Source organism: Strongylocentrotus purpuratus, unplaced genomic scaffold, assembly GCF_000002235.5.
Source record: "Strongylocentrotus purpuratus isolate Spur 01 unplaced genomic scaffold, Spur_5.0 spur5_contig_843, whole genome shotgun sequence".
Classification (NCBI taxonomy): Eukaryota; Metazoa; Echinodermata; class Echinoidea; order Camarodonta; family Strongylocentrotidae; genus Strongylocentrotus; species Strongylocentrotus purpuratus.
This window is the reverse complement of record NW_022145550.1, coordinates 1,357,740-1,496,376: the sequence shown is the minus strand read 5'-3', so window position 1 is coordinate 1,496,376 and position 138,637 is coordinate 1,357,740. Positions and strand designations below refer to the sequence as shown.

At 37.6% G+C, this 138,637-nt stretch overlaps 1 protein-coding gene and 1 long non-coding RNA gene across 2 annotated transcripts; both read left to right on the top strand.

Annotated features, from left to right (window-relative positions):
* The first annotated feature begins 4,548 nt into the window (after positions 1-4,548).
* LOC115925668 lies at positions 4,549-5,560 on the top strand. Its single transcript, XR_004064836.1, has 2 exons — positions 4,549-4,768; positions 5,510-5,560. It is a non-coding gene; the product is annotated as an uncharacterized LOC115925668 (long non-coding RNA).
* A 55,811-nt stretch (positions 5,561-61,371) lies between these two features.
* Positions 61,372-118,997, top strand: LOC587101 (receptor-type tyrosine-protein phosphatase U). The gene is made up of 32 exons (XM_030990124.1): positions 61,372-61,625; positions 68,983-69,288; positions 76,871-77,146; positions 77,669-77,803; positions 78,570-78,731; positions 79,182-79,316; positions 79,909-80,067; positions 82,380-82,508; positions 84,713-85,006; positions 86,392-86,697; positions 87,659-87,729; positions 88,342-88,573; positions 88,812-89,053; positions 90,220-90,289; positions 90,996-91,095; positions 92,927-92,976; positions 96,679-97,199; positions 97,696-97,783; positions 100,006-100,082; positions 100,723-100,759; positions 101,253-101,350; positions 101,839-101,967; positions 102,884-103,074; positions 104,719-104,854; positions 105,155-105,304; positions 108,802-108,901; positions 109,550-109,626; positions 110,146-110,271; positions 112,447-112,578; positions 113,092-113,240; positions 115,631-115,766; positions 117,927-118,997. The coding sequence occupies exons 1-32, from the start codon at positions 61,553-61,555 to the stop codon at positions 118,005-118,007; spliced, it is 4,968 nt and encodes a 1,655-aa protein (XP_030845984.1). The 5' UTR covers positions 61,372-61,552; the 3' UTR covers positions 118,008-118,997.
* The last annotated feature ends 19,640 nt before the right edge of the window (positions 118,998-138,637 follow it).

Below are 138,637 nucleotides of genomic sequence, written 5' to 3'. Positions count from 1 at the left end.
TGCGCTAATCTGCAACTGTTGACCAGGTGGTGAGATAAAAGAGCGCATGAAATATCAGGTTTAGAATTCCTCCATCAGTAAATGGTATCCCAGCAAATGTTTGCTGTCCCTATCAATGATATCTCATCCATTTTTTTAATGTTTAATGAGTAAAGCAAGCGCACACAAACTTGTGTAATTTCATCCTTTTTTCCCAACTGCAAAAATACAAAAACACGCGAAAACACGCATTAGCAAACTTAAAGTTATCGAAGATTATAAATCATGGATTGAATAACGGAACATTAAAACATGCACAAATTAGCGCGTTATCCTAAAATATTAAGTTTTTTGTCAGGATCTATATTTTCTTTTACCAACTCTGGAACACAAATTATAAAAAGGGCGTAGTCCTAAATTTGATGAAGTGTTTGATGCACGTGAAGGTGAGAGAGAGAGAGAGAGAGAGAAGAGAGAAAGACAGAGATGAGGGATAGGTGATAGGGGATAAAGTACAGGGAGGAAGGGAGAGAGATACAGAGATTTTTGTTTTATTTATCCTCTTTCGAGGTACTTTATTTGTTTATATCGAATAATAACAGCTATTTACAACAGTTTGTATGCACAGAATTCATGCAATTGAAACATATCATTAATTTTAAAGTACAAATCATGAAACTAATGTGACATAATCTGTAACTAAAATAATGAAATATTTGAGTTATTTCGTTTGTATCGAATTGCTCTTGATTACATTTCATTTTGAGAGAGGTACCAATTTCTACCTTTAATCCTTTTATCAAATATAGCACGTATCCTGTGCTATTCACATCCAACAAATTCTCTAATAAAGTTTCTATAGATAATAGACTGAGCAAAGTTTAAAACAAGATTTACAAGATTAATCTCTCTTCTCTCTATTTCATGACCTATTAAAATAATTATTTTCGTTCAAACGATTCTTTAATTAAACAAAGTATCGATTGATTTGGATACAATCTTCCAGAACAAAGCGAAACCTTCTTAGAAATCAGGAGAAGGTGGTGAGTTGTACCTTGCATATTACAGATATCACATAGATTATTATTCCAAATCTTCCATTAATATAATTTGTCTTTAATGGGTAATATTCTATGAATGAATTTAAAAATGAACTGCTTAATTCTGTTGTCATTTATGAAGTAAAATTTACAATAAAGCAACGTCTTCCAGGTAACTCTTTAGGTAAATCACAATAAGCGTACCAAAAAAAAATGCACAGCAGATCCTGTTTATTTTCTTCTAACATCGAATCATAACGCTGCATCAATGGAGTCACCTGTTACCATATCTATTGTACTGGATTCCAATGAGGACGGTGAACTATTTACATATTTTTGCTTATTACGTAACTTCTGCAACCAACAAATCGGAAATTCACTTTTTAACTTTGCCAATTAAAAGGCGGAAAGAATTTCATTTTCTTGAAAATTAATATAAATGGAATCAACTTCTTTCCAATTACTGTTTACTAAGACTTGTTTCACTTTAAGAATATTATTTCTTATCCAGTTTGGAAAATGCAATAACTCATTCCCAATTTTGAAATTGTATCATTATTGCTATTATACAAAATCATTTCATTTTCAATATCTGTTACTTTAAACATATCAATATATTTAAATTCAGCCCAGGAACAAAACATGTCGACAAAAAAGTACGGCAACTGTTTTTTTTACAAATACGATACATATCGCTCTTGTTTGCAATTAAAATGCAAACAAAGATGGAAATTCCCAATTTTCGGGATCCAATATTTAAACGAAATTTTCCAAGCTCTTTGTTCACTTAAAATACTTATACATCCATCATAGACGGAGTGACCGCATGAGATACTGTATATATAAAATGTTATTACGCTTCATGAATAAAAAAAGGGATACATCTTAATAGTAATTCTGTCCATGATAACATTTAATATTCTTTTGTGGTAACCTGATATTTGTTTAGTTGACATTTATGGTTAGGGTTAACATTGTGATTGGGTTATCGTTAGAAAGAGATTTAGGTTAAGGTACAGAGTTGGGACTAGTGCCTGAATGTAGAAGGAACTCGTGCAGGAGATAGGAGATAGACCATGGAGCACATGTCATCTGATCTATGTGCCCTACAATCACTTACGCAGTTACTCTCTCTCCTTTTCTTCTTAATGAGAGAGAGAGAGAGAGAGAGAGAGGGGGGAGGGAGGGAGAGAGAGAGAGAGAGAGAGGGGGAGGGAGGGAGAGAGAGAGAGACAGAGAGACAGAGAGAGAGACAGGGAAAGAAGGGGAGGGGAGATAAACACACACACACGCACACTTCTGATGTAAATCAAGAACTTGTATGTACACATCAATATTTTTGAAGACACATATGTGTGTTGGAATATACCATGCTGATAACGATGTGGAAGTGTACTGCATAACCAAGAACACCCCTCACAAATCTTACATTTTTGCTCGCTCGCAAATGAATGTTTTTTTTTGTATTTGTATTGATTGTATACCGTGCGTCCCCGAAAATCTATTCACTTTTGAAATGGTGCCGTATAAAAAACATATGATTCTTGGGGGGGGGGAGTTTTATATGTATAGAAAGCTCATAAACTCAACTTTCATATGATTCCAAAAAGTCCGAAAATAATTCATGCTTGGGAGAGCACTGCTCATTTTTGTAAAGGGTATGAAAATTAGGTTGCGCAGGAATTAGCCTTTCAATTTGTGAGAGGTAAATCCTTTCGAATTGAGAGGTCATAAATACTGCATAATCAAACTGCTGGTTAACAAAAACTAACATTTCCTGGAGTTCCCTGGAGTTACAGATACTTTTTACTTATCTTGTTCGGTCCTTTGCGTCTGCTATTGGATCATCATGCTGTTTAATAAAACGTTTTAGTTTTGTTATGGTATGAAGAATTAAAAGTGTGATAGTTGTTCTATAATGGCAGAAAGGATTATTTTAGTGAGAGCAAGGAGTTAGAGATGTATGCCCTATTAGTCTAAAGGCTTAGATAGCTTGTTTGAAAGTGCCAAGCACTTCGTATTCTACTGTATTCTACTGACTGGTCCAGATTGTTACGAACCCCACCAGGGGAATAGCAATATTGATATATTATTGGATGGCTTTCAGTGTGATACAAGAATATATTAGATGCTGCTTGTAAGTATCGGCTTGCATGGTGATGTAGATATACAATAGGCTTGCGGGTGCACCATGTGAGAGAGAGAGAGAGGGAGGATTGAGGAGTCCTGAAAAGGAATCTCGGTAATCTTTCTTGAGGGTGTGTAGTCCTGAAAAGGATTGTTGGTGTAGTCTTGAAAAAGACTTTTGGTTATCTTTCTTACCTTATATATAGTTCTAAGGAGCACTAGCGCTTGGAGCGGGTGGGTGGCGGGAGGCGGGAGGCGGGAGGCGGGAGGCGGGAGGCGGGAGGCGGGAGGCGATTATTTATTCCGTACCACCAACGCGTCACATCGGCTAATTTTATTCATATAACTGCCTTATGTTCCCTCTCACTGTGCTCTGTGTGTGCGTGTGTGCGTGTGTATGTGTGCGAGTGTGTGTGTGAGTGTGGATGTGTGCTATGTAGGCCTATACCCACACGAACCAATTTAATATCTTCCCGAGAAGAGCATGAAGAATGCTAAACTTATAATAAATAATAACGTGACATGTAAGAAAGAAATACACATTTTGTTTTGCAACAATTTATTATCATGATCATATACATATTAATCACCTTTACTAGCAATTATAACCCACCCTCTTCCCGAAATTGAAAGATGTGATATATCCTTACAACAACAAAAATGTGTCATGAATATGTAATGATGATTTTCGAATCATCCAAGGTTTTACCTGGAATACTGAATTTGCAAATGAGATTTCATTGCAGTGTAAAGCAAATAAACTACAGTACACAATTGATAGTGAATATTGACCAATTATCGACCGGGGATTGAGAAATTCGAAGGTCAATGATTTACATATGATCCTGTAAGTACACAGATCTTTATTTATGAAGCAAAGTTAAACATGTAGTCGGCCAATCTATCGACAGATGCAAGAATTATGAACTAAAAACCGATCTCAATGTAAATGTACACTTCAGTTTCATTTATCCCGTTTCGTTTTACCCAAAACTTTCATCTCTTTTTATTTGATAATCGTGTAGAAGAAAAAGAATTACAGACCATCATAAGGAAATTAATTGTTAAGATTGGTTGCCATAAATGGTAAAAGTCTAAAGTCGTCGTCATTTGATGAGCAGAAGGGTATCTATTCCAGCGTATAATCTCATTCTTCTACATTTGGTTTGGGTTCAGGGCCAGGGTAACTGGGCGTGCTAAAAAGAGAAAAGGTAGGATATAGTTAAATAAAATAAAATTATTTTGCTTAGTTACTAGTCTCTTTAGACGACTCATCTAGCTTCAGATAGAATTATGGAAACATTTCACATGTTGCTATTTCGCCTATTTGACTGTCAATATGATATAGCATCTTAATAATCTATGCATGTAAGCTATGTAATACTGTATTTGACATTGTTTCAGCGAAACATGAAAGTTATTTGTTTTTTCCAAGATTTTTGCAAGATACCGTATTGACCCTGACCTACTTCTAGGGTCAAGTAAGTGTATACGTTGCAGAGCACATTTTTCCATGGATGTGGTCTGACATATCATTTCAGATGCTTATTTAGAGGCCAGAATTCCAGGTTTAGGAAAATGGCAACGGTATTTCAGAGTCGCTAGCAATTTCCGCAAAACAAGTGAGTAAAGCTTGGATAAGATATTATAAAGTGTATGATAATGAATTGGTGGAAATTAATGATTATTTGGTGTCACATTCGAGTACGAAGATGTGTTTAGTAATGTGCATGTTAATGTGTATAGAAGTGTGCAGCGTAATATGTACGTTTACATTGAAAGTATGTGCGGTATTTAGTTAGTGTTTAATTCACACATTTATAAAGAGGGATTTGTACTTTTTAAATCACCGACTTATAATGACATTAGTCAGAGGTTGATTTAAGGTTGTTTTAGTTGACAAATTATAATTATTGGTATTGACATATGAAATAAGTGTCGGATAAATCAGAGTTATGAAAGAAAAAGACTGAATTACAGTCAGGTTTTTTGGAATTTATAATGAAAGTTCAATGAGTCTAAATAAGAAAGACAAGTTTGACATACTTTGAGTAAGATGGGATTTATTTATTAAGCATATATTTAAAGGTAGTCTTGACTAGGAATTTATATAGGCAGGGACCTTGGTTACTCGGGTTTTTATGAAAGCAGTATTTCTGTCAAGATATGTTATTTTGACATAGAGTTTAATGGGGGTTTAGGCCTTTTAGAGAGTTTTTGGATATAGAGTCAAGACTTTTAATGAATGCTATTTAAGGCTTTTGATTATACATTACCGGATAAATGCATACTGATTTAGTTCAGTACATTTTATGTGTTATAGACATGTATACTGAGGATGCTTATTTTTATTCTACTTTCAGGTTGAATAAAATAGCTCAACTGGCATATCGTTGAGTTCATATACAACCAAGCGGAAACCAAGTCCTGTCTTCATTTTTGAGCGTACCAGACATGAAAGCCGAGATTTTGAATTTTTGAAGTATATATATATATATGAAAATTGATTGTCGCGATTTACGTCTTTTGAAAATGTGACATAATTATTGAAGCTTACATCAAAAAATATTGAACAAACGTCCTAATTCAACCAGTGTACCTTTCATTCTTAAAATTTAAAAGTGGTATGGATAATTTAGTTATTAACTTTAACTATACATGTAGGTCAATTAAATTTTAAATTTGTATTTAATAAAAGTACTTGTGTTGTGTTTTTTGTTATTTGATCAGCCTTGTAAACTACGATTCTACCTAATCTCACATTAAGGCTTTGAACATTCCGATTTTTACTCAGACTTTGCTCTCTTCCGAAGCAATTTCATGCTCTGGAGAGACTATCTTGTTTGTCTATAAAGAACACATAATTTTTTTTCATAACATTATCTGTTCTAAATATAAGTTAGTTCACTTGTCAGGACTTTGACGATTAAACCTCATGCCAACAATGTACCACCTAGAATGTATTCTTGAAAACCAATAATTTCAGTCTTACCTGACACACGTCCTGGTAATCCCGGCAGCAATCATCAAAACGTATGCAAGTAGCATCACAGAAGCAGGCTCCGGTGGGGCTGATGCCTCCGCATGCCCTCGCACATGAATCGCGTACTCTTGCAGAAAGAGCAACAACAACATTATTTTAATAATGATAATATTCATGGTTCATTTAGCGTTTAATACATCTACAATGTTAAATCGTAACAACTATGGAAAAGTTGTTTAATTGGATATAAGATTAAAAAACACGAATTTTGAATTGATACATGTTTTAATAGATTTTGCACAGTTTACCGCGTACAATTGTTATTTAAGGAACAGATTAAATAAATTGCAGCATAATAACAAAAGGCTCATCGTTGAATTCATTTCATCATTTAAGTCGTATCTGAAACATTCAGGAATTTAACAATTCAATGTCAAAGAAGTGAAGAAAATAATATATTGTAATTTCCAGTAAATATTCCATTGTTCACCTTTGATAATTGTATTATTTTATATTTGTGTATATGTTTGTAAATATGTTAAACATGTAAACATAATGAACATGAGAAAAACAGAGAAAAACAATTTCTGTCATTTTGGGCTTCAATAGGTTACAACACAAGCCTATACGGCTATTGGAATTGCTTTAGGTTGATTGTTTTATAATCATATTCGTTTAGTTGCTTGATAACATTAACAATGAATTGCTTACCATTCTCTCCGACTTTCAACTCATCAGAATTGCCGATCTCATCTTCCTCGCCTGAAACACTTGCAGCCACGGCCAAGGCAATCAGAAACTAGAGAGCAATCATTGTTTTTGACGCCATTTTCAAAGTCTAAGGAAAATAGAATCAACATGGAATACTTTTTAATCATTTGGTCAAAGCTACGGTGATATTGCAACCGTCAGTTTGCATCTGTCTTTTCCAACGATAGCAATACTGTAATTCCTGACCTCGGAACGAGCCCTCACCCTACAATAAGCGACATCAAGATCAGTAACACTGGGATTGCCAAACTCCTCTGGAACCTCAACCCACATAAGGCTTCTGGTCCAGATGGTGTCCCTGCCAAACTGCTGAAGGGAATTGCTAACTAGATTGCGCCAGCCATCAGCATCCTGTTCCAGGCCACCCTTGATCAAGGTACCATCCCTGCTACATGGAAGAAGGCCGTGGTGGTTCCACTCTTCATGAAGGGGAGCCGATCTTCACCTGCCAAATACAGGCCGATATCTCTCAAAGCCATCCTGTGCAAGGTGTGCAAACATGTGATTCACAGTACCATCATCAACCACCTGTCTGACCACAAGATACTATCTGACGCACAACATGGGTTCAGAAAGAGGCGTTCATGTGACTCGCAGCTAATACTGACTATTAACGATCTGGCCAAGGGAATCGAAGAGAAAGGGCAGACTGACTTGATACTACTGGACTTCAGCAAAGCCTTTGACAAGGTCTCCCACAGATTGCTCCTACACAAGCTGGAGCACTATGGTGTTCGAGGTGCAACTCTTCTTTGAGTCAAGGACTTCCTTAGTAAACGAACTCAACAAGTTCTGGTAGACGGCAAAGTCAGCACACAGGCAGATGTTACGTCTGGAGTCCCGCAAGGCAGCGTCCTCGGACCACTTTCTTCCTGGCGTACATTAACGATCTCCCAGACTGCGTTAAGAGCTCCACAGCAAGATTGTTTGCTGATGACTGTGCGGTCTACAAGAGAATCACATCACCTAGGGATGCTGCACTACTTCAAGAAGACTTAGATACCTTGCAAAAGTGGGAAAGAAAGTGGCTAATGGAGTTCCATCCTTCCAAGTGCCAAGTTGTTTGTATAACAAACAAGCGCAAGCCTACTTCTTCAACTTACTCCATCCATGGATTGATCCTTGAAGAAGTTCACTCTGCCAAGTATCTCAGACTTAATGTTGACAAAAAGCTGTCCTTCAACACACATGTTGACATCACCACCAAGAAGGCTAACTCCATCCGAGCTCTTCCCCAACGCAACTTCAACAGCTGTAGTCGCAAGATTAAAGAGGCAATATACAAGACCTATGTGAGGCCAATAGTAGAGTTTGCAACAACTGCATGGGACCCACACACTCAACGAAACACCAGGAAGCTAGAGCAAGTCCAAAGAAGCAGCGATATGTCACCAGCATTTATGACAGCAGATCAAGCGTAATAGCCTTACTGAAGGATCTACAATGGCCAACTCTCCAGAGTAGGCTCTGCCAGAGTCGACTTGCTATGCTTTACAGAATTCGCTGGGACCTGGTAGATATCAAGTGGAAACAACATCTCACTGAATCTACGTCCATCACAAGAGGTCATGGCTCACGTTTCTGGACTCCCTACTGCAGCTCCCAAGTATACTCTTCCTCCTTCTTTCATTCATTTCATTTCATTTTTATTTTTTCATTTCTAACAAAATACAATACATAATAACGAATACAATGTAAAATGTATACAAAACATAGTTACATTGGTAATAAACAAATCTTAATAGTAATTTACACATTTTAGGAAGACAAAAAAATGAATTTTAAAATTTAATTGCATTTATATTTTGAGAAAAAGGAGAGGTCCACTGAAAAGCTAAGCTTGTAAATTGTGGACCCATCAGATAATAATGAGTGTGAACAAAATATTGAATACATAATCAATGAAAAAAGAATAGTGGCCAACAGAGAACATTTATTAAAACACGTAATGACTGTAAACAAGAAGACGTAACAAATTACATGACGAAGAAAGAACAGAAAAAGAGAAGAAAAAAAAAAAAGGGGGGAAATGCGGGCTGCGTTTGAGGGAAGGAGAGTGAGAGAAAAGGAAATTTGTAGAGATCGAGCACGAAATAGGGAGCGCACAAAATCCTTGAGATAGCTGAAACAAAAGAGCAAGAACATGATGGCAAGTAGTTTTTTGTTTTGAGATGGGCTGAAGAAAAGAGGGAAAGAAAACAAAATTTGGAAGGAGATGTTCTATCACAATAATTTTCTAAATATTATAAGATTGTAATAAGGAAATTTTTAACTTTTTTTTAAAAGCAATTAGTGAAGGGGAAGTTTTCAAATCGTTATGCAAAGTATTCCAAAATTTAGGGCCTTCAAAAACGTGTTCTGTGCAGAACATGTTCTCAAAAGAGGTAAGTGAAACTCATCGGATTGTCGAGTGGGATATCTATGAACAGCATGATTTTTAAGAAATATATCATTAAACACAGAGGGCAGTATACCGTTATTGTAATTAAACATAAATTGACCGAGCTGAAATAAGTCCAAATCCTTAATTTTTAAGATGTTATTTTCAAAAAACAGAGGATCCGTATGGGAGCGTATGGGGGCATTACAGATAATACGAATAACTCTCTTTTGCAGCAATAGAACTCTTTCCAACAATGTATGATGTGTATTGCCCCAAACTAGAAGACCGTAATTCAAATATGGCAAGATCAATGAAGAATACAGCATAAATAATGATGATTGTGGTAAGTACAATTTTAGTCTATTAATAATAATAATAATAATAATAATAATAATAATAATAATAATAATAATATAATAATAATAATAATGATAATAATAATATATAATAATAATAATAATAATAATAATAATAATAATAATAATAATAGCCTAATAGTCCACTCCAAATTTTATTAAACCGAAACGGAAATTCTTTTTGCCCAATTGATCGTGAGCCCGGCAGCCACTGAGCAGCGCCAGATCGACGTTGCTCTATCCCTTATTGTTGAACGCCAAACAAGGTAGCAACAACTCCCATCTTTTTACGTCTTTTGGTATGACGCGGCCGGGGTTCGAACCCACGACCTCCCGGTTGTGAGGCAGACGCTCTACTGACTGAGCCAACACTCCGGTACTGAGCCAACACTCCGGTACAATAACACCAATATTGCGCGAAATGATTTTACAAATATTATCAATGTGTGGTTTCCAAGAAAGTTTATCATCGACTGGTATACCCAAGAATTTGGTAAGAGGGACATGTTTCAAAGGGGTATTGTCAAAAATAATGTCAGAGGGTAATGAATCCAAAGAGTTACTAAATAGCATGTAGTTTGTTTTCTGGAGATTAAGTGACAATTTATTTGCTTGTATCCATTGCAATATATTTAATAACTCGGCATTGATTATATCAACCAGGACGTTTGGATTTTTGTGTGAAAAAAATAAATTAGTATCATCTGCAAATAAAAAAAACGACAGGGAGTTAGACGATTTACAAAAGTCATTTATAAAAAGAATAAAGAGTAGCGGGTCTAGCAGACTACCTTGTGGGACACCACAACTAATATTGCATAATTCAGATGCATGATCGTTTAAGTGTACATATTGCTTTCTGTTAGAAAGGTAACTCCTGAACCACTCCAAAGCCTTTCCACGTACACCATAGTGAGATAGTTTGTAAAGTAAAATTTCGTGATTGATCGTGTCGAAGGCCTTGGAGAAGTCCAGGAATATACCTACAGTGTGTGACGATGTATCAATTGCGTGGGCAACCTTCTCAACAAAAGACATTAAAGCATGAACGGTGCTGTGCTTTTCTCTGAAACCTAATTGGAAGTTTGAAATACATCATATTTTTTTCAAAAAGGACATCATCCGGATATAGATTATTCTTTCCAAAACTTTAGAAAATGAAGATAATAAAGAAATCGGGCGGTAGTTACCCACATCCAATTTATCACCCTTTTTAAATAACGGAATTATTTTGGCTATTTTCATAGCATTAGGAAATTTACCATGTAAAAGTGATATATTAAAGACGTGAACCAATGGATCTGCAATAAAGGGAATAATGGATTTTAGTATGACATTATTGATTCCATCATACCCTAAACTTTTCTTATCTTTCAGACTAGAAACAATTTTCATAATTTCTTGCCTATTAGTTGGAACAAAGAAAATAGAATTTGGATTGTGAGGGCCTAAAAACTCCACAAAATTTGTGTTTGAAGGCGGAATGTTTTTAGCGAGATTATCACCTATTAAAGAAAAATAAGTATTAAAAATATTAACTATATCTTTTGGGTCTTCAACAATCTCATTATCAAATTTGATCTTATTTACCTCAGATTTATTATTAAATTGGTTCATTGCTTGTTTGATTACCTTTCAAGTGTTTTGCATATCATTTTAAAAAAGTTTCAAACGATTTACAAAGTAATTTCTCTTTTCTAATCGAATAATCCGAGTCAAAATGTTTTTATATGATGTATATTTTCTCCTTGATTGCTCAGTGCCTTTTATTTTATATTTATAATAAAAGTTATTCTTCCGATTTATTCTTCCGCAATATAGACTTAGAAATCCAAGGGAGTTTTGGGCGTTTTCTTATAACCATGTTTGACTTTTTGCTTCGGCATGTTATTATCTAATTGGTTGTTTAATATACTAGAGAACATTTCATAAGAACAATTAATTTCATTTTCGGAATAAACACTATACCAATCAGTATTTTCGAGATTAGCGCCAAGGCAAGCTAAATTCTCTACAGTTATTTTACGTCTATACTTGGGTAAGGACCATTGTTGTTAAATGGCTTTGAAACCGTGTAGTGAGTCACAATGGGGTAATGGTCAGATATGTCCGAAAGAATAATGTAAGAATCAAAATGTGGAGTAACATTAGAAAAGATATTATCAATTAAAGTAGCAGATGTATTTGCAACACGAGTTGGCTTGGAAATAAGTGGTAAGAAAGAAGCAGACAAAATTGTTTCGAGAAATTCTTGAGAAACATTGCTATGTATTAAGTGCTTTAACAGGTCTATATTAAAGTCGCCCATCAAAAAACAATCTTTATTGTTGAAACTGACGTTTTGTAATGTGTCAGATAAAAACAATAAAAATTCGTGTAAATTCGAACTCGGGGGTCGATATATCACGCCGACTATTATGTTCTTATTACCGGGAATCACGATTTCAATAAAAAGGGATTCTATAATATTGTTGCATGTTGAGAGATTATCTAGAACGGTATAATTCAGTTTTTTAAGGATATATAAAGCAACGCCGCCACCCAGTCTTTCTTGCCTATTTTTATGAATAAAATCGTAGTTATCAATAGAGTATGGGTGATTGGAATCACAAGTTAACCAGGTTTCAGTTAGACCAATTAGGGATAGTGGGTTTTGAGAGGGCTTATCAAGAAGCGAAAGTAGATCATCGAAGTGCCTATTTAAACTTCTAATATTCAAATGAAGCAAGGAGAACGTATCATTACGAAATTCTTTCACTACATTACGAAACTGATTAACAGTTACATATTTAGAAACGTTACTTTGAGCAGGATCATCAAAATCAAAGTCGAATTCTAGTTCTTCAAGTGAAGAGTTGATATTGTCCATAACAGAATTATCAAATGAATTAGCAGGGGTGTTAGCTTCATCCTCAAGTCCAATAGGTCTGTGTAAATAAATGAAATCATCATCATTCACCGTATGAAAAGGGAATTGCTGCTTATCAGGTGAACCAGCCATCATGAATTCAGAATCAGTATCCGAACATAAATAATTGACGATATGAGGAAATAAAATACATGATAAATGTTGGCGCTGTCAAGGAGAGATGGGGAAACGAAGAGAAAAATAGAGCATCCAAAGGCAGCAAGGAGAAAGAAGAAATGAACAAGACATATGCATAAACTGTACAGAACAAAGAAGATTGCTGTCGCTGAAAGAATAAACACGATTAGAAGAGATGGAATAACCACTTGAAACAAGGAGAGGAGAACAGATACATGAAGTTCATATATAAGAACAAAAACATGAAATGAAACGGCATTACGAACATTAAAAGGCAATCGATACATGCAGGGGCATATCATGATATAGGAAAAGCAAACGATCAGCCATAAGGCCCTATGACAATAATAATTGCGAATGAGAAAAAAATCAAATAAAGATGAATAATCCTTAAAATATAAAATAAGCAAATGATGTGTTGGAGAAAAAAAGGTCTCCAAATGAAGTTATATGACAAGAAAAGATTGATAAACAGCTTGCGTTACATGTGATAAGAATTATCAAGAATTAGAAGCATGGTTCTTCTCAGATATTGTAATTAAACAAGGAAAACAATGGACTAAGTATTGTATTACAATTAAAAATGTTGTGAGAGTCATGCACGGGTTGGAATTTAATACAGAAAAAATAATGTAATGCTATGGTTGATGAGGCCAATCAATCGTGGTGACAAAACCCAATTGCATTGGCAGTATTTCAATAAACGAATAATTCAAAAATCGAGAAAAGGATGTACAAGAAAATTAACAAGTGAATTGAAACATCAGGCATATAGGTGCCGGAGCACCCCGCGCGGACCACGTGCATAGGGGCATAAGTATTGTTCAATGACATACCCCTCCCCCCAACCATCGTCCGCCCGGAGCCCCCGGCGCACTTGGTACCACATAATATGCATGGTCCTTTTGAAGAATTTTATAACAGAGAAGAAAAAATAAACGATTGAATGATTGTATTACCCGATTGCATGGCCCATCAATTGTTTACAACGAAGTTAAAGAAACAAAACAGCTGTTATGTTGTGTCTGGATACGACAAGTCAATCAGTGTGACACAAACTCATTTACAATGCTATTTATTGAATAAAATAACACATTCGAGTAACATAACAAGAAACAAAAGGATAGCGGGAAATATATATGTGATCTGTATAATCGAAATGCATTACCTGATTACCCGAGCCGATTTGTTAGTTAAAAATACAACATATACAATGGAAATAAAGTTTTGTTGGAGATGCCATACAGGTGGGTAATCGTGATAAAAACACAATTTAAACCGCAAATTATTGAATAAGGAATGTCATTATCATCAAAAGGATACACGTGTTGCAATTTGAGTAAGAACATGCTGTGAAATACCCGCAAGAAAATCATGGCTCTTTAGACAGTGTTACTAAAATAAAGACAGCATGATTGACTTGAAGAACAATTGTATAAACCATCGGCGTGTTACTTCAGAGTTAAAATACTAAGAAAAAATGCAATGGCATGGTTACAGGAGCCAAGCCTGTCGTAAACATAATTTTCTTTTGACATTGTAAATTCAGAAGTATAGGAAGAATTTGGATATCATGGTCAAATGAGTAAGTACAACATACATCAACATGTGCTTTAGAAATACCAGTGGTAGAAGGAATGTTCTTCCAATATTTGAATTAAACAAAGAGGGCATGATTGACGAATTACATTACTCAATAATAGTATGAATCATCAGCTGGTTACATAAAATAAACACACGCGATATAATGCTATGATTAGAGAAGCCAGGCCGATTATGGTTACAAATCACGGTTAATGTGGCTATTATGTGTACATAAAATATTTAGGGGTGGTCGAAAGGATACAAACAGGAATTTAAAATGGGATTTGAAATAACAGGAGTAAAGGTATAGCTGCTCTTACAATAACTTAGCTGGAAAGCATGATTGATCGATCACGCTATACTCAATTGAATAAACACTGAGCTGGTTACAATAAAATTTAAACCAACAAAAATACCAAATCAAATGAAATGTTATTGTTAGATAAAACTGATAGTAATATACAATAAAGTACACATTGCTTTTAAGTACTGAAAGGAAAAGAAGGACGAACCAGAAGAAGATGCAAATAAGGACACACTCAATTAAGAGCTCATTTGCCAATAACCTACTAATTTAGATAAGTGGGTATGTTGAAAACAATGGGGTTGAGGAACAATATAGCTTTCAGTAATATAAAAGTTCCTTAAAAATCCCCTTAAAATTTCCATTTCAAAACTTTATCGAAGATCCCAACAAGAGAAATTATGGTATAAATGTCATTAATGAGACACAATAACATAACATACTAAGGTGGTGTACTATGATTACATTCTTTTTCCTCCTTCCTTCTTTCCTTTCTCTTTTTCTTAAGAGTATAATAACAATAATGCAAAAAATAGATGTAACATCCGAGAGTCGAAAGGATCCTCCTATACCAGAGAGATCGCTATATAGCGGTGACAAACAAATTTGCTTCAAAATTATGTACAAGAACCATAACCTTAAATATTTTTCAAACGGATAATTCAAGGATTCAATCAATAAAGCAAGCCAATGATTTGGGGCAATTTTTTTTTAACTCAAGTGAACATTCAGAACAATGTTTCATTCTGAGCTTGATTGATCATTGACCAATCGGAACGAAAAAGAAATGAAAACATATAGCCTACTAGCCCGTAAACCTGTAAAAGGTCAATCAGGAACATGAACTTAAGAATACAGGTAGGCCTATTTTTCCAATTCCAAACACTTAGCTTACAATCAGTCGACTAAAACTGTCAACTCAGGGACCGAAAAATGCATTTAACTCCCATTATTTACTCATAACAGAACTTTGTTCATTATTATTCGAACACTGTCCGATCAAGAACAAAAAAACAAAAAACAAAACAACCTCCACATAAAATTAAAAATCACGATAAATTGGCTAAACCGAACAAATTGATATTTTTGACCATTATCATGAGCTTGCAATCTTTTTCGAGCCTGCATGTTATTAGATTTTGATCTAAATTTAGGGGTACGCCTATATTTGAGGCTCACTTGTTCAATTCCAAAGACTTATCCTAAAAACAGCCCCCATTATTTTGTGGAGTTAAAATTGAAACATGAAATTAGACACAATTTAACATGATAGAATAAAGCGACGTATTACATAATATATATTACATAATATCTTTCCATTATTTAAATGTCCTTCTATTTAAATGTCCTTCGACTTGCTATGCTTTACAGAATCCGCTGGGACCTGGTAGATATCAAGTGGAAACAACATTTCACTGAATCTACGTTCATCACAAGAGGTCATGGCTCACGTTTCTGGACTCCCTACTGCAGCTCCCAAGTATACTCTTCCTCCTTCTTTCACCGCACCAGCAAAGAATTGAACTCTCTGAAGAAAGACCCAAGAGTTTGTCCACTCGATGCCTTCAAAGTGGCATTAAGGGATGGCACGGTCTAGCATGCAGACGAGCTACTTTTTGTTTATTATTTTTTTTTTTTTTATTTGTTTATTATTATTTTAACCGCACATTCACTAAACAGTGTGTATATCTGCGTACTATTGACTGTGCGCATCAAACCACAGTGCGTTAATCTTCATTTCATGAAGCCTGCACTTTTTAGGAAGAAGAAGACATTAGCCCACTTTACGTCATATTGTCAGCTTTATTTCGTCATAAAAATGAATAACCACAAACTTTGGTTTCTTACCGTACAAATGATACTGGATTGAAAGAAAATCACTGCGGAATAGCGGATTCTGTACAAGAGTTGATTCGGCAGGATAAGAGACAGCTGATCACGGCGAAGGTGAAAATAGTACTAGAATTATGTCCCGGCATGCTTTGCGATGAAACAACCGTGAAGGCACGTATTAAGAATATCAGCATAGAACAGTGACGTCAGTGGCGGATACAGGGGGCTAGGGGGTCCACCCCTCCCCCCCCCTGGAAAAAAAAAGAAGGAACAAAAAAGAAGGAAAAAAAGAAGGAAAAAATAGGAGGAAAAAATAGGAGGAAAAAGAGAAGAAGAAAAAAGGACAAAAATGAAGGAAAATAAGAAGGAAAAAAAAGAAGGTAAAAAAAGAAGGGAAAAAAAAAAGAAAAAAAAGGAAAAAAATCAAGGAAAAAAAGAAGGAAAAAAAGGAGGAAAAAAAGGAGGTAAAAAAGAAGGGAAAAAAGAAGGAAAAAAAAGAAAATAAAAGGGTAAAGATATCAAAGGTATCAACTTGAAATATGCTCATCTAACCGAAATTAAATGCCTAAAACCCCTTGACTTCCGGTAGCTCTCCCCCCTGGACCCCACTTAGGGCCCTAAGGCGGACGGCTCGATCCTAATCTGACGGTAATGTAATGCTTGAAACCCCTGAGCTTCTGGGGTCTCGGCCCCCTGGACCTCATACTAATTAGTGTCCTGCCAGTGTCACAAATAAGGTATCAAAATATGTTCATTTGACCGTAATTAAATGCCGAAAAACCCTAAGTTTCCGGGGCTCCACCCCCTCGACCCAACCAGGGGCCCTCAGGCGGGCCCCTGCATGCTTGTCTAACCGTTATACAATTCCTAAAACCCCTGAGCTTCTGGGGGTTACGCCCCCTGGACCCCACGCCAATTAGTTACCTGCAAGCGTCACAAATAAGGTATAATTATGCTCATGTGATGTAATTAAATGCCTAAAGCCCTGAGCTTCCGAGGCTCTGCCCCCCCCCCCCCGAACCCAACCAATGGCCCTGGATGCTCATCTGACCGTAATCTATTGCCTCATCCGGGGGCTCCGCCTCCTGGACCCCACGCCAATTCGTGACCTGCCAGTGTCACAAATAAGGTATAAAATTAAGCTCATCTGACGATAAATTGATGTATAAACCTCTAAGCTTCTGAGGGCTCCGCCTCATGCCCGAACACCAATTTGTTCAGACCGTAATTTAGTGCCTAAAACCTTTGAGCTTCCGGGGGCTCTACCCCCTTGACCCCGCCTAGGGCCCTAATGCGAACCCCTGATGCTAATCTGACGGTAATTTAATGCGTAATACCCCTGAGCTTCTGCGGGCTCTGCCCGCTGGACGTCACGCCAATCAGTGTCCTGCCAGTGTCACGAATAAGGTATAAAAATATGCTCATCTGACCGTAATCAAATGCCTAAAAGCTTCCGGAGGCTCCCCACCCTCGACCCCACCAGGGGCCCTCAGGCGGGCCCCTGATTGCTTATCTGACCGTAATTTATTGCCTTAAACCCCTGAGTCTCAGGGGGCGGACAAGGTATCCAAATATGTTCATCTGACCGCAGGCGGGGGCGATGGCCCCCCCCCCCCCCCAAAAAAAAAAAAAAAAAAAAAAAAAAAAAAAACGCCGGCCAATGAATGAGAGGAGAGAAAAGAAAAAGGACGTAGGAAGATAAAGGAGCAGACAAAAAAACATTTTTGAAATTCAGACAAGGATTAAGAGTCGAGAACGGTACAACGAATCGTCTTTTTTCTCTAATAATTTAATGAAACGTCAAAACTTCCGCGCTTCGCGCAGGAGACGAGGGAAGAAACTGAATTCAGAAGAGGATTCTTTTTGAATCGGTACAACGAATCGTCTTGTTCCTCTAATAATTAAATGAGATTACAAAGCATCCATGCTTCGCGCAGGAGGTGGGAAAACTGAATTTAGACCACGAATAAAAGTCGAGAACGGTACAACGAATCGTCTTCTTTCTCGATGAGTTAATGAAACGTATTCAGACGAGGATTATTTTCGAGAACTGTACAACGAATCGTCTTCTTACTCTAACAATTTAAGGAAACGTTAAAGCTTCGGCGCTTTGCGGAGGAGAGAGGGGGAAAATCGCCTTTCCCTGCACCCCCCCCCCCCCCCATTACGTCAATGATGGTCACCATTACGTACCAATATTTGGCTCGCATAATTTCAAATTTGGGCCCCCCTAAAATCCTGGATTCGCGCCTTCATGTTTCAGAGAATATGGGCTTGCTACCTGGGTTATTACCCTCTCTGTCTCTCATTTTTTGTCTCTCTTTCCCACTCTCTACTTCTTTTTTGCACTTCTGCGCTTCGCACTTGAAAGTTAGCTCGTTTCTTTTTAACGCTGCGGCTTTGCATTTGGCGCATTGCATTTCTATGATGCTGTTGATTGAATAAATTGAATAAATTCATCAATTCCTGATGAAGCCGTATGAGCGAGAATTCAATTTATTCTTGTATACGGTTGTCTCATTTCCTTCGTTTTCTATTTATATATGTATGTATTATTATTAAAAATGAAATAGCAAAATGTGTTTATTGATGGTCATCTTGCGAGTAATAACCATTAACTACTCTCATTGCGCTCTCATCATTAATTTTTCTCTTCATTTTTTAATGGTGAATTATTGGGGGGGGGGTGATTTTACAGGCCACCCCCCCCCCCCCTCATCTGAAATATTGAGAGGGGGATATATCCCCCCCCCCATCCCCCGGGATCGACACATGTACGAGTGGGGTGATGCGGATTTTTTTTTTTGTCAGCCCCCCCCCCCCCCCCAAAAAAAAAAAAAATGTTCATTACGCCACTGAATGGAAGGTACAGTTTATATGGACACTTTGACCTTGTCTAGCCTGACTTTGTAGACTACTTACAAGCAGTTGTTTACTTCACATGTTTTTGTTCTGCCCTTTTGGAGGAATAAAACATGAACCAAACAAAAAATGTCAGGCACGATGTGAGGAAAGCGGTGTGTGTTTACCCCTTTCGAAATTGTTTTCATTGTTGTTTACATGTTGTATGTAGATTATCATTGTGCTTTTTCATTCTTTTTCTCTCTCTCTCTCTCTCTCTCTCTCTCTCTCTCTATTTGATCTATTTATTTGACCTATCTCCTCCTTTCAATCTTACATTGCTCCCCCAACTCTCAATCAGACACTCACCTACACACTTGCTCTTTCTCTATTTCCCCTCAGTCTCTCTCAACCTCTCTCTTCTTTAAAAAGCATTCCATCCCGTTCTCTTTCTCCCTCTCTATTTATATTTCTGCTTCCACCTTTCCTCTCTTAACCGATCTCTGTATTTTTCCCTCGCTCTCTCTCATATTTTTTTCCTCTCCACCTTTTCCACATTCTATTTCTATCTAAAGTTTCTCTCTCTCTCTCTCTCTCTCTCTCTCTCCCTCCTCTCTTTCTCTCTCCAACTACTTCGACCTCCTGGATGGATGAAGAAATGGAACTAAAAAAAATGTAGATAATCGATATACATGTATAATAGTTTGTAGAATATAGGCGAACGTGAGAGAAAGAGAAAGCGAGGAAGCCTTAGGGAAGGAGAGAGAAAAAGAGAATTAATGTTAGAAAGAAAGCTATGAAGTTTAATCTAAAGAGATAGAAAGATAGAGAGGAATCAGACGGAACAATGTCGATGTATACAGAAACGGGACATTTCAGCTGATAGATATCATATTACTTGATTTTATTCAGGGAGAATTAGGCAATGCATGACACTGGATAATATTGCTCATATAAATGCCTTTTAACGAATGAAATTCGTTGATAAGCTTTTATCCCACAAATATAGACAGATGTGATAAAGTTAGACGCCCCCCCCCCCCCCCACCCATCATGGCATGACGCAGTTAACAGACCAACATTGAACGTATGATGTATTGACTCTTTATAACCCTTTCTTTGTGGGTCGAAAACTACAAAATAATATCATGTCTCCTCGGTAAATACCTCCAATAAGATGCATATACAAACAAATATTTGGTTTCAGTATAGTCGCATATGACAGTTTATCTCTCTGTTTTCATTGGAAATTATTATTTCTTTTTTTAACTGCATAATGGTGACACCGTTTACATTGGTTGAAATTTGAATAGTCATACTCTTAGGCAATATCAATGACAGATAAGAAATTGTGAACAATACCATATACCTAAATATAATCAAACAAGTTGTCATCTATTCATGACAAGAATAAGAATAATGAAATTAAATTGCAATGTCAGATGATTAAGTTAAGTCCATTTAGTCCCAGGTGCGTGTGCAAGTGTTTGCTTTTGAATCTCCAATACAAGATGCCAGCGCTCCTGTAAGATAAAGAAGATGTTTATCGGTTATCGTGTCACGGCAACCATGTCTCCACTCCATATTCATTTCTATTCGAGACATTATTCACATCGTAGTGATTCATTAATAACATTATTTAAAATAACTATTTGTCTGTTTTTGTTTGAAGAAGCATTCATCATGAGGTCTCGAAGTAGGCCTACTTAACATTTGTGATCGTTTTTTTTTTAGCGAAACATTTCAAGTGTAGATTACTCTTTTAATCGAGCGAGCGTAGTGAGCGAATTAGGAAAGAAAATTCATGCTTTAACGATCGAAAAAACAAAAGGCATTACTTTCCTAATCATAGTAACAGAAATAGGGATAGAAATAAATGGTCATTAATACATATGTTTTGGCAGGGGGGGGGCAATAGCTTGCCCGGGCACTAAAATCCCTTGATATTATTTTATGCCACAGGGGCACTTGCTTCCATACCCCACCCTATGGCTATATTAGTGGTTCCGACCATGCTTTTCAATTATGTTTAATGTATAATTTATCGTTTGAAAGAACGTATAATTTAAGGATACAAGTCATCATTGTATTCCTGACAGAGTCCAACACACATTACGTACGAATATCAAAGGGTTCACAGCAACCATTATGGTTTACACGACCGTGCATGGTTGTCGCACGAGACAATTTCCAGGGCCTAGAATGTAAACTATTTTACATCTCTCACTTGTTAAATATAAACAAAGAGAACAAAATCATAAAGACTTACTTTATATCTCTTTATCAACTAATCATGAATGAAATCTAGCAAATTTGTGGGGCCTTATAACAAAACCGTACATGACTTCAAAATTATAACTCCATCAATAAAATTCACATCATTAAAAGCTCACATCGCCATAATACAAACGCAACTTTTTTTCTCGTTGCAAATGCCATGTAGGCCTATGTGTTGTATATTGCTCCCTATCGCTCGTGAGGACTTAGAGTCATTACCAGAACATCTTTAATGTTAATACTAACATTCTTCAGGAACACTTTATGAAGCCGTAGCCCCCTGAGGCTCGAAGCCGGAGCTCAAGCATGGAACTGTTGAATAATAATATTGAGGACAAAGTCAAAATTTGGTACAGATGTGTCATTCCACAGTTTTAACTTTAAAAAGAAGCATAACTTGGTTTGATTATTGATTTTTATGTCATGATATCTTTTTACCAGTTGTGAAATCACGGGACAAAAGGAGTTGTTGCATTAAAGATGGCCTGTAGTTAAGATGTGGGCCCCGTGACACAAAATGTGTGCAATCAATTGCAAAATGGTAATAGCCAATCAAGATCAACGTTGCATGCACATATTGTTGACCAACAAGGCTGACTATCGTCCAATCAGAATCGTTATTTCAAGTTTGCAATTGGTCTCAAACCTTTGTGCCACGTAGTGGCGGATCCGGGGGGGGGGTGTGGGGGAGGAGCCCGGCCAAATAAGTTTGGTAGTTTGGTAGTGAGCACTAATTTTTTGTTTTGGCCCTCGAAAATTTGAAAAATTGCACCCCCCCCCCCCCTTGAGCGCCAGAGGGGGGGGGGGGGGGGCATCTCCCAAAAAAGGTAAACTTAACGTTTAAAAATGTAAAAATACACATCCCCCCCCCCCCCCTGGTTCCGCCACTGTGCCTCCCTTCCCGCCGGCTGGATCCGCCCAAATAAGGGTTATAAAAAGATTGCTAAATCCAATTGTAGAAAATAAGTGAATCACATTATTATATGCTCTCAATTCAGAGCGGGCGTGGGGAAGCGCCATTCATCACCCGCATATAATTATATACTTGAAATTATATAAAATGAAATTAATTCCGTAAGCAAGAAATGAAAAAGAAATTGTTGTAGTCGAGTATGGCTAAACGGGAATGTAGTATCAGAAGTGTGAGTATTAAAACTGTAAAGCTAATAAAATGTTCACAAATGTCTCTCCTTGATTATTATCGCCAAATAAAATAGGAACAATAAATAAAAGCATTACGTTGCACATTTAATAAGCTCATTCTTTCACCCAGTCTTATGAATTTATAATGAATTGTGAATTCCAAATTCATTGCTTACGAGGTTCGTCAGATGGAGGTTCGAAGCCGGAGCTCAAGCATGGAACTGTTGAAAAATAATATTGAGGACAAAGTCAAAATTTGGTACAGATGTGTCATTCCACAGTTTTAACTTAAAAAAGAAGAAGCATAACTTGGTTTGATTATTGATTTTTATGTCATGATATCTTTTTACCAGTTGTGAAATCACGGGACAAAAGGAGTTGTTGTATTAAAGATGGCCTGTAGTTAAGATGTGGGCCCCGTGACACAAATGTGTGCAATCAATTGCAAAATGGTAATAGCCAATCAAGATCAACGTTGCATGCACATATTGTTGACCAACAAGGCTTACTACCGACCAATCAGAATCGTTATTTCAAGTTTGCAATTGGTCTCAAACCTTTGTGCCACGTAGTGGCGGATCGGGGGGGGGGGTGTGGGGGAGGAGCCCGGCCAAATAAGTTTGGTACTTTGGTAGTGACGTCGAACAAGCTACGGTTGTGCTGGCAGTGGTCCAGCGAGCGAAAATGAGACAACTGGAACCATATGCCTCCCTCCCCGCCGGCTGGATCGGCCCAAATTAGGGTTATAAAAAGATTGCTAAATCCAATTGTAGAAAATAAGTGAATCACATTATTATATGCTCTCAATTCATGGCGGGCGTGGGGAAGCGCCAATCACCACCCGCATATAATTATATACTTAAAGTTAAATCAAATAAAATTAATTCCGTAAGCATGAATGAAAAAGATATTGTTGTAGTCGATTATGGCTGAACGGGAATGTAGTATCAGAAGTGTGAGTATTAAAACTGTAAAGCTAATAAAATGTTCACAACTATCTCTTCGATTATTATCTCCAAATAAAATAGGAACAATAAATAAAAGCATTACGTTGCGCATTAAATAAACTCATTCTTTCACCCAGTCACATGAATTTATAAATAATTGTGAATTCCAAATTCATTGCTTACGAGTCTGAGGAGTCCCATCATTTTCATTCACCATGTCATCATCACTTGTGAGAGCCTCCATGGCCATGCCTAACGCGTTGTCACCTTCATTCCCAGAGTTTATAGCCGTGGCACTCGCCGCGGCAATGAGAGCGACGAGAAGGAGCAGGGCGGTAATGGTCTTCGATGCCATGATGAGCTTAGCTTAAACGAAAGGGAAAATGATTGTAATGAGCTCTAACTGTAAGCCTCACGAATAATTCTTCGAAGTTGTCATTTTAGGCTTTGATCATTCTATATGTTTAGAACGTGTAATTTGTTCATTGTGAAAAATCACGGAAACCTGACGAAAATTACATTGTACTACAAAGTGAGTCAGACAAAATGTCCCACTTTTTAAAAGTTGTATTGTATGAAGTATGAATAGTTAATCATGGGTTTCATGATATGTCTTGATAGAGTTATCCTCCCGGTACACACACACACACACACGCACACTCACGCACGCACACACACGTACACACAGGCACACAAACACACACACATCCACACACCAACAAAATACATAGCCAACGATTGATAATGTATATACCTACGTATTGAGAAAGCACATTGGATTCATGTGCACTTCATGTTGATGATGATGATGATAATGATGATGATGATGATTATGATGATGGTAGTGGGAAAGATTGTCAGGGAAATGCCACTTAAAAGTTCAACGATCATGATAAAAATGAATGCTTAATCAGAAAAGGGGAAATTATGAAACAATTGTTACCGTGTGTGCTTTGTGTGTGTGCGTGTGCGCGTGTGCGTGTGTGTGTTGGTGCGTTTGTTTGGGCGTCTGTTTGTCTGTCGGGCTGTCTTTGTTGAAAACACCATTTCATTCCTTACCCAGCAACTTGGCGCAAGTGAGATCTGGCAGTCTTGTAAAGATTGTCTGATGTTCAGTCATGCATGCAGAGATTCAAATGAAAATGGTACCTATATGTACCGGGAGTATAACCCTATCAAGACATATCATGAAACCCATTGTTAAATATTCATACTTCAAAAATACAACTTTTAAATAGTGGGAAATTTTTTCTGACTCACTCTGTATTTTATAGCTTTCCTCCATTCCTAGGCAAGTAATTACATTGTATTTTTTGGATATAACGCCATTGATGTTATATTGTTATTATGTTTTATAATCTGTATATTTTTATACATTTTTTTGTAACTGGGAAAAGATTGGCAAAGTATGAGCATGATATGGTGAATTAGAAATTATTTGTTTGGCTTTTTTCTGCAAAACAAATAGTTTAGTAATAAAATAATCATGATTGTTTGACCAAGCAATATTACAATAATTGACATGGGAAAAAAATCAATGCATAATATAACATAACTAAAATATGTCTTGGAAAATGTCTCAAACGGTAAATAATACCAACGCCTTTGGCAACGCGATTGCATACGACACCAACGTGTTCATGCCATGTTAAAGATTCATCGATATGGACACCTAAAAATTTCACACAAGAAGAACGATTAATTTGATGACCATAAAAAGTGATTGCAAAATTATCTTCAATACGTCGTTTAGTGAATACAATATATTGGGTTTTAGCAACATTCAAAACTAGTTTATTGTTGATCAACCATTCACTTTATTTATTTATTTCAGAATTGAATGAATCAACTAGCGTACGGAGATTATTATGAGACATGAACACGCTGGTATCGTCTGCAAATAATATAAAATGTAACGAATCAGATGAACTCACAATATCATTAATATAAATTTAAAAAAGTAAAGGACCAAGTATTGAATACTGGGACACTCCACAACGAAAGGGCAAATATGAAGATTGTTGATTTTGAATAGAAACAAATTGTTGACGATTTGATAAATAATCTTTAGATAATTGCAAAATAATTCCACGAATACCATAAGCCTCTAATTTACGTAACAAAATTGCATGATCTAAAGTATCAAAGGCTTTACTTAAATCAAGAAATAAACCAATTGTGAACTGTCTAGAATCAATTGCATAAGAAACTTTATCAATGAAATTAAGAAGAGCAGTCGTTGTGGAGTGTCCCATTCGGAAATCATGTTGATTTTCAGACAAAATATTGCACAATGTTAAGAAAGTACTTAAACGCTTATATAAACACTTTTCAAAAAATTTAGAGAAAATAGGGAGGACAGAAATAGGCCAGTAATTATGTTCATTAGTGCGATCACTACTTTTAAAAACTGGAATAACTTTGGCTATTTTCATTTGATTAGGAAAAAAACCAGTTGACAAACAAGAATTGAAAATAGAACAAAGGAGTACACAAATCAAATGTATAATTTTCTTGACAACAGTAATATTAATATCATCATAACCAGCACTGGTACCATTCTTCAAACAACGAGCGATATCGATAATTTCTTTACATGATAGAGTAGTAAAATATGCTGATTTGTCATTAACAAATACATTATCATTGTAGAAACTTTTGGAATATTGCACAATGTTTGTCAGATTGAAACCAATATTAACAAAATATTCATTAAAATTTTTAAAGATATCTTCTTTGTTTGTAATTGTGGAACCATTTACATCAATTTTTTCAACACACTGTTTGACAGATTTCGTGCCAAGTTCTCCATTAATAGTCTTCCAAATTAGTCTAATATCATCCTTATCATGATTAAATTTATCCTTAAAATATTGATATTTAGCTTTCTTAATTTCATTTGTAACTTTATTTCTGTATTGTAAACTCTTTTCCTATATTCAGTTGAATTTTTCAAAGACTTTTCATACAATTTTCATTTCTTTTTAATTTTTTTCATCAATGCTTTATTTATCCATGTTTATGCTTAAGTCTATTAACATTTATTTCTTGCAAAGGAAAGCATTATTCATAAATGCGAATAGATTTAGACAAAAAGCAACTATAGCTCACATTACAATCACTTGATTTCAAATTCCATCTGACATTTTGCAATCGTTTACTGAATTCAAAAATATTATTATCATTAAACTGTCTTTTGCTCATTACATAATTCTTTTCCTTGACTTTATGATGACAAACACTAAATACAGAAAAATGATCTGAGATATCAACTAAAATAGCACCATTTAATTTATTAGTAACATCATTAGTAATAATATTATCTAATAAAGAAACACAACGATCGGTCACCCGAGTAGGGTGATGAATGAGTGGATACATAGAAAAAGTTACAAGCATATTTAAAAAGTCATTAGCTTTATGACAAGATGTGGTATTTAATAGATAAATATTGAAATCTCCCATCAGATATACAATTTTATTCTCTGTATTTATTTTATGAAGAGCTGAACCAGTTAAATCTAAAAATTCTTGCACAGACTGATTAGGTGGCCTATAAATTACTCCTATAATTATGTTCTTATTACATACATTCTCTATTTCAATAAATATACTTTCTATTACTCCATTGTTAATATCTTAATCACCTCTATGTTTATGAATCAGATTTTCCCGAATGAACACACCAACACCCCCTCCTCTCCTCTCAGCTCTACTATTATATAAAAAGCTAAGACCTTGAATATTGCACAATAATGAGTTGTCTTTCAGCCAAGTTTCAGTTACGCCCATAACAGAAAAATGAAAATTCAGACTATTTAACAAAGCAGAAATACCATAAAAGTTACTTAGAATACTGCGACAATTTATATGTAATATGGAAAAATGTATCGAGTTCAAAGAACATTTCAAATGGGTAGAATTAAGGTCATCAGGCAAATAAAAAGATTGATCTATTCCAAAGGTCTCATTATCTCCAATCATATGTGATAAAATATGGGAAACTGTACTCAAATCAAAATTACTAATTGCACGTTCAGATAATGCGAAGGGTCATCATTCAACGTATAAACATAAATAGACAAGAAATGTTCACAAAACCAAAATTATTACTAGAAATCCATAAAATCATCCAGAAAGTATCAAAATATGTCAAAATTTGAAAGAGTGAATAGCCAGACTTTGTAAGAAAGTGGAAAGCATGTTATCTAGGTACTCTAAAAGACTCTCCGGAGTCATACATTTTCCACAATAGAAGTTTTAATAATTTTGTGGAAAATTGTTGGACACCAGTGGTGGATCCAGGGGGGGGGGGGCTGACTGAATTATCGGCCGGCGCGATTTTCAAATTTTCGGGAGCAAAAAAATAAATAAATCACTACCCCCCCCCCCCCCCCCCCCCCCCCACTTTGCAAATTATCGGCCGGCTGTTTCGCCGCTAAATATTTTCTCACGAATCGGGCCCCCTCCCCTGCCGCCGGCTGGATCCGCCCCTGAGTGACGTACTGAAACTTTTCCTTTACCACTCATCAAGAATGAAGAGAAAGCCGAATCGGACAATATAAACTAAAGTTGTAACGGAAACTGAAGGAACAAATTGCGCGATAAATGACGGCCTTCGATCTGATTGGCTGCCAGAAAATACTGGAATGTCTACATTCAATCACATTCTTCGCTTTCTGAAACCAAACAACTGGGAATGTTTTAAATGATCTGACAACAGTACTTGACATACCATCTTGTAACATTACTCACACTAACTTAAACTTAACTTCCCCTATAAAAGTGTTGGGTACAATGTTACACATAGGACGTTAAAAAAGGACCATATAATTATGTTTGTTGGGTAAGACTTAAAATCCATGTTTAACCAATTTTAAGTATATTTTACCCCACAAACATGCACTAATAATAATGGCTCATACCCAAGCTTGAGTTTGAAAACAATTAGTTTTTGAAAGCAATTAAACATTTAGGAAGGTAGTTGTAAGTCAGTGTGATTAATGAGGATTAATGCCTTACCAAAGGACACTAGCACCCTTTAGTGTTACGAGCCTCGGACCGATTACGAGATCACTGGGCCATCGCACCCTCAGAATTGCCAAAGCATAGCTCCTGATTAATGTGAACTAAAAGCCCGTTGCACAATAGGCGAAGAAATGTCAGAAGAAATGAGGGACTACGCTCACCAACTGAATATACATTAATTATTCCCAAATCCAGACTCTCAACTACCGAAAAATGTTTTACAATGGATGCTTCGAAAACGCAGAACAATATTCCCCTTTTCATTAGAGTAATAACATGTCTGGCCACTTTTAAATATATATTTAAACATATTTCTACCCTCAGTAATAAAGTATGATTTACTTATTTATGAGTTTTAAGTTTCTCTTCACATACTGTTACTGTGTAAGCGATAAGGTACTTTTTGTTTTAGCGCTAGTAAAAAATCGATATCATTATCAATACAATTACAAACTGACGCAGTCAGAAATACGACTCATGTGCAACAGGCATAACGTAAGGGATGTTGAGCCTACCTGATTTCGATGCAGTGCCCGAGTAGAATTCAGTGAAATGATGATATGCTTTCTCGTAGCTTAATGCGACGAATTGTCTCTATCCAGCTTTCTGTTGAAGTATTTTCTAGATAGCTTCTAGTTTTATAGAATATCGAAGCCTGCCATAACCATCTGCTCGTAACCGACAAGTCACCGCATTCATTAAAAAGTGAAACACGCTGGTGGATAAAACTTTCTAAAATTGCAATAAATATGACCTCAGAACAAATTGTTTCATTATGTTTTATTCAAACTTGAATTCATTGTCATCGTCATCATTCTGGCATCTTCCTGCTTTATTTACTTTCTTGTCTGTATATTAACTACAGCTAGATTAGGTATTGGTCGATAGATTGAGTAGATACCGAAGACTGCCGTTCGTAACCGACAAGTCACCGCATTCATTTAAAATTGAACGAATCAATCAACGTCAAAGAATTGATTTATCATCGCTCTATAATGAATTATTTCACATTTTAACATACCTGCATTCGTATCCATCACGAATGAACATGAAGTAGGTATGTTAATGTTCATTTTGATTAATTTCCTCTCCATTTCTTTCTCCCTGTTTAATACTGATAAAATGTTTAATTTGTCTTAATCAAGGCAAAAATTATGTTCATATTTCGTGTATGCAAGAAAGAGAGGGAATGACAAAATATTTTAACAGAGCAATATCGTGTACAACTATGAATTGCATCCTTTTCAAATGATTCAATTCGTTGCCAAAATTCAGAATCTGAATAATATGAATCAACTCAATACACCAACGCTGTCAACCACATCCATCGCTCCAACCATAACTTACACTGTCGCTCATAAAGGTGGAATTTTTTTTTATCCCAATTTATGGAATTATTTAAAAAATAATTTAAAAATAATAGATCTAGATAATAGTATACATTCTCAGATTTTATTGAATAATAATTTGCCAATGTGCGTTTTACGTGACTGCTAAAGCATGTGTATGCTACTATGCTTATCAACTAGGGGACCTATGCTCTTAAGTCATAAATGACAGTAATGAGGATTAATGCCCCACAAAAGGGCAGTTATATAGCACATCGACACGGTTTTGATCATGGGGCCTCACAGTTACGAGGCCATTGCTTTGTCACTGAACCATGACTGTACGCAGCGGGGGCTAGGGTAGGGGGCAGTTTCCATAAATTAAAAAAACACAGAAAATGCAATAAATTGTCAATAATTTATTGCATTGTACCCCGGTTCCCAACGTAAAAAAATCTTCTGTGTGCCCATGCCTTGAGCCATAATGCATGGCCGTCCAGAGGATTTTTTTATGTTGGGGACCGGGGTAAAATGCAATAAATTATTAAAAATTTATTGCATTTTCTGTTTTTTTTTTAATTTATGGAAACTGCCCCCTACCCTAGCCCCCGCTGCTTACAGTCATGGTTCAGTGACACAACAATGGCCTCGTAACTGTGAGGCCCCATGATCTAAACCGTGTCGATGTGCTATATAAGTGCCCTTTTGTGGGGCAATAATCTTCATTACTGTCATTTATGACTTGAGGGCGTAGGTCCCCTAGTTAATAAGCATAGTAGCATGCACATGCTTTAGCAGTCCCGCAAAACACACATTGGCAAATTATTATTCAATAAAATCTGAGAATGTATACTATTATCTAGATCTATTATTTTTAAATAATTTTTAAAGTAATTCGATAAATTTGGATAAACTAAAATATTCCACTTTTATGAGCGACAGTGTATATGCCAATGTACTGTTCATCAAATATAGAAAGTAACCAAATAAAATTTGAATAAAAATCAAATTTACCATGCACTGAGAGGCTTCAGTTATAATCAAACAATTCTCTGTGACTGGCTGAGCACTACTTTCAGAAGGACTAGTCGCCGAAGATCTTTAAATGTCCAGGTGCCCCGAAAAGAGTGCATTGTACATATGAAATATATCCTTCATCAAGAAGTGAAAAACTAAGAATGTAAGCTAGAAAAAAATACATCAGATATCAAGTATAAAAAAAACACATACACACTCACTGTGCTTGTGAAGAGAGCTGTCCATTCCACAGTGGCTGTTTGTTTATTTATTTTTTTGATTTTTTGATTTTTTGATTTTTTTTAATTTTTTTTTTTTTTGGGGGGGGGGGTTGATTCTGTTAAAGTTGATGATTTGGAATTTCTCTCAACAAACAAAATCGAATAAATTAATTGCACAATTAAGATACAAAATAGTCCAACGTTATATTAAAAAAGACTTAATACAATTACACTTAAAACCTCATCAATACAATATCTGAAAATACTAGTTTATATTTGATACATATATAAAAGCACGGTAGGTCCTACTTCCACAATGAATTATTATTACATTTTCTTAAGAATAGACAAAGCTTACCTCTGTTATTGTGAGTTAAATTAGATCATACAATCATGAAGTCTTTATAAAAAAATAAAACCGTAACAGAAATGAAATTTAAAATAGGAATAAAATGAGACGAGAGATGTAGGGTTCCCACCCCTTCTAGTTTGTCTCACACACTCCCTTACCCCCCCCCCCCCCCAAAAAAAAAAACTTTTTACAGATCCACACACACTTTTCAATTGAACATAGTGTTCAACTACACGCTGGTGGATAAAACTTTCTAAATTCCAAGAAATATGAGCTCAGAACACATTGTTTGATTTTGTTTTTGATTCAAACTTTGAATCGTCGTCAATGTCATCGTTCTTGCATCTCCCTTTTTGTTTGCTTTCTTGTCTGTGTATTAATTGCAGCTAGATTTCGTATTGGTCGATAGAGTGAGTAGATACAGAAGCCTGCCGTTCGTAACCGACAAGTCACCGCATTCAAGTAAAATTGAACGAATCAATCAACGTCAAATAATTGATTTATCATCGCTCTATAATGAATTATTTCAAATGTTGACATACCTGCATTCGTTTCCATCATGAATGAACCTTTAGTAGGTATCTTAAATGTTTACTTTGATTCATTTCCTCCTCATTTCTTTCTCCCTGTTTAATACTGATAAAATGTTTAATTTGTCTTAATCAAGGCAAAAATTATGTTCATATTTCGTGTATGCAAGAGAAAGAGAGAGAGGGAATGAGAGAATATTTTAACAAAGAAATATCGTGTACAACTATGAATTGCATCCTTTTCAAATGATTCAATTCGTTGCCAATATTCAGAATCTGAATATGTATGATGAATCCACTCAATACACCAACGCTGTTAACCGCATCCATTGCTTCAACCATAAACCATATGCCCATACAGTATGTTGATCAAATATGGAAAGTTACCAAATGAAATTTGAAAATCAAATATACCATGCACTGAGAGGCTTCAGTTAAAATTTTAAAAAATCTCTATGACTGGCTGAGCACTACTTTCCGAAGGACCAATCACCGAAGGTCTTTAAATGTACAGGTGCCTCGTAAAGAGTGCATGGTACACTTGATATATATATATATATATATATCCTTCATCAAGAAGTGAAAAACTAAGAATGTAAGCTAGAAAGAAATACATCAGAAATCAAGTATAAATTCAGACTTTTGTCCAAAATACACATACACACTCACTGTGCTTGTGAAGAGAGCTGTCCATTCTACAGTGGCTGTTTTTTTTTTGGGGGGGGGGGGAGGGATTGATTGTGTTGTATTTGTTAATTTGTAATTTCAATCAACAAACAAAATCGAATAGATTAATTGCACAATTAAGATACAAAATATTCCAAAGTTATATTACATATAAGACTTAATACTCTGATACTTATAACCTCATCAATACAATATCTGAAAGTAACAGTATATAATTGATACAAGTATAAAAGCACAGTAGGTCCTACTTCCACAATGAATTCTTATTACATTTCCTTAAGAATAGACAAAGCTTTCTTCTGTTATTGTGAGAAGAAATAGATCAAAGTTACAATCATGTAGTCGTTCAAAAAAGAAAATAACCTAAATCGTAACTGAAAAGAAAATATCAAAAGGGATTAAAATGAGGAGTGAGACGTATGGTTCCCCGCCCCCTTCTAGATTGCCTCACACCCCCCCCCCCTCAATAAAGCTTCCATAAATCCACAAACACATTTTTAATTTAACACAGCGTTTATGTAGAAAAGCGCAGTAGGTCCTACTTCCACATTGTTTCCTTATTACATTTGCCCTTAGAATAGATACAGTATGCCTCTGTTATTGTGAAAAGAAATAGATCATACTATCATGTAGTCGTTCAAAAAAGAAAATAACATGAATAGTAACTGATTTTTTTTTAAAGGAGTCAAGTGAGACGTGAGACGTATGGTTCCCCGCCCATTTCTAGCTTGTCTATACACTCCCGTATCCCCCTAAAAAACCTTCCATAGATACACACATACATTTTCAATTGAACATAGTGTTCAACAACACGATGAGCACTAATTTGTTATTTTTTGGGGGGCTGGGGGGGGGGGCACGTGCCCCCTGTGCCCCCATGGATCCGTCCCTGTTAGTATTGATAAAATGTTTAATTTGTCTTAATCAAGGCAAATAATTATATTCATATTTTTGTATGCAAGAGAGAGAGAGAAAGAGAGGGAATGAGAAAATATTTTAACAAAGAAATATCGTGTACAACTATGAATTGCATCCTCTTCAAATGATTCAATTCGTTGCCAATATTCAGAATCTGAATATGTATGATGAATCCACTCAATACACCAACGCTGTTAACCGCATCCATTGCTCCAACCATAGACCATACGCCCATACAGTATGTTGATCAAATATGGAAAGTTACCAAATGAAATTCGAAAATCAAATATACCATGCACTGAGAGGCTTCAGTTAAAATCAAAAATTCTCTGTGACTGGCTGATCACTACTTTCCGAAGGACCAGTCGCCGAAGATCTTTAAATGTACAGGTGCCTCGTAAAGAGTTTCCCCCTTGACGTTTCATTAAATTATAAGAGAAAGAAGACGATTCGTTGTACCGTTCTCGACTCTCAATCCTCTTTCTTCCTACGTCCTCTTTCTTTCTTCATTTTTTTTTTTTTTTTTTTTTTTTTTTGGGGGGGGGGGGGCGGCGACTTATGTTGGGCGACCGCCCCCACCGCCCCCCTGGCTACACGCCTAAGTGCAGTATGATCCTACTTCCACATTGTTTTCCTTACTACATTTGCCCTTAGAATAGATACAGTATGCCTCTGTTATTGTGAAAAGAAATAGATCATACTATCATGTAGACGTTCAAAAAAGAAAATAACATAAATAGTAACTGATTTTTTTGTTTAAAGGAGTCAAATGAGACGTGAGACGTATGGTTCCCCGCCCATTTCTAGCTTGTTTAACACACTCCCGTATCCCCCTAAAAAAACTTCCATAGATACACACATACATTTTCAATTGAACATAGTGTTCAACAACACAATGAGCACTAATTTGTTTATTTTTTTTTTGGTCGGGGGGGGGGGGGAACGTGCCCCCTGTGCCCCCCTGGATCCGTCCCTGATAATATTAATAAAAAATTTAATTTGTCTTAATCAAGGCAAACAATTATATACATATATTTGTATGCAAGAGAGAGAGAGAGAAAGAGAGGGAATGAGAGAATATTTTAACAAAGAAATATCGTGTACAACTATAAATTGCATCCTTTTCAAATGATTCAATTCGTTGCCACTATTCAGAATCTGAATATGTATGATGAATCCGCTCAATACACCAACTCTGTTAACCGCATCCATTGCTCCAACCATAGACCATACGCCCATACAGTATGTTGATCAAATATGGAAAGTTACCAAATGAAATTCGAAAATCAAATATACCATGCACTGAGAGGCTTCAGTTAAAATCAAAAAATTTCTGTGACTAGCTGAGCACTACTTTCCGAAGGACCAGTCGCTGAAGATCTTTAAATGTACAGGTGCCTCGTAAAGAGTTTCCCCCTTGACGTTTCATTAAATTATAAGAGAAAAGACGATTCGTTGTACCGTTCTCGACTCTCAATCCTCTTTCTTCCTACGTCCTCTTTCTTTCTTTTTTTTTTTTTTTTTTTTGGGGGGGGGCCGCCGACTTTTGTTGGGCGACCGCCCCCACCGCCCCACTGGCTACCCGCCTAAGTGCAGTATGATCCTACTTCCACATTGTTTTCCTTACTACATTTGCCCTTAGAATAGAAACAGTATGCCTCTGGTATTGTGAAAAGAAATAGATCATACTATCATGTAGACGTTCAAAAAAGAAAACATAAATAGTAATTGATTTTTATTTTAAAGGAGTCAAATGAGACGTGAGACGTATGGTTCCCCGCCCATCTCTAGCTTGTCTTACACACTCCCGTATCTTCCTAAATAAACCTTCCATAGACACACAAACATTTTCAATTGAACATAGTGTTCAACAACAGGCTGGTGAATAAAACTTTCTAAAATTCAAAGAAATATGACTTCAAAACACGTTGTTTGATTATTTTGTGTCCAAACTTTTAAACATCGTCAATGCCATCAATCTGGCTTCTCCTTTTTTATTTGCTTTCCTGTCTGTGTATTAACTGCAAACCGAGGAAGCGAACTACAAGGAGGATTCAACAACAACGATATAAGAGACTAGGCTCTTCAATGGACACTTACAGATTTAGTTATTTCCCCAGGACACTTAAGGACTGGGACGAGCTACCTCAGATCATCGTCGAACTGCCTTCTTTGGAGCAATTCAAGGTGGCTCTTGAAACAATTTAGTTCCATTTTCAGGAACTGTACCGCATAGAGCTGTATATAACAACTCTATGCTTTACCCTCATCAAGATGCTGAGCATAGAAGTAGAAGTGCAAATAGATTTCGTATTGTTCGAAAGATTGAGTAGAAATCGAAGCTTGCCGTTCGTAACCGACAAGTCATCGCATTCACGTAAAATTAAACGAATCAATCAACATCAAAGAATTGATTTTTCATCGCTCTATAATGAGTTATTTCACATTTGAACATACCAACATTCGTTTCCATCACGAATGAACATTTAGTAGGTAGCTTAAATGTTCGTTTTGATTAATTTCCTCATTTCTTTCTCCCTGTTTAATACTGATAAAATGTTTAATTTGTCTTAATCAAGGCACAAAGTTATATTCATGGTCAGGTGACCTCTTACGGCATCTGGTGAACCTTGACCCACTTGAGTAATTTGGCACTGTCAACAATCATGTAGAGGTTACCCAAACTGAGCAGGTCTTTAAAAATCCCTTTAATTCATTTTCTCAGTGAATATGTGTATAATTATATACTATTATGATCGACACATTTTATAGGGATAACATATAAGTGTGTACTAAGATAAGAAAGTTATATTTGGTACATTTCATTAGAATTTTAAATCTACAGTCATTAGATTCCAGAAAAAACTCGATGTCACATTTAAATCATTACTCTTGTAAAATGTAATAATTATCCGATTTGTTTATACATGTGTATCAATATCAATAAATTAGATCGAAGCACAATTTATGTATGAACTTTTACATATTGACCTTAATTTAACACCTAGTATAATTATATAGTAAAACTCACTTCTCTGCTACTATGTAATCTGGGACATTATTTTAAGAAAACAAAACCAAACCAAATGCTTTATCATGATAATCATGCTTTTTGTGGTCCATCAAGATCTTTGACCACTGACCTTTGACCTTACGAGCCGAAAATGAATTTCATCTCCTTGCGATAATGCATACAAAATAAAAGTTCAAGTTTACAGTTCAAATGAATCATTACAAATTGTGATCACATTAATACTGTAACAAAGGGTTAAAACAAATTAAAGAACACATTGAACATAAATAAAAATTGAGAAAGCATTTTGGACATTATTTTTCCCAAAAGAATGATCCAGATTTTGTTTGTAATTTTTTTCATTCATTGTGAACAAGGAAAATGTGACTGCGTCTCCTATATGCCTCCTTCCTAAATTCAGTCTAGGAAGTGAATGAAAATATTCATGATATATAACAAAAAGTCTATAACCCAATTTCAACAGACTATGATCTTGACCTACTAGCCCCAACATTTAATCGGATCATCTTTTTATAGTAAAACTGTCACCGTGTTCAAACCTAAAATTTCAGAAATTAACCTCTGTGACTTTTGACCTACTTACCTTAAATCTAATGAGACTGTCACAGTAGATATTGTTCCGGTTGTCTCATTTTCGCTCGCTGGACCATTGTCAGCACAAACGTTGCTAGTTCGACGTCACTACCAAACTAGAATGTTTCACTATGTTGCAGGGCCATTGGGCAGTGGCGGATCCACTCATGTAAAAACACGTGATTTTTACCTTTTTTTTTTTTTTTTTTTTTTTTTTTTTGGGGGGGGGGGGGGGGTTCCAATTTTTAAATTTTCGTGGACCAAAAAAAAAATTAAAAAGTGCTCACTACCCCCCCCCCCCCTCCCAACTGAGCGACTTTTCGGCTGGCGCGATTTTCAAATTTTCGGGACGGAAAAACAAAAAGTTGGGCCCCCTCCCCTAAGAAATCCTGGATCCGCGCCTGCCATTGGGTATGATGTGTGAACCGAGTGTGCGGAAATGATCATAAATCTACAATGACGAATAAACTGTCTACATCAGATCCACAGATAAATGTGCCTTGAACGTATATAGCAGACGGCAATCGGCGGATCAGACGACACTTGATAGTGATTTTGAAAGTGAGATTGCTGTGCTAAATATAAAATAAATATACCAAACTACATAATACAATGAAATACTTGACTGAAAATAGGGGAGTTTGATGTGGTGCACAATTGCACCCCTCTGTAAATAATCGAATAGTCCATGGCGTGTCATGAATATTCATGTTTAGCTTTAACTCGGCAAAATGTTTGCCTATACTAAATTGAAAAATTACGGTGGGGGGGGGGGGGTTGGCTGAAATGGACATAATGAACCATTCAGAACTGATCTATGATAATTCATGCTTGTTATGCTTCGTGTGCTTGACCTATAACCTTACAATCGCGTGGTAAATTGCGTCCACAGTTCGACTTGTTTCACATGTGTAATATAGGCAATGGCGAGCTGGCGACCTTTTTTGATCAAATTACGGTGGGTGAACTTTCAAAAGTCAATGGGACATGAGGATTCCAATGAAAGAGCTAGTGTCAACGTACGTCGGGGTGGATGTACTTTTCGTTTAAGATTTTTGTTGGGTAAAAGTCCATAGGCTAACATGTTAGGCTGCTGGAATCTGACGATAGGGGGCGTTATCCAATGAGACTATTCGGAGCCATATGATTCTTATGTTGATACATACACTTTAAAAAAATCAAGTGCTAATTTTAGCACCTCAAGATTAGGAGGCAGCACCTGTAAGGGCATGCATAGGGACTGCCCACATTGTGGTAAAGTATCACTTGTACACGTGCTATAATTCAACATCAGTCCAAGTGCTACTTTAAACACTTTAAGTGTAAGCCTTTTTACACTTCTGGTGCTATTAGACGCATGCAGCTCGCAAAAACCACACTACTAGTGCATTAAATAACCCCTTTTAGAGCCCCCAAAACGGCAGTACTAGTGCTAACACTTTTGCACCCAATATGGTGCTAAAGAACACACACAAACAGCATGCACAAAATCGCACCTGTAGTGCTGAAAACTCACCCTTCTGTTAAACAGCCCTAACATTATTTTCAGCCTACTTTAAGCACCTAAAACATACCCCTCAAGCCCGCCCCCCCCCCCCACTCAGTGTTATTTAGGGTACGCATATGCGTGTTCCAACCGACCCCCCCCCCCCCCCCTTTTTCAGAAAATTCCGGTGTGTAAAGTCAATACGGCTCGACCTTTTTCTTTTGTATACGAGCCTTTTTCAGCACCCTTCCCCCCCCCCCCCCCCCCTTTTCAGCAAAAGTCCGGTGTGTAAAGTCAATACGGGTCGACCTTTTTCTTTTGTTACGAAAAGGACATTTTGGCAACACGCATGGGGTCCGTCCGTTCTCGGAGTGGGGGGGGGGGGGCCGGGCCCTCAAGACACCACAGTTTTTTACTGTTACGCTGAGATTGCACATTTCTATGTCAATTACACGCATTGGTAGTATTGCTGCCATGTAGAATGTTGGAAATGGTATTATCAAGCACAAGCAGAATTATTAGGCAATGACAAAAAATACCTTCTCAGCTCCCTGCTCTTGTATAGCCGAGTGGCGACCTACCTCATTTGAATGTCAAATTACTTTGAATTTCTTTTGTGTGAAGCACTGCCTTAGCACCTGGAGTACACAATCTCCTTCCACCTTACATTCTACAAAAAGATGAATGCCTTCTCAGATCCCTGCTCTTTTATAATCGAGTGGCGACCTATCTCATTTGAATTTTAAATTACTTTGAATTTCTTTTGTGTGAAGCACTGCCTTATTTGCATCTGGAACGCTAGTGCGCCTGCGTACGGAGCTCCATCACTACCGGTGTTTCTGCAAGTGCTAAAACAGGCAGGGTCACACTTCGGGTGCAATTTCTCGAATAGCACGTGTTTCCAGCACTCATTTTTCTGCTCGTCATCGCTTCCCAAACGCTGCATGCACCCAAAGGGCTACACTTGGCACGTGTGGTGCAAATTTGTACCCAGCACCCGTGATTTAGCACTTCATTTTTTAGAGTGTACTATCACCAAGTTCGAGGCTAATACCTCTAGTGGTTCTTTAGATATCGCAATATCAAGGCTAAAACGTGTAATTTCAAAAATTGACCTCTGTGACCTTTGAACCAAGTATCCAAAATCTTATAATAATCTTTTCACACTGGTTTTGCTTAACCCTGCACTTTGCCCCGTACTATCCTTAACCCCGGAATAACTTTTTGGCTTTTCACACACGCTGTTTTTAGTCCCGTACTAGCGCCTATTCTGGAATAAGAAAATTCACGTTGTTCTCACTGAAATTTGTTAGCCCCGGACTAGTGAATATTATGATTGGACAGTGGGCTCCTTACTTCGCATCTGGCCAGCTGCGATACGCTCCATTGCGTAGTACCGGACTATTTTTTCGTTTCTGTTCTCATTCATTTGCTTGGCACCGCAATTGCGGTGTTAGCAGGAGTTAGCACCACAATAGCGGGGTTAGCCCTGCTATTTTGAGGGACCAGCTAACCCCGTACTATAGGTGGGGCTAGCCCACTTTGGTAAATACGAGTCTGAACAGAAAGTGGAATAAGCTTAACCCCGGACTATAGGTGGGACTAAGACCCCCCCCCCCCCTTAACCCCACCTATAGTAAGCAAAATTTAGCCAGTGTGAAAACAGTATCAGGTAATCTTCCTATGTTGATACATGCCATCAACAAGGTTGAGCCTCATATCTCTAGGGGTTCTTGAGATATCGCAATAACAGGCTAATAGTTCGAACTTCATAAGTTGACCTCAGTGACCTTTGACCTAGTTACTCCATAATGAAATTTTTATATGGTCTGCATCATTGCCTATGAAAATCTTTTTTCGCAGAATATTTTCAAATTTTGTTCACAATCGCCCACAAAGTTCATTCACCCATGTTATGGACCAGTCTATGATTTTAATGTACAGTGACCTTTGGCCTCTAACCTTTGAACTACCTTTTCATATTCATATGGTTGTTCTAAAAATTATAAGATTACAGAAGCACTCGTTCTCTTACCTGGTTGTAAACGTCGACCAGTGTGAGATGATCACCGCCCGGAGTGAAGAAGTTTAACCTAGCATTATCGGCATGGACTTATCTTATCTTTTGGTAGGTAGAAGACGGAATTGTTGCCGACAGCATAGCGGTGATGCCGAGAATCTCTTCTGAACACTTGTACCTGAATAAACTGGGGGTAATAATGGGGGGGGGGGGGGGGGGGGGGGGAGGGCTGAGATAGAACTTCAGGAGGGAGAGCGAGAGAGCTTGACAGAAATAGAAAAGATAGAAATGTATTTTTGTATCTTTTTTTTTTTCTTCTTTTTCTGAGTCTTAAATCAGAAAATTAACAGCTAGGCAGCCAAGGGAATAAATGCCTCAAAATCCTAATTATATTATTAAGTCTTCTTTTACCTTGACCTCTTAAGTAACAGGCGTAATTAGTGTTGACACCATCAACATGCATGCTTCACCTCCACTTAGACACGCCCTCGATCATGCCCAGTGGTGGATTGGGAAGGGGGGCACAAATAATCCATGCACGGTATGCACCCTTTCTTTAATCCCCTTTTGGCATACCTCAAGTATGTGAATGACATCAAAATTGCCCTTTTAATTGGGCAATTTTTTTAAACTGCCCCCTCTTTTTTTTTACAAATGCCTGGATCCATCGCTGTTTATAGCCCCCGCACACATACACACACACACACACACACACGCACACACACACACACACACACACACACATACAAAACAGAGCACAGTGAGAGCATGGACTAAGTAAGTCCATGGTCAGAGGGAACATAAGGCAGTTCGCACGCGCGGATCCAGGATTTCTTAGGGGGGGGGCCAAATTTGAAATTATGCGAGCCAAATATTGGTACGTAATGGTGACCAGCAGTGACGTAATACAGGGGATGTAGGGAGGGGCGAGTTTCCCCCTTCCTCCTCTGCAAAGCGCGGAAGCTATATATAACGTTTTCATTAAGTATTAGAGAAAGAAGACAATTCGTTGTACCGTTCTCGACTCTTAATCCTTGTCTAAATTCAGCCCCCCCCCCCCTCCGCGCAGCGCGGAAGCTTTGACGTTTCATTAAACTGTTAGTGAAAGAAGACGATTCATTATAGCGTTCTCGAAAATCATCCTCCTTTGAATGCAATTTTTTCCCTCCCGCGCGAAGCGCGGAAACTTTTAAGTTTCATTAAATCATTGACGAAAGAAAACGATTCGTTGTACCGTTCTCGACTCTTAATCCTTGTCTTAATTCAGCCCCCCCCCCTCCGCGAAGCGCGAAAGCTTTGACGATTCATTAAATTATTAGAGATAGAAGACGATTCGTTGTACCGTTCTCTATACTCTTAATCCTTGTCTTAATTCAGTCCCCCCCCCCTCCGCGAAGTGCGGAAGCTTTGACGTTTCATTAAATTATTAGAGATAGAAGACGATTCGTTGTACCGTTCTCTATACTCTTTATTCTTGTCTGAATTTCAAAGATGTTTTTTTGTCTGCTCCTTTTTCTCCCTACGTCCTCGTCCTTTCCCTCTCCTCTCTATTTTTTTCTATCCCCCCTCCCCCCCCCCCCCCCCCCCATGGCTACGCGCCTGCGGTCAGATAAACAAATGTTGATACCTTGTCCGACCCGGGAAGCTCAGGGGTTTTAGGCATTGGATTACGGTCAGACGAACATATTTTTATACCTTATTTGTGACACTGGCAGGACACTAATTGGCGTGAGGTCCAGCGGGCGAAGCCCCCAGAAAACAGGGGTTTTAGGCATTACATTTCCGTCAGATTTGCATGCAGGGGAGTCTAGGGCCCTAGGCGGAGTGCAAGGGACGGAACCCCGGAAGCTCAGGGTTTTTAGGCGTTTAATTTCGGTCAGATGAGCAGCTACATGTAGTTAACTATATTTTCTTTCTTGTTTTCACAAAAAGTGGAGGGGGTGGGAGCTCGAGGCTTGCGATTCCAGCCGCTCCCCGGGCCCTAACTTTTCTCAAGAATCATATTTCTTGCCTGGCTGTAAATTTAGGAATTTGTCATTTTCCAACAAACGCATACAAAAGTATAATTTACTACAACTGAGGAAAAACCTCGGAAAGAATTCAGCATTATTTGTAAGCCACCGTTATGGAATTAGAAATAAACCACGTTTGAATTTGAATTCCCCCAAGCCCCTCCCCCTATCAGTACGCCAGTGCACCCCTTTTCTTCTTTCTCTTTTTTCTTCTTTCCCTTTCTCTCCTCCTTAAGGTTTGCCGAGGAGGGGGGGGGGGGGTCAAGGGCCTTCGGCCCCCACCTCGATCCACACGTTGTTGGCGGGATTAACCGGAACTGATCTCCCGTTCTTTTCTTTTACCCTGTTCTTTCTTTTTCCTCTTTTTTGTTCCCTTTTAGCTCTCCTCTTTCCCTTTTCCTTCTTTCTCTCTTTGTTAAAGCGGGGCGGGGGGAGTAAGGGCCTTTTGCCCCTCCTCGATCCAACGGCGGGAAAATTACAATGATATCCCCTTTCTTTTCTTTTATTTTCTTCTTCCTCTTTTTCCTTCCCTTTCCCTTTCCTTCGTTCTCACTTATTTTTTGATTGGGGGGGGGGGTGCAACAGCCTGGAAGGCAAGGCCCTTTCGCACCCCCCCCCCCCGATCTCCTTCTTTACCTGTTTCGTTCCTTCTTCCTCTTCTTTCTTCTGGCGCTTCACCTCTTACAAAAACAAAATGCAAAAATATCCAAAAAGAGAGGACTGCAATGGGGAACTTTGATTTAAGCTACGCGACCATTATTCTCTCATTTCCTTTCACATTGTATCTCATAACCATGAGAATTGCCAAGCTATTGTATACGTTATTTCGTTACACGCACACACACAAACACACGCACACACACACGCATACGCACACACGCACACACACACACACACACACACACACACACACACACACAGGGGCGTCGCTAGACCTTTTTCAGTGGAGGGGGGGGGGGGGTGTAGAGGCCAACGATAACCGACAAAACTATCGACCAATTACCGACAAAATTAAATGTCCAATATCTACAAATTTAACCCTATAAACCCGGGGCCGAAGGCTAAATTGTTTTTCCTATGCACTATCTATAGAACATGCATATGCGTAAATTGTCATTTTTCTCGATGACATAAATATACGAATTATTTCGTCAACTTAGTCAGCATCATAGCTGATATATTTAATACAGGCACGGAGATAGGATCTTATTTTAGAAGGGCGGTAGTGAGCAAGCGAATCGCTTAAAAAGCGCTCATTAGGGGGTGTGGTGATAGGCCTCTAAATTATTAGGAAAAGACGATTTATTGTACCTTTCTCGACTGTTTAACCCTTGTCTAAATGAAGTTCCCCCCCCCCCCCCCCTATCCCGCGCGAAGCGTCAAAGCTCTGACGTTTCATTAAATTATTTTGAAAAGATGACGATTTGCTGTACCGTTCTCTACTGTTAATAGGGCGCTTTAGCAACGAGACGGAAAGCACAGGAGACGGAGTGTTTAACCAACTGTGACGGGTTTTGCACTCTTGTTACCGTCGTGATATTTAAGCGCTTTGGTGTCTGCTAAAGGCGACGGGGACGCAAAGCCGTATCCAATTCCCGCGCTGAACTGCACGCAAGCTGCCTTTTGGTGCTAGTGCTATATGGCCTTGAGGCGGCTTGGCCGGAGCGCCGGGGCAATGGACCCGGCGGTGGGCTGTAGAGCACAGCGTGCAGGCACGTCATACATAACGATTAAAAAAGGCCCCCAAAGTAGGCCAAACCATCAATATTTATTGAAGATTGAGGTATAGAATAAGCTACTTATCGAACAGACATTGAAAACACTTAGTAGATTCCCTGTTTTTTATCTTCAGTAATCATGGTAGTGCCCGGCATTGTTAGATCTAGATACAAAATATTTGTCAGCTCTCTCTCTTATGTCGTGTTTAGGGGGCTTTCTTCGAAAGGGTGCGGTGCGGTGCGGCGCGGTGTGGTGTGCTCAACGCACCCATTCGATAAAAGAGGGGGGGGGGGCTTTCTCGAAAGGGTGCGTCGACTAGTCTTTCGCATCAGTCGTTTAAAATGAGGATCTGGGACAGAAGGTAATAGTTGCCAATTTAAGTATATCGAAAATGTATTAAATAAAATGGAATGGTTGTTGTTGTTGTTGTTTTAGTTTTAAGGGCGTGTGTCATTCAATTATGAATATTTACGCCGTCTTGATTACAGAGTGGTCTCTTTCGTTATTACTATGTTGATGGGGGAGACAGATCGAGAGAAGGAAAAAAGGGAAAGGGAAAGGGAAGATAAAAGGAAAGAAAGAAGAATAAGAAGAAAAGAGGGAAACGGGGGGGGGCGAAGGGCTCTTGCCTCCTCCTCACTCCCCCCCCCCCCCCCCCCCCGCCAAAAAAATAAATAAGAGAGAGTGAGAAGGGAAAGGGAAAGGGAAAGGAAATATAATAAAGGAAAGAAGAAGAGGAAGAAGGAAAGAGGGAAACGGGGGAAGGGCGAAAGGCTCTTACCCCCCCCCCCCCCCCCGCCAAAAAAATAAATAAGAGAGAGAGAAGGGAAAGGGAAAGAAAGAAAGAGGAATAAGAAGAAAGAGGGAAACGTGGGAAGGGCGAAGGGCTCTTGCCTCCTCCCTCCCCACCCCCCGCCAAAAAATAAATAAGAGATAGAGAGAGAAGGGAAAGGGAAAGGGAAAGAGAAGATAAAAGGAAAGAAAGAAGAGGAAGAAGAAGAAGAAAAGAGGGAAACGGGGGCGAAGGGCTCTTGCCTCCCACCTCCCGCCAAAAAAATAAATAAAGAGAGAGAGGAGAGAGAGAGAGAGAAGGGAGGGGGAAAGAAAATGAAAGAAAGAAGTGGAAGAAGAAGAAAAGAGGGAAACGGGGGAAGGGCGAAGGGCTCTTGCCTCCTCCCTCCCCACCCCTCCCGCCAAAATATAAATAAGAGAGGGAGAGAGAGAGAGAGGGAAAGAAAATACAAAAGGAAAGAAAGAAGAGGAAAAAGAAAAGATGGAAACGGGGGCGAAGGGCTCTTGCCCTCCCCCCTCCCCCCCCCCCCCCCCAAAAATAAATAAGAGAGAGAGAGAGAGAGAGAAGGGAGAGGGAAAGAAAATATAAAAGGAAAGAAAGAAGAGGAATAAGAAGGAAAGAGGGAAACGTGGGAAGGGCGAAGGGCTCTTGCCTCCTCCCTCCCCACCCCCTCCCGCCAAAAAAATAAATAAGAGAGAGAGAGAGAGAAGGGAGAGGGAAAGAAAATCTAAACGGAAAGAAAGAAGATGAAAAAGAATAAGAAAAGAAGGAAACGGGGGCGAAGGGCTCTTGCCTCCTCCCTTCCCCCCCCCCCCCCCCGCCAAAAAATAAATAAGAGAGAGAGAGAAGGAAAGGGAAAGAGAAGATAAAAGGAAAGAAAGAAGAGGAAGAAGAATATGTGTCCTGCCAGTGTCACAAATAGATATAAAAATATGCTCATCTGACGATAATTTGATGTATAAAACCCCTCACCTTCTTGGGGCTCCGCCCCTTGGATCCAACACCAATTTGTGTCCTGCCAGTGTCACAAATATGCTTACCTGACCGTTATTTATTGCCCAAAACCCCTGAGATTCCGGGGGCTCCACCCCCTTGACCCCACGCCAATTCGTGACCCCTGTGTCACAATAAGGTATAAAATAATAATAATTTAATGTACAAAACTCCTGAGCTTCTGGGGGCTCCGACGTTAATTTTGATGTTTAATACCCCTGAGCTTCTGAGGGCTCCGCCCTGTGAAAAAATCGTGTAAAAAAACACGTTAATTTTACCGTTTTTGGGAGATAGGCCCCCCCCCCCCCCTCCCTGGCGTTTAAGGGGGGGGGTACGATTTTTCAAATTTTCGAGGGCCCTCCAAAAAAAGATTAGTGCTCTCTAGTAATTTCGCGACTACTCCGGAACCGCGGCAGATATAAAGTTTTTCTTTCATGACTTTTTTCTTTCGAGTCTTACGCATCTTTTGAAACATTTTTTTGTTGAAAATTGGACGTATAGTTGCGGAGTCACGTGACCTTTTGTTTTTGCATGTCAGCTCTAAAATCGCTCATTCTTGTGATTTATGTACCAAACATATGGAAATACCATATTCTTTTAAAAAAAGAGAAAACATTGGTTATTTGTTCTTGTTTTCAAGTTAATGTGTTTGTTTTGCGGTCAAAATAGTTGAATTGTGGTTAGAAATGAAATAAAAACAACAAAAACAATATAATACATAAATACAAATTATCTAACGAATATATGTAGTGAAAAAGAACGCTTGAATATAAATTATATATGATTTATGGGTAAAAATGTGAATTCTTTGACCTTGTTTGCATAAATTACCATAAAAATGCAAATGAGGGAATTTTTCGAAAAATTGAAATCACCAAAGTTTTTTATACACTTCACTTGACATGCATGCACATTTTCGCGGCGATCGGCTGTGAAACGGCCGAGATCTTAGGGAAGACCCCCCCCCCCCCCACCCAAGTATGACTATCATCTCTCTCATCATTATACCGCTATAGTATTCATGTTTTTAATATTATTTATTATCCTTCCATTAAACAAGTTCATAGAGAAAATACTTATCTCTCTGCAACATTAAAAAAGAATCTTCATTAATATGTCTTAATTTTTATTGATAGCCTTGTGGTCGCCAACAGTGGCGTAGGTAGGGGCGTCTCCAAAGGGGGGTGTGGGGTACGACCCCCCCCCCCACCTGTCAGGATATTGTCGGTAAAATTGCACTGCCGTCGGGAAAAAAGAGAAAAGGGGAGGGGAAAAAAGAGAGGGAAAGGAAAAAGAAAAAGAAAGAAAGGAAAAGAAAGAAAAAAAAGGAGGCGAGAGCCCTTTGCCCCCGTTTCCCTCTTTTCTTCTTCTTCCTCTTCTTTCTTCCTTTTATATTCTCTTTCCCTTTCCTTCTCTCTCTCTCTCTCTCTCTCTTGTTTATTTTTTGGCGGGGGGGGGAGGAGGCAACAGCCCTTCGCCCCCCTTTCCCTCTTTTCTTCTTATTCTTCTTCCTCTTCTTTCTTTCCTTTTATATTCTCTTTCCCTTTCCCTTTCCCTTCTCTCTCTCTCTCTCTCTCTTATTTATATTTTTGGCGGGGGGGGGGGCAAGAGCCCTTCGCCCCCGTTTTCCTCTTTTCTTCTTCTTCCTCTTCTTTCTTTCCTTTTATATTTTCTTTCCCTTTCCCTTTCCCTTCTCTCTCTCTCTATTATTTATTTTTGGCGGGGGGGGGGATGAGGAGGAGGCAAGAGCCCTTCGCCCCCTCCCCCGTTTCCCTCTTTTCTTCTTATTCTTCTTTCTTTTCTTTTCTTTTATCTTCCCTTTCCCTTTCCCTTTTTTTCCTTATCTCTGTCTCTCCCATCAACAACGAAAGAGACCACTCTGTAATCAAGACCATTCCATTTTATTTTATACATTTTCGATATACTTAAATTGGCAACTATTACCTTCTGTCCCAGATCCTTATTTTAAACGACTGATGCGAAAGACTAGTCGACGCACCCTTTCGAGAAAAGCCCCCCCCCCCCCCCCGCTTTTATCGAAAGGGTGTGTTAAAACGGTACTCCGCTCTCAACGCACCCTTTCGAGAAAAAGCCCCCCCCCCCCCCCCCCCTCTTTTATCGAATAGGTGCGTTGAGCACACCACACCGCGCCGAACCGCACCGCACCCTTTCGATGAAAGCCTGTTTAGGGAACGAACGCTATGTTGGCTGAGTACCGTTCCGAAAATCGACGGGACGGAGAGATTTCAGGTTCGCGCATGCGCAGTTTGTTTTTTTCCGCTCGCGTTACCGTCTCCTGTGCGTACCGTCTCGTTGCTAAAGCGCCCTAATTCTTGTCTGAATTCAGTTTCTCCCGCGCGGAAGTTTTGGCGTTTCATTAAATTATTAGAGAAAGTAGACGATTTGTTGAACTTTGCTCGATTCTAAATCCTTGTCTGAATGAAACTTCACCTTGCGCGCGAGGCGCGAAAAATTTTGACGTTTCATTAAATTATTGGAGAAAGAAGACGATTCGTTGTACCGTTCTCGACTCGTCTACATAAAGTTTTCTCCCTTCGCGCGAAGCGCGGAATTTTTGGCGTTTCATCACAATATAGATAAAGGAAGATGATTCGTCGTTCCGTTTTCGACTCTTATTACTCCCTATTGGTGTATTGTTTTCGACTCTTAATTCTTATCTGAATTCAATTGTCCCCCTTCCGCCCGAAGCGTGGAGGTTTTGACGTTACCTTAAATTATTAGAGAAAGTAGACGATTCGTCGAACCGCGCTCGACTCTTCATCCCTGTCTGAATAAAGCTTCCCCCTCCGAGCAAAGCGCAGGAGTTATGACGTTTCCTTAAATTATTAGAGAAAGTAGACGATTCGTTGTACCGTTGTCGACTTTTATAAGCCCTAATTGTCTGAATTCAGTTTCCCCCTTTAGCGCGAAGCGCGGAAGCTTTGACGTTTCCGTAAAATATTAGAGAAAGAAGACGATTCGTTATACCGTTCTCGACTCGTCTAAATGAAGTTTTCCCCTTCTGATTTTTTGGGCGTTTCATCACAATATAGAGAAAGGAAGACGATTCGTCGTACCGTTTTACGACTCTTATTACTCCCTATTCATCTGAATTCAGTTTCGCGCAAAGCGCGGAAGCTTTTTTGACGTTTCATTAAATTATTAGAGAAAGAAAACGATTCGTTTGTACCGTTTTCGTCTCTTAATAAGCCCTATTTGGTGTACTGTTTTCGACTCTTAATTCTTATGTGAATTCAGTTGTCCCCCTTCCGCGCGAAGCGCGGAGGTTTTGACGTTTCCTTAAATTATAAGAGAAAGTAGACGATTCATTGAACCGTGCTCGACTCTTAGTCCTTGTCTGAAAAAATCTTCCCAATCATTAAATTATTAGAGAAAGAAGACGATTCGTTGTACCGTTGTTGACTTTTAATAAGCCCTAATTGTCTGAATTCACTTTCCCCCTTTAGCGCGAAGCGCGGAAGCTTTGACGTTTCCTTAAAATATTAGAGAAAGAAGACGATTCGTTATACCGTTCTCGACTCGTCTAAATGAAGTATTCCCCTTCCCCGCGAAGCGCAGATTTTTCTCTTGGGGCGTTTCATCACAATATAGAGAAAGGAAGACGATTCGTCGTACCATTGTTGACTTTTAAACCTTGTTTGAATTTAGTTTCCCGAACATTTGAAACCTCTGATTTTTTTATAGGAAAGTGAAACTTAGAGAATATACAAGTATTGTAGTTGTAGTCACTCTCGAAGTCGTCACAACGGATAAAAAGTCACAGTTCGTAGGAAAAAAAACTTGTCGGCCGACCGACAATATACATCACACCGACTTCAAACTTCTGCATTGATATAGTACACGAGGATCGAGCAAGAATACCGACACAGCTGACCCGACAAAGCAACATATTTACTCGTGTCTTTCTTGCTCCCTCGACGAGACGACTCCACCAACAACCCCCTTCTCTCGTTTACCCCACTCCTCCTCTCTCAGGCTCTTACCTCTCCTCTCTCCCCCTCTCTTTCACCCCCGTTTCTTTTGTTTCCTTTTACTCTTTTGTCTTTTTTTCCCCTTTTCTTTCTTTTCCTTTCTTTCCTCTCCTCGCTCTTTTTCTTTTTTCTCTTTCTGTCTTCTCTTTTCTTTCCTTTCTTTTCCTTTCTTTCCTTTCTTTCCTTTCTTTTCCTTTTATTCTTCTCTTTTCCATTTCTTTTTTCTTTCCTTTCCCTTTCCATCTCTTTTTTTTCCCCTCACCCTTTTTCTCTTTTCTCCCGACGGCAGCGCAATTTTACCGACAATATCCTGACAGGTGGGGGGGGGGTGTCGCATCCCCCACACCCCCCCCCCCTTTGGCAACGCCCCTTCACACACACACACACACACACACACACACAAGATCATTACCCGCACGAGTCTACAAGGTGTGAGAAAACTCTGATTCACGAAAAGAATGCAAGGGTAAAAGTAAAAGCGAAAAAATGGACACTCTCACATGGATGCCGTCTTTGTTCTCTTTTTGCCTTCTTCTTACTCCTTGACCGTTCGCGCATATTTTTTTTTACAAAACTGTTTAGCCATATATAGTTCATGTGCAAGCACGTATACCCAGGGAAAGGAAGGTAATAGAAAAGGGAAAACAAAAAAATACATAAGGAGAGTGCAGAGGATATGGAGAAAGAAAGACAAAGAAATACATAAGAAATACATAACGGAAGGGCTTTTAGGCACTAAATTACGCATCTAGGGACCCGCCTTAGGCCCCTTGGTTGAGTCTAGAGGACAGAGCCCCCGAAAGCTCAAGTACTTTAGGCATTTAATTACGGCCAGATGAGCAAACAGGGGCCCGCCTTAGGGCCCTTGGTGGGTTCCAGGTGTAAAGCCATCAGGAGCTCATGGAAAAAATACTGCCATTTTAGTAATACTTGTAAATCAATGGTATAAAATTAAAAATAACCCATGTTTAAATTGTATTGGGGGATGGGGTTACTGCCCCCCCCCCCAATCAGTACGCCAGTGAAAGAGGCGGAGGTGACGGAAGGGACTACCCCCATAAAGCTGTATGATAAGTCTTATATGTAAACCCCTCACAGGTTTTTGAAGTTTTGTTGTGTTACAAAATTACATTCTTTAGCAAAACTACAGCTTAAAAACAAGCAATATACTTTTTTCACGCTTCACTTTTACTTTGCCGATATCTAGTGTGCAGTCCGAAGGGTTGTAAATATTTACTAGGTAAATTTTAGTAAGTACTGAGCAGGAAGGGACTTCTTAAAAGAGCAACCTGAATATTCATTTTTGGAACACTGATCTATTTCTATAACTTTTAATCTTTTACAGTGTAAACTGTACATACGTGATACCAACAGAATACATATTTTCTACAATATTTACTTGTATATTTTTAGGATATTATGCGAAGGAGCGTAGCGACCGAGCGAGAAGATTTTAGCATTTCTATTAGTCTAAACGCTGTACTCTTGGGCCCACCAGAGCCTTAAAGCGTGTTGCAGTCTTTAGTCAGTATTTGCTATACATTTTGTTGGTGTGCACTTTTTCAAATTATCCACGGGGGACGATCCCCCTCAGAAAATTGAAGGAAGACGTGTACCCCGTCCTTCCCCGGGATCGCCGCCCCTGACTCGCACATTTCGCTTTCAATTGCAGAACGCTCTAGCTGTGTCCAAGAGAATAAATTCTCGGAATGTGGGGCATCTCGCAAAAGACATGGGGGGAAAATGTGTCGTGTGAAAAGCCAGGGAAGGACACAGACACAAAGGCCCGAATTCACAAAGGAGGTTTGTAGACAAACCTATGTTTATGTGCGTCATAAATATATGACGCGTTTCAGACAAAGGTTTGTCTAAACCTTGGTCTGAAACGCATCGAAACGCGTCATATAAAGCACATAAACCTAGATTTGTCGACAAACCTCCTTTGTAAATTCGGGCCAAAACCTCCATGGGTGCGATGTGACCTGTGTGGACGTTGGCTCCACCTATTTTGTGTTTTGCTCCAAAAACTATCCACAAAAAAGGACTCATGATGTATGCCCCTTTTGTGAAGCGACCTATCAATATTAATGTTCACATATCAGTTCCTTTTTGGATTGCCCTCCTCCCGTCCCCTCCCCCAAGAAAAAATATTATCACATTGTTACATGTGTGCACAATTATTGATGTGTCAACCTTACGAAAGTGGTGTTTTGATTATTGACCTCCTTTAAATTTATATTTATATGGAAGACTTAAGAAGACAACTGTTTACAGACCAACTAAGGGTGTAGAGCATGCCGTGTAGACTGAAATGTGCAATGTTGATCAAATTCTGAATTCTTTGTTTCAAAAACTTGCTTGCTGTCAATAGTGTATACATTTTTTTTTTTATACATTTCAAATGTCTAGTCCGGTTAAAAATAGCACGTAATGATTTCATTATTTGACACGCACTTCACATTGATTTATCTTATCGATAAGCGAAACGATTTGCTTTAGTATCATGTAACAAATATAACAGTAATGACAAGTATGGTTTTCCTGAAAATTGCATTATACAATGTATATTCATCGTTATGGAAAATGTTGTATAATATACAACAATGGGCATTAACATTTTCCAGACCAATGATTTAATTACGTTAAATATTGAAGCTGTTGCCCTTTGTATATACATGAACTTGAAATAATAAGTAGCCTTGAAAGTGTCGCAATAAATCATGTGTGAGTGAGCTTGAAGTTTAATGGTGTAGGTTTGTTTGATACTGTATAGCCTTTACTCTGTTTTAAATGAGATATATCTCCAATCAAATCAAATCAAACTGAGTGATGTTATCGTACAATACAACTAAACAATATCAATCTTCTGTTCTCCTAAATAAGCCTGGGAAACTTGAAAATTGCATTACAATGTGAATTCATTGTCAGTGAAAATGTAATACAATACACAACAATGGGCAAATAATTGTTTCCAGACCAATGATTTAAGTAAGAAGAACTTACATTTTATATTGAAACTGTTGCCGTTGTATATACATCAGGCGCGGATCCAGGATTTCTTAGGGGGGGGGGGGGCAAAATTTGAAATTATGCGAGCCAAATATTGGTTCGTAATGGTGACCAGCAGTGACGTAATTGGGGGTGGGTAGGTGCAGGGAGGGGCGAGTTTCCCCCTCCCTCCTCCGAGAGACGCGGAAGCTTTGACATTTCAATAAATTAGAAATAAATAAAAGAAGACGATTTGTTGTACCGTTCCCAAAAAATAATCCTCGTCTGAATTTAGTTTTCCCCCTCCCGCACTTAGCGGAAGCTTACGTTTCATTAAATCATTAGAGAAAGAAGACGATTTGTTGTGTCGTTATCCCCTTTTTTTCTTTTCTTCTTCCTCTCTTTTTCTTCCTTGTATCTCCTCTTTTCCTGTTTGTTTCCCTTTCCTTCCTTCTCTCTTATTTTTTGATGGGGGGGGGGAGGAGGGGCAACAGCCTGGGAGGCAAGTTCTTTTGCCCCCCCCCCCCGATCTACGTCTTCCCTCTTTTCTTTTCTTCTTCATCTTCTTTTTTCCCTTTCTCTCCTCTTTCCTTTCCCTTCTTTTCTTCTCTCTCTCTCTTTTTTTTTTTTTTTTTTTTTTTTTTTTGCGGAGGGGGGGGGGGGGGAGGGGCCAAGGCCCGCTTGCCCCCCCCCCCCCCCCCCCCCCTGGATCCGCGCCTGGCAGTTCGTACGGTTTCGAGAGTGGTCCCTGACCAAGTCGCTCTGTTGAATAAAATAAGCCGATGTGACGCGTTAGTGGTACGGAAAAAATAATGTAGCTTGGCAAATACTGGTAACGCCATCTCGCCGTACAGTTGTCCAAAAGAAGACGTAGATGGCATCTACGTCTCCTTTTGGACAACTGTAAACGAATGGATTAAGTCTGCTGTAGACACGTTATCTCCCAATCAATCGAATTATGAGAGTCAAGTATATAATTCTTTTATTATCTCAATGTCATTACGGTGATAGATTTCAACGTATACCAACATAGGAAAGAAGAGAGGTAAAACCCCAAAACTCGGACCGGATTTCCTCAATAATTCAGGCAGGATATGCTTTACCTCGCAAATTGAAAGCAAAAATCCTACAAGAAATTATGTGGGTGTACATTACAGCAGGGGCGGATCCAGCGAGAGGGGGGGGGGGGGGGGGGGGAGCAATTTGTGACACAACAATAGGAAAGGAAATAAGTAGAGAATACAATCATGACAATATAGACAATATGTCATAAGTAATTAATGTCTTCAAGTGTACCTTTGTTTGCATCTGGCTCGAGTTTGGCTCGAGTATGTGCCGAGTGCATGGTACTGGATGATTAACATGGGCAAAATGTATCTATTACATGATCGCATTATCTCTTATTCATTCTAGTTATAATGTTTTCTGACTGTTTTCAAGACAATTTCATGTTTGTCGATCATAGTTCTATGTAGCTTGATGTCTCGTGGTAATCTTTAGGGAAAAGCAAACTAAGCAACGATTGTTGAATTTTAGCGACAATCATCCGCCATTGCTGCTATTTAAGGTAAAAACCTTTAATTTAAAAAGTAACAGAAACAATGCACATGATCTGGTAGTTAAAATCAACACACTCGATATAAAACGAGTCATTTCTACCAAATTTTTAGGTATTGTAATTGATGAAGACTTATCTTGGAATAGCCAAATTCTTGCGTTAATTAATAAGACTTCAAAAGGTGTTGGTATCATTAGCAAACTACGTTATCTCTTACCTTAAGAAATTCTTATTCTACTATATAATACATTAGTTTTGCCTCATCTTAGTTATGGAAATATTGTTTGGGGAATTACATATCCATCAAAGTTAGATAAATTTTTAAAATTACAAAAGAGAGTAGTTAGATGCTGTACTTTATCTGATTTCCATGCACATTCTAAACCTTTATTTCTCAAACTGAAAGTACTTGATATATTTTGTATTTTGTATTTGTTAACATTTATTTCCTCCTCAACAGCACAATATAAAACACAATGTATATATATTCATGATATATGTAACAATTATTTCAACATAGAGTATACAGTAATTAATTCAGATACGGAAGGAGGCGAAAACCCGGAAAGCGTAGCTTGAGTTGGGAACGCCCATAATAAATTAACACAGTTACCGAAAGAACATTATAGATATTATTATGAAAATTGCATTGTATATAACAGAACGTTGATAGGAAAGAAAAAATAGTGAAAGGAAGAGAGGAGAGAATTAAGTATAGGAAGGCATGTTCACTTATAAAGAGAAAGTTACATCAATTGGGCTGTACATGTGTCTGCGATTACATCATAAAGATAACGAAGTACAATTGTAAAATAGACAGAGGGTACATATCATTACAAACAAGCAAAATATATATCAGCTTAATAAGTATTTAATAGGCTGAATGCTCTTTAAACATGTTTACACATCACTGCCTGAAAATCTGCAAGTGCTATTAACTTTTAACAATGAAATCCATAGCTATAACACTCGTCATAGGGAGAAATTTCATATATTCAAATGTACAACAAACTTTGTGTCCTTTTCTTTTAAACATACTGCACCTCTTGTCTGGAAAGCACTCCCTCAGGAAATATGTCAAACTAGAAATTTTAATGGATTAAAAGGAAACTCGAATCTTATTTATTAGCGAGTACATAACCCCTGTATACTATTTTATGTGATACAAAGAATTTTTTTTTTTTTTTTTTTGTATTTGTTCCTTCTTCACTAATATATATATATATATATATTTGTTTCGTTTTGTATTGTTTTGTTATTGTCCAGTAAATTATTTATGTACATAGTTATCTATTGCAAAAATATTCGTATTCAAACCTTTCGCACAGCCTCGACAAGTTCAAATTTATTTGAAATTTTGCAGTGACCCAAATTCCATTTGATTTCTTTACCTTTAAATGTACTGATCAGTGACCTTCTGATGTTTGTATAACTTGTATTTTTTTCTTTTTTTTCTTACACTTGTGTTATCTTTTATATACATATATGTGTTTTATTGAATGGAATGAATAAATCTTGAAATCTTGTAAATCTTTTGACTTTAACGAATTCTTAAAATGACGTTAATATGAGTATACATTCAAACTGTTTGTTTTTTATTTTTTAAATCATACTTCAACTTCTGGTGCACTTGGCAGAGACTCGCATTCTCTTTTTCCTGTTTTGAATGAAAACATACCTCAAGACTGTACCATTCTCCTTTCTTTCTACTTTTTTTTTTACTCTGTCCTTCTCTACCCCTCTCCTCCGTCTGTCGTATATTCTCTGATTAACTTTTCTTTCTTTCTTCTTCTTCCTCCTTTTCCTCTTCAAGTTCCGTCTCTCTCTCTCTCTCTCTCTCTCTCTCTCTCTCTCTCTCTCTCTCTTTATCCCTTTTTGTAACCTTTGATGACACAGATGTGTGTTAATGTTTTTTTAATATTTGTAATATATTTAGATTTTGATGTAATATTTGAGTTTCAGTTTGTTTCATTAAAATGCATGTTTATGGTCGTACGTTTTAGTCATTCATATTTTGATCGTTGATTGTGTTGTACATTGACTTTGTAAATTGAATTAAAGCTTCCCAGCTGCATGGTCTTTTATTGCAATACACCGAATCGAATCAAATCAAATTAAATTTAATACCTCTATGACATGCAGTTATAACAAGTTTCAGGACTCATGACAAATTCGTTTGACAATAATGATTGCGCTTGGTTGAGTCCACTGCTCGCAGGCATTAGCTGAGAGCGATAGAATTGAACATTCTCACCATTAACGACGAATTATCATTATTCTTATTCTTATTTCTTTCACCGCCTTTACAATGCTATTTGAATGGGGAGAAAATCAAATGTAAGGCTTTCTGGGAACAGTTTCAATTGTTGTTAAACAATTTCAGTGGATTCCGCTGAGAAAGTTGACATTTTCTTGACTAACGACCTTGTATTATTATTATTATTTGTTCATCGTCTCTACAATGCTATTAATTTTGAACAATATTTGATGACAATAAACGGCAGTCCAATATTGAATTTGAACCCGGGCTATGCTCCCCCCTCCCCCCCCCCCCCCCTCTCTCTCTCTCTCTCTCTCTCTCTCTCTCTCTCTCTCTCTCTCTCTTGTCATTACCTATCTTTTCCCTCGTCGTTTACTTCCTTCTTACCACGAAGTATGTAATGTGTATGTATATGCCTCAACAGTGGCGTAGTGAGCAAAAACTTTTTTTTGGGGGGGGGGAGGGGGGGGGGGGGGGACTGACAAAAAAAATCCGCATCACCCCACTCTTATATGCAGGCCCCGCTGAACGTGTTTCAAAGTGGGGTCTAGGGGCAAAGCACCGGCGGGGGTCAAGGGGCGGAGCCCCCGAAGCTCAAGGGGTATGGGCATCAGTGGCGGATCCAGAAATTTCTTACGGGGGGGGGGGGCACAAAATGGCATGGGGTGAAATATAAACGATAAAGCGACAGAGCGAGGCTTTAGCGGCGAGGTAGCGGAGCGACCAAGCGGGGGTGAGTAGGAAGCATTTGTAATTTTAGAACCACATTAGACGCATTTTCAGGCACTTCCTGGAGTAAAATGACGTAAAATTGCTTTCTCCTACCCCCTCCAAGAGTAGTGATCTTTTGCAATTTGAGAACCACATTATTTTGGCACATCAATGTCCACCGGCATTTCCTGGAAAAAACGGGGCTTTCTGATTGGTTAGAAGTTAGAAAAAAGTGATCTGTCACGTCGTGAGACGTTGTATATGCTTCGTTGCTGCACAATGCACAAAGACGGTGGACCGGTACTTCACCAGTAGTAATTTCAAAAATTATCTCGAGTGTATAAACTGTGTTGTTATCAGGGGCGTCGATAGACCTTTTTTTGTTGGGCGAGGGGTCGGGGGGGGGGCGTGTAGAGGCCACCGATTACCGACAAAACGAGCCACCAATTACCGACAAATATATTACTGCCAATGTCCCAATGTCTACGAAATGTTTACGGAAGCTTTGACGTTTCATTTAATTATTAGAGAAAGAAGACGATTCATTGTACCGTTCTCAACTCTTAATGCATGTCTGAATTCAGTCCCCCCCCCCCTCCCGCGCGAAGCGCGAGAGCTTTGACGTTTTAATAAATCATTACTCTTAATCCTTGTCTGAACTATTTTTCGCCCATCCCGCGCGAAGCGCGGAAGCTTTCACGTTTCATTAAATTATTAGGGAAAGAAGATGATTCGTTGTATCACGTCCTTGTCCGAATTCAGTTGTAGCTCCGGGGAAGTATTTTTTTTTAATTTTATTTTTTTTTAATTTTTACTAATGTCACTGTTATAGTTGCCACTATAAGGCCCATTAGTGACTATAACAAACATATGCTCTTCCTGGCTATTTTGGAATGATTGTGTCAGTTTGCAACAGAAATGGAGAAACGCGCATTTTGTTGAAAATCATGTGATATCACGAACATACATCACTTGTATGGAATTGAAAATAAGTCATGGTTTAATTTTAGCGTTAGTCAAGCCCCACCCCCGGCCCCACCCCCATCAGTACGCCAGTGTGCCTCAATAACAGAGAACATAATCATTAATATCGCGGAAATTATTCTTCTCCTTCCCCTTCCCCCAGTAGTATCATAATAATCATTATTATTATCATTATTATATTTTGTTGTTGCTATGATAGTTATATCGTAATTATTATCATTATTGATATTATTATTTATATTGTTATTCTTATAATTATGTGTTATTCTTATTCATATTCTTATTAACTTAATTATCTTTTGCAATACGTCATCATTATGCTCAGGAGTTATTGCTATAAATACAACCAAGATATCTACCAAAACTCTCAATTCGTTGCTGAAATATTATCAAGAGGAAAGAAGAAACATTAGAGTAGATATTTTAAATTACAAAAAATAGATAAAGAAGAAATAAGTAGAGAATACAATCATGACAATATGTCATAATTTAATGTCTTTAAGTTTACCTTTATTTACATCTAGCTCGAGCTTGGCTTGGGTATCTCGGAGTATTGCACGGCCGACCGCGGGCCTTGACCTATATACGGATAAGTGAGTGCCCTGGGTCCACTTCTAATTCGTATTTTTAGCCCTCCTTTCTTCCCTTTTCCTTCTCCATTCCCTTTCCCCTTTTTTAAGAGGGGGGGGGGGGGCTGCCGGGCCCGTCCACCCCCCCCCCCGTCCATCCGCGCCTGCATTACAGAGAGAGGAAAAGATAAAGGGAGCGAAGGCGAAGAGAGAGAGAGAGAGAGAGAGAGGGGGGAGAGTCCTATAACGAGAAAATCGTTTCAATCTATGTGATTTCAGGAAGTCTTTGTTTCTTTGTTTAACCTGACTGCCGAAGAAAGCGTATTTTGGTTGATTGGTAGTAAGCAACCAAAGGATCGGCTGTTGCATAGGTCCTCTCCGAGTGACTAATTGGTATAGGAGCATTAATGCCTTACTGAAGGGCACTATAGTGCTTCGACCCGGGACCTCCCGGTCACGAAACTACTACCCTATACCACTAAGCCATCGCGCTTTCTCTATCAAGACAAAGAACACCAAACAGTATCTTAGAAATTAAGTACATTATATTGTTTCTCATGATTTATTATTAATATAACCATACGTGATTTTCACAGGTGATGATGATGGAACAGCATTGCGATTTCATGGGGAAAGATTTATGATTACTAGAATATATTTTGACAAAGATGAAGAAGACAGGAATTACAGCGAGACAACATGAATAACTTCAGAAAAATATCAACGTCAACATCGGAAATGATGTCAGATTAGGCCCGACTGAGAAATTATGTACCACTGACTTTATATCATGCATTTTTTCAGAAAGATATTATAAACAGCCAGGTGGAAGAACAACGGGTATAAAGGCATACATAAATAACACACACACTGCGGGCTGTAGTTTTTTTTATGATGATAACAAATCACAAGATTCGCATATCACAGGAACTAGATACTTGGTAAAACAAACACAGGAAAGGGTACTTTCTATATGATAACAGCAATAGAAACTGTATACCCGTTTTATGTTTCTCCTGGCCGTTAGGTATATCTTTCTGAAAAATGTCATTTTCGAGTCTATGTTCTCTCTTGCCCACTCTCTGCATATCTTCTTCTCATCTCGCTCTCTCTCTTTCGTTCTTGCACTTCCTTGTCCTTCTCTCATCCCCTTTCTCTATTTACTTTTTCATGTGTAAGCTGTATTTTTGCCAAACACCTAATATTGGGGTTGTATTGTATTTTCCCCGGCCCTCGATTTTTAGAGGGTAAATTAGTAACTTATAATATTCTTGTTTAATTGTAGGGATTGTTAACTTTTCATTATTTTTTTCCCAACTCATTTAAAAACGAAGTTATTACTTGTATTTATTGCCAATTTAGAGGTTTATAATTTTATATTATTGTATTTTTTTTTTTTTTTTTACTTGTATTTGTATTTTATGTGGTTTTAGTGAGTAAATAAATTGAATTTAAAAGTTGAATTAAGGTAATAAACATTGCCTTCTTGTATGTTGGAATCATAAATTTCGTTTGGTATGAAGATAGCTTAATAAGTTATAATAATTACATATGTATTGAAAAAACCAAAAGGTTGTTATCAAATTGATTGGAACAAACCCATCAGCTGAAGGGCTGAACCACGACTCCACGATTAAAGGTCAATGCTCATCGATAAACATACATTCTCGTAGCGCGAACCTACTGAAAAGAGATTTAATCAATGAATTACCCAGTGAGTTATTCATTGCCGATTCTCCTTCATTTAAAGTTAAGGCCGAACAATCAGAAAGATACTGTGTATACGTATTTCTGAAAATGGGAATCAACGAATATTAGGGCCTATATTACGGATTCAAAAACACATTTATGCTACGTAGTGCACGATCATCATTGTACACTATATAAAATACATCACCTTCTCATGCACTGTGTACACCAAAATCTACTCACACTAGTAACCCGGACAGTCCCTATTTGAACCCCCCCCCCCCCCCCCCTTGGCTCCTGTGTATATAGGTTATGGTTTGTGCAAATAAATGCGGTCTTGACGTGAGGTTTCTCAACAAGGAAGTAAATGTACCTAATTTATTCATAATGCGTTTTCTTAAGAAAGAAGAAGGATATGAGTTGCCTATCGGTGTTATGAGCTACAGTCTAATAGGACATATCGGTGACCCAGGTGAATGAACAGGATGGACAAGTTTTATGCCGTGCTGTTTCTGCAGTTTCTGCTCTGTTTCCCACGCTTCATGAACGGTAAGTGGAAGAAAAGCTTGGCATCGAATCGCAGTGAGAGTGACTGCCAGTAGTAGTGGCGGTGTAAAATGTAAGCAAAGGCTATTCCGGAATTCCGTTCAGTCACGCTCTGTGTTTTTCTTTCTAGACAGTGTTGTAAAGTTTGCTGATAACCTCCGTAATATACTCGCAGTGATAATTGATAGTGTCAGATATTAATGTGGTGCTTAACTTTACAATACCCCACCAAAGTAGTGGTCTACATTGTATATTTAGAAGTGGACTGACCGAGTTCTTGTTGAGTCTTTTTACTTGCGCTAGTAGCACACTGTACGATAGAACGCCAACGGTGGTCTGAAAGAAGATGAAGAAGAAGAAGAAGAAGAAGAAGAAGAAGAAGAAGAAGAAGAAGAAGAAGAAGAAGAAGAAGAAGAAGAAGAAGAAGAAGAAGAAGAAGAAGAAGAAGAAGGAGGAGGAGGAGAAAAAAGAGGAGGAAAAAGAAGAAGAAGAAGAAGAAGAAGGAGGAGGAGGAGGAGGAGGAGGAGGAGAAAAAAGAGGAGGAAAAAGAGGAGGAGGAGGAGGAAAGTAAATGTAAAGACTACAAATTTCATTTACCTTTTGACAGACAATAAACATGAACATCATAACCTTATGCTATGTTAGCCATCCAGAAAGTAGTGCTCAGTCTAAATTTTCTAGGGGTATTACAGGTGTGTTATTATCATTTTGTATATCAACCATACCTATTTAAAATTGACCATTGTTTAAAAATTACACTGCTTGTGGGTGGTCAATATCAGTGAGGGTTCTGCTACAACTCACTCATTCAGAATATGTTCAACATTCTGAATTTGACCACTTGGACACAGGTCAGAGTCTAACAGACTCCAGAGATCCATGCTTGCTGGAAAGTGACCTACAGTACCCCTGACCATAGGCAGTTTCTAAACCCAGGGGCTCCGAACTCTGTTTCGTTGACGATCAGACATAGACGAAAGACTTCATGCATGGCTGATTGTCAATGAAACAGAGTTCAGTCTTTTGTCAATTCTACTTGTTGCTACAGCAGCGGCCAGTGAAAACAAACATTGTAAATCAAATTATGGAAATGCAAGCATCATTTTAGACAAACAGAACTTTGTCATTCCTTGCTCATTTTTCCTGATTGAAGTGTCGTAGGTAAGGGCAGAAACTGATCTTTTCTGGAAATGTGAATTTTTCTTTGAAATTCAGATACCGCCCGCCAAATGACTTTTTGGTTTCCTTCCTTCAAATAATTTTTTATCACTCATGCGTGAAATATGCATCATATGAGTTGTATCAAATGAAAGAGGAGGACCTAAGCTTTACAAATATGTGTCATTTATTGATTATAATTGTGATTAAGTTATGATAAAACATCAATAATTTTTGGTTTCGTTTTTTCTGGGTCGCACTGAATAGTGATTTTTCAAGCTCCTTTACTGCAATTGGAATCTGATTTAATATTCTGGCCCAGGTTTTCACACGCTGATATGTGTTTGTTCTTTGGTATCATTACAATTGCTTCATTGCTTCCCTACTGCTATTAAATTCAAGAGGTTATTATTAAAGTCTGAATGAGATTTTTCCCCTTCTTTGTTGAATGCAAATTACTCAAGCTTGCCATTGAAAACCAGCTTTGTCAATGAAATAAAATCTGCCTTCAATTCTCTCTTTGTTATCATCACAATCATGCCATTTAGACCTTTGTAAAAGGAATAAATTGTTCAGGTTCAAATGGTGTTCCTTCAGCGCATTTGATAAGACAGAGAATCATGATATCGCAACTACTTTAAAAAAAATCAACCTTCATTGTGTATGGCAATGTCTTTACCCTTGTGCCTCATTTATTTAGCTTTGGAAAAGCTCATTTATTGATCTGATAAACTAGTAAAGAGAGAGAGAGAGAGAGAGAGAGAGAGAGAGGGAAGAGACTCAAGAGAGAGAGAGAGAGAGAGAGAGGGAAGATAGAGAGAGAGAGAGAGGGAAGAGAGAGAGAGAGAAACGAAGAAATAGAGAAAAAAAGGGGGGGTGGGGAGGAAGAGATTAATATGCAAAGATACAAAGAAAGGTGTAGAGAGATAGAAGAGAGAAAGAAAGAGAGAGAGGGTGATACTGCTTTCTAACTGGCTTCTATCGGAGTCACACCGAAGAAAATACCGATTGAATTTTCCTTAAATGTAAACAAAGGTGAAACCGCAGTTTTCCCCCTGTCGCTTTCTAACTGCCGGTGAAATTCACTCGCTGTGGCGAGCCCTTGCCGGAAGTGAAGAATTATTGCGCAATTATTAAGCCCGCGCCCCATGTAGCTAGCATGCAGCATGTTCAACCATAAGTCAACAAACACAGCTGGTTACGATAAAGCGCGCGTATACTGCGACCATTGACCATTTTAATCGCTGTTTTAATCGCCTTTTTCTCCCGAACGTTTTCTAACTGCACGTTTCATCGGTGTCACACCGATAGAATGAGAATATAATCGCCTATTTCTCTTCTTTTCATCGGCTATTTAATCGCCTTTTTCTCCTCTGTTGCTTTCTAACTGCCACTTTCATCGGATGCGTCCGGATGCATCCGATGAAAATCGGTGCAGTTAGAAAAGGGTATAAGAGAGAGAGAGAGGGAGGGAGGGAGAGAAGGGGGAGAAAGAGAGAGAGAGAAAGGGGAAAAAGGGAAATTGAGAGAGAGAGGGGGGGGGGGGGGGGGGAGAGAGAAAAAAGGAGAAATTGGGAGAGAAATATAGAGAGAGAGAGAGAGGGGGATCGAGGAAAGAGTGTGTGTGCGAGAGAGAGAGAGAGAGAGAGAGAGAGAGAGAAACTAAGGTATTCTGCTATTCTTACATTTCCAGGAATCTTGGAAATCCAGATTTGAGCTTTTGTGAAAAAATGATTTTCACAATTATTGTGATCCCAAATTCCCAAAGTGTTGATTTATTGTAAAATCAGTGTTTATTCTCATTTGATAGAGTTATTTAGTCATCAGTTTTCACCTACATCTAATTATAGACTCCCCCCTCCCCCTCCAAGGAAAAAAAAAGGGGGTCAGGACTCAGACAAATTGAAATTGATTCCTGGTCTCTGATACAGATTATTTTACATGATGCCGGGGGAGGATCTGTAGTATTGGATATTTGAGATTTTTCTAAGATGGCTGTGAAAAAGATACTATAAAACATAAACAGGGAAGTGCAACCCAATATTACATATAAGTTATGATGATATTTAAGAAAATACAGTGTGTTAAAGTGTAAGAAAATCTGATGAGATAAGAAGGTCAATAAAGGTTAAGGAAGTTAGGATTTTTAAACATGATCTATAAAACAAGTTTGATTCGGCATGGGGTGCATGTTTTTACATGTCTTAATTCAATCTTAAAGGGATCCGGTAACTTTGTCTTAGATCCTTTAGAAATAATCCTTGATTTAGCTCATGCTGCAATGATAATTATGAACCTTTAGGTCAGTCTGAAACTCCATGACTTTTACAAGCCGATCGCCTGTCTGATTATCAAGATATTAATGATTGGAATTACAAATTTTGAAAACCGTTCGCTGAACGGTTTTCATAACACTACAGTCTATGGGGAAAAACGAGTATGGTAAAACCGGTCACTCAAAGATTTTTACTGTTTTGAGGCACTTCTTGATTAATATTGAAGCGCGATCTTTTTAGGGCCTCAATATTACACCATAATTATCACAGACACTGGTAACATGTAGGACCGCGTGTATCTCAGATTTAACATTGTAAAACGATCCCTTTAAAGGGGAAATGCAGTTGTCAATTTGTGTTAAATTGATTGCACCTTAAACAATTCATAATTTTCCTATTTTTAATCGGCTATTGCTCAAACTTTCACTTATTTGTTTCTCTCATTTCCCCCGCTTATTAAAATCAACGTACACTGTACATGTAATATCAGGGTGGCCCTTCCCTTTAGTAGCAGGCTGCTCTAGAGGTGTCGTGGTCAATGGATATGTCACTGGACTTTGGATCACAAGGTCCGAGTTCAAGTCCCGCCGCGGCACTTTATGTCCTTTGGCAAGACATTGTTCTACATTTGCCACTCTCCACCCAGGTGTTAAATGGGTACCCACTAGAATGCGAAAGTAACTGTGGTTGGATTAGCAAGTGGCGCTTGTGAAATGGCGACTGGCTGGAAAGCTCCCAAGGGAGTGGGAAAAGTGCATAAATCGTGTTGCGGGTAAGCCTGATCCGATGACCGGGGAAATAATATGTGCTGCGCCTAGAAACAAAGTATTAGGCGCATTATAAATGTGATTAATTATTATTATTATTAAATACCAAAAGAGCATATTGGTAAAATTTTGAAGAAAATTGGACAAATTGGAAATGTATTAATTTTTTTAAATTGTATTCATCACCCACGTACTGTATGGGAATTTAGGAATTGCCAAATTGTTTATGATATTTGTGTGGTCTAGTGCTTGAAAACAGAAAACTCTACCATTTGTTTAAAAAAACATGATGATTGAAATAGACTAAATATTCCATAAAAAGTTCAAATTAAAATATCCCATATTAATTAATAGCTAATCAGTGATAAAAACAGCACAGAATTAAAAAAAAAATTGTTGTGTACCAACTACCATAGACATTGTGTTGCTCAAAGCAATCTTTCCGTCAATTGATGCCTATTGTTTTGTGCAAAATAGCACGTGTGGAAAACTATTGACCACGCAGAGAGGTGAAGAACGCAACCAAAGAGTTAAAGATTAGAGAGGCATTTATTGAGGCATGTATTCACAGAAATAAAGGGGGTGGGGGAGAATGAGAATATGCTGTAACAATTGTAAAAAGGACTGAAATTCATTGAAACTGATTTGCTCATTCATCTTGCTGTCATATGTCAGAGGTGGTAGCAATCATATTTTATTACAGTGATTAATTCTCATAGGTTTGGGTAAAGTCTTACATTTCTGATCTTTGTTCTTTTCCTGTTTGGTAAAAGCGCTACGGTGTGTTGTACATTGTAAAGCCTACTCACTGTACATGCAAACAATTTTGTGTATTTGATCTGAGACTGAACTGTATTTGTGGAAGAAAATAATATGAAGTTTGAAATTAAAGGGAAACACCAATCTCATGCAAAAATGTACATGTCATGCAAGGGATACTGATTTCTACCTGTCAAAACTTTTGCCATATACTTATACAAGCGCGTAGCTAGGATTTTATTTTAGGGAGGCGGTAGTGAGCACGTGAAGCCTGGGAATCACTTACAGATTTCGTGCTCCCTAGGGGGGGTGGGTGAAGTGCGGAAGCTTTGACGTTTCATTAAATTATTAGAGAAAGAAGACGATTGTTGTACCGTTTTTGACTCTTAATCTTTGTCTTAATTCAGTCCCCCCCCCCCCCTCTCCGCGCGAAGCTTTGATGTTTCATTAAATTATTAGAGAAAGAAGACTATTCGTTGTACCGTTCTCAACTCTTAATTCTTAATTCTTGTCTGAATTTTCAAAAATGTTTATTTGTCTGCTCCTTTTTCTTCCTACGTCTTTTTACTTTTTTCTCTTCTCTCTCTCTCTTTTTTGGGCGGCGTTTTTGTTGTTGTTGTTGTTTTTTTTTTTGTTTTTGTTAGGTGGGGGGGGGGGCGACTGCACCCACCCCCCCCCCCCCCCGCCCCCCCTGACTATGCCCATAATATTATATCAAGTCTTTTACTAATTTTGTAGGTGAAGGCTGCTATGTTTTAGTTGGACGTTGTCTAGTTAATGGTATAATTTTGGAGTACTGTAGAATGATATGTTTAGTTATATGTCAGTGTGTTTTAGTAGAAAGCCTTCTTTTCATTGGACTATTTCTATACTTTATTTTTTGTCTTATTCACTAAAGTGTTTATAAACTACATGCATAGGGGTAATTAGTTCTGATATGGATATTTGTTAAAGGTAATACAAAGTTTTGGGAAATTTTGAAAATTGGCTGGATAGTAATTCTTTACAATTTTGATATATTTAGATGCCCCTGTGGATATATTATAAGCACTAGAAAATTTAGCCCCTAAAACACTTCTGCTTTCGAGAAAAATTTCAAATAGCGCCTACGGCCGTACAATGGTAGCTACGACCCTGAAAATCTCAGAATATGTAGTTGTGATATACCTAATGGGAATAGCTAATTGGTAGATTTTTGTCAAGACTCATTGTTTTATAACTTAATTAATATCTTGACCTTGAGAGGGAGCTATACAACATAAATAGTTTATAATTTACAATTTTATAATTTTAGACTCGAATTCAACCGTGACAACGATCACTGAATATTGTAGGATCAAATATGCTTCCAATATGTTCATTAGAACCAAATTCATGACCCCATACCAAAACTTTGTATTACCTTTAAGTTGCATAAAGTTCCTGATCAACAAAGGGTTAGGAATAGTGTACAAATGTACCTACATGTACATACATTCCTAAGACTAAACTAGTCTGTAAGCACAAACCCTGGTCAGTCGTAAAAGAGAGTCTGCACTATAAGATTACCATAGGCCATGTACTATAGCTGCTCTATATTGACGCTTCTTCTTCTTCTTCTTGATTTGTTTTTGTTTGGCAATCAGTCACAGTTGACTATTTTTGCCACACACTATTTTATGAATTATTTATATATATACATATATGTACAATTTCATGTCATAAATGACTATTTTTAGGATTCTTTCTCTTTCCATCCTCTTTCCTTCCTCTTTTTTTCTTTTTAGACTCTATAACTTTTTTTTAGAGAGAAAATTCAATAAATTAATAATTTTGGAAAGAGACGACGGCCTAGCAAGTTGTGAATGAAAAACGCCTATAAACTAAAACTAAACGTACGTACTTGTGTTTACGCGCACGTGCGCGTTCAAATATCACCTCACGTATGCACATGTGTACTTCGCACTTACCCCCACCCTTTTTAAAATGCCATCTTACCAGTCTTTGAGGTATATTTCGCAGACTTTCGGTTTTAACCTAGGTAGCTAGGCTTCTCTTAAGGCACAATGATTTTTTGATAAAGTGTCAAATTAGGGTCTCTGCTTGCAGACTAAGACTAAACTTGTTGTATTAACAAGTGTAATATCTCAATGGCAGTTATGTAATTTTCCAGCTCTCTAAGTACTAATGATGTGGTTCTACCGTTCTACAACTCTGCACACAAATTATGATTTTCACTAATTATGTCTATTTGCATTCTGGATGCATCATAAATGCAGCAGTAAGCTTCTAATTTTAATCATAAATTGAGTCGATCAAATCCATGTGTCTTAATGTGTGAAGGGGGAGATGAACATGTACTGTACTCTAAAGTTGATGTATCCAGCAACAATGAATTTCTGTGTATTTTTTATGTTGTAGGTGAGGTTGTTCATATCACTGTGCTGACCATAGGATACACAAATGTAGGTTCATCTAGTGGTCAGTATCAATGTTACCCCAGTGTACCAGATGCAGACGCTACACTATCATTTGGTCGATCGGCACCCATAACAACAGACAGATCACCACCAGCAGATGTAGGACACTCATTGCCAAACGTCAGACGGGTCATATTCCCTACAGGAGATGGATGGAATAATGATGGTTTCGGTCCTTTCTACTGTGAGGCTTCTAAACCTGATCGAGATGTTACAAGTGTTACTACATTTTTCCAACGAAATGATGGTAAGATTATTATTGTTAGATAAGTATAAGATTTCCTTAATTTTATTCTGCAATGTATACAAGGTACTAAGAATTAGCTTTCTGTTGTGAAGTAGTCAAAACAAAGTTCTGACTTTATGAGCATTCCATGTGAGGTCATGATGATGTCAATTTAAGTATTGATAGTATTAAAGGTTAAGCCCACTCCAAAAATAATTTGCTTTTAATAAATGCAGAAAAAACAAGAGAAACTGAGAAAAACAAATTTGTGTAAAATCAGATAACTAATAAGGAAGTTATGATTTTTTTAAAAAGTATGAAAAATCATGGAACTTAGAAAATCAATTTGTGACGTCATTGCCACACTATTTTTCAATTGCTTTATATATTTTGAAATTTGAAAAATTATTCAATTTTTTTTTACTACCATTTACACTACTGGAAAAACCTTTAAAAACCCGTTGAAGTTTAACCATACCGATGCTGTTTGTGAGTAGTGCGCATGTGTGACTTGTCGGTGCTCTACATGCGTTACCATGGACGTTTCAATGGAGTCGGGCTAACTCGGCCCACGGGACTACTCGGCCCAGCTAGAAAAACTGGGCCGAGATGTCCCGACCTGATTAATCGATCGAGAGATACCAATGTGTATATGTTTGTGCTCTTTGTGACTTAATAATGCCCTTTCCAACCAAAATCTTTAATGGAATTGTGTTAAATGATACCAATGCAGACAATTTATAACTTATCTTTAGGTAAAATGACAAAAAAAATGACATTTCGGACAATTTACTCACAGCTCGCAATCCGCATTGCCGCACGTACATTAAATGTGCGTTGTATCTACTCGGACCACTGAAATTCGAGCAGTGTTTTTGTCGGTAAATCACTGCAAAAATATCATTTTTATCTCGTATGAAGGTCTATTTTTTATTCCTGACACAGATTTCATTATTGAGTAGTCGAATATAGTACATTTTAGACGAGATGGTTGATGTTTGTTCACATTCTTTCGTCCTGGCCGTAAATTAGCAGACTACTGCCTAGTGCTACCGCAGCAGCTCAGCTCAGTGTGCAGCTAGCCGTACAGCGCCGCCGGCCGGGTCGGCGGGGGAATTCACTGACTCGGTGCCCGTACCGGGCCGCTGCACTGCATTGCATGATTGTACTGCATTCGATCGAGTGATGTGAGTATAACTAATCAAACTAGATCTATATCTACTGTATTATCATCATTCATTCCGAGTAGAATATCCAATTTGATTTAGTGAGTAAACTAGACCTAGATCTATATCTACTGTAGCTACATGTACATCATTATCATAGATTAGTCATTCAGAGTAGAATATTCGATTAATGAAGGAATGGAATTTTTCTTTTTCATAATCAGATAATCATATTTTACTCCTAAAAGTTAAAGACTTGATAAAATAGCTAGATCTAACGTAAGGGCCTAGCCTAGTACTGTAAGAGAAGTGAGCTGAAGAATCGCCTTCTTTTATGTTGGAGGGGCAGGCGCGTAGCCAGGGGGGGGGGGGCAGTGGGGGCGGTCGCCCCCCCCCCCAAAAAAAAAAAAAAGAAAAAAGAAAAAAGGAAGAGGACGTAGGAAGAAAAAGGATTAAGAGTCGAGAACGGTACAACGAAACGTCTTCTTTCTCTAATTATTTAATGAAACATCAAAGCTTCCGCGCTTCGCGCGTGAAGGGGGGACAGAACTGAATTCAGGTAAGGATAAAGAGTCGAGAACGGTACAACGAATTGTCTTCTTTCTCTAATAATTTATAAAGCGTCAATGCTTCCACGCTTCGCGCGGGAGCGGGACACTCAATTCAGACAAGGATCTAGAGTCGAGAACGGTAAAACGAATCGTCTTCTTTCTCTGATTATTTAATGAAACATCAAAGCTTCCGAGCTTTGCGCGGGAAGGGGGGATGGAACCGAATTCAGGTAAGGATAAAGAGTCGAGTACGGTACAACGAATTGTCTTCTTTCTCTAATAATTTATAAAACGTCAATGCTTCCACGCTTCGCGCGGGAGTGGGACACTCAATTCAGACAAGGATTAAGAGTCGATAATGGTACAACGAATCGTCTTCTTTCTTTGATGAGAGGGATGGAGACGAGAGGGATTGGTGAGGGATGGAGATGATGAGAGGGAAGGAGACAATGTTGATGATGTAAGGGATGAAGACGCTGTTGATGAGAGGGATTGGTGAGGAATGGAGATGATGAGAGGGATGGAGATGATGAGAGGGATGGAGACAATGTGAGAGATGGAGGTGATGAGAGGGATTGGTGAGGGATGGAGATGATGAGAGGGATGGAGACAATGAGAGGGATGAAGATGATGAGAGGGATTGGTGAGGGATGGAGATGATGAGAGGGATAGAGACAACGGGAGGGATGGAGACTATGAGAGGGATGGAGATGATGAGAGGGATGGAGACAATGGGAGGGATGGAGATGATGAGAGGGATGGAGACGATGAGAGGGATTGGTGAGGGATGGAGATGATGAGAGGGATGGAGATGATGGAGACAATGAGAGGGATTGGTGAGGGATGGAGATGATGAGAGGGATGGAGGCAACGGGAGGGATGGAGACAATGAGAGGGATGGAGACGATGAGAGGGATTGGTGAGGGATGGAGATGATGAGAGGGATGTAGACAACGGGAGGGATGGAGACAATGAGAGGGATGGAGATGATGAGAGGGATGGAGACGATGAGAGGGATTGGTGAGGGATGGAGATGGTGAAAGGGATGGAGACGATGAGAGGGATGGAGACAATGGGAGGGATGGAGATGATGAGAGGGATGGAGACGGTGAGAGGGATGGAGATGATGAGAGGGATGAAGATGATGAGAGGGATGGAGATGATGAGAGGGATGGAGATGGTGAGAGGGATGGAGATGAGAGGGATGGAGATGATGAGAGGGATGGAGATGATGGGAGGGATGGAGATGATGAGAGGGATGGAGATGATGAGAGGGATGGAGATGATGAGAGGGATGGAGAGGATGAGAGGGATGGAGACAATGGGAGGGATGGAGATGATGAGAGGGATGGAGATGAGAGGGATGGAGATGATGAGAGGGATGGAGATGATGGGAGGGATGGAGATGATGAGAGGGATGGAGATGATGAGAGGGATTGGTGAGGGATGGAGGTGATGGGAGGGAAGGAGACAATGTTGATGATGTAAGGGATGAAGACGCTGTTGATGAGAGGTATTGGTGAGGGATGGAGACGGTGTGAGGAATGAAGATGATGAGAGGGATGGAGATGATGAGAGGGATGGAGACGGTGTGAGGAATGACGACGGTGTAAGGGATGGAGACAGTGTGAGGGATGAAGATGATGGGAGGGATGGAGATGATGGGAGGGATGGAGATGGTGACAAGATGGTGAGAGGGATGGAGACGATGAGAGGGATGGAGACGGGAGGGATGGAGACGTCTCCATCCCTCTAATCATCAATATCGTCTTCATCCCTTACATCATCAAAATTGTCTCCATCCCTCTTCTCCAATTCTCCATCCCTCTCATCATCTCCATCCCTCACATTTACTCCATCCCTTTCATTATCAATATCGTCTCCATTCCTCTCATCATCTCCATCCCTCACCAATCCCTCTCATCATCTCCATCCCTTACATCATCAACATTGTCTCCATTATGTATTATGCCACGTTGTGGAAATGCAATTTTATTTTTTAAATTCATTATTTATTTATAGTATGTACATATTTACAGGTACACAAGATCAGATATAAATCTGTTAACCCCCAGCCCCCCCCCCAAAAAAAATTGTAACATGCAGATGACATGCCACACCATTCCTTGTGTTGTGGTATTGGTACGTATTATTTCATATGCAATTTACAAGGCAAAAAAAAATCTAAATAAATAAAGTTAAAACAATTAAATAGAAATGAGGACATGTTTGAAAAACACACATAATAGCAATAAACATTATTTGTTTACGACTCCAAGATACAAATTCCAACAATATGACGTCAAGCTGACTCAAAATAACAAATGATAAGCAGGTGTAATCGTGTATTAATTTTATGCCACGTTGTGGTAATGCAATTTTTTTTTTTTTTTTATTATTTATTTATATTATACATATTTATACAGGTACACAAGATCAGATATAAATCCGTTAACCCCCAGCCCCCCCCCAAAAAAAAAAAAAAAAAAAAATCAAAAAAATTGTAACATGCAGAGACCAGTACAGATGACACGCCACACCATTCCTTGTGTTGTGGTATTGGTACGTATTATTTCATATATGCAAGTTACAAGGCAAAAAAAAACCTAAATAAATAAACAAAGTTAAAACAATTAAATAAAATGGAGGACATGTTTGAAAAACACACATAATAACAATAAACATTATTTGTTTACGATTCCAAGATACAAATTCCAACAATATGACGTCAAGCAGACTCATAATAACAAATGATAAGCAGGTGTAATCGTGTATTAATTTTATGCCACGTTGTGGTAATGCAAATTTGTTTTTTTTATTTATTATTTATTTATAGTATACATATTTATACAGGTACACAATATATCAGATATAAATCTGTTAACCCCCAGCCCCCCCCCCCCAAAAAAAAAATAATATAAAAATTGATTTTGCTCATAGATCTTTGCCTCTGTTGCTGATTACATACCCAACCGAGATGGATGGGAGGTGGGGGGGGGGGGGGGGGGCAGCTGCCTTTTAGAAATTTGAGGAACGGTTAAATTAATGACCAGTTGACCAAAGGTCCAGGAGAAGGCTTACAAGAATTAAGATCCCCTGCCCAGGGGCGGCCGAGCGACTTCCAAAGTGGGGGGCACCAACAAAAAAGGGCACTTTCTGGAGAAAAAAAAGGGCACCTACAGTGGGAAATCTCAAAGCGAAAATATACAAGTTTTTAGACATTGGTATAAACCCCTACATTGTGATTACATTATCAGGGATGATTTCAAATTTGTTTCTCTTCATACATCATACAAGATATCGCTTAAGCATCATACTTTACAGTTGGGTGTGATGTCTGAATATGCATTTACGAGCGAGCGAAGCGAGCGTGAAAAATTTCAAAGATCTATGAGGTCGCAGTGCGAAAAATTACATCTTATAAAGAGGAAAAAAGCCAATCGTGATGGGGTTATAAGCACATTCTCATAACGGAAGACTGAAAAGACCTTTGATAAGTAACATAATTATATCATCTTTAAATGCGAGCGGGCGCAGCGAGCGAACTTTGGGGGAAATTGCTCTTAGTCGCCTTAAATAAGGGGCACGTTTAATGAATACATGAAAAGGGGACAATTATCGAAAGGGATAAGACACTTATAAGAAAAGAAAAGGAGCACGTGTCAAAGTACAAAGGATTATTATAAGAGGTGAAAATGAGGCATTTTTTCACCTGAAAAGAGGCACTCACCAGTGATGACAGAGGCGTTTACGAAAATGGGAAATAGGCATTTGTTGACGGAAAAGGGGCACCCATCAGATTTTGATAGGGGCATTTATAAGAGGTGAAAAGGGGATAGTTCCCTTATTAGAAAGGAAAAGGGGCGCGTATCATTATTAAAAGGGGAATTTTCAGAATTGAAAAGGGGCATTGACCAGATATGAAAAGGGGCACTTATAATAAAGGAAAATGTGCATTTGTTGAATGAAAAGGGGGCACCGTTCGGATTTTTAAAAGGGGCAGTTATGAGAAGGGGAAGGAACTTTTTCTTTTTAATGGGGGAACTTATAAGGAAAAGGGGCACATGTTAAAATGAAAGGTGTGCTCATCCGAGTTTAAAAAAGGGGGATAGTTATTAAAAGGAGAAGGGGCACTTCTTACAAAGGAAAAAAGAGGAAGTTGTCACAGTAAAAGGAGCACCTCTCAGTTTTGAATAGGGCAATTATCAGAGGTAAAGGGGGCACTTATTAAAAGTGAAAAGGGGCACTTCTGAAACCTGAAAAGAGGCACTTACTAGAGATTAAAAAGGGCACTTATTCAAGATTATTTCAAGATTCATGAGAATGGAAAATGGACACTTATTGCAAAGGAAAATGGGAACATGTCGAAGGAAAAGGGGCACGTGTCAAAAATAAAAAAGGGCACTCGTCAGAGGTGAAAAGGGGGAAGGGGCACTTTTACTAAGTAATAGGGGCACTTGTCAAATGAAAAGGGGCACCTTTCCTTTTTAAAAGGGGGCACTTTTGGGGTATCTGAAAAAGTGGGGGCACTGTGCCCCTCCCCCCCGGGAGGGCCGCCTCTGCCCCTGCCCCTCCATGCACCGGCACATCATTGCAATATCATGTCTTAATTGCTTTGCTTTGTATATATCTCTTTGATTCCCAGAAAAAGGGAACAAAAAGGAGATTTTTTGTTTGTTTAGGGGGGTGGTGGGGGCTGCAATATTTATACAAAAAACTTGAAGCCAATACCTTCTTTTCGTAGAATTTTTTTGAAGCAGCCCCCTCCAAAAAAATAAGAAGGCGATTCTTCAGCTCACTTCTCTTACAGTACTAGGCTAGGCCCTTACGTTAGATCTAGCTATTTTATCAAGTCTTTAACTTTTAGGAGTAAAATATGATTATCCGATTATGAAAAAAGAAAAATTCCATTCCTTCATTAATCGAATATTCTACTCTGAATGACTAATCTAGTATATGATAATGATGTAGCTACAGTAGATATAGATCTAGGTCTAGTTTACTCACTAAATCAAATTGGATATTCTACTCGGAATGAATAATGATAATACAGTAGATATAGATCTAGTTTGATTAGTTATACTCGCATCACTCGATCGAATGCAGTACAATCATGCAATGCAGTGCAGCGGCCCGGTACGGGCGCCGAGTCAGTGAATTCCCCCGCCGACCCGGCCGGCGGCGCTGTACGGCTAGCTGCACACTGAGCTGAGCTGCTGCGGTAGCACTAGGCAGTAGTCTGCTAATTTATGGCCAGGACGAAAGAATGTGAACAAACATCAACCATCTCGTCTAAAATGTACTATATTCGACTTCTCAATAATGAAATCTGTGTCAGGAATAAAAAATAGACCTTCATACGAGATAAAAATGATATTTTTGCAGTAATTTACCAACAAAAACACTGCATGAATTTCAGTGGTCCGAGTAGATACAACGCACATTTAATGTACGTGCGGCAATGCGGATTGCGAGCTGTGAGTAAATTGTCCGAAATGTCATTTTTTTTGTCATTTGACCGAAAGATAAGTCATAGATTGTCTTCATTAGTATCATTTAACACAATTCCATTAAAGATTTAGGTTGGAAAGGGCATTATTAAGTCACAAAGAGCACAAACATATACACATTGGTATCTCTCGATCGATTAATCAGGTCGGGACATCTCGGCCCAGTTTTTCCAGCTGGGCCGAGTAGTCCCGTGGGCCAAGTTAGCCCGGATTCGTTTCAATATGTACATGTATGCAAGCCTTATATAAATGTATTGTTTCCTTTAGTGAGTAAATGGCTACAGTGCACATGCCATGTTTGTAGGTGCTACATGTAATGTCTTCAAGGTATTTTTTTTTATTATGGTTAATTTTTCATTATCGTCCCTTTTAACAGCTAAATTCATATCAAGTGATGGATCGTTTACAAAGACAGTCAATGTGAATGAGACCGGAGTGATGATCAGCATGACTAGTCGTTATGGTCCTGATGTGAGTGACAACGTGATTACTTGGAGGAAAGATGGAAGTGAGGTTCTACCATCATTTGGTGGGCAGACTCAGATCGGCTTCCCAAACCCAATCCAGACATCAGACCAAGGAATCTACGAGATTTACTATGATAACGAGAGGAATCAAAATAATGGAGGACTATACAGACTCATCGTCAGAGGTACATGTATAAGTGTTTTTCAGCTGAGTTCAGACTGGGCTTCTTGAAAGGGGTCATTTGTTCTCCAAGATAATGTTGTTTGTTATGATGCATGTACCAGTAAACAGTTTTGCCTCATATTTACCTTTGTTTATTTGAATCTCTGGAGTAAGTAAGTTACATGTGGAATTGTGGCTGATTATTAATTTATATACATTTTTAATGAATATGTGGAATGTGAACATTTTTGGAAAATGGTAGTGTAGAGTACTCTGATAGACAATGTCCAAGTATTTCGAAATGGCACCTTATATCGTAGGATAGACAACTTTTTCCCCTTTGCAAATTTTATATCAAAAGATTTATGAAACTTCAAATGACATAAAATTATATTATGACAGAGCCAATGACATACACTTTAGTTCTATGTTCGAGAACATTGCTGTGTAACAAAGTTTTCAATCATCTTTTCCACTTTATTTTACCCTGCTTTTCTTCTATTTTTTCATCTTTGTTATTTTCTCTCTCCCTATCTCATATTAGAATGCCCTGCTGGTAAGTGGGGTCCCCCTGAGTGCTATGGTATCTGTGATAAATGCTACAATGGTGGAGTCTGTGATGACAAGTCTGGACTATGTATCTGTCCTAACAACTTCAGGGGAACGAATTGTTTAGGAAGTAAGTACATGTAGGCCTGTAGAACTTCATTAGGAATGATGTTTTTTTTATCTGTTAATAGATGAATCAAGGAAGATATTCTTGTCTTATTCTATTGAAAATGAACAGAGTAATGTTCATGTATGGATTCTACATGTTCATTTCAAATATGTCTTTCTTCTACCTGACAAGGAGATAGGGAGATCAGAATCGTATTCATCATGTATTTTGAAATTTTATGTATTTGTAAATCTTCATTTTACTAGGAATTATTTGCGAGAAAAATGTTGATTTATCTTTTATCATTCTGTTTATAACAAGCAGATTTCTGATCTTTTGTATATTTATCTCTCATGTGTTATAAACAGTCTGTTAACGTAAAATTACTTTGTAAATACTTTGTAAATACTTTGTAAAGTGACCCTCTCTACCAGAGCTGCGGGTCATTCTAAAACAAACATTTTGAAAACAAAAAACAGCAGGGGAAAAGATTTGCTCTTGTTTCTACTTTCTTAATACCATATGCAATGTCTATTTTTAATGACCAAATAAATATCTCTATAACATTAGATTTTATGATCTACAAACTATGCTATCCATGGTTATGGAAGGGCTGTATTCAGTGTAGTGGAAACTATCATTTTTAAAGAGCATTAGACACCATCAGTAGTTTGCAAAAGGAGATTACAGGAAAGCAACCATATTTGATATTGATCTCATGAAATCTAATTTCTTATGCAAGTCTACAAGGTTTTGATACAACATTGCAACTATTTTTGTTTTCCAGTTTGTAGAACTGATGGTGGAAATCGATTTGGATTGAACTGTGAGTTTCAATGTACAACTAGAGGTGATCCTGCCACAAAATGTCATGAAAAACTTTTTTGCCTACCTGATCCTTACGGTTGTTCATGTGACGTCGGTGCCCATGGTCGTACATGTAACACACGTAAGTCTTCAATATTCTATTAATTGTGCTAAAATTATAATAGTGAAAATATCATGTATCTAGGAAGCCTAAAAGTTATCATACGTGTACGCGCAACTCAGTGGAGAAGAGGAGGAAGAGGAGGAGAAATTTATAAGAAGAAATTATTGTAACATGCCCAATTTTTTTCTTTCTAATGTATGTATTGTATCTGTCAATCAATTTTTATATCACATGTATCACCTTTAATAGAAGCTACTTTTGATTTTTCTAATGTATAACGTATGCCTACTTGTAAGTTTTGATTATAATTATATGTAATTATTTCTATATACTGTATGTCTTTATTTCTATTGTCTTCTACATTTGTAAAGCGCATTGGTATTAACTTCGGTAATTAAATGCGCTATATAAGAGCTAACTATTATTATTATTATTATTTTTGTAATGTTTTTAAAATTTCTATTACAGTATGTACTGCTGGTACATATGGTCCAGGATGTTCACAGACATGTCACTGTGCAGGCGGTGGTTCATCATGTAACATCTATAGTGGAGTATGTGCAGGTGAATGTCAGACTGGCTGGTCTGGGGACAACTGTCAAAGTAAGTCTTGGTCAGCAATGATAATAAATGATATGACATGAATGCTCTCCCCAAATAAGATAAATCAGAATTTTACATATAATGTACACTACAGCTTTGTAATTTTTGTAATTTTGTTAATTGTTTAACCTCATAGCCTACAGGACCCGGGGCTCCTGTGTTATACCTGTGTGGAATAAGATAATTAAGTAGTCAATGGGCTAACTTGAAGTTATCATATTTGTTATTGTTGTAGAAAACCCCTTCTTAAGGTGTGTTTCGGGGACGATTCCTCCCATACATGTATATTCCATTTTTATTAGGAGTAGTAGTATATGACTGGAAGACTTTATTGGATAAGTTTTTTTAGCACCAGGCTAATCTGCGACAAGGTCCATACGTAAATAAAGAAGAGGATTTCTTTTTAAGTATACACAGATTTATCTAGTGAAGGCATTGTTAAGTTCAAGAATATGTGTAATAATTGAAATTAAAAATGTAAAATATTGAATGTCTTGTTACAATGATACAATCTAATTTTAATGAGCTAATAATATTTGCTAGTAGTACCTGTATAATTGTGATTTGTAAAATATTTTCTTGTCATCCCCAGTTCCAGATGAATGTGAAGACGGCTACTATGAATCTCAATGCACTGATAAATGTCATTGCTTGAATGATGGACCATGTGATAAACAGACTGGAGAGTGCCCTGAGCAGAGGTGCGCTCTAGGATACACAGTAGGCGTTACTGGCGGGGTCATATGTCAAGGTAAAATACTATTTTTCAATAAAGGGTGTTGAATGAATTCCTATTTATGTATCTCCAGACAACATGTACATCAAGTATGGTGCAGTATACACATGGATAAATACTCAGACATCCATGTACATGTATGTATATTGGTCATATCAACCACATAATTATATGTACATAGTGCTAAGATAGTAAATACATTTATATGCATGTATAATCTGGAGGAGGATTCTAGTATACAAGTATTGACTGCTTTGTTGGGCATGGTTGAAACTGTTGCCGAACATGATCTTGAAACTGCAGGGCTTACAGACTTGAGGCAGGCTTAGTTTGGATCATCGCGTTGGGTCAGGTGGTCATGTTATGCGACCTTTTGAAAACATTCCCCTTCATTCACAAAATGTTTGGGGTAATGTTTATAAAATAATTCCCTCTCATTTACAAATAGTCCTGTCCAATTTACCTGACACTTTGTGAAGACCTTACAGCAATTTCTTGAAATGTTGGGTCCATAACGTGCGCATACATGGTCTTCAGTTTTTGTTTCTCAAAAGGTAGCACGATCACTGACTGGACATGATGAATTAATGAGTTAGCTCCTGGACACAGTTAAGTTGATTAAATAATGACCTCCAACAAAACAGCAGTCATTATTTGTTATACGATACATAATACACCTGCCAAAATTGTTCCATGTCATCCTACACCCCGCCCCCCCCCCTACTCCGTTAACGGAGGGATACCATATATGTTCCCAAACTCTCCGGCTTGTAACAAAAGAAAAAGGTCTACCCGTATTGAATACACACCAGACTTTTGCTGAAAAGGGGGGTGCCGAAAAAGGCACGTATAACAAAAGAAAAATGTCGGTCGCTGGAAACACGCATATGGGTACCTTAAATAACACTGAGTGGGGGGGGGGGGGGGGGGGGGGTCCTACACTAACCCAATTCTAACCTTTCATCCTTGACCCAACAGTGACCCATACCTTTGATTAAATACAGCCCAAAATAATCGTCCCAGGAGCAAACGTCTGAATAGAATACCTAGTTAAGGCATCATATAACAATCCTCAGTGGTGTTCTTTAGCAGAGAGAGCTTTATCCTAGTTGTGACTAAAGTTATTGTCTTAACCCTAAAAAGACTGGGCTATTTAAGGTCTTAGTACGGCCGGGGGGGGGGGGGGGGGTGACATTATGGCCCCCCTAAGGTCTCGGCCATGATAAGGCAGATTTTCGTGTAAATTTGCACACATGTCAAGTGAAGTGTATAGATGTATGACAATTTCATTACTTTTTGAATTTTTTTGTTTACCCATAAATCATATGTTATTCATATTTAAGCATTCTTTTTCACTACATATATTCATTAGACCATTTGGAATAATAATACAACAACAAATTTGGAAGAGCCAGCTTATTTCTTATGTTATCTCGTTTTGATAATTTCTTATGTATTTCACTATTTTTTTAACTTATGTAATTTATTGTTTTTTGTTGTTTTATTTCATTTCTAACTAGAATTCAACTATTTTGACTCCCCCCCCCCCCCCCAAATCACCTAAACTTTAAACTAGACCCAATAACCAATGTTTCATCTATTTTTAGAAAAAAATGACATTTCCATATGTTTTGTACACAAATCAGGAAAATGAGCAATTTTCGGGCTGACATGCAAAGACAAAAGGTCACGTGACCTTGAAACTGTAGGTCCAATTTTCAAAAAAATTCTTTTAAAAGATGTGCAAGACTCGAAAGAAAAAAAGTCAGCGAGCAGCGTGGCGCCATCCATATGTGTTTCCGAACAATCAGAAAAATCGTGGAGGAGGGGCCATAATGGCCCCCCTCCCCGGCCTTATTTATAGAGTTAATGTAGGACTGCACTACACTTTTAGCTACTGGAGCCCTCTGGTTCCTGTTAATCCCCCATGTTGAGAGCTGATTTGACTAGATAACCACCTGCCAGTGACCACGCTGGGAGATCTAATCCCTCCTGGACAAACTAGTGCAGATTGACTTTAAAAGGAAAGAGTTGGAGCCAGTGCATGATAACAAAGAGAAGAGCAGATCTAGATGTGATCACTGAATCACTGGCTGCAACAATTTCTAGTAATCCTGGACCTTTACGTCTAAGTTATACATACTCACAAAGATATGAGCCAGAAGAAAAGCTAATCATTTCACCTGATTACAATGATTAGATTTTTATGTCTATACAACCCTATTTCCAGTAGATCCCAGCCAAAGTTATATTTGCCTTTAGTATTCTATAATAATCTTTGACCAGATGTTTCCAATAAACATGAATTTGGTTTGATTATATTTCAGAGTGTGAAGGGGGTACCTTTGGTATGGATTGTCTTCAGCAATGTCATTGTGCTCCAGAGGCTTGTGAGAAGCAGAGAGGTCTTTGTAATGGACAATGCCTGGATAGCTGGTTTGGACCGTACTGTCAAAGTAATTATACCCAACATATATGTATTCTGCTTTGTTTCCTAGTTCAGCCACTATTACTATGATTATTATTCTTGGTTGTTTGACACTTGAGCATAGTTCAAACATATTTTGTATTGTTTGCTCTGTATAAAGTCCAATTTATATTTTAATGAATTTTTCTCCAACACTATACACACAGTAAGCGGAAGTTTACTGTAAAAAGAAACACCTTTTTTTCTCCTCCAAATGATTATCAGTTACTGTAATCTTGGGTAATCTTTGTACAGTCAAACTTGTGTATAGCGACCGCCCAAGGGAAACAAAAAAAGTTGTAGACAGGTGGTCCTTGTAGACAGGTTAAGCCGATAGATAAATCTAACAATTCAATTTTCTTTGTTGGTGTTTAAAAATTGAATAAACTAATACTGTTTTCACACTGGCAAAATTTTGCTTAACCCCGTACTACAGCTTGGCTAACCCCACCTATAGTACGGGGTTAACTAACCCTGCAAAATAGCAGGGCTAACCCTGCAATTGTGGTGCTAACTCCTGCTAACCCTGCAATTGCGGTGCCAAGCAAATGAATGAGAACAGAAACGAAAAAAAGTCCGGAACTACGCAATTGAGCGTATCGCAGCTGGCCAGATGCGAAGTATGTCCAATCATAACATTCACGATATCCGGGGTTAACGAACTGCAGTGAGAACAGCGTGAATTTTCTTATTCCGGAATAGGCGCTAGTACGGGACTAAAAACAGCGTGTGTGAAAAGCCCCAAAAATAGTCCAGGGTTAAGGATAGTACGGGGCTAAGAAAAGTAAGGGGTTAAGCAATACCAGTGTGAAAAGAGTATTTGAGTGGTACTTTGTTTAGTCTATATCAAAATACAAAATGATTTTTTTTAATTTTTTTTTTAAAATTGGCCGCAATTTTTTAATTCTTAGGCATATCAAAACTTATTTAAAAGAAATAAGAAAGAATCAAATAATCCCTGCAATCTGATTGGTCAATTACCATGTAATTATTTTTACTGGATGCACGCAATATCGGCGGTCGATACCACCGTTATCCTTTTTTTTTTTAATTCTCATTTTTTTTTTTTTTTTAAATAATTTTTTTGATCATTTTTTTTTGGTTATAATTATTTGTTATTCATGTTTTTTGATAATTATAATCTGTTTAATTTTTTTTTTAAAAATCAATGATTTTAATCTTTTAATTTTTATTGTTAATTTCATGATTTTGGCATTCATCCGGTAAATGTGTGACATAACAAAATTTTGTATTTTTGACAATTTTTGGGGCCCCATCTTATAAAACAGATGATGCACAGGTTTAATTCGTGGGTCTGTGGAATTGTGTGCACGCAGTACCTTTGAATTTGGTCTAAAACCATTCAAAGGTACCGCGTGCACACAATCCCTACCTACGCACTCAAACCTGTGCATCATTTACAGATTGATATCTTCTCTTGTTTAGGTTAACCTGCATGTTTATTTGTGGTAGTTTTATGATCTTGCCTATATAGTTCTGAATCTAAATACTGATACTGAAGTGCCTGAGTTGTAATCTTCTATTGGTGCAGACATGTATATTTGTATTTGATGTTTTGTTCTTTTGCTTGGTTTCTGACAGGAATATTGAGATTATATAGGTCATTCTCTTTTACCGTAATACAAACAAATCCATTCTTTTATTTTTCGATTATTACGATTGGTCAATGTTCTGTAAAGTTCATGTAGGAGTTGTTTACCATATGTATTTTATCTTAATTGTAAGTTAAATACATAAAGCAAGCAGATTTTATGAATAAAATTGTGTTTATGATTTAAAGGTAAAGACCAGTATTGGAAACGCCCCAATTTCAAAAAATGAAAAGGAAGCTCTCATTACCAATCATGTGAAAGAATATGTTTTGACTAATACATGATGATACAAAATTTGCAGGGAAAACGCCTACTAATTCATATATTTGGTAAATTTGTTTCTCTCATGGACTGTGAGAGATATAGGGTAGTCCCATATACATCTGTCTGTGTATAGTGCCAAAGAATGGGCCAAATTTCTTATCATTTTGACGATTCCAGAACCTTGCAGATGCTAGATGCTAGATGATCAATCTTTTCTGATCGATTCCACAACGTTTCTTTCACAATGCAATCACATGACCATAACTGGTCTTTACCTTTAATGTTCATTCATTTTTTTCGTCTTGGTTCTTGGCAGGAATATCCAGATTGGTTCCAGTGAGAGTGAACCCATACCAACCATCTAGCTTCACATGTTATATTGAGGGTATCCCACTTCCCGATGCCTCCTCAGTTAATCTTTACAGACGTACTGGAAGCACCTATAACAGGACAGGAATCACCAGGGGATCAAGCACTGTCTCAGGGTCAGAACGGGCTGTTGTCTTTGATGTTGATAGTGTGTATCCACAGGAAGATGGGGGATACCAATGTACTCTCATTGTTGAAACTACAGGTTACCCCAGTGTGCTTATTACCAACGCAACCTATGGTGAGCAAACTGCATGACTTCAGTTTACTCTAATGATCTGTGAGATATACCTGTTTAATAGAAAGCATGATATTACTTTAACCCTTATTGTACTGGGCTACCGTATTTTGAGCATCTCACTGACTGGGGGGGGGGGGGGGGGGGGGGGGATGCGAGAGTACTTCTGGGAGGCTCCCCCCTATGATCTCGGCCGTCGAATGTCCGATGAACATGAAAATTTGCATGTTTGTAGATATTTACGTAAGGAACAAGATGGTATAATTAGTTTGTTCCTAATATGCAAATTGTTGTCGTTATAGCCTAATTAATTATGCAAATTTTATGCATTTTACTGAAAACTCTTCATATTTGTCTGTAGACTTGTGAAGAATCTTGAAAATGTATTGGATAAATGTTTCCTTCATCTCAAATTCATGAAGTTTCATTATTTTTATGATATTTGAAAATGCATAGGTTAATTTGCATAAATTATGAATACGCAAATTATGCATTCATGAATATCAAATCTGGAAATATGCAGGGAACTAGAATCATTACAAAAATTGTCAGACTCCACTTTTTGAATGTTAAAACTCATTATTCATATGAAACTTCTTTTCTAACACAAAGTAGTTATTTTTATGTAATTAATATGATCATTTATGCAAATTTGATGTGATTTTCAAATATATATTTTTCTTATTTATTTTATTGTTTTATTTCTTATTATATCTATTGTTTTATTTCTAATGTATTCTTTTGTTCTGGAATACATCAAGTTACTTTGAGAAACATGTAAAAGCAATTTGATATCAATTCATATCTCCCACTTAAAAAGAAATACATCTAAACCTGTGTATATATATAGCACTTTTTGATGACATACATGTATGCATACTAATTATAGTATACAAATAATGAATGGTTATGAGTTCAATAGTGCGAATATGTTCATGAGTTGAAAGATTAACATTCTATTCAACGAGGCGTCAGCCGAGTTGAATAGAATTAACGTTAATCTTTCAACGAATGAAAATATTTGCACTATTAAACGAATGAAAAACATTCATTATTTGTTTTATACAACATCGAAGAAGACCTAATAGAACGTTAATCAACAAATTATGCTTTACTCCTTATAAAGATAAATTAAAGTTCGAGTCAAGCCTGCTCGATTACATGCAGATTGCCTTCGCGTCAGATACACGCAGGGATACGCGCACATGCAGCAGAGAGGTACGCAGTCTGCATATAACCAAAAATGCACGGCGCATATAACCAAAAATGCACGACCGTGCAATATACCATCTATTGAATATCATGTGACCAACAATCGTCCAATCAAATGACAAGGATCCACGTAGGTGTTGTATAATAAGTATTATCTTTTTTTGTTTTTTGTTCAGTGCTGCCAGTCATTGAGAAAGCACCAGTGATAGTGAGTACTTCCTCAACTACAGTTGGTCTCCGATGGAATGCATGGTCTGAAGAAGATGATGTAGGTGATCCTCCTCTGGTAGGATATGATGTCTTTGTAAAGAAGGATGGTGACTGGGTAGCGGATCAGAGAGTAGATAAACTAACAACATCAGCCATCGTTAGTAACCTGACACCCGACACAGATTACAGGTTTCGTGTAGCAGCAGTGAGGAATGGAACAGGTGGAACAGGACCTTTGTCTCCTAAGAACGACACAGTAACTCTCTGTAGAAGTAAGTTATGCTCGGGAGAAAAATACTTGGTGTTGGAGTTATACATTTTTTCAAACATTTTTTTACAGGTACATTGTTTGGCGCTTGTTCAGAAACCTATCAAAAATTTGACCCGTAACTCCGGTGTGGAACATACCCAAAATGAAGTAAATATTCATGAAATGTACAAATGAAGATCGATGATTTAAAATTTGTTTTGTTTATTACCTGTTTCGTGTCAATTTTCTTGTTATTTTTGGAGTATTTCTTGGGAAAACGATGATATTAGTATACACTTTTTCACAGGTTTCACATCAAACCACTACACAATACAAGTGCATACTACCAATAGTGGGTTGCGGGCGGGCGTGCCCTTGTGTGAAGTTATCTACCATAATGAGGATTTGAGACATTACGGTATGTAGGTAACTTCACACAGGCGTGCGCCCGTCCGCAAACCACCATCGGTATGCATTTTTGGTACATGTTTTAGTAGGGTATCTCCACACCGGATTTACATGTCAAATTTTGGATAGGTTTCTGAACAAGCGCCCATTGTTTTTGCATTAGTAATTGATTTGTACATTTCGATGTACATTTTGGACATTTATGCACTATTCATTGATTGAATGCACTTTCCATTGAAATCTTTAACCTATCTAGTTTTTTAGTAGAATCTGTATGTTATTTTGTTTTCCATTCATACATTCCATTTTTTAATTGTTTTATCTTTCTAAATTTTGATACAGAAAATTTTCTCTACAAAACACGCATTCTCCCCCAAAAAAGTTTATAGTGCCCTTGACTGTGTTTTTCCCAAAGGTAGTTTCATTTTTTAACTCATTGAAATTTGATTTAAAACCACATGAAGAGTGTTTGTTGAAGCAATGCATGATTTTACCATGACATGCATGTACATGTAATGAATTCATCTTCTATAGGACCAAGCCAATTAGTATCTTCTATATAATTTTAACTTCAGAACCCAGTGCTTCTCCAGCTATACTTCAAGTTTCAGCCATCAACCCTAAAGAGCTAGAGGTGACATGGGAGGTATGAACTGTTTGAAGAATAGCTGTTTGGTCACTTAGTGAAATGTAGTTGGATGAAAAGACTTGTCCAGAGCAAAAAATGCATAAATTTTAATAGTCACAATTTCATTACATTGAGGTAGAACTACACCGTTATGATTTGGAGTTGGTAAATATCTGTTTTACCTTGATTACACTTGATTTTATCTAAAAATTTAACTGAGATATGTCAAATATGAACATTAATTATTAAACTCACTTCACTATCTTGCCTTTTGCATTCTGGATGCTTCTTTACTTACTTCTCAACATTTGACTACCGGGTAAACAAAATAATTTGGATTTAAAAACAGGTGTACAAATTTCTCTGTTTGCCAGGTAACAGTGTGTGCTTGGGGATTTATAAAAAAGAGTTTTGATTTAATTTCACAGAAGGAAGCAAATAAATAGGTTTTGGATTGAGAGATTCTTCTTCTGCAGGATGCTCCATCATATTGATTGCAGCATCCTTATTAATGTGAAAAATTGTAGACAAAATATGATAACATCTTGTAGTTTTGTGTATAAGTGTGAAAGTATCATCTTTTACATGGTTGTGCTATATGTAACATATATTTGTACCTTTATGTTTCAGCACCTCCCCTCAGAATCAGCAGAATGCAGGAGTGGAGTGACTCATTATATGATCTACTATGCTCCCTCTGGTTCAACTTCTTCAAACTCTAACTTGGTTTCTCGTGACGTTAGCTCCTATGTGATAAGAGGGTTAGACACCTATCTGGACTATACCATTCAATTGACTGCATCAAATAAAGACGAGGAAAGTGATAGGAGCAGTGAGACTATCGGCAAAACACTTGAAGAAGGTAAGACTTCATCAGCTAGTTATCTTGGATTCTTGAAAGGAAATAGTCTTATTCGTATAGATATAGTAAAATATATGCGAGGGGGAGGGGGAGGGGGAGGGGGAGTGGGAGGGGGCGGAGGAGGAGGAGGAGGAGGAGAAGATGAAGAAAGAACTTGCAATCTATGCACATTTACACCCTCTCATACAAGAGTATACAAGTTTGTTAATTAATAAACCTTCCTGCTTTCCCTTCACAGTTGCACCTAGTCCCATCAATGTGGCTATACCGCGCAGTACTACAAGTTCCTTCACTGTATACTGGTCTACCCCTCTACCATCTAACAACAATGGTAACATCCAGAAGTATATCATCCGCTACCAGCAAACTGATCCCGTTGACCCCGATGGGAACTATAAGTCAGAGGAAGTATTGAACAGTGCGTTTGAAGGAGAGCATACTGTGGTAGACCTGACAGCAACAACAAACTACTCAGTCCAGGTAATACTTCAATATTTATTGATAGGTATTTATATACCACTAGGCCTGTGATTGGTCAAAACCGCAGGCATAAAATTTGCTATGGACTGCTTGGTAGTATAGCAAAAGAATATAATTGGGTATACCTCTATATGAAATTTAGCATACAATGCAAGGATGCAATACATGCGCAGCAATGGATGCACGCAGAGGACATGAGCACCTTTGTCTGAGATTTGACACCACCTGCATGGCCTCTAAAAGGATCACTGGAGATGAGGTTTTAAGAACCAACACTGGAGGAACTTTGTTCATAGAAGATAAAAGAGCCAATTTTCTGTTTGGCAACACTCTCTGTATGGATTGTGTCCTTGTAAATGCAACATGAAAGGGCAAAAAGGTATGGTCTTTTAGAAGAGTTACTAGATGGAATCTAGATGGATCTTCGACTACGTGCATTGAAAATGATGCCTCCGCCATATTTTGCAAACCAAAACAGAAGAAATTTTTAAAATTCAAATTTGATTGTAATTCTTTAACAGGTTTTCATAATATCGTGATTACAAGCTATTTTTCATATACATGTATGACCCTTTGATCTTTGACCTCATGATCCTAAAATATAATATGATCATTGGCTCTGCAAGATACATACATGTCCTGAGTTTGATAATAATAATCCATCCGTCCATTCTATTGACACTACGTTCACAAACTATTTTTGCATACATAATGAGCCTTATGACCTTTGACCTCGTGACCCCAAAATCATATCATTTCATTGGCTCTGCAAGATACAAACATGACTTAAGTTTGGCAGTTATTGGGATAATGCAATCATGAACTATTTTGCATACATAATGAGCCCTGTAACCTTTGAAATTTGACCTTGTGACCCCAAAATCTAATCAGTTCCATTGGCTCTCCAAGATACATACAAGACTTAATTTGGCAAGAATCCATCAATCGGTTCTTGAGATAACACGATCACGAGAACAGAACGTATAGACGTATACGGACGTATGTACAGATGGACGGACAGAGAACTCGATATGAAAACATTAATAGAGCAAGTTCCTTTTGGATAAGTAACCTGAGATTTGCCCTGACTTGGATGATAGAATTTCAAGAAAGAGGTCAAATGTATAGAATTATTTTTGTTATGATATCAACATTTCTTTATATAGGTACAGACTGTTAATGGAGCTGGTTCTAGTAATTGGTCAGAACCTGTGAATGCTAAGACGATACAATCAGGTAAGAGCAGTATAATGCTAAAAATTTTCCATCAGAAATAGACCCTTTGGCTCAAATTGCTTCTTCAACATGGGCTCTAAATGGCTAATACAGATTGACGCCAAATGAAATGAGTGACATGAAGCAGAATTGAATTTTGCTTCCATATACTTAACAGGGATCATTTAACAATGTTAAATCTGAGATGCACGGCCTACATGTTATCAGTGTCTGTGATATGGTGTAATATTGAAGCCCTAACAAAAAATGAAAAAACCTTTGAGTGACCGGTTTTACCATACTTGTTTTCCCCAATATGTGTTATGAAAACCGTTTGGCAAACGCAAAATTTGATTTCGATTTTCAATCATAAATATCTTGATAATCAGACAGGCGATCAGCTTGTAAAAGTCATGGGGTTCTTGACCGACCTAAAGGTTTATAATTATCATTGCAGCATGAGCTAAATCAAGGATTTGTTTAAAGGATCTAAGACAAAGTTACCGGATCCCTTTTATTATATTCAATCCTTTTAAGTGAATATTGTTCGTAATTGCACAATACATGACTTTTTAAAACAAAAAAAAAAAAAAAAAAAAAATAAGTATGAACATCTTGCAACTACAAATTTCCCAATCTCCATAGGCTTTAATACAGGAGCCACACCATTTTTTATTCGAGTGATACTTTGTATGAGTCTTATTTCATGTGTTTTACTACACTGCAGGTGGCCCTCCTCCTCCAATAGGAGCGATAGTAGGGGGTGTCATGGCTACCCTCTTTATCTTCATCCTGGTCATTATTCTCACCCTTGTCATCTTTAGAAGGTAAGTAACAGAGAGACCGTTTTCCCGCAAGGTTCATTTAAATAGTAGAAATACACTGTAAACAGATACTAAATGAAAAATGAAACAATGACAAACTTTCATCCATTTTTTGAGTAATTTGCAAAAAGACGTTACTACAAACTGACCCAATTTATTTGTGAAATGAATAATATCAGAGTACTATTATCACCCTCTGTGATTTTCTTTTGCAATGTTTTTTATGGTTATGTTCATAAAGGACTCTTTACACAGAAAATTTAATCTTTGCTGGAAATTGTTTGTCAATAAAATTGTTGCATACTATGACATTCAATTTGAAACCAAAAGGAAATGAATGTTGAATGTAAATGATATCTGAAACTCAATTTTCCAGTCTTTGTCTTTCAAGTTTTCTTGGTAATCATACAGGAAATGTGGTATATATGTTTACGGCGTGCAGATAGTCTGAAAGCTAAGTGCTTCCTGATGAGACCTAATTCTTGATTTTAAAAAAAAATGTTCACTTCATATTTTCAAAGGTTTTGTTGCATGATTAATATGGTTTGCAGAGCACACACACAACATTTTATTTGAGATTTTTAACTGTTTCCAGTTCAAGAGTAATCTATACTGGTGTTAATAATCATATTCACTGTTTATATAGCGCTTAAAGGCATCGTTTAACAATGTTAAATCTGAGATGAACGGCCCTACATGTTATCAGTGTCTGTGATATGGTATAATATTGAAGCCCTAAAAAAAATTGTGCTTCAAAATGATCAACAAGTGCCTCAAAAAAGTAAAAATCTTTGAGTGACCGGCATACCCATTTGCCCCAATAGACTGTAGTGTTATAAAAACCGTTTATAGGCAAACACAAAATGAAATTTCGATTTTCAATCATAAATGAATTCAGGCTTGCCTGCACACAATGTTTGCACATTCTCCACTCCCTGGGGAGCATTCCAGCCCGGCACCATTTTATAGACACTCACCATGCTGAACAACCTACATTAACATTCACATCCTACGTAGGGCCATGCATCTCAGATTTAACATTGTGAAACGATGCCTTTAATCGCGGAAGAGGTTTACGGTACACCATGTGTTAATTAAGTCCTAGAAGGACTAAGGAAAGTGGATAGAAAATAGAAGTGACATCAGAATTCATTTAACCGGTTAATTATACATCTGTAACCTGCCCGCCGAAACCGCCGACCAACACACACAGAGCGACACCACTAATAGCCGTCCTCACCGCCGATCGATACACCCACTCAACAGCCGACACACCGCCCGCTACTCCGCCGACACCAACCACACGACGTCCGCATAGCCGCCGCCCACTCGTTTCCCGCCAATTCACGCAACTGAGCGTCACCACCGACAGCTGCCTGCCAACCCGCCGAGCCCGCCGGCCCAATGCTTTCCCCCAAGTCCGCACTCACGCCATAAGGACCGCGGCACGCCTAGCGAACACTCACTCCTGAAGACGGACAGTCAACCTGTCCGAAACATCGAGTCTACTCTCCTGCTCCTGCTCTGCAACTCTACTCAACTCTCCAACTCAATCCAGTCTTCTACTCAAACCTCTCATCCTGTCTACAACTTTCTGGTTTACAGTCCTTTTCAAGACTATACTCTCTTCCGAAAGATACTCTTCCTTCCAACCTCCACTTTCTCGCCTTTCCATTTCACTTCTATTTTCTATCCACATTCCTTAGTCCTTCTAGGACTTTACACATGGTGTACCGTAAACCTCTTCCGCGATTATTCATACCACCATGCAAACCTTCAAACATCATCTGATGCCTTTAATGAATGAATGATCTTACACCTTTATTTTTCATAGGCGAAGAAACAACGAAGGACAGGATACCAAGGCTATTGATAAGCAGGGTGGTGAGTTGAACATTTTACTTGATAGGTAGATTTGTGAAACGGAGCGGCACAAACAGACGCATCCGGAACACAATATGCATAACTGGTGAAAAGTATAAATTTATCACACAGATGTAGATCAACGTGAATGTATTCCTGTTGTATTCGAAGACATGTATCTGAATACAACCAACCACTTATTCTGTATGAAAATTAGTGGTTTGAATACACATGATTGTATTCAAACCACTTGTAATAGTATTCCTTTGTATTCCTATAAGCCGAAATATGTAAATGAGGAATACAAACAAGTATTCAAACCACTAGTATGCAAATTAAAAGACGAATACTAGCTACAAATTAGTATTCGAACCACATATTTAGTATTCCTGTCAGCTCAAATTATTCGAACCACTTTGTTAGTATTCCTTTGTATTCCTATAGGCCGAAATATTTAAATGAGGAATACAAACAAGTATTCGTACTACTAGTATGCAAATTAGAAGATGAATACTAGCTACAAATTAGTATTCTGACCACTTGTCATCTGAAATATGCAATGCTGGAATTAGTATTCCGACCAACACCAAAATCCCACAATGCAGCAGAATTATACCCCAATAATAATCACCTCATACAACATACAAATTGCAGTGTAGACCCTACATAACATACCAATTAACAGTCATCAACTACAGTACGTGTATATTTCTGCTGTATTTTTAAATTGACATACAGGCCTACACTGTTTCACCCGAAGTACTAGGATGTTCATGCTAGATACTAACTCTTATTTCAGTGTGTGCTGTTTAGCAGTTTTAATAGTGCTTTCTGAAAACAAACTGGGGTCAAAATCTGCGATATTACTTGATAAGTATTAATTAGCCCATGTTCATACTACAAATGTATAATGTATCATGACTTATATAGCACACTTTATACAACTTCACAATGTAGGTTCAAATGCATAAAAATACATCAAGTCTATAGACAATTATACCCCCTTGTGTAATATTGGTCCTATACATGTAGACAACTGGTCCTGGACCAGCTTTGAGGGAATAGACCTTCGATCCTGTACGTGACTCAACCAAAAGGAATGAAGTTACCACGGACCACTGTTTCAGTATTTGGTCTACCAGTATCATCATGCACATACTCAAAAGTTAGACATTTCTAGACTTAGATCCAGGGTCCACATGTAGAAATTGGACTTAGGCCTATAGATCTATTATCTAGATCAGGCCTTCTCAACTAGTTTATTAGAAGCGCCAAAATAAAAATTTATTGAGGTTGAAGTGCCAACCTGTATGTTTGGTGACTGTGTTGCGAGGGAGCGTAGCGACCGAGCCGATACCGGGTGGGGTCCAGGGGCGAAGCCCCCGGAAGCTAGTGGATTTTAGGGCTTTTTTAAGGCCCAGATGTGGCATTTTTAACACCTTTTTGTTCCATAAAACATCAATCATAATTTCATATTGATGTGAAATAATTAGTACAATTCCTGGCTAAAATCTACACTGGAAGTTAATTTACATGTAGTTATTTTGGTGCAATAAACACGGAAAATGTCAAAATGAAGTGAAAATCAAACAAACGAAATGGCTTGCTTACATTTTGGGCTCAACTTCGACTGCGACTTTTTGATTTTGCTGAGTCTTTTATTTTAAAATATAATGTTTTGATTTTTTGTCTTTCTTAATTTTTTTTTATAATTTTATTTTTTATTTTATTAATTTTTTTTTATTTTTGAACAGCCGCGCGCCACTCTGACTGACCGCAAGCGCCACGAGTGGCGCGCGCGCCGCCAGTTGAGAAGGCCTGATCTAGATCTACTTAGGCTACTTGTATAATTATGTTAAACACATCCTAACTGAGTCCAATTCGAAACATTATAGGCTATGTCTTAGGTAATTAACCTGTTAGGTCTAGAGTCTAGACTAGTCCTTTTAGACTAGGACATAGAGTCTAATCTAGTTTTCACTCCACAATCAGATCAATCAAGTCCAGCAATTAGTCCTGGATCTACTTGCACGGTCCACTCATTTCTAATCGCAACGTGACGCGCTCTGAGCGGCTCAGTTCCAAAACCAAAACCAAACTGCAGTGCTATACTGTTCTGGTCCTGGTCAAGCCTCTAGGCTCTCGTCCTGGTGATCTAGGCTCTGGTCATGCCTCATGGCGAGCCTCTAGGCTCTGCATGGTTCTGCCTCTGCATCAGTTCTGGTCCTGAATGTAACTGTAGGGCTCGATCTGACAGTCAATACGTTGTGTGCCCGTCGGTCATACTCCTAATGCCCCACATAATACAGTCCACAGGTGACACATGCAGATTTACTCAACTGGCTGTGATTGTCAGCAGTTCAAAAACGTTGCTTGAATCCAAGGTCATGCAAGATTTTTGCTGGCTCAATGTAATTTGCAGTTTAATAGTAATAAATATGGCAATCCTTTTGACCGCTGCCACCATGTTAAATGATCAGATCTACAGATCAATAAGATCATTGCTGGAGACACTGTTCATGTATAAGTGGCCATCTTGGAAGTGCTTTATTCTGGTATTCCTCCGCCAATCACAGCCTCATTACGCACATCAATGAACTATTGGTGTTGTTAATATAGTACCACAACAAACATCAGATTTTTAGTATTCAAATTGGAGGAATACTAATAATCAAAGACTCAATTCTACTAGTATTCAAACCAACTGCAGGTTTTGAATATTAGTATTTTCATGGAAAATGTTTGTATATTCAGAATACTAATGATCGAAGACTAAAATTCCTTTGTATGGATTTTAGTATTCGAACCACAACAATTTGAATACTTAAATTGATTTTAGTGGTTGTGACAATCAGATTTTTAGTATTAAAATTGGAGGAATACATGCAACCACTAAAATACCACTTATTTTGTATTCTGAATATTAAGCGAATATATTCAGAAGACTTATTTTGTATTCCTGTTTGGTAAGGACCCACATGGTTAGGATATGGAGCTGGTTGATACATTTATACTATCTCGATTAGGCTTGATGTTACCTTTCATTCAGGTATGTCAAAAAAGAGCATTTTACTTCACAAAAATCATTAGCTCTTTCACCCTTAGCGTTCCAAACACGTCTTTTAATGCATTTCATTTTGCTAAGCTACTTTATTAAGAAAACCAAGCATCTACATCTATTTTGTCCTATTTATTTTTTCTATTTTTTGGTATTGCTTATAGTCTTAATGATAATTCTTAGTTGATTTACACTGATTTATCATCAGTTTTTAACAATTCATATGAAAAAATCTGATCAAAATTCTTGTATTTTAGCTCTTTTTAATTCTGTTTTTGGAAACAAACCTTGCAGAAATGTAATAATTCCTCACAAATGCCCTGTTGATTAGAGTGCTTCACTACCCGTCCATTTAAGTTTGTTTCCTCAATACATGGACTTTGTTTGGTTCATTTTTTATCATGTTACCCCCATATATACAAAGTGCAACGTTTGTGGTACTGTATCTTATAAAAGAACATACCGTAAGACTCAATTTTTTTAAATTATGTTTTTATTAGCTTTATACAATGTTTCTACAAGTTTTTTAGTCAGATGTGCAATTTTTTGCAAATACATTGTTTTTATTTGCATACTTTTAAATCGGAGAAGCAACCCATTTACGTATTACATCCTTTTTTTTTTTAGTGAGTATATTTTCTCATTGACTTTTTATTCCATTTTAGGTTCGTCTGCTGTCATATACAGTAATGAAGAGATTGGTTTCCATGACAACACATATGACGGAGTGGCATATGACGAGAACACCTATGAAGGAGTTGACCTTCCACCTGCTGCAACAGTCCCAACCTCTAAACCACCTATCCAACCAAGGGTGCAATCCCAAAACACCAACGGCAAACCTGTCGCTGTCGTTCGTCCAGAAAGATCGGAACCCAAGGCCAAGCCTCCACCGCAGCCAAAGCCGTATGCCCTCTATGCTACAGATAAGGCTGGAAGCAACGCATCATTGGATGATGTCAACAGAAAGCAAGAAATGGGAAAGAAGGATGAGAAGCCGCTTATGGTACCTAGAGACCGATCTAAGAGTCAGGAGAATCTAGACAAAGGAAGTAGAGAGGAGGTGGAAAGTGGAGACATCTACCAGAACGTGACCGTTCCAGGAGTGGTGATGGTCACGGAGCTTGAGGAATACATCAAGAGCAAAAAGAATGGCAGCATCAATGAGCTGGCCCATGAGTTCAATGTGAGTATTACAGGGCATCTCTTGAAAGTAGAAATAGATATAGAATATAGGAAGTACCCCCCCCCCCCCTGGAAGAAAGAGTCAATTGTATGAAGAGATATTTAGTTTTACAGTAAACATGACGTTTGTAGCTTTTGATATATTTCAATTAAACTTAGCCTACATGTCAAGTCAATGTAATAAGAAATTTTGCCATGCTAGCTTGTGTACATGCATTCATGTAACAAACATTTGAGATCGTATTGGTGTGATCAATCAGTTTTCACTCAACAAGATTTTTGTCACTTGGGGGCCAGGCAATTGATTCATTAACATGTATACATGTCTAAGTGAATACATGTTTGTCTGAAGAATACTTGATTGGCATGTGAGAGCCACAGGCAGACTATTCAGTCATTAAATACATTTACATGTATGAATATGTATACTTGTGTTTTTGTAATCTTGTTATGCCTTACTATTTATTTCCTAATTATTAATTTGTACATGGACATAGCTTCTCAACGTCAACCAACAAAGTCCCTGGGAAGTCGCCTCCAAAGAGAAGAACAAGCCAAAGAATCGCTTCAGGAATATCATTGCATGTGAGTACACAGAGCTGAGGTTGTATGATGTAAGCTGTTGAGAGGTGGGAAGAGAGAGAGGGAGGGAGGGAGGGAGAGAGAGAGATAGACGAAAATAGAGAAAGCATGATATATGTACATGTATTGAGATCACACTTTGAAGAAGTGCATTTCATGCCAACTATGTAATTTGATTTCCATTTGTTGGCCTTTAGATAGAGAAAAGATAATTAGGTATGAAGAAAGAGAGAGAGAGAGAAAGAGATGGAGAGAGAGAGGGAGAGAGAGAGAGAGAGAAAGAGATGGAGAGAGAAAGAGAGGGAGAGAGAAAGAAAGAGATGGAGAGAGAGAGAGAGAGAGAGAGAGAGAGAGAGAGAGAGGTTAGGGGCAGGATAGAGAGAGAAGAGGTGTGGGGAGGGGGGGGGGGGGTATTGTAGTTAAATTTTAACCATCTCCAAGCTTCCAAATTTACACCACAATACTCATTAGTGGACTTCCATCCGTCAAATCATGCACTTAAAAACTTTATCCCATGGTTAAAGGTAATACAAAGTTTTGGTATGGGGTCATGAATTTGGTTCAAATGGACATATTGGAAGCATATACAATCCTACCATATTCAGTGATCGTTGTCGCGGTCGAAATAGACTCTAAAGTTATGAAATTGTATACAAATAATGAATGGTTATGAGTTCAATAGTGCGAATATGTTCATGAGTTGAAAGATTAACATTCTATTCAACGAGGCGTCAGCCGAGTTGAATAGAATTAACGTTAATCTTTCAACGAATGAAAATATTTGCACTATTAAACGAATGAAAAACATTCATTATTTGTTTTATACAACATCGAAGAAGACCTAATAGAACGTTAATCAACAAATTATGCTTTACTCCTTATAAAGATAAATTACAGTTCGAGTCAAGTCTTCTCAATTAATGCAGATTGCCTTCGCGTCAGATACACGCAGGGATACGCGCGCGCACATGCAGCAGAGAGATACGCAGTCTGCATATAACCAAAAATGCACGGCGCATATAACCAAAAATGCACGGCGCATATAACCAAAAATGCACGGCGCATATAACCAAAAATGCACGACCGTGCAATATACCATCTATTGAATATCATGTGACCAACAATCGTCCAATCAAATGACAAGGATCCACGTAGGTGTTGTATAATAAATAATAAACACTTTATGTTGAATAGCTCCCTCTCAAGTTCAATATATCAATTAAGCTATCTTCATATTAAGCAATGTTTATTGCCTAAAATCGACCGATTAGCTATCTCTTTCGGAAATTATATACCACAACTACATACTCTGAGATTTTCACGGTCGCAGCTACCACTGTACGGCCGTAGGAGCTAATTGAAATTTATCAAAATTTACCGGGAGCACCGGTAAATATTTATATTCAATTTTTCTCGAAAGCAGAAGTGTTTTAGGGGCTAACATTTCTGGTGTTCTTAATACATCCACAGGGGCATCCAAATATATCAAAAGTGTAAAGAATCACTATCCACCCATTTTTCAAAATTTACCAAAACTTTGTAATACCTTTAATATGCAAGGTAGAAATTTGCTTAACAGGAATAGACTTTACAATGCTTGAACCAACTTTTGTTTTAGAAAGGACAATACCTACTCTTATTTGAAGTCTATGTATAATCACCACAGTGAAACTCTATGGATAGGATTCGGTGGAAGGGGTTAATTGAAGGATAACTGTTCCCTTTCTGTGCCTTGCACCTAATCTGAATTTATATCCCTCATGTATAGTTGTTTGCATTGCGATTGTACAGAGCACGAACAAGGTATAGACAAGTACTATCTACCGATCTCAGGTTGAGATAGTACTTAATTGTAAAGTATTTTTTTGCTGCTACCCCACTTGCCCACCCTTGCCCTTTGAATACGCATAGCAAAGTAGGTTACGCGAAATGTCAAAGTCAATGTCAATGTCAAATGAGCGTGCATCAACTGTATTCCATGTATGCATGTTGCGCTTTGTAAAATCTAGCTGAAGCTAAACTGTCTGCAGAATCAGTTCTTATTATTATGTAAAATTCATTTTAAATAGACCTTATTGCCGATGTGGGATATAAAACAAATATTAACCTCCTTTACTTGGGCAATGGATACAAACTATCATCGCCTCGGTGATCTCGGGGCTACCATTACCCTCGTAGTCGATTAATATTTGCTTAATATCTGTCTTTTCCAATGGCTATTTCAGATGATCATTCTCGTGTTGTGCTTGAGAAAGTTGATGGAGATCCCCACTCTGACTACTTCAATGCTAACTATCTCAGCGTAAGTATATACCGAATTCAGTTAACCCTATTTTAACTGGGCTATTTCAGACCAGATTTTTTTTTTTCTGGGGGGGGGGGGGGATCAACCCCCTTAAGATCTCAGCCATTTTACAGCCGATCGCTGCGAAAATGTGCATGCATGTCAAGTGAAGTGTATAGAATACTATGGTAATTTCATTTTTTTGAAAAATTCACTCATTGGCATATGGTAATATTATTTATATTTAAGCATTCTTTTTCACTACATATATTCTTTAGACCATTTGGAATAATAATACAACAACAAAAATTGGAAGAGTCAGGTTAATTGTTATGTTATCTCTTGTTTTGATAATTTCTTATGTATTTTATTGTTTTTGTTGTTTTATTTTATTTTCTAACTACAATTCAACTATTTTGACCCCAAAACAAACACCTAAACTTTAAACAAGACCAAATAACCAATGTTTTATCTCTTTTTAGGAAAAATTATATTTCCATATGTTTTGTACACAAATCACAAAAATGAGCAATTTTCAGGCTGACATGCAAAGACAAAAGATCACGTGACTTTGTAACTATACGTCCGATCTTCAAAAAAGTTTAATAGGAAAGTGCATTTACATGTATCATTATGCCCATTTTCTTTTCTACCTTAGGACTTCAAGGGAAAAAAGGCATTCATTGCATCACAGGGTAAAAATAGTTTTTTTATATTGAGTAATTAATATTGCATAATTCACTAATAATGTTGAGTACACTTAGCCTACAGTACAATGTAAATTTGATCTCCCTGTTATACTGAGTGTATTGTACTTTTTAAAATGCAAAAGGTTGTTTAAAATCTTTGTTAAACATACAACTGTATAAGAACCAGAATGGTTTCCTTTTTGTCATATATTTGCAATTTTGTATTGTTTGATACTGTTGTGATTCTATCAGTTTATCTGTTGAGACAGAAGTACAAGTATAGTGTTTTATTTTTTTAATTATTTTTGTTTTTAATAAAGATTGTTGTAGGATTACGTTAATATACCAATAAGTTTGCCTTAACATAGATGACACTGTGCTATCAACTATTTAACTGTATGAATTGATAACACACATGACATTTTAGAGTACGTTACATGTATGCATATCCAGTATGTTTGAAGAAACAAGTACATTTGCTTATTTTTCGTTTCTTCAGCACCTAACACGGCATCACTGACTGCCTTCTGGAGAATGATCTGGCAAGAGAATGTTGCGACCATTGTCATGGTAACCAACTTGATTGAGGCAGGAAAGGTAGGATTCAGTGTTAACATCCATGGAGCTTACACATTATTGAATTAAATTACATATTAAAACTACAAACGTTACAGTTTACGGTGTTTGTTGATAATGTTCATTTACCACAATGTATTTTGCATTTTGCATTTGCATATACTGTTTTATAAAATTACAAGTTTAAAATGTGTAGAGACATCTACACCTACATGTACAGATTTTTGAACTGAAGAAATCTCCTTTATTGAGACAGTATTTTTTAGATAGCATGAGCATTATTTGATCACTTCTAAAGGAACAAAGTAAAGGTAGTTTATTGTTCTAGCCTAGGAGAATGAGGCAATATTATGAGTTGATGAATAAAACTAAGTTTTCAGAAACAAATTGATTACTGAAGCAAATCTTCTGTTCTCTATTGCAATAGATGTGCAATATTTGTTTTTGTAATTCTAAGGTAACTACTGGTTCCAATTTTCTATTTAAACACTCTTTAAATAACTTTGCAGGATCGTTGTAGACAGTACTGGCCCAAGAACCCAAGGTCTGTCGAAGTTATGGGTGACTTCTCTCTCTTCTTGCTTGAGGTTGAGCAATTCTCTGACCACATAGTGCGGACCTTGATCGTTAAGAAGAAGGTACATCCTTAATTATTTGTTTAGTGAAATGATACATCCGGAACGCAAAGATGATAATAGTTGGTGCTATCTATGGATGAAAAGTTGTAATTCAACATTTGAGGGAATATCAAGGTACATGTAGTAGAAAGAAGTACTAGCTTATATGTTAAAATCTGTGTTCCATATGCAGCTTTTTGTTCCACTTCATGACATTTTGGTAAGCTACTTTGGGTTTCCAAGATTTTGATTTTGAATGTCTCATTGTTTTGAAGTAAAGTTCATATTTTATGTACACATTGTATATGTGACAAAAATCCACTGTGGCGACCCACTGTTTTATTTTAATTTGTTGATTAAAGCGGATAAAGAGTTAAGTGGCATTGCATTAAGAGCCAAGAGGTAGTATTCAGAATGAAATGATTGACGTTGTACAAATACGGTACCTATAAATTTGATGTCTTATTCGATATAGTATTTTTATTCTTTTGATATTTCATCAATGTGCATACTGATGTCAGCATTTGCTTTCCATGGCTGCTCATAGTAGACATTTCAAAAATATTTTGAGAATATCCCTTAAAAACAGAAATGAATAGAGTATGAGAATAGACAAGAATAGAATTCATTGTAGAATAATAGTATGTCTGTGTTTGATCAAAGACTATTTTGCATGCCCGGAATATACATCCCTGTTCAAAGGGAGTTACATGTATAATTGTGAAAGCTAAAACAAAAAGTCACAAGAAATTGAGAAATAAACAAAATATTAATTGAGAACTCTAATAGCATTTTACAAATTGTTGTTGTTATAACTTATCTTTCTAACAACTTTCTGTGGGATCCTTAGAAATGCGTCTCATAAATGTACACTCATAGCCTAACAAGAGCCCAGATAAAAATAGAAAAATGTCTATTTGTTAATTGTGTGATACAGACAGGAGATGAGATGGATGAAGAGGAGAGTGAAGAGAAGAGAACCATCGTGCAGTATCACTATCTCTCTTGGCCTGACATGGGTGTACCTGAGTATTATACAACACTCATCAGCTTCACAGACACGGTCAAACAGCATCATACCAAGTTGCAATCCACTGGATACACCGATCCTATGCTGGTTCATTGCAGGTAGGAACAGAAAATATAGGAACAGAATGAGAGAGAATAAGTGTAGATCTGCATTGTATGTTTAAATTGGAGATGTATTAACCCTTACTGTACTGGGCTATTTCGAGCACTCTCTGACTGGGGGGGGGGGGGGGCCTGGGAGGCCCCCCCCTATGATCTCGGCCGTCGAATGTCCGATGAACGCGAAAATTTGCATGTTTGTAGATATTTACGTAAGGAACAAGATGGTATAATTAGTTTTTTCCTAATATGCAAATTTTTGTCGTTATAGCCTAATTAATTATGCAAAATGCTAATTTTATGCATATTACAGAAAACTCCACATATTTGTCCGTAGACTTGTGAAGAATCTTGAAAATGTATTGAATAAATGTTTCCTTCACCTCAAATTCATGAGGTTTCATTATTTTTATGATTTTTGAAAATGCATAGGTTAATTTGCATAAATTATGAATACGCATTCATGAATATCAAATCTGGAAATATATATAGGGAACTAGAATCATTACAAAAATTGTCAGACTCCACTTTTTTAATGTTAATTGAAACCTATTATTCATATGAAACTTCTTTTCTAACACAAAATAGTTATTTGATGTAATTAATAATGATAATTTATGCAAATTTGATGCGATTTTCAACTATTTATTTTCTTGTGTATTTTATTGTTTTTTATTTCTTATTATATCTATTGTTTTATTTCTGATGTATTCTTTTGTTCTGAAATACATCAAGTTACTTTGAGAAACATATAAAAGCAATTGGATATCAATTCATATCTTCACATTTCTGCTTGTACATGAATATATGCAAGTATAGCACTTTTTTGATGACATGCGCATACTAATTGTTATGTAACACCTTACAGGTATATCCGATTTCGACGAAAATGGTATCAAAATGTGCGTAAGACTTGAGGGGAAAAAGTCATGAAATGACAATTCAAAATTCCGAGCGGTTGCGGCGCGATCTCCGAAAATGTCGAGGGGGGGGCCTCCCAGGCCCCCCCCCAGTACAGTAAGGGTTAAGCTAGTTTATGTACTGTATATGAGACAGTAATAAAGAGAACAAATTATGAAGTGAGAAGAGAGAGAAAGAAATTAGAGAGGAGAGACAGAGAGAAAGAGAGAGAGAGAGAGAGAGACAGAGAGAGAAAGAGAGAGAGAGAGACAGACAGACAGAGAGTGAGAGACAGAGAGAGACAGAGAGAGACAGACAGACAGACAGAGATAGAGAAAGAGGGAGAGAGAGAGGGAGAGAGAGAGAGAGAGACAGAGACAGAGAGAGAAGGTGAGGACAAACAGAAGGAGAGATACAGACAGACAGACATACTGCAGACAAATACACAGAGAGGCAGTCACCAGTTGACACATACTAGGAAACGGACATAGATGAGACAGTACAAACATGCACATTAAAACACAGAGAGAGACAGACACTGGTACTGAGATAAAGACAGACAGACAATGCAGACAAAACAAGCACACACACATACAAATACAGAGAGAGAGAGAGAGAGAGAGACGGTCACCAGTTGGCAAATACTTGGAAACAGACACAGAGGAGACAGACAAACAGACATCAAAGAGGACATACAGAGTTGTCACAATCATTATTTCCCTTGCTGTTATCCCCCGTATGCAGTGCTGGAGTAGGGAGGACTGGGACGTTTATCTGTCTCTACAACATGCTGGACATGATGAAGGAGGAAGGCAGAGTAGACATCTTCAGCTTCATCTCTAAGATGAGAGAAAACAGGATCAAGATGGTTCAGACAAAGGTACATATATCTTCAGTTTGGAACCAGAAGGATGTTAACTTACGTAATGAAATGCAGAGCTAATGCCCTTCTGGCTCTTAACAGATGTAATATAGATAACATGCAATTTCTAGTAAGCACATAATATATACATGTAATTGACCCCTGACCCCTGGGGGGGGGGGGTATACCTCAGGGAACATTATACAATATTAGGATGTATATATAACATTCCTTTTACCAAGTCCTTTTGTTAGGTGCGCCTAATCTCCAATTTCACACTTTATATACAATAATGTAAATAATATTTTATCTCTCCAGGAGCAATACATCTTCCTGTACAATGCCTTGCTTGAGGTCTACCTGAGTGGCAAAACTGAGATACCAGTTTCCAAGTTCAGAGAGAAGATGGACACACTGCACAGGGCCAACTCCGTGACAAAGAAGGCAAACATTCACGTTGAATTTAAGGTAAGAGAAAGTCATATACATGTCATACATGTCGACAGGAAGATACCAAGAAACAAGCAAAAATAAAGAGAATGCATGTTATGATGAAGGATATAAAAGATGAGATGAGATAAAAACATTGTTTTGAATTTTCAAGTGATAGTGAAATAAAAAATATTCTGTTGTGTAAAATGGTGATGAATTCATAAGTAACCCCCAAAATGAAGGTAGACATGTATAAAGCGTAATACATGTATGTATTTGATTGTTTTTATTTTTCTAATTTTGAATGAAAGAATCAAAATTGATCCTTGATAAGATGATCATCAACATGACATGGAAAAGATTCTGAAGCTCTGAGCCATGAAAGACATACAGAGTTATGGATTATGAGGAACTGCCAGTTGATTGTACTGTTTTGTATTTGTTTTTTGTATAAGCTTTACAAATATGTGTCATTTATTAATTATAATTGTGATTAAGTCATGATAAAACATTGATAGTTCTCGGTTTTGTTTTTTCTGGGACGCACTGTATAGAAGAGAAAACAAGGTACAGCTAAACCTTTCTATAAAGACCACTCAAAGAAAACAGAAGCACCGGCCTCTTTAGTCAGGTGGCCCTTCTAAAAAATGCTTCTACGAGGCACATTTCTTCCTAGCGGGAAACAATAAAGATGACCATTATAGGCAGGTGGCCTTTTTAGAGAGGTGGCCATAAAGGCAGGTTTGACCTTATACCAAAAGAAGGCAAAGTTTTCTCTTAACTCTTTGCCCGCCACGTTCGGCTAGCGGAACATACAGCGGGCTGCCAACTTCGACTCAAGTCACATTTTATTCACAATACACACGGAACGCATTTAATTCTATTGTACGCACACACACACAATAGTAACGCGTGCTTCGCATTGTATACACATCACACTTCATTGCACCGCTTTCGCAAACATTGTTTACATTGACATTTTCCGAGAAAAATTGAGTTTTTGAAACTGCTTTTGCAAATATTCTGATGAGCTAGGATGGCCCCTATTAGGAGGAGACGGGACTTCTTCACTGCTGATCAGGTACGAGAACTTGTGATGGACCCTGTTCCAACAGCCGACTCTGATTCAGAGGAGAGCGAGACTGACTCTGACGAGGAAGATGAGCCTGGTCCCACACGTACACTTTTGCGTAATCCCACTGTATCTTCTCATCCTCACTTTCTCTTTCTGCCTTTCTTTCTCTGTCTGCCTATCTGTCTTTCTCTCTCCGTGTCTCTTCTTATTTATATCCCTATCTGCCTATCTCTTTCTTCTTCCCCTCCCCCTCTATCTCTATCTTCTCACTCTCACTTTCTGTATCTGCTTATCTCTTTCTTTCTCTCTCTCTCTCTCTCTATCTCTCCCTGTCTCTTGTTATTTCTCTCCCTATCTGCCTGTCTCTTTCTTCCTCCCCTCTCTCTGCCTCTCTCTATCTTGTTCTCACTCTCATTATCTCAACCTGCCTCTGTCTTTCTCTGTCTGCCTATCTGTCTTTCTCTCTCCGTGTCTCTTCTTATTTATATCCCTATCTGCCTGTCTCTTTCTTCTTCCCCTCCCCCTCTATCTCTATCTTCTCACTCTCATTTTCTGTATCTGCTTATATCTCTTTCTTTCTCTCTCTCTCTCTATCTCTCCCTGTCTCTTCTTATTTCTTTCCCAATCTGCCTGTCTCTTCGTTCTTATTCTCTTTCTTTCTCTCTCCCTCTCTCTGTCTACCTCTTGTTATAATGAACATGTCAATATGAGACTACATATGTAGACGAATATATTTTATTCTTATTTATTATACATCAGCTTTCTACAATTCTTAACTTAGTACATGTTTCAAGCATACATTATGTTCATGGCTTGCCTTATTAGTGTAGAAAATCAATAAGTTCTTCTATTCATTTCTTTCAATTCTAATAGCTTGCACAGCCTTGCAAGTAATAATAGAATGCTACACCATCTTACCTACAGACACAACAAAGGTCATCAAAGTACAATCAAGAGACAGGAAGTCTATTCAAAAGTACCCAGGGTCAATTTCAATAGGAGATTAGTTCATTGTCGGCTTACTCTTTATTCAATCCTAAATTACCAGGCTCATTGTGACCTTCAACACATGAATTTGGTATGTAGTGAAAGCTCATGAATACATCTTTTCAATGAACTAACTCAGGACATAAACCTCCATAACAAAGTATTAGATATAAGAGGTATAGAATACCCTTCTAAACGAAAACTTGGATACAAAATGTATAGTTGATAATCTCAAAATTTATGATAATATACATTACAAAAATGATACCATTGGCAAGACTATTAATTTCTATACAATATTGCTACACAAAGTTTTTCATTACAGTACACCAATCAAAAGTTATTGCGAGTTGAATAAGCATAGTCCATGCAGAACCCCTCCTAAGGTGGCACCCTAAAAACAATGTGGCACAGGGGGGATTGTGTACGTGGCGGGCAAAGAGTTAATGCTCTATGTGATGATTTTTTTTTGCCAAGTTTAATTGCAGAGAAGGCTCATAGAAGTAAATTGAAATACAAATTGTGTCTGTGTGAAGCTTTTCCTTCCTGTCTTGTATCCTGTATCCTGTATGAACAGGATTACCCTATCCTGTTTGGAATGTTTGGATAGTTGGAAATTCTGTTTTCTAACTTCCTGACCCAGAAGTTCAGGATTATGTGACCTATAAGCTTAAAACCACCAAGATGTGTTTTGTGTGTCGCTGTGCAATTAAAGGTAAAGACCAGTTATGGTCATGCGATTGCATTGTGAAAGAAACGTTGTGGAATCGATCAGAAAAGGTTGATCATCTAGCATATAAGTATTGGTGTGTACTGCAAGGTTCTGGAATCATCAAAATGATAAGAAATATGGCCCAGTCTTCGTAAAGTTACAAGCACTGTACACAGAAAGATGTATATGGGACTATACGCACACGTGCGCGACATGTGCGTTTATCTCCCACAGACCATGTAGATAAACTAATTTACCAAATATATCAATTAGTAGGCGGTTTCCCGGCAAAATTTTTGTCATCAGGTATTAGTCAAAACATATTCTTTCACATGATTGGTAATAAGAGCTTCCATTTCATTTTTTGAAATTGGGGCGTTTCCAATACTGGTCTTTACCTTTAAGGGGGTAAAGTTCAATTTAACTAAATAAGAAACTTGATGCTTAATGCATTAAGTAATGCAATTGTAACTGCTCTATGTATATGCCAGTTGATAATGTGGAATCAGAAATGTTTCAAAACACAGAAAAAAAGAGAATCAAGCCTGCCATTAAACACTGTACATGTATTAGTGGTTTTGAGGTGATTTGTTTTGCTGTTTAAACCATGTAATTGACTTATAAATGATAATGAGATTAGTCATAAATAGAAAGCAATCTTAATGAAGCTTTATGATTGTGAATGTATAATAAAAACAACTCCTAATTGTTGCACTGTAAACAAATGATCACATTTCATGCCATCACTCTTTGTCTCAGAACCTGCATACACTGACTCCAACACCATCTGCGAATAGCTTTCGAAGCGGAAGAGCTTCCATTAATCGAAAAAAGAATCGCTTTCCTGATATTTTGCCATGTGAGTCATTATAATTACTAGTATGCACATATTTGAGGGCATATACAATCAAACACCTTTCCTGTTTAAATATAGCTAGTTTTGGTTTTACTTTCATATGGTATATTTCCTGGTATTTTCCCATCACTTTATTCAATACAAAGGCAGGTAGTAACTTGACCTTTGGTAATATATCGCAAGAATTGAGTATCCTTGTAAAATGGCATATCAAGAATCAATTGATTTGTAATGCACTCACTTTGGAAATTGTAGGAATTATGAAAGGATTTTAACATCAAACAAAATATGTCTTTTAACAATCAGTACATTTCTTATGTAGACCTTCATAGAATTGAATTCATGCAGTTATTTGAATTTACATTGTTCAGTAATTATTAAGTATATGAATTAAAGCACATTGCTTGTGGGAAAGAGGGAAGGGGGGGGGGGGGGGTTAGGGCGCAAGTCAGTCTGACATGCAAGAACAGGAAAGAGACTAAAGTTTGTAAGATATGCCTTTTCCCTCAAGATCAACCATTGCAAAATTTATCCAACCCATGGACTTTGGTTTGACAGGCAGTTTAATAATAGTGCTTAGATGACACAGTACATTTATCCTCTTCTCTTCTGCAAGTGCTATCATGGTAATTTGAACCTTTTTCTTCTCAGTGGAGCGTAACCGGCCGTATCTTGCATGCCCTGGTTCCATTGATAGCACTGATTACATCAATGCCTCTTTCCTGAATGTGAGTATATACTTAGATAAATGTAGAGTTGGGGTTAGGATTGGAGTGATTAAATCATGGGAGAAAGGGAGAGAGAGAGAGAGAGAGAGAGAGGGAGAGAGAGAGAAAGAGAAAGAGAGGGGGAGAGAGAGAGAGAGAGAGAGAGGTAGGACAGGGGAGTAGGAGGGAGAGAGAGAGAGAGAGAGAGAGAGAGAAAGAGAGAGAGAGAGAAAGAGAGAGAGGTGGGGCCAAGAGAGAGAAAGGGAGAAAGTGGAAAGAGGTAGGACAGGAGAGAGTGACAGACAGAGAGAGAGAAAGATAGAGCAAGAGATACAGAGACAGAGACAAAGAGTGTGCAAAGAGTACCTCAAACGAAGACTACATGAAGTTAGCTTCATCATCATAATGACACACAAAACTTCAAACTTTCACATTAATTAACCGGTTGACAACTGCATTCTCTTGTTTCCCAATGCTTTAGCCAGTAGCTATTGATATAGGCAGTGGGTTACTTGAAGGTCTATTTTTTTCTCTCTCCAGACATTCCTGAAGAAGGATGTTTTCCTGGCTACGCAGTCCCCCTTGCCTAACACAGTGGAAGACATGTGGAGACTTGCCTTTGATTGGAAGTGTCCGGTTATTGTCATGCTAAATGAGTTGGATGAGGTAAGGTCATAGATACATATAACATTATTGCTATTAACCTACTTTCGTAGTGTGCTTGAAATTCCACCCAATAATTTAAATAGCAGCCTTTAATAGCATTTTATGTTTGGATGGTGTGTATATTGCATCTATTTCATCCTGGAAAAGAAATGCTATGATCTTTCACATATTATATATTTATGGCTCAAAATAAAGAATACATTCTCAGAATCTGATGCTTGTAATATTATTTATGACGACCGTTTGTATTTTTGTTTATAGAGAAGAGCTAATCCCACTAAATCTCAAGAAGGGTTTGATTTAGCAGAGAGAGAGAGAGAGAGAGAGAGCCGGAGAAAGAGAGGTAGAAAGAAGGGATGAGATAGAAATAAAGGGAAAGGGAAATAGAGAATCAGTAGGAAACATTGTAAACATAGGGGAAAGAGTGAGCAACAAATTTTTTATAGTTACAATAGAGCATGCAACTAAAGATTGCATGTACTACGAGAAAAGCTTGGATGTTCAGATTTTTCAAAATGGACACATAGTGTAGATAGATAAAATTAGGGGAAAGCAACCTTTAAGTTCATATAGTAACAAGAATGAAGTAAAGTACCCCATCTATGATGAGTGTGATACAGGTCTAATCTCATGCCCACTCGTAATTTATATTCATGAACCATTGTGGAAAGAGTTTTAGAAATGTGTGTATCAAGTTATGTATTGTGTGCCCCAAATAATGGACTCTTGTCATGGCCTTCTGATTTCTTTCTCACCAAAATGAGGTGAGATTCAGAGATTCTATTGAACGATAATGTCGTGCCTAATGGACCCTATCATCGATATGATTCCAAACGTTGGAAACCTTTCAACAGTGACAAATCACATAACAACCATTGTGTTGTTCATACAGAAGTAATCATATGTCTGGGTTAGAATTTAAAAAGCGTCTAGGATAGAATCATGAAGGTTTTGAACTTTGAAGTCTGCAGAAACTGGAAATAAAATACAAATTATTTGGGGACCTCTTTGAGCATGAAGACGAATCAATGTACAACTGAATCATAATCTAGTCTTAAAACTGAGTAGAATTATACCATGTAAGTTATGTTGTTGTCAGAGTGGGGTGTTTATTTATTTTTGCATTTGAGCCCAGACATACTGTGTGTACATATAATCCCCTTAAAAACTTTATCTGAATGGACTTGATTTTGATTGCTATAATTATGTATATAACAAGTCAATCACAAACGTATTATTTTCTCTTCTCAATAACCAATATCAGATGCTAAACCCAGTATAATTCAACAATATAAATCATTTTAAATGTGAATACTATTATAGTGAAACCATCCCATTCAGGATAAGTGACCACTACTGTATTATTAATGTCTACTTCCTGATCTCCATGTACTAGAGCTGGATCATCACGCCAATAGAAACTTATCTGCTACCTATTAAATTTCAATTGTATTTGATTAAATTGGTTTGAGTCAAGTGGCTCTTGATTCTACAAGTACTTAATTGTGGAAATAATCTTCATGATGCTTGGAAGGCTCAACCAAACTATACCGGAAATCAGGCCTGGTTTCATAGAACCTGTTCTCTTTAACAAGTTAATAATAACTGTTAATAATAATAATAGGCATTTATATAGCGCCGTCTATGTAGAAATTCTATTTCGAGGCACACAGATTAATTATTACCTTGGCTTTCCTTTAGCCTAGCTCTAGCATTTCAAGGAATTAATACCTGCCAGGTTATAATCGAACGAAACTGTTGCATTTGATTGGCTGTGAGCAAATCAGTTATAGAAATGTGACACTTGTTACTGATAAAACTGTTTTTGATAGAGGGTCTTTAAAAGTAATGCTATGGTTTCTATGAGTTTCTCATTCGTCCTATAGCGAAGGAAAACCAAACATAAATAGCTGCAATCTAATTTTTCTGACACATGAAATGATCACGATTCTAACAAGTACTTGATATTTTTTCAAACATCTCGAAATAAAATAATGTGGATCTTTGCAATACAGTTAATGCAGAATTGCAGGAAAGATTTAAATACTGTTGAATATTACAGGAGTGTACCTTTAAGATGCATACAAATAGAAAATGGCTTTGATGCAAAATACAAATTCTTTATCTCTGATGAGTTCAGCTTAAAGAACTTTATTCCTTTGTGATATTGTTTAGGAGACTTGTGTACAGTACTGGCCAGAAGAGGGCAGCATTGCACTCGAATCACTGGAGGTGACTGCACTGGACTCAGAGAGTACAATGAACTTTGTGAAAAGGAGATTCACCGTGACGTCAGACTCTGGAGAGGTATGTCTCTCATTTAATGCTACCAGCCATGATTTACCAGTCTGGGAATAATCAAGGGATTTGAGAAACTAAATCGAATTTTGGAAAATCACTCAAAGCAGAACAAACTTGGGAAGTTTATTAGCCCCCAAAGATGTCTTAATCAGTCAAGGTCTTGTATTGCATGTCATGTCCAAGTAGCATGTCCATTGGATAATTGGCTACATTGGCTGTTTAGTGTGTAATAGGCCTTCCTTTGGTGATCCTTTGATTAAGAAAATCCATCAGGGAAAAATAAGGAAAAATTTCAGGGAAGTTTATTTTCATGACATGCCAGGAATCCTGGAGGCAAATTTTTCAATTTACTGATTACAAACAATTCTTAGCCATTTATCAATGATGGCTGTGTTGGCGGCACTCTTCTTTCACAATATTGTGCACTCAGTGTTGTAACGTACTGACATTAAGCATAAGAGGACCACTTGCTGAATTCATGAAATTTTCTTATTTGACAGTATGTGTTTGTCCTTTCAGAGCATGACTGTTGAACAGTTTGAGATGCTAGGATGGGGTATGTCACACAACAAACCAGACTCTCCCGTATCATTGCTGGGTCTCATTGAAGCAGTACAGGGCAGCATCAAGACGGCCACGTGCAAGGGACCAGCCATTGTTCATTGCGTGTAAGTCTACCTCAACACATTTGACTCACATACGTATGACTGTCTACTATTATAAATGATAATAATACGTTACATCTATATATATATATATACATGTAGCACAATACATACTACATTTGAATGTGCTTTACAAGTAAAGTAAATATAATAACAGATACTATGATATAAAAATACTTTATACATATAGAAAATACCTGATGTAAATTCTATAATTTAGGAAATTACCTTACGAGGAATTACATTACACACACAATTACAAGACAGAGAATGACATTACAGTTAAAATATACTACATTATAGTATGGCTATATGTATAGTTCAGTATAGTAAGATAAGACTGTTCCCTCTTGAAGTCTGATTGAAGGGGAAGGGGTAGTGTGAAGCATGATGAAATGTTAAGCTGAAAGCGCTGCAGTATATACTGTATGGGTTGGATTTGAACGAAATGAAGTGTTTATACAACATAGTCCCAGTTATGTTTTGGATATTAGTCATGAAAAGGAAATGAATGAAGTAAGATATCATGCTGGCTGGAACATGAAGGAAAGGGGTGCAATAGACTAGTTTACTGACATATTCAAATTGTATAAATTCTGTTAAAGAATTTTTTTTCTGTACAACCCGAAAGCTTGCCTGAGGCTTTGCCCCGGCATAGCAACAAGCAATGTATGCAGACTGGGTTCCCTGTCACTACCGGTAGGTCTCCAGGAAATTAACATCCATAAATTTGAATATATTAGTTAACCGGTCCATGGACAAGATGTACGAGAGCTGTGACTAATGAGGGCAGTGTGAAAATGCACAAAATAGGAAAACATGGTGAAAGTCCATTGATATGGATACCAGGAGCTAGTAACGACCGATTGGCATTGTCGGTCACGATTATGATGGGAATGTGTTAAAAGCCTGTGAATCCCCGAAAGTTAAACAAATTTGCAAATAAACTACAGTAACCAAGAATTTAATATGTAGAAATACCAACATTGGAAACTAAGTTTTGTCATCATCGTTGAATTAATATTGACTGCAGTGTTTTTAAGGTTGGTCTCTGTCTTCTTGTTGAGATTGTGATCAACACAATTTGCATCCTTCTCCCAAGGTTAATATATGTTAGTCATGAATGCTAACACAACAGCAACCTTCAACTACATGTACAGGGAATATATCATTCAATATGTTTGAAACTTTACTAATGAGCAATAATATTTTCCCCTTCAGCAAATAGAAAAGTAGTAATTTTATTTACTTGCCCAATGTTTACATTGCTGATATGCTCATGGCTTTGTCCTTGCTAGCCATATATGTACATGTAGTATTACGTGAACATGTATTTAGAGGCATTACTAATTAACAAACATTATCTTCCCTTTTAGCAAATATTGACATACATTTATTTTATTTACTCTCCAAATATTGACATTGTTGAGGTGCTTTTGGCATTTTCTATGCTTGTCATAAATTCTACAACATCCTTCCTTGTTTTAAAGGTACATGTACCGTACAGTGTATGTCCCATTAGCTGGCCCCCAAAATGGAAAGGTTACTTTCCACCGGCATTTGAAAGAAATACTAATTTAGAACTTCCCTCAAAACAAAAAGGCTTGAAAATGTCTAGATTATACATGGATTCATTTTTGTTGGAGATAGTAAATGCTACAGCTGACTTGAGATGCCGCTAGAGGGGATATTAGTACAATATGGTTTAAATATAAATTTTGAATCACTTCAACCTAACACCATGGATACTGGATCTTCTCATTGCCATAGACTTAAAGGGGAAGTCCACCCTGATCAATAAGTTTGGTTTAATACAAGGAGAAAAATGATAACTTTTCATTAAATATTTCAAATCTGTGAGTCAAATTAGCAACGTGGTCTCTAAATATGATGTCACCCCCTCACATTTCATCTTTTGTTGAATGCAAGAAATGTCATTAAATTACATTTTGATCAAAAGATATATTTTCTTCATGCCTATCTTGATCATATATAACAAATAGCATGTTCTTTCATGCACCACAATATAAGAAAGGTATACTATTCCATTAGCTTTAAAAGAAATGGAGATTTTGGGTCAGTCGTGCATTCAGATCAGTGGTGAATTGTGAGGGGATGACATCACAATTTCCGACGGCATTGCCAATTTGTCTCCATGATTATAAGATTCCATGACTTTCATGATTTTGAAAGAGTTCAAAACTTTCTTATTCGTCATCAGATTTTTCTCAAACTCTCACTGAATTGTACCTCTAATTATTCTGCTTCTATTAAAACCAATTTAATATCAGGGTGGACTTGCCCTTTAATACAGGAGCCAGTTGGTTGCCGTAGGCAATGGGTTAAGATTCTTCACAATGTTCTTCACAATGTTCTCTTGCTTTACCCTATAGAAATGGGATTGGTCGTAGCGGTGTGTTCTGTGCCTTGTGGTCCGTTATGGAGAAGCTGAGAAAAGACAATACAATCGACATCTTCCAGGCAGTCAAGAGGCTTAGATCAAGCAGACCTAACATGGTCGAAACCTTGGTAAGAATTCATTGAAATATATATATATTTTTTTATTGTTCCACATTTAAAAAAAATACAGACATACTTATAAAATATGAAATTATACAATACATGTAGTATAAATGAGCACGTCTCAAAGATTCTCAATTCATAGACAAGATTAAGTAGAATATGAGGAACCTATTATTGATTTATTTCTGAAGTTGAGTGAAACATTTAGACACAAGACTTGTGGTAACAATCAGAAAGCACAATATTTAGTCCAAATTTGTTTTGTTCATTATGTGTACCATTTGATTCAACCTCCCTGCAAGATCACTGATAGCTCTCAATTAACATAAGAAAAAGATGATCATGGGGGACCAAGAGACACCGATTAGGCATTGTTTGCTATATAGAGGGTGCAAGTAGCTATAAGTAGTGCAGTGAGGCTTTAAGATAATAGCAATTTTGCACTTCATTCTGCCATTGTTTGCAGCATAACTTCCAGGAGAGGTGCAATAGTGTGAAAGGAGGTGCAATAGTGTGAAAGGAGGAGAAAGAACAAAAATTGATGTAGTACGTTTGGGGGTTTGAAACAGATAAATCAACCCCACAGTAATAGAGATAATGGTCATTTGTACTCTGCTCTCGACAAGGAAGTACCGTACATGTAGTCATAGAGTTTATTTAAGTTATGACGATTTGATCGAGTTCGACCTCCAGAGAACCCAAGTTCCTTCCTACTTCCTGGTATTAGCAATGGCTGGTATAGCCATCAATACATAGTATTCTTTTGGCAAAAAATTACTAGAAAACATGTGGAAACAGTCTTAAAATAAATCATGTTTCTACATGTATGTAATGATGGAAAATTGGAACTCGCAGTTGACAATGTTTCCATTCCATGTTCTGTGTCTTTTGATTTACATGAATGCATTCCTACCATTTCAAGTATAAAGATCATACAAATTATGAGGAGAGCACATCATATTGATGTCTACTGTGGCATGCATGCTGCTACATGTCTGTACAGGTGGCACCATGGGCATACCTGCCAACCACCCCGATTTAGGCGGAGTTCCTCCGCATTTTTCATACCAACTCCGAATTCCGAGTGCATGCCTCAAAACTCCGATTTTAAATTTTTTTTTTTTTTTTTGTTTTTTTTTTTTTTTAAATTTTTTTTAATTTTTTTTTTTTTTTTTTTTTTTTTTTTTTTTTAGAGTGTAATGCACTTGGAGAGTATATAACTATTATGTTTGTATTTTGAAATGTAAAGCGCCTTGAGCATGTTCATGTAAAGGCACTCAATAAATACCAATATGTATGTATGTATGTATAAGACTAAAGCATAACACAGCACTGATAACCAGATCACGCCGACATCCGCGCTCGCGCTCATAGAAGATATACACAGCGGCATGGAAAAAAAAAAATAGACCCTAAAGTCCTGTGTACCCCCCCCCCCCCCCCCCCCCCCCCCCCCACTACCCCAATCCTTCGGTGGTTCGCGACCTCGTAGTCCATCCAGAAAAATTTACTCCTAATTTCTCTTGTCTCAGGTTGGCAGGTATGCATGGGGCCTCTTTCCCTTCAAACCATCTAAATCACAAAAAGGGGAAACAAAAAGAAAGGGAGGGGGACATTATGTAATTGTTTATCACTGTATTTTGTTTGTTATAGCGCTTAGAGACTTCGGAAGTAAGGGCTTTATAAAACACCGTTTTTATTATTATTATTATGAAATAATAAGAATTATGAAATACCCCTTTCCTCTAAATCATAGTAAGGCTTTTGCTCCTACATGTGAGAGAAACCATGTTCTTGCTCTCATCTGATATAAATGTTATATTAACACCTTGATTGCTTTCTTCACCTCACTACGCTCTCGCTCATTTGCCACATATGTGATTTTGTACAAACAATAGGCACCAATTGATTGACAACTGCTTTCTGCAACCCAATGGCTTCGCAAACATACCCATTTCTAGTTTTGATTAGCTCCATGACAACCATTTTATCATCAGTATAGGTTAATCATACCCTGGAAACAGTTATATTATTTCGAAGCATTCAGTATATCTACCCAATGATAAAGGCAATGTGTCAAGATTATTTGAATGGCATATACAAGTTTGAGCAAGATGTTATATTTATTTTTATGTTATTTTTGTATAAATTGTTTGCCTCCATCAGGATCAGTACCAGCTTTGCTACGATGTCATGAATCAACATCTGCATCAGTTTGAAGAATATGCCAATCTGGACATCCTGTAAATTAAAGAATCAATGTCATTCCATTAGACAAAGTTCCTGTGCAGTGAAATCTTGTGATTCAGTGAGCCATCTCAGACCCATTCATTGGACACACCTCATCAGATAAAAGACATCTGATCAAATATTTATCCTTTTTATCTGCAAGACAACTCTGTATCTTTGATTGGAAAAGTCTCATGTAACCCCCAAAATGGATTTTGCATTATTATCCTATATATTAACTAAATAACTCTGTAAAATCAGACAAATACATGTAGCAAAAGACATAAGATACGAAATTGTTATCTTGAAATTGACGAAGCAACTCTGTCTCTGAATTTAGACAGATTTCATTTAATAGAGCTTGGACAGTGTCTATATGGAAGGAATAGTACTTGATGATAGTTTTGGAAATAAAAATGGGAAATTATAAAGTGCAATTATTTGGAAATGCTAAGGGTTGATTATATCAACACATTCCAACTCATTTATTCTGCTTGGAAAGTAAGTAAACTCTCATGACAAAATCTCATTGAAAATCAATGAAGACAAAGACAAAGACAAAATGATGAATATGAAGGACAGAGAGAGAGAGAGAGAGAGAGAGAGAGTGAGAGGGGGAGGAAATATAATGCCTCTAGCAATAATTAAATATATTTGTTACCTTTAATGCATTTTATTTTTTTTACTAGTTTATATGAATCATAGGTATGAACTATGAAAGCCATGTATACATTTTGTATTTAACACTTGTATTATAATATAATGAAAGCATGATGCTATCGGAATGTTTGTTCATCTGCTAAAACCAAGAAATTGTCTAATTCTTATTTGTTTCCTCTTAATTATAAATTGCTATAACTTGTCATTTTTGATTATTGACAAGAAAGTAATACGATTATGATAAACTGTATGCAATATCAATGTGTCCTTGTTTCCCTCCCTTTCTCCTCTCTCCCTGCTCTCTTCCTCCCCTCCTGCCTCCCTCCCCTACTCCTTCCCCATCCCTCCCCCTTCTCCTCTTCCTGCTCTCTTCCTCCCCTCCTGCCTCCCTCCCCTACTCCTTCCCCATCCCTCCCACTTCCCCCTTCCTCTTCCTCCCCTCCTGCCTCCCTCCCCTACTTCTTCCCCATCCCTTCCCCTACTCCTTCCCCATCCCTCCCCCTTCTCCTCTTCCTGCTCTCTTCCTCCCCTCCTGCCTCCCTCCCCTACTCCTTCCCCATCCCTCCCACTTCCCCCTTCCTCTTCCTCCCCTCCTGCCTCCCTCCCCTACTTCTTCCCCATCCCTCCCCCTTCTCCTCTTCCTGCTCTCTTCCTCCCCTCCTGCCTCCCTCCCCTACTCCTTCCCCATCCCTCCCCCTTCCCCTCTTCCTCTTCCTCCCCTCCTGCCTCCCTCCCCTACTTCTTCCCCATCCCTCCCCCTTCCCCTCTTCCTCTTCCTTCTCCCTCCCTCTTCCCTTCATATTCCCTCCACCCCCTAATTTTTTAAAGGTTGATTTTGTACATTCTACCTATAAACAAATCAGTTTTTCAGGTGATTGGTACACTTTCAATGTTGTATGCTTGGTTTCCGTATTTTGTAATTGTGGCCATATAATGTAGATATCAGTACTACCATATATATTTCTGTCAGGTAAGTTGCTGAAAAATCGTGATACTATCAATTGTAATAATTTTGTTATGGGATTGTTTGTGTACTTATTTTAGAATTGCATTTCGCAGAAGTCAAGGTTACATGTAAAGTACTGTAGTTATATTTTTATAATATAACGTTCAAAGGTATATTTACTTTCTTTGTATTTAGACTGGTATGGATTTTACATGTATATTTTGTTGTTTATAAAAATGGTGAAGCAAATCTATCGTATATTCCTAATTTTTTATAAGGGTAATTTTACTCAACTTGCATAAGAATTTCTAATATAGTACTATTGATATATTTTGTACTACATACCTTCTTGAATAAGTATTTTTGAAATAAATGTGCCTTAAAGTTGGACTGGGTCTTGCACACGTTTGTAAATACAATGATGCTTGTATATGTTTTTTAAAGACAATCAATAGTGTTAATATCATAATTAGGCATTATTACTTGAGTTGTTACATTGAATAACCAGGAAAATGCCATTTATTTGTATGTACAATGAATATGTTTTTAACTTTGCCAAGAAAAACGTATCAGTGGTGACACAGTTGTCGAGTGAGAGTTTTGATAACAAAGAATGTATGTAATGTTGTCAGTCACCAGGGTTAGCCTTGAGTTTTATGACCATTAGACCTTATGTAATGCTACGCTTTTCCTTCACCCGAAGCTCTACGAGCGATAAGGGGGTAATTCTTGACGGGCCAACAGGTTTGCTGTGTGCAGATTTGTACTCCCATTAATGGTATTTCCACCAAGTCTGGTGTCAGCGAATTACATGTATGGCCTTCTGCCCATGGAAACTGTCGATCCAGTCCCTTTAAGATGATATACCATGTAGTTAGATTACAATGTGTATGTAACTTTAATAAAGCAAAATACTCTGTTGAAATATCTTGACTTTCTTCATACAATTTGAAATCAACCTTAATTACAGGAAGAAAAACAAGAGTATATATGAAGCCAAAAATAACAAACATAGCATTTAAAAATTGGCAGTATGAAGAGCACTTAAAAGGGTCATTGTGTTAACAATGCCTAAGTGATGTGGATGGCATTCATTACACTAATATAAAATGACATTGCTTTTGGATTTCAGCCATATAACTACATTGTAAGGCTTCGTTCACATTTAACTTTGTAAACCTGTTTTTTGTTTAATGCTAATGAATGGAAACTGCACAAAACTATGTTTAGCCATGTCATATCTGAACAAGCCTTTAGTGTGCATTCTAATGTTTCAACATACTTTTTGGTACATTTGTATTTCAGTGTTGTAGCTTGTGTTAAAGCTTTTACCTCATGAAGGGAATCATACATGTTATAATCGCTGTGTATGCTACTTTATTCTATTCTATTCTATTCTTGTGCTAGTGGCCTTAGTTTTGTATCTAATAGAAATTCGTTCTTTTCATCAGTTATTTGAAGCCTGAAATATGGTATAAATATTTATAAATATAAAAGTGATACAAAACGTTTTTGTAAGGGTTGTTGGTTGATGTAACATGTTTTACTTGTAAATCTATACGTGGTCAGGTACTTACATCTTTTTAAGTGGCAACTAAAATTGTTTGAAGTGGCAACCAAAGTGTTTGAAGTGGCACAAAATCAATGTGTTCTGATTGGCACAAAATCAATCTCTCAAAATGATAAAATATGATAATTGGAAAGTTGCAATCAAAACTTATCTTGCCATTCTTTAGTATTAAATGATTTGATTGAATCTTAGCCGAAAAATAAGTTATAATGTAAATGGAAGAAGAAGGTGAAGAAGAAGAAGTGTTAAATTCAGTATAGGCTTCAAGACTTTCGTTTTGTCTTGAAAATGTATTTCATCTTGATATCTACTTAAAACTGGAATGTAGTTATACGGAAATGGCTGTGAAAATGTAGTTTGATAGGCTAGACAACAGGCTACACATTTTCATATTAACATGTATTTGTTCATTTCTGTTACAGAAAAGAGTGTTGTATGATTAAATGTTGAAGTGTATTAAGGTTCTGTAATAAAACGTACAATGTTTATCTGGATCAAAGAGTATATTTTGAAATAAATAAATTTACCAGATCATACCGCTCGCAAATACTTTCAAAAACCAATATAATGCAACTTCGCTCCTTGTTGAATAAACATGCATAATAGAGTATATAATTGCCTTTTATAGTTCTAAGACCCTAGGTTAAACGGGTTTTAGCATTGTAGACAGATCTTTATTAAAGTACTATTTTGAAAACAAAGTACAACAACTGTCTTGCATGCGTTCTGTTTCCATTCATTTTTAGATACATTCATGATTACCTGTGATGATGGAATGACGTTTACATCATCAGTGATTAAAAACTTTTAGGTACCTTACTTTTGATGGATTTAAAGGTACTATGTCTCATTTGCAGCCAACATCGAATTCTGTAGAACTTTGTAGGAATTATGAATATGTCACGTATGTGCTATATGTGAAATTCAAACGTTAGCAGTGTCCTATTATATTATTCAAATTATCCAAGGAAACCCGTTTACGTTCTAGACTATCAGACACTATTGAGTGACTGACCGACTTCTATTTTTCTTTAGTAATAACATACATAAAATGAGCTGCAAAGGTACATGAGCATTTGTCTACATCAATAATCCACTTCTTGAAATGACTAAAATTAAACTGATTAAATCTCTGTGCAGCACACAACCTTTTTTAAATGCGTACGTCCCACTTCCACAATTTGTCTTTTCCAGACTGTTTAACTGAGCCAGGCTGTAGACATTGGTAGGCTACCCCTGAATGGAGGTATAGTAAAGCGAATACCTAGGTCTAATATGAAGGGAAATACACAATTTTTTTATTATTTTTAATACCAGATGTTATTTGCTGTTTGAATTTGTTATCTTCATAGCCTTTACACATTTATGAAAGAGCAGCTGCATTTTTATTATAATGAAGTTCGGTTTAAAAGGGCCAGCAAAAATAGTTGACAGCTTTAACATGAATAAACTCAAATTATTCTTCCGAAATATTTTCTATTGACCAGGAATTTCAAATTGTCATCTGGATGATAAACTGTGTATCTTTCTTTCTCATCATACAGTTACTCCAAAGAAGGAGCGAGTGTGAGAGAGAGAGGGGGAGATATACAGCGAGAATGACAGGGAGAAACAGAGAGAGAGAGAGAGAGAGAGAGAAAGAGAGAAATGAATATACACGGAGAGAATGAGAGAAACAGAGAGAGAGAGAGAGAGAGAGGGGGGGGGGGACGAAAGAAGTTAAAAGGATCTATCTATCTAAAGGTTAAATTGAGTATGAAATCACACAGTTCATAGAAAGGAAGTGTATTGAATATCAATCAAGCGATCCCAAATAATCGGGTCAACTTGATTTCTGTGAAAGAAATTGAAACAAGCATTATTCGTGTATGCAATGGATTTTTCTCTTTCAAACAGTTTCGTCGAGGTGCACTCAGTCGTCTTGTTTTGACATAAAAATGTTGCACTGGTATACAGTGCATATATATATATATATATATATATATATATATATATATATATATATAGTTGGTGATAATGGTCAAATTTGAATAATTGTCATATAACACTGAATTCAACAACAACATCAGCAACAACAATTTGCATTCCCACACACAAAAGTACTGAAAACGTTTAAAGGGAAAGTCTGCCCTGATAGTTAGTTAGTTTGAATAAAAGCGGAAATATGAGAAAAACACATTAGTGACAGTTTGGCCAATATCCGATTAAAAATAGGAAAGTTGTGAGTTGTCTTCAGTGAAGCACAAACTGGCAACGTTATACTGTGACGTATTTTATGAGTTCCTCTTGAAACTGCTCTATACAGGTAATTCATTTTATTAGTCATTGATGATGGAATAGATTAGGTTCATTCAGGGGTTTTATAAAACATGTTTGCAATAATGATATTCGAGGTGAATATATGATCTCAAACTTCCTAAAGATATATTTTTTTTAAAGTACATGCAAAAAAAGAAAAGAAAAATTATTGCTCACTAACTCCCTCCCACCCCCTCGCTTTTCAAAGTATAACTTTCAGATTTGAATAGGGGGAACCATCGGAGGTGAAGAGGGCACTTATCTGAATTGAAAAGGAGTAACTTCTAGTACCTGAAAAGGGCAATTTACCAGAGATAAAAAAAGGGGCACCGATAAGAATGAAAAGGGCACATGTGAAAATAAAAGGTGAGCTTATCCGAGTTTAAAAGGGGTAGTTATTAATAGGGAAAGGGGCACTTCTTACAAAGGAAAAAGGGCATTTGTCAATGTAAAAGGGGAACCTCTAAGATTTGAGTAGGGCACTTCTCGTACCTGTAAAGGGGCACTTACTGGAGATTAAAAAGGGCACTTATGAGAATGGAAAATGAAAACTTATTGCAAATGAAAATGGAAACTTGTAGAAGAAAAATGGGCACATGCAAAAATAAAAGGGGCACTTATCAAACGTCTAAAGGGGAAGGGGCGCTTTTACAGATCATTAGGGGCATTTGTCAAAGTAAAAGGGGGCACTTTTGGGGTCCTTAAAAAGGTGGGAGGGCACTATGCCTCCTGCCGCCCCCCCCCCCTGGAGCGCAGCCCCTGGTCTACCCGTAAAATGCATGCACATGCCTCATGATGAGATAATAACAGGGGAAAACGACACGATTCTAGTATTACCGGAAATAGCATATAATTTATTACAAGGTCCATGACCAATGCAGGAAATAGAAACTGTTTCCGTCCATAGATATCATCATAGCTCACTTATTATATCCGTAACAACCAACACAATTGTTTGCGAAAATAGAGCGGTACACAGTCCTATAGTACAATGCTTGATACAGTTCTTCATAGATAAGAAAAAAAGAAAAAAAGCTTCTGTATATTTGTATTCAATACTAGTCCTTAACAAGTACCATCAGGGCCCCGTCTTATAAAGAGTTAATATCAATCACAACTTATTTGCGATTGATACCAATCACAACTATGTACATAAGATATAGGAGACAGCAAACTTGCGATGGATTGGAGGACTTGCGATTGATTTGGATTAATCACAACTCTTTATAAGGCGGGGTCCAGATCGCAGTAAACATTACTCGCAATAATTACAACATAAGTATCATTGGAATTGAGGGTAACAAGAACTATCTTCATAGTTTTGTTACTATCAATAGACCATAGATGAATATTTTTACCTTTTCCATTTATTCTCAAATCCATGGATATTCATTTGGATAGGAAATGACACAAAGGTTAGAACTTTTGTTCCGTATTCTACTAAGATTAAAACCCGGCATAGGGTTTAAAGCGCCTCTAAATTTTTGGGAGCCCCAAATTTGCCCACTACGTACCATTTGCAGGCCAAAAAATGAATATCATCGATATCGCAGGTTGATGAATTTGTTATTTTAGCTGTTGCTTTAATGTTGGGAATTAATTCATGAGCACCCTTTAAGAAAACGATGAGCCTGGAATTACAAAATAGGGGGATGCCAACAGAGACGAGAACGAGACGAGACAGTACTTTACATGACAAAGATGGAAGAACACGGTCATAATATTATCAAAGAGTAGACAATGCCAAAAAAAGAAGTGATATAGATCGGGGGTACAGAAAATAAAACAAAATGATGAGCTGCATGTGGGGTTGAGAAGAAGATGAGGAAATAGAAATGCGCATCAGTCACAACATTTAGGTACTGAAATAAGATCACAGGCCATGCAAAGCTGCTCAGTCCTACCAGGATATATATCCCTAATGGATATAACTCCCAAGTGCAATCGTTTTTGCAATGTGTACATAGAAGGGACTTAATATATATTCGATATTGGACTACACTACTGGGCACTGCATCTCACTCTCTGTATGTGTTTTTGTGATATTGACAATGTCTGGGGATTCAATACTTGGATGGTTCTTGCCTCTTTCTCTGATATGGATTCTTTCATCTACAACAGGTTTGTTTTAAACTTACTGGATGTTTCTACTATTCTACTATATAAGCACAGGATGGCCTATTAAATTCACAAGTGTCGACACTTGTTTGTCATTATCACCAGTCAGTCAGTCTTTCGTGAACAGAAACTTTGGAATGTTTGGAAGTTCATACACTGTATGTGGCAACTGTTATATTTTCTTTCTTCGTTTTATTGAGGCTATCACATGTTTATAATCACTTAACAAAGTATGTATACTAATGATCTACATTTCTCTCTTTCTCTTTCTTTCTCTGTCTCTCTCTCTGTCTCTCTTTCTCTTTTTTCTCTCTCTCTGTCTCTGTTTCTCACTCTCGGCTCTATTTCTCCTCACCTTTTATCTTTCCCCTCGTATTAGTATTCATATCTTTCTATCTAACTTTTTCTTTTCCATCTACCTCCCCCCCCCCCCCCACCTCCCGAACCCCACCCGTCACTCTCCCTCTCTCTCTCTCTTCTGTCACTATCTCTCTCTCTCTCTTTCTTTTCAGCTACCCCCCTCTGTAAATTTATCTCTCCTTCCTTATCTCTTTGATATCACGCGTGTAGGCCTGATAATGCAATGAATAATTCTTTTAAAATGTATCTTTCGTTTTGTTTGTACTATATTTCTTTTGTATACGCCCTATGTTTATAAAAAAAACATTGTATCATTCTAGTTATAAAAAGATCCCTTCAGATAATACATTACGCAGGATAGACAGCCAATTACCAAAATGATTGATTAATGAACTGCTCCTGCCGTTGATTAGACGCCCCTGGGAAATATGTTGGAGGGGGAAGGGCTGGGGGAATGGACAAAGGTCTACCAGTTGAATAAAAGTAATGAAAGGGGCTAAAACTTAAAGAGGGGGTGAAAGGAATTAATGGCATATCTTCTTTTCACTTACATCTTCCGTTTCCCTTTTCCCCTTCTACATCTCCCCTTTAGATGTTTCCCTCTATTTCCCTTTATATCCTTTTTTTTTTGATGGGCAATTCGAAAACGGTGATGGGGCGGAAGGGGGGGCAGGGGGGGGGGGTATGATAAAGCCCCACTCCAGTGAGAAGAATAACGTGTTGCTTCATTGTCTCTTATTGTTATCTTACAGTTGAATGTCAGGAGTGTTCTACTACATCAGGGTCGAATGTGTTTGGTAGCTATCGGTATGTCTTCTACCATGGTACTGATGGCGTCCACAGGACATTCTCTAAAACACGTGCCCACTGTCAAAGATTAGGGGGTGACATGCCAATCATCACATCAGCTGAACAAAATGTACGTACGCACTTTTATCGTCTATTAAATTATATATTTTTCGGAATTTTCACGGAGAAAAACGTATTACTGAAACCCTATACAGTTTTCTAATGAAATGGTTTTTTTTACCGTTGCTTACTTAATCTTATGAAGTCTGAGGATTTTTGTTTTTTCAGAACAATATTGAATATCGCTAATACTGATAGCAAAATTATATTTTAATTAGCAGGTGTTCCGTGAGGTTAAATTTTACAGGAAAAAGTTTTAAGTTTTGACCGGTATACTTCAACCACCCAACAGGTACACCATGGACAATTCTCAGATGAACAAACAAACAAAAACTGTTGCTTGTGTCCACTGTTTCACGATTTTCCACCAGAAAAAAATTAATACATAAACAATTTTACGTTGTAGTGTTTGGAAAATGTGACATCTGAAACTCCGATTTGAATTATTAAGAAACATCTCTATTGTAACTAGTGCCTTAATGAGCCGAACATTTTGAGGGGGCTATATAGCTAGGAACATAATGCATGCAACTTGGAAATAGGTCATTTTAATTGTGTCTAGGGGGTGTTCGACCCGCATAGCACCACCCCCCCCCCCCCCCCCCCCCCCCCGAAGTGAGAAAATGTTGTGTTTTGCCAGTATGAAATGAATTCCATGATGTATTCCTTTTCTCTTCATAAAAAAAATAGGATTTCATTGCGACGAGTTTAACGAAGGGTACAGGTAACTATTACATCGGCTTAAAAGCCATGTATGATGCTGATATATACAGATGGATTGATGGAACGGACCCTGGGTATGTATCAACTGTCATCGTGATGTAATATCACTCTTTACTGTAATGTAATTCATTTCCCCCCATAACGATTTTTTTAAAAAAAATCACCACAGTGGTATTAATGATAGGCATATAGTAAGCTACACAGACGGCTCCCACAGGGAAATGGTGCTCACCTAAATTTCATTGCAGATTCCGAAGTAAAATGTGATGCTAAAGAAGATTCAACCGACTGATTTTTGAACAATTGTGCCCATCGGAGCTTGTATTTATTTCAGTACAAGTAGTTTAGGTGGTAGATGTTCGTATGGTGTATTTTGATACAAAAAATATAGATTTACTTTGATTCGTAGAGGTGTTGTGGTCTAGTGGATAAGTTGTCGGACTGTGGATCACAGGGGCCGCGGTTCGAGTCCCGTCACGGCACTAATGTCCTAATGGCAAGATATTAATCTACATTTTCCACTCTTCAGGTGTTAAATGGGTACCGGTAGGAAGAAACTCCTTTAATGCTGTGAGCGCCTTAATCGGCTGCCTAGCAGAGCCGTGGTAAAGTTGGAGCACCTTGAGCACCATGCATGGTGAATATGTGCGCTATTAAATATCCAATATAATTACTATTATTATTATCATTATTATTATTATTGTTATTATTATTATTATTATTATTATTATTATTATTATTATTATTATTATATTGCTCTCAAAAATAGTTAAAACCAGTTGTTTTGACTGCCTAGAGTTGCTTGGCTTTAATTTTTGCTCTTTTGGAGCAATTTCAGAGCCCATGACACGTGGTCTTTTGTGGGTTTTAACCTATACCATATTTCACTGTGTAGTTCGTGGTAGATTTTCTACACCAAACCAACCTTTTCGGGCAAAAATATGTGTTCTAAAATGCGTAAAAACACAGATCGGCCCTTAAAACATAAAATTCGGGCACTTTGGGCACAAATGTTGAAAAAAAATCAGTCGGTGGCATCGTTTATTGTATTAAAGTTTTCTACGGAATCCACAATAAAATGTATAGACACCATTTCCCTGCTGTTGCCGTCTATGTATTCAACTAATACGAGTGCAAAAAGGGGGCACTAGCCATTTGAAGAGGAGGGGCAGGGAAGTCAATTCGCCCGCTTACGAATTTCAACCAAGAAAAAGTGATCATGACCGACTCTGCAATTAAAACCCCGTCTTAACCGGAAAATAAAGTCGCGGTGTCGTCCGGACGTTGTCCGGATGACATTTACCATTTTCCTGTTTAGACGCGTCAATCGGGGTAGTAACGTCCGGACAATATCGACTACTCCCTGGGACAACTACCCCCGTACAACTACCCCAGGATAACTATCTCCTAGGACAACTACCCCCTAGGACCAGGGGCGGCGCCAGGTTATTTTGTTTGGGAGGCGAATGGGCGCGCCACGCAGGAGGGGGGGGGGGGGGGGGGGGGGTGTCTGAGGGTGAAGATTTTTGTTGTTGAAATTGATGCTTAAATGGCTCGCTTTGGTGCATATTTTTGCCAAATTAAAAAGAAAACAGTCTTTAGTTCAACTAACATGAACGAGAACGCAGGGGGGGGGGATGTCTCAAGGAGATGTGTCTCCCTCAGAAGTTGAAGATTTTTTTTTTCTTCAATTGATGCATAAATGGCTCGATTGGGTGCATACTTTTTGCCAAATTAAAAAGAAAACAGTAAAACGCAGGGGGTGTCTGAGGGGGAAGTGCCCCCTCAGAAGTTGAAGATTGTTTTTAAATTGATGCATAAATGGCTTGATTTGGTGCACAATTTTTGCTAAATGAAAAAGAAAAACAGCCTTAAGTTCAACTAACAAGAACAAGAACGCGGGGGGGGGGGGGGGGGGTGTCACCATATTTTTTTTTAGAAGTGTTGTTATTGTTATTGACAATCAGCCATAAGGTTTAGGAGATACAAGGGATTAATTTGATTTTTTTTTCTTCAGTTGGTAAAGGATTTTCATCGTAAACCAATGTTTGAACTTCCGGTAATGTTAATGTAATAATGACGCGTCTATTTAGCTTGCTTTTTCTCTCCTTTCCTTTATATTCTCTATCTTTATTTTTTCCCCTCTTTCCCCGCCCTTCCTTACGCCATAATTTACATTCTATAGTTCTCTTTCTCCTGGCCTTCCTCCTTCTCGTCCCCTTCCTTTTCTTTTTTTCTCCTTCTTTTCGTTTCTTCTCCTCTTTTCCTTTCCTTTTCCTTCTCTTTTTCCTCTTTCTCCTTCCCTTCCTCTCTATTTTTTTCTCAAAATGAGACGCCGCCCCTGCCTAGGACAACTACCCACGGACAACTACTACCCGGACAACTACTCCCAGACAACTACCCTCTACGACAACCATCCTCTAGGATAACTACCCCCCGAATAACTATCCTAGGGGGTAGTTGTCTGGGGGTAGTTGTCTGGGCTTAGTTGTTGTTGTGGGGGGGGGGGGTAGTTGTCCGGATACGCATTAATACATATAAGTTAAACTCCTTCAAGGTATATCAACTGGTATACTTCTCTGAACACCTGGTTGAATCATCAACCACCTTACTGTGCTGTGATGATGTCTGGAAGTAGCCCCACTGACCCAAAACATGGACGATGGAACCGTGTACACTGCACATCAGAAAGACGACATATCTGCCAAATACCTATCGGTAGGTACTTCAAGTCGTTTCAAATATAAATCATCATAATTATGTAAATATCTTTAAATAAAAATTGAAATCACCCTTTTTCAATTAACTGTAATCTAATCATAAAATTATCAGAACCTCTTGTAGAGCAGTAGAATATATACTTAATGCTGGACAGTTTCTGCGCTATCAATGTATAATTTATATCATATTTTTGATCAATGAAATCCTGTTCAGTGATTGGTCAACATAGCATCATGTGACCAAATATAACATTGCTATGATGTAACTGTGACGTCATCCATGGTATACTGCGCTATACCAAAGCACTATACCATGGATGACGTCATGTATTTGCGATCGATCAAGATCAATGTGCTATCGGTCGCGGTCGCGGTCGCGGTACTGTCGTCTGTGCTGCTCTCACTGCACTCTATTCTACTTCAGTGACAGTAAAGATGAAGGTTAGTTTGAAAAATATAAAACAAATCTTTCATGCACTATTTCAAGCCGCTAGTGAAATTATGGATTCCTCGGCGACAGAAATAGCACTATTTTCTTCGGGGCAACGCCCCTTAAAAAAATAGGGCTATTCCTGCCACCTCGATCCATAATTTCAACTAGAGCCTCTCAGTGCATGTTATATTTGTTTAATATTATGTAATAATAATAATAATCTGGATTTACATAGCGTTTAATACCAAATACCTTCTTTGAGCGCTTTACATATATTATTACCTCATGTTTTTACATGATTCACCATGTTTAGTCTCTGTTCTCGAGAAAAAATATTTAGAATCGAATTCCTTTTAATATCTGTTGCACAGATTTTATCTATGGCGTGTGACATTTTTTAAAGTAAGATCGGTGACAGAGAGAGAGAGAGAGAGAAACGCTATGTAACCACATCAAATAATCAATAATAAAAGCAGAAAATAATGAAACCAATTAAACGCAATGAAAATTATTAAAGGGATCCGGTAACTTTGTGTCAGATTCTGCAATTATAATTATAAACCTTTAGGTCAGTCAGGAACCCCATGAATTTTACATGCCGATCGCCTGTCTGATTATCAAGATATTTATGATTGGAATTACAAATTTTGAAAACCATTTGCCAAACGGTTTTCAAAACACTACAGTCTACTGGGGAAAACGAGTATGGTAAAACCGGTCACTCAAAGCTTTTTACTCTTTTTGAGGCACTTCTTGATCATTTTGAAGCGCGATTTTTTTTGTTTGGCTTTACCATTACACCGTATCACAGACACTGATACCACGTAGGGCCGTGCATCTCAGATTTAACATTGTTAAAGGATGTCTTTAATAAGAATAGTAACTATAATGACAAACAAATAATCCTACAATGATATCAATACAGTTATATCACAAATGATGAGAGCCGAACAAAGAATAAGAATAAGAATACTTTGATTACAGTGTAAACTCTACTTAAATAGATTAATTTTCAATTCGATACAATGTGGTTAAAATTATTAGGAAAAAAGAATAACGTAGTATTCCAAAAACTAATTGTAAAATGTTTACAATTTATAAATGTCTTAAAATAGGATCATCGATTAAAACAAAACAGAAATTAATAAAAAATTAAGGGGTAATGACTCACTTAATAATAATAATAATAATAGCTCGTTCTTATATAGCGCTTTTCAGGACCGAAGGCCCTCTCAAAACGCTTTACAGATAAGTATATTATTACCCCGGTCATTGGATTCTGGCTTACCCGCGCACACTGTATGCACATTCTCCACTCCCTGGGGGAGCATTCCAGCCAGGCGTCATTTTTACAAGCGCACACTTGCTAATCTAACCACATTAGCTTTCGCATCCTACCGGGTACCCATTTAACACCTGGGTGGAGAGTGGCAAATGTAGATCAATGTCTTGCCAAAGGACATTAGTGCTGCGGCGGGACTTGAACCGCGGACCTTGTGATCCGCAGTCCGGTGACACATCCACTAGACCACGACACCTCTACACTCTTCTAAGTGATGCCGTATAATATTTACTGAAGTGAATGTTGATTGCTGAGCAATAATGAGTAATGTCAAAAATTCCATTTTATCATTTCGATAATGTTCTTAAAGCCTAAAAGTTTTTGATCCATATATTACTCCAATAGTAATTTTAAAGAGTGTTCTTGCTGTAATTAATTGATACATCATGTTCATGCTATACGAAAATGTATCATGCTCTCAGGAGGGGGAAGGGGGAGGTATCCCAAACATTTTCATTTGTCAATTTTAATGTTCTCGTTTGTATGATTATTCGATTAGTTATTCGATACACTTTTTTAATATATAGTTCATATCATTTTATTAAAAATGTTGCATTAATTTTAAATGAAATGAAACACACCAAACATGACGGTGAATTGATGGATGATTTCCAGACGTATGACAATAAAATGCCAGGTAAAATATAAATTAAGAGTGGTCGATGTATAAAAGAGATCGCCTATGTCCACTACGATGCCTAAAGTATTTGTATGTAAATGATTGAATTTGATAACGACAGCACGCAGTCTTACCGGAACAATCTTCGGACATTCCTGTGATCATGAAAGAGTGTGCAATTTGTTGTGGTGGAATTTTTCGGCCGCTTTCGCGAAAAGATGTACCTTTTTTTTTCTCGCGAATTTCGACAATATTTGTAGAACATTTCGTGACAAATTTCGCGAAAATGGCCGTAATATAACCATGATATTATTCTCTAACACAATGTTAGCTGGAATCACAGCTCAAAGAAGGTTCGCCCGAAGGTTGGCTGAATCTGTAATGTCCCTGTGATGTAGGGGCGGACAACTTTTCCATTTTTCTAATACACAAAATGACTTAAACTACTGAATGTTAATTTTCGAAAAAAATGTATGACTAAGAAGGGTCTGTTCTCTTTTAGAAGATATGTAATGATATGCTTTTCATAATATATATTCAGTAGAGCCTCAAGGTACGACAACACGCCAACAGCGGAAGACGAAGAAGGGAGGAATCAGAAACGATAAAAACAGAAGTTAATGATAGTATTCCGCGTCTACGCACAATCCAGGGACCATTATTGCCAGTTTAAAGATACGCACCTAGTGATCTCGCTTTTCAAACATTCATAATTCTCTTTATAATTCTATCTATCTATCTATCTGAGTATCTTCTCCCGATTCGGAGGTTGATTGCAACATCTCTCCATTTCACTCTATCTTCTGCCATTATGGTGCACTCTTGCAGTTTTAGTCCACTCCAGTTCTTGACATTCTCTTCCCAGTTGATTCTGGGTCTCCCTCTAGGTCTACTTTCTTTCACTCTACCTTCCAATACATCTTTTAAGATCGAGGCTTTGGTGCCTTTTAACATGACCAAAGTATTTGATTTTTCTCTCCTTAACTAATCCTACTAGTGCAATTTGTTTACGCCCTGCCATGTGCAATATCTCTTATATAATTGGTCCGATTAATTTCAAACTGTCACCATTCTGTTTATCTTTGTCTGTGTGCTTTATTACAAATGATCATATTACACGGTTTGGATTGCCCTTAATGATTTGTATACTGTGCATTAATACAACGCTGAGCGCTATACAGTTCTTGCATTGTTATACTTGTCAACGGGCATTCTACGCTCTTTAACATTATAGATTTGATAGCCCATCCAATATTTGAATACAATTTTAATAAAATTTAAGTCCAGTAGTAAGTTGTAATCCAATTTTAGGGTAAGGTTTTATTACATTTTACATAAACAGACGATGGCTGTAGATGGCAAGAGCTCGGTGAATCTCAGTATCTCATCAAGTACACACCACGTGCAACGCCAAGTGCTGCCAGGGAAACATGTCAAAGTTATGGCGGTGATTTGGCTATCATCAAGACAGCCGAAGTCAACGTAAGTCTACTGACATATTTTATATAGTATTTACATGGTCAGGACGATTAAGATAATTAAGGAAACTAAAATATACAATGCAATATGGGGAGGGGATGGGGGAGGTGATGGGGAGGGAGGAAGGCATGTGGACTTGTCTGCGGACTTTATTGACAATCAGTTATGCATGAAGTCTTTCGTCTGTGGCTGATCTTCCACGAAACGGAGTTAAGTCTTTTGTCAATTCTGTTTGTGTGAAAACTAATTCGTTTAATGAAATTATGGAAATGCAAGCATTACCTTAAACAAATAAAATGTTGTTATCCCTAGCTCATTTTTTCCGATTGGGTGTCATGAAAGGGCAGAAGATTGATTTTACTCACTCATGCGTGAAATATGAATCACATGAGTTGCATCAAATGAAAGAGGTGGATGTAAGTGTTATAAATATGTGTAATTAATTAATTATAACCGTGATTAAGTTATGAGAAATCATCGATAATTCTCGGTTTCATTTTTTGGGGGACGCACTAGGCCTGTTTTCACTATCTCGAGATTGCCAAATATCCAGCTATTTGAACTATCCCGATCGCAAACTATCCAGCTAATTTGCGTCATCATCAGACCGAAGTAGCAATTAGCGGGATATTTGGTCGGGATTGTCATCCCAAGATATCTTGGTATAGTTTGCAAAATATCCCACTTTTTGACAAAATATCCAGCTATTTGTCCTGTGCGTCCTCACCAGACCGTAGACTCGCTGTATGCGCTAACGCTGAGCAAAATATCTCGAGCTAATTTCTCAAGGTCGAGTTTCAAGTTTCGAGGTCAAATCTTGAGCTAATGAAGACGCGATTTGTAACTTAGGGATTATTTCCCAAATCAGAAATAGTGGGCTATTTGGCAATCTCGAGATGATGACGACGCGCCTACTGTATATTCTACATATTTTTTTACAATGATAGTTTATTTCATTAATGATATCTTGCGGGCTCACAGACTTAGGGCGCGTTCATGCTTGATTTTGAAGGCAGAATGAGCGATTTGTAACGCTCATCGTAAACGCTCATCGTAATCGCAGTTCCACGGTGCACTGTTCATGCTCACTTCTCCAGGCAATTCTCCTTGGGTGGCCTTCAGCTGGATTCGCAAACCTGTGTGCTCATGCTACGTAGACCCACTAGAGGTCAGTGCGTTGACCCCATTTAAACGCGTTTACAAATTGTAAACGCATCTTTTTGTGAGTTTACGATCGGCGATCGTGATCGCCGTTTTTCGGTGATTCTACAAAAGTGAGCATGAACGCAATCGTGTTTTAAACTAAACGCGTAACAGATGCCTGATTCTGGCCGTCAAAATCAAGCATGAACGCGCCCTTATAGAGCTATTGTATTTATTAAAAAAAAAAAAAAAAAAAAAATCGCTGATTTTGTTTATTTTATCGTTCTATTACAAGAAGCTCGTTATCAATATTTGATTGCTTCTTTCAAAGGATAAAAGATGTAAGAAAGTCGCAATGGTAATATGAAAAATCTACAATATAAAGAAAAAGACAAGTGCTATCCACATGCACAGTTTAGGGATAGCGAGATAAAGAGAAATAGAGAAAGAGAGAGGGGGAGAGAGAGAGAGAGAGAGAGAGAGCAAAAGAGAGCGAGAAAGAGAGAGAGAGCAAGAGAGAGAGAAAGAGAGATAAGGCCCGCCTTCACTATCTCGAGATTGCCAAATATCCAGCTATTTGAACTATCCCGATCGCAAACTATCCAGCTAATTGCGTCTTCATTAGACCGAAGTAGCAAATTAGCTGGATAGTTGGTCGGGATAATATCCCAAGATATCTCGGTCTAGTTTGCAAAATATCCCACTATTTCCGAACTAGCGGGATAGTTTGCGACCGTCTTCATTAGACCGAAGTACGGAGTCAAATATCCCGATCCCATCATGCACAACGATTTCCGGTTCGCACAGCGATCTATACCGCTCAGCGCGCTAGTACAACCACTGACCTCGAGTAAACACGGAAAACCGCAAACTAGACCGAGATATCTTGGGATATTATCCCGACCAACTATCCAGCTAATTTGCTACTTCGGTCTAATGAAGACGCAAATTAGCTGGATAGTTTGCGATCGGGATAGTTCAAATAGCTGGATATTTGGCAATCTCGAGATAGTGCAGACACGCCTATAGAGAGAGAGAGAGAGAGAGAGAGAGAGAGAGCAAGAAAGAGAGAGAGAGAGAGAGAGAGCAAGCAAGAAAGAGAGAGAGAGAGAGAGAGAGAGATTGATTCTCAAATGTCTATGTTTAAACAAATCACCAGCATGTCCAGATCAGTTCGCTATCAATTGCGCAATATTTGCTTCATACGAAAATATCTGACTCGTTCGGCAACAGAGAAACTCGTTCACTCACTTATCTGTTCACGTCCGGATTTCGGCAACAGTTTACTCTATAATTATTTACCAAATTCACAAATTGCAAAGTTACACAAACTACAAAACGCAGCTGCACGCATCATTTCTCTGTTAAGCAAACATAGTCACATTACACCTATCTTACAAAATCTCCATTGGTTGCCTGTAAAAGAACGTATAATTTTCAAAATCCTTCTTTTAGTTCATCAAATCATGAACAGAACAGCTCCTGAATACAACCAATCTTTAGTTCACCTCTACCAACCCACACGTACCCTCCGATCCTCGAACTCTGGTCTTCTACACATGCTGCTTTCAAAGAAATCTTGGGGGGAACGAGCTTTTTCCTCATGCCGGACCAGCCCTGTGGAATTCACTTCCACAGGAGCTGAAGAACTCCGACTCTTCAACGTCTTTTAAGAGCAACCTTAAATCCCATTTGTTTAATTTCGCGTTTTGAAGACAGACATTCATTCATTCTTTCATTTTTGCATTTTCTGTCTTATTAATGTACACGATTCTTTGTGATGGTGTAATGTGTTCCCTATTAATATTATTTTGAAGCTGACGCCTTGAGCATTTAATTACAATGGATAATGGCGCTATATAAATCTCATGTATTAATATCATTAGTAGAGAGAAAGCAAGAGAGAGAGAGAGAGAGAGAGAAAGAAAAACAAAACAGATAAATATTGAGAGGGACCCCCACACAAAAAATACAGGGAACGCTAAAGTGTTCCATTTTTGACTTCATTTGAGAGTAAATCATACATTTAACATGATATTTTATTTTCCATTTTGCTTACAGACATTTCTCAAAGGGCTTTTACCTTCATTCAATCCAAGGGATCAATATTTTTGTTACTTGTTCGGGCTTCGGAGGAGTGGCACGGGAATTTTCTACTGGCTGGATGATACTGCAATCGAGTATGTTCTAATATGATTCCTCTGTCAAGATCAGTCAAGATAAAAGACTACATGTTGATGAACACCTATGCATGTCTAGATTCAATATGCAGTTGCAATTCTCCTCAAAGCACTTGTCATTTAAATGTATCTAGCGTATATTAAAAATTATATACTTCATTAGCATACTTTGTGATATCTATGTTAAAAATGGATATCTAGAAGATGGAATATAAAAAGCTTTGCTCAACAATACGAGAGCATGAAGTTACGACCAGATTTAGCCCTACTTCTTTACCTTCTACATACTAACAGTATTTATGTATCATATTCGAGAGGGGATAAGGTTAATGTGAATTAATATTTGAATTCAAATTCATTTTAATGATTGATATCCAAGCCTCCATGTTTATTCTCAATATTACACGAAAATGAAATAATAATGATAATTACAATGATGATTAAAAAAAATAACGATATTAAGGATGATGATGATAAAAATGATAATGATGATAATGATCATAAAATAATATTGATGATAATAATTACAATACTACTACTACTTCTACTATTATTACTATACTGTTACTACTACTAATTATGATAATTATGATAAAGATCATAATATGAACTTAATATATAAACCGTTTTTCCTCCGAGGTATAATGATTGGTACAAGGGAGTAGAACCCAATAACGCTGACTCCTGGGGTTGTCTTGGTACGCGTGATGGTCCTTCATGGTATGATTCACAGCTATCTTCACAGTACATTTGTGAGCGTACACGAGGTATGAATTCTGATGATCCAACATTAATTGTGTTCTGGCGACAGTTGCTCCGGGCTATATTTCAACATACGTGTTGTCTCGGGATCATAAGGTAATTGGGTTTTAGGTTAGAGTTAGGTTTTGGGTCGGGGTTAGCATTAGGGTAAAGTGCTGAAGTTTGGAATTCGATTAGTGTAAGCAATCTACCGAAGAGCAATTGTCGCTGGAATATGTTTCGTGCAAGTAGAATTTTGAAATGCTTCTAAGATCGTTTGATTATTGCGCTACTCCTTAAACTAAATCCGTTATCATCAAAACATAATAAAACAATAACTTTATCAATCCATCGTGAGATGTATGGCTGTTGTAGAAACTCTGCTTTCGTAACTTTCTACAAAAAAT

Bases quoted from the DNA above. Each gene is read 5' to 3' on its own strand.
- LOC587101 (XM_030990124.1), top strand. From the start codon at position 61,553: ATGAACAGGATGGACAAGTTTTATGCCGTGCTGTTTCTGCAGTTTCTG. The intron at 100,083-100,722 runs GTAAGTATATAC...TTTCTACCTTAG, and splicing joins TCAATGCTAACTATCTCAGC to GACTTCAAGGGAAAAAAGGC. The intron at 105,305-108,801 runs GTAAGAGAAAGT...TCTTTGTCTCAG, and splicing joins ACATTCACGTTGAATTTAAG to AACCTGCATACACTGACTCC.